Source organism: Silene latifolia, chromosome 2, assembly GCF_048544455.1.
Source record: "Silene latifolia isolate original U9 population chromosome 2, ASM4854445v1, whole genome shotgun sequence".
In the NCBI taxonomy this organism is placed as follows: Eukaryota; Viridiplantae; Streptophyta; class Magnoliopsida; order Caryophyllales; family Caryophyllaceae; genus Silene; species Silene latifolia.
This window is the reverse complement of record NC_133527.1, coordinates 193,668,618-193,810,225: the sequence shown is the minus strand read 5'-3', so window position 1 is coordinate 193,810,225 and position 141,608 is coordinate 193,668,618. Positions and strand designations below refer to the sequence as shown.

At 36.6% G+C, this 141,608-nt stretch overlaps 16 protein-coding genes and 1 non-coding gene across 26 annotated transcripts; 11 read left to right on the top strand and 6 right to left on the bottom strand.

Moving 5' to 3' along the window:
• Positions 1-8,830: 8,830 nt before the first annotated feature.
• On the top strand, positions 8,831-10,430 carry LOC141632252 (dof zinc finger protein DOF3.6-like). The gene is made up of 2 exons (XM_074444815.1): positions 8,831-9,147; positions 9,633-10,430. The coding sequence occupies exons 1-2, from the start codon at positions 8,992-8,994 to the stop codon at positions 10,236-10,238; spliced, it is 762 nt and encodes a 253-aa protein (XP_074300916.1). The 5' UTR covers positions 8,831-8,991; the 3' UTR covers positions 10,239-10,430.
• A 7,558-nt stretch (positions 10,431-17,988) lies between these two features.
• LOC141641877 (uncharacterized) lies at positions 17,989-18,487 on the top strand. Its single transcript, XM_074450520.1, has 2 exons — positions 17,989-18,330; positions 18,413-18,487. The coding sequence occupies exons 1-2, from the start codon at positions 17,989-17,991 to the stop codon at positions 18,485-18,487; spliced, it is 417 nt and encodes a 138-aa protein (XP_074306621.1).
• Positions 18,488-34,293: 15,806 nt separating this feature from the next.
• On the top strand, positions 34,294-35,931 carry LOC141632248 (cyclic dof factor 1-like). Its single transcript, XM_074444812.1, has 2 exons — positions 34,294-34,547; positions 34,900-35,931. The coding sequence occupies exons 1-2, from the start codon at positions 34,392-34,394 to the stop codon at positions 35,626-35,628; spliced, it is 885 nt and encodes a 294-aa protein (XP_074300913.1). The 5' UTR covers positions 34,294-34,391; the 3' UTR covers positions 35,629-35,931.
• An 11,079-nt stretch (positions 35,932-47,010) lies between these two features.
• LOC141644145 (uncharacterized) lies at positions 47,011-49,515 on the bottom strand. Its single transcript, XM_074453618.1, has 3 exons — positions 48,873-49,515; positions 47,952-48,437; positions 47,011-47,464 (listed from the first exon to the last, which is right to left on the bottom strand). Exons 1-3 carry the CDS (start codon positions 49,198-49,200, stop codon positions 47,205-47,207), a joined length of 1,074 nt encoding a protein of 357 aa, XP_074309719.1. The 5' UTR covers positions 49,201-49,515; the 3' UTR covers positions 47,011-47,204.
• A 13,066-nt stretch (positions 49,516-62,581) lies between these two features.
• On the top strand, positions 62,582-69,096 carry LOC141644144 (agamous-like MADS-box protein AGL30). The gene is made up of 12 exons (XM_074453617.1): positions 62,582-62,874; positions 63,935-64,120; positions 64,942-64,998; positions 65,123-65,141; positions 65,246-65,313; positions 65,426-65,441; positions 65,544-65,605; positions 65,885-65,981; positions 66,817-66,873; positions 66,969-67,075; positions 67,609-67,957; positions 68,545-69,096. Exons 2-12 carry the CDS (start codon positions 63,936-63,938, stop codon positions 68,644-68,646), a joined length of 1,119 nt encoding a protein of 372 aa, XP_074309718.1. The 5' UTR covers positions 62,582-62,874; position 63,935; the 3' UTR covers positions 68,647-69,096.
• A 458-nt stretch (positions 69,097-69,554) lies between these two features.
• On the bottom strand, positions 69,555-74,135 carry LOC141644143 (uncharacterized). Of its 2 annotated transcripts, none has more exons than XM_074453616.1 (4): positions 73,851-74,135; positions 71,632-72,181; positions 70,677-70,717; positions 69,555-70,595 (listed from the first exon to the last, which is right to left on the bottom strand). In XM_074453616.1, the coding sequence occupies exons 2-4, from the start codon at positions 71,768-71,770 to the stop codon at positions 69,795-69,797; spliced, it is 981 nt and encodes a 326-aa protein (XP_074309717.1). In that variant the 5' UTR covers positions 71,771-72,181; positions 73,851-74,135; the 3' UTR covers positions 69,555-69,794. The 2 variants fall into 2 exon arrangements, with proteins under 2 accessions (XP_074309717.1, XP_074309716.1); XM_074453615.1 differs by having other exon boundaries at positions 71,632-72,171.
• Positions 74,136-75,295: 1,160 nt separating this feature from the next.
• Positions 75,296-79,065, top strand: LOC141644142 (uncharacterized). 4 transcript variants are annotated; one of them, XM_074453613.1, is made up of 7 exons: positions 75,296-75,396; positions 75,522-75,595; positions 76,365-76,491; positions 77,822-77,884; positions 77,973-78,020; positions 78,149-78,199; positions 78,639-79,065. In XM_074453613.1, the coding sequence occupies exons 3-7, from the start codon at positions 76,372-76,374 to the stop codon at positions 78,783-78,785; spliced, it is 429 nt and encodes a 142-aa protein (XP_074309714.1). In that variant the 5' UTR covers positions 75,296-75,396; positions 75,522-75,595; positions 76,365-76,371; the 3' UTR covers positions 78,786-79,065. The 4 variants fall into 4 exon arrangements, with proteins under 4 accessions (XP_074309714.1, XP_074309712.1, XP_074309715.1 ...); XM_074453611.1 differs by having other exon boundaries at positions 78,146-78,199; XM_074453614.1 differs by having other exon boundaries at positions 75,299-75,396; positions 76,379-76,491; positions 78,146-78,199.
• A 1,008-nt stretch (positions 79,066-80,073) lies between these two features.
• LOC141644140 (casparian strip membrane protein 3-like) lies at positions 80,074-81,058 on the top strand. Its single transcript, XM_074453608.1, has 2 exons — positions 80,074-80,364; positions 80,573-81,058. The coding sequence occupies exons 1-2, from the start codon at positions 80,147-80,149 to the stop codon at positions 80,910-80,912; spliced, it is 558 nt and encodes a 185-aa protein (XP_074309709.1). The 5' UTR covers positions 80,074-80,146; the 3' UTR covers positions 80,913-81,058.
• Positions 81,036-82,912, bottom strand: LOC141644141 (photosynthetic NDH subunit of lumenal location 2, chloroplastic). The gene is made up of 2 exons (XM_074453610.1): positions 82,320-82,912; positions 81,036-81,356 (listed from the first exon to the last, which is right to left on the bottom strand). The coding sequence occupies exons 1-2, from the start codon at positions 82,812-82,814 to the stop codon at positions 81,258-81,260; spliced, it is 594 nt and encodes a 197-aa protein (XP_074309711.1). The 5' UTR covers positions 82,815-82,912; the 3' UTR covers positions 81,036-81,257.
• A 610-nt stretch (positions 82,913-83,522) lies between these two features.
• On the bottom strand, positions 83,523-85,414 carry LOC141644139 (methyltransferase FGSG_00040). Its single transcript, XM_074453607.1, has one exon. The coding sequence runs from the start codon at positions 85,303-85,305 to the stop codon at positions 83,689-83,691; it is 1,617 nt and encodes a 538-aa protein (XP_074309708.1). The 5' UTR covers positions 85,306-85,414; the 3' UTR covers positions 83,523-83,688.
• A 985-nt stretch (positions 85,415-86,399) lies between these two features.
• On the bottom strand, positions 86,400-96,767 carry LOC141644138 (anaphase-promoting complex subunit 2). Its single transcript, XM_074453606.1, has 16 exons — positions 96,260-96,767; positions 96,094-96,168; positions 95,178-95,406; positions 94,738-95,021; positions 94,381-94,452; positions 93,259-93,503; positions 92,378-92,794; positions 91,007-91,205; positions 90,762-90,876; positions 90,589-90,671; positions 89,432-89,551; positions 89,232-89,320; positions 89,065-89,146; positions 88,101-88,283; positions 87,248-87,316; positions 86,400-87,145 (listed from the first exon to the last, which is right to left on the bottom strand). Exons 1-16 carry the CDS (start codon positions 96,476-96,478, stop codon positions 87,023-87,025), a joined length of 2,604 nt encoding a protein of 867 aa, XP_074309707.1. The 5' UTR covers positions 96,479-96,767; the 3' UTR covers positions 86,400-87,022.
• A 5,311-nt stretch (positions 96,768-102,078) lies between these two features.
• Positions 102,079-107,564, top strand: LOC141644137 (phosphate transporter PHO1 homolog 10-like). Of its 2 annotated transcripts, none has more exons than XM_074453604.1 (15): positions 102,079-102,162; positions 102,479-102,616; positions 103,664-104,281; positions 104,532-104,793; positions 104,883-104,931; positions 105,063-105,134; positions 105,267-105,396; positions 105,506-105,626; positions 105,711-105,975; positions 106,122-106,226; positions 106,305-106,349; positions 106,439-106,588; positions 106,705-106,983; positions 107,073-107,209; positions 107,297-107,564. In XM_074453604.1, exons 3-15 carry the CDS (start codon positions 103,750-103,752, stop codon positions 107,421-107,423), a joined length of 2,274 nt encoding a protein of 757 aa, XP_074309705.1. In that variant the 5' UTR covers positions 102,079-102,162; positions 102,479-102,616; positions 103,664-103,749; the 3' UTR covers positions 107,424-107,564. The 2 variants fall into 2 exon arrangements, with proteins under 2 accessions (XP_074309705.1, XP_074309706.1); XM_074453605.1 differs by having other exon boundaries at positions 102,102-102,162; positions 102,476-102,616; positions 107,297-107,549.
• A 247-nt stretch (positions 107,565-107,811) lies between these two features.
• On the top strand, positions 107,812-107,883 carry TRNAD-GUC (transfer RNA aspartic acid (anticodon GUC)). The gene has a single exon. It is a non-coding gene; the product is annotated as a tRNA-Asp (tRNA).
• Positions 107,884-107,962: 79 nt separating this feature from the next.
• Positions 107,963-119,255, top strand: LOC141644136 (phosphate transporter PHO1 homolog 10-like). Of its 4 annotated transcripts, XM_074453603.1 has the most exons (8): positions 107,963-108,052; positions 110,746-110,835; positions 110,963-111,516; positions 111,736-112,165; positions 112,628-112,822; positions 118,519-118,730; positions 118,771-118,907; positions 118,997-119,255. In XM_074453603.1, the coding sequence occupies exons 6-8, from the start codon at positions 118,575-118,577 to the stop codon at positions 119,121-119,123; spliced, it is 420 nt and encodes a 139-aa protein (XP_074309704.1). In that variant the 5' UTR covers positions 107,963-108,052; positions 110,746-110,835; positions 110,963-111,516; positions 111,736-112,165; positions 112,628-112,822; positions 118,519-118,574; the 3' UTR covers positions 119,124-119,255. The 4 variants fall into 4 exon arrangements, 2 of the variants coding, with proteins under 2 accessions (XP_074309704.1, XP_074309703.1); XM_074453602.1 differs by having other exon boundaries at positions 110,963-112,165; XR_012543900.1 differs by lacking the exons at positions 118,519-118,730; positions 118,771-118,907; positions 118,997-119,255 and having other exon boundaries at positions 110,963-112,165; positions 112,754-113,002.
• On the bottom strand, positions 108,814-110,055 carry LOC141644135 (thaumatin-like protein). Of its 2 annotated transcripts, none has more exons than XM_074453601.1 (2): positions 109,771-110,055; positions 108,814-109,658 (listed from the first exon to the last, which is right to left on the bottom strand). In XM_074453601.1, the coding sequence occupies exons 1-2, from the start codon at positions 109,829-109,831 to the stop codon at positions 108,985-108,987; spliced, it is 735 nt and encodes a 244-aa protein (XP_074309702.1). In that variant the 5' UTR covers positions 109,832-110,055; the 3' UTR covers positions 108,814-108,984. The 2 variants fall into 2 exon arrangements, with proteins under 2 accessions (XP_074309702.1, XP_074309701.1); XM_074453600.1 differs by having other exon boundaries at positions 108,814-109,664; positions 109,771-109,979.
• Positions 113,541-115,532, top strand: LOC141641876 (uncharacterized). Its single transcript, XM_074450519.1, has one exon. The coding sequence runs from the start codon at positions 113,541-113,543 to the stop codon at positions 115,530-115,532; it is 1,992 nt and encodes a 663-aa protein (XP_074306620.1).
• A 4,971-nt stretch (positions 119,256-124,226) lies between the features above and the next one.
• Positions 124,227-125,045, top strand: LOC141641875 (uncharacterized). The gene has a single exon (XM_074450517.1). It carries the CDS (start codon positions 124,227-124,229, stop codon positions 125,043-125,045), a length of 819 nt encoding a protein of 272 aa, XP_074306618.1.
• The last annotated feature ends 16,563 nt before the right edge of the window (positions 125,046-141,608 follow it).

The window sequence follows — 141,608 nt, the reverse complement described above, 5'->3', positions numbered from 1 at the left end:
ATAACTAGAATATGGAAACAACTAGGAATTGGTAATTTCTTTAATAGGTTCCCGCAAGATGGACGAAAAGTGAGATTAGGAGAGTAATGTGTTTCCCTTAAATTATCATAATAGACAACAGGAGTAGATGTTACAATGTAATTTGTGTTTAATCATTTGTGTCCCATTCTCATTGATAATTGATGGTTTAAATACAATGCTTTGGGCCTTAATTGTCTATAATATAAGCCGGCCCTAATACCCCCCCTCAAACTGGAGCATGTAAATAAAGAATGCCCAGTTTGCGAAGCAGGAATACAAATTGAGACGATGGTAAGGCCTTAGTAAAAATATCAGCTAACTGGTCCTTAGTGGATACATGAGAAGGCAGAATCAAACGATCAATAATCGCATCACGAATGAAATGGCAGTCAATCTCGATATGTTTCGTGCGCTCGTGAAAAACTGGATTTTGAGCAAGTTGAATCGCAGATTGACTGTCGGAGTACACATCAATTGGAGAGGAAAACGACACTCCAAGACTGAGAAGCAAGCCTTTGACCCATTTTAACTCACAAAGAACAGCAGCCATGTCTCGATACTCAGCTTCTGCGGAAGATAAAGAAACCGTGTTTTGCTTCTTAGTCTTCCAGGAAATAGGAGAACCACCGAGAAAGACGATCCAACCGGAGACAGAACGTCGAGTAGATGGATCACTACCCCAGTCGGAGTCACACCAGCCGGTCATAGTAAGAGCATTATTGACTCGAAATAAAAGGCCTTGACCCGGACTCCCCTTAAGATAGCGGACAACACGAAGAGCAGCGTCATAATGTTCCTTGCGAGGTTTACTCAAATAACGAGACAAAGTATGAACAGCAAAAGACAGATCAGGCCGTGTCACAGCCAAATAGACTAGACGACCAACGAGCCTACGGTATGACTCAACATCGTCGAGAAAAGCGCCCGTTGCCAACCCGAGATTGTGATTGAGCTCGATAGGAGTAGCAACGGGTTTTGCACCCAACAAGCCGGTTTCGGTAATAATGTCAAGGGCATATTTCCGCTGACTCAAGAAAATACCTTCGGAATTTCGTGCAACTTCAATTCCCAAGAAATATTTTAGAATGCCCAAATCCTTCATATGAAAACATTCACCAAGATACGTTTTAAATTTGGAGATAGCCAATGAATTATTTCCGGCTACAACGAGATCGTCCACGTAAACTAAGACGTGTAAGCAAACAGTACCATTGGTATAACTGAACAAGGAATAGTCGGAGTAAGATTGAGTAAACCCATACCGTCGCAAAGCAGAAGCTAACTTGGCAAACCAACACCGAGGAGCCTGCCGTAGACCATATAAGGATTTTCTCAGCCGACATACTTTACCTTCTTTTCCGCTACCAAAGCCTGGGGGAAGTTTCATATAAACTTCTTCATCAAGATCGCCGTGCAAAAAGGCATTATGTACGTCCATCTGATGTAGCTCCCAATTCTTGACAGCAGCAACAGCTAAGAAAGAACGAATAGTAACCATTTTGACCACTGGTGCAAAGGTTTCGCCATAATCAATGCCCTCCACCTGATGATTGCCCAAGATTACCAATCGAGCCTTATACCGTTCAATACTGCCGTCAGAATGATATTTTATTTTAAACACCCAACGACAACCCAGCGCCTTTTTGCCTGCTGGAAGATCGGATAATTCCCAAGTGGCATTATTTTCTAATGCTTCAATCTCATCCGCCATTGCCTTGCACCATTTCGGATCAGCAAGAGCAACACGGAAATTCGGGGGCTCATCATTGGAAGTAATGGCTGCAAGAAAGGCACGATGTTTCGTAGAAAATTTGTTACATGAAACATAATTAGCAAGGGCATAAGGAGTACCTGAGGAACGAGGCGAGTCGGGAGGTGAGTCGGGAGGTGAGTCGGAGGTGGAAGAAGTGCGTGTGGTGCCAACAACATATCCACGAAGACGGGTCGAAGGAATTTTAGTTCGCTTTCCCCGACCCATTTCATCAATCGAAGAAGAAGAAGCACCAGCAGTAGTGGTATGGTCCGAAACAAGAGGATCCGTTCCGGACTAGTAGAAGGATCCGGGCCCGTGGTAATGTCCAGATCGGTATTGGACCGTGTCTCCACGGCTGGACCAGGCCCATCCCCTATATGCTCGGCAATAAACTCATCACCAGTGGCCATGTCATCACACGAGTCATAAGACAATTGATCACTGGTAACGTCGGAATTCGAAATGGGGCTGGAGGATGAAGTAGTGTCGGGGATAAAAGGAAAACTATGCTCGTAGAAGAACACATCCCTACTTACAAAAATTTCCCGAGTGGTAAGATCAAACACCTTCCAACCTTTTTTATTAAGAGGGTACCCAATAAATAAGCATTTGCGACTCCTTTTAGCAAACTTGTCACCTTTGGTATGTAAATTATGGGCAAAACAGAGACACCCAAATGTACGTATATGGGTGTACTTAGGTGGCGAGCCAAACAAAAGCTCATAAGGGGTTTTATTAGCCAATAAGTGAGATGGTGTGCGATTAATAACGTAAGCAGCTGTTAAAATACATTCACCCCAAAAAGAGACCGGTAAATTAGCTTGAAACATCAAAGCACGAGCGACATTAAGGATATGGCGATGTTTGCGCTCAACGCGGCCATTCTGTTGGGGTGTCCCAACACAAGACGTACGAAATAGCACACCATTTTTGGTGAAAAAATCAGCCATGTTGAAGAATTCGGTGCCATTGTCTGATTGCACGGTTTTAACAGTGGCATGAAATTGAGTTTTAACTAAAGCAAAGAAACTCAAAAACATGTCGGTGACTTCCCGTTTATCAAGAAGCAAATAAACCCAAACAGTTCGAGAAAAATCATCAACAATCGTGAGAAAATACTTAGCCCCACAGCTAGACGGAGACCGATATGGACCCCATAAATCGCAGTGAATTAATTCAAAAATAGAGGAGGCCTTATTTTCGTTCAAATCAAATGAAGTACGGCTGTGTTTGGCTTCATGACAAATGTCGCAAATAATATCCTTATTAGAACGAGAATTACTACTAACACAAGGTAAAAGCTGAACTATTTTATTAGACGGATGGCCGAGACGTCGGTGCCACAGCTCAAAGGAATCAGCGCTCACCCGATGAATAGTTGGCTTGACCACCGCACGCAGCAAATAAAGACCATCCCGTTGCTCACCGACTCCAATCCTCGTCCTCAAAGACCGGTCCTGAATGTGACAAGATGAATTAGTAAAGCTAATGACACAATCGGTCACCGCAATTAATTGAGAAACGGAAAGGAGATTGCAGGTAAGACTAGGAACATATAAAACATTGCGCAAAACAAGAAATTCATTTAAGCGGACCGTTCCGGCTATAGTAGCCGACACACTCTCCCCATTAGGTAATGTAATCGGGAAGGGTGGTATGGGATGCGGGTCAGCCAGCCAAGTTTCGTCACCTGTTACATGATGCGATGCCCCTGTATCAATTATCCAAGTAGGAGACATACCGCTAAGACGATCGGAAGACGGAATTGAATTGGACCCGCCTAGAAAATTTACACGGGCAGAATTGCGAGTTGCAGAGGCACGCTTAGCTTTTAATTCATCGAGAGTCCGTGGCCTATCTCCCCACCAATCCGGGAATTTTTGAGTGCGAATAAAACAAGAAACGGCTTCATGTCCAGGAGCCTGGCAGAAAGTACAGGTTAGTTTCCGACGCTCCTGCCGCTCGGCATCGCGTAAAACGCGCCAGTCCGGAGTGGACCCTGCTGAGGCAGACGATGAAGGCTCGTGACGAACAGCGAACGCCATTACTTCCGCGGTGTCGGGAACAGTAGAAGAAGAAACAAGGCTTTCTTCTTGCAAAACAGAGTGGTAAACACGATTTAAAGAAGGCAACGGAGTAAGACCGAGTTGTTGGGATAGAATTTGTTTATACAAAGTAGGATCTAAACCCATTAAAAATTTATAGACCCGTTCCGTATCCTGTCGAGCTAAAGCATCCTTACCAATATTACATTTGCAATCACCGCATTTGCAAGCGAAGGGTGGTTCGTAATTAGCAATAGCATCCCATAAGACCTTCAATGCGCCAAAATAAGAGGTTACAGTCATACCTTTAGTTTGACGGCATTCATGGAGTTTCTCTTTGAGCGCGTAAATACGCGACCCATCAACCACACTGAATCGTTCCTGAAGTTCGAGCCATAGTGCACGGGCATCTTCGGTGTAAGAAACGGATTGCTTGACCGACTCCTCGATGGAGTGCATTATCCATTGTACAATCGTACAGTGGACAACTTCCCACTGTTGAAAAAGAAAATCATCATCCTTTGGTTGTTTTATCGTACCATCGCAAAACCCGAATTTGCGGCGTGATTTGAGAGAAGTACGCATAGAACGACTCCATTCCTCATAGTTATCGCTGCGAAGACGGATATGAGTGATAGATTGACCGGGCCCTTCTTGATTTGCGAGAGAGAAGGGTGAAAGAGGGTCGAGTTTCTGCACCTCGGTTTTGGTTGACTGATTAGGGTTTGTCATTGTGATGGCGGAAGCGTAGATTAGGGTTTAGGAGATGACACTGATACCATGTTACAATGTAATTTGTGTTTAATCATTTGTGTCCCATTCTCATTGATAATTGATGGTTTAAATACAATGCTTTGGGCCTTAATTGTCTATAATATAAGCCGGCCCTAATAGTAGAAGAGACTAAAATCCAAGTTCACTCAAATATTTTGAGGAACGAATCTACATGTCATCAAATAATTACGATGTACAAACTTTTTATATAAAATCTTTTTACATATAGCCTGATACTCTGTTAGGATAATGTGGTTGCGAAATAGTGGTCGTGTACTTGTGCAAGGTTCTCTCCATTTTCTAAAAAAAATGAATAGTCCATTTCTTTTCAACAGACCGGAACGTATTCTAGCTACATCCAATTACTCCAATTTTATGCATGCAAATAAAGAGAAAATGGGTGTAGAATAAACCCTTTTATTATATACTCCCTCCGTCCCAGTCATTTGTTATCCTTTTCCATTTTTGGGTGTCTCAGTCATTTGTTGTCCTTTCTATTTTAAGAATGAACTTGATGAGTAATTTGATAATTCTCATTCAATTTGTTCCACTTGTCATTTAGTTATTGGTCATTTCTTCTTTCCTTGGTCTTTGTGCCAAAACCAAATGACAACAATTCACCGGGACGGAGGGAGTAAATCTTAGAGAGGAAATGAAAAGAAAGAAAATGGAAAGGATCCTTAGGTCATTATAAACGAGCCAGGACAAACCTAAAATACAGGAATTTGGCAATACATAGTCAATAAAACATCAAAACACGTACAAACCTTGAAGCTTGCAGAAATGCAAGAGTTGAGACGTCCCGGGTTCGACTACCCGCTGGGGCGATGATCACTTGGCCACTGCAGCCTCCGAAGGGAGTAGTTTACATGGTCCATGTGGTGGTGCGGGAATGCATGGGCCCGGGGAGATTCAACCCCTTCGTCATAAAAAAAAAAAAAAAAAAAAAAAAAAAAAAAAAAAAAACATGTACAAAAGCTAAAAGATATTTTGATATATCATGTTCCTAGTTTTACTCGTTATATCCCTACACTTTTTTTTATAAAATTTCAGGTTTTGCTCTTTCTTTTATTTGCGTGCATTGACAACGTTAATTTCTGTATATACATTATTAAACGATAAATTAATAACAATAAGTGAACATTGTGTTAATTATCAAAGTCCCTGACTTGGGATGTTAGTTTGTCATTCATATATATAGGGTAGAATATGAAATGTCCTTAGCCAGTTCGTATTTGTCACACGAATGAACCAGGTCTAATTTTTTTTTTCCCTTGTCTTTGTGTCGCCGAGATAAGCGATCTTATTGTTTTCATTATGTCAGAAGCATAAAAAAAAATTAAGAAAATGGCAAAATAAAAGTATATTTTAGGGGAGTAAGGCCCTGTTCTTTTGGACTTAAAGTCACTTAATATAAGTTCACTTCAGATTCTATAAGTTCGATTCGATTCGATTTAGATCCTATAAGTTCGATTCGATTCTATAAGTTCGATTCGATTCGAGATCCTATAAGTTCGATTCAGATTCTATAAGTTCGATTCGATTCGAGATCCTATAAGTTCGATTCGATTCGATCCTATACCTCACTTAATTTAAGTTCGATTCGAATCCTATAAGTTCGATTCGATTCGATTCCAATAAGTTCGATTCGAGATCCTATAAGTTCGATTCCCGATTCGATCCTATAAGTTCATTCGATTCGATTCGATCCTATAAGTTCGATTCGATTCGGATCGAGATAAGTTTGATCTAAAAAAACGGCTGCAGTACAAATAAGGGGAGTGATTTAACACAATAGTATATGTACGTTGATGATTAATTTGTTGGGCTCTTTTTTGGGATTAATTTGATCTTGAAAACCAAAATTGGGCTGGTTCACCATAAATGGGCTCTTAATAGCTTATTGCTACATTAGCCCATTCTTCACATGTCAATATTAACTCTTCTATAGTAGTCCGAACATTGACCTGACAAACGGGTCAATCGAATCCGAGTCGAGTTCGGGTTTGCTGGCTTTGGGTCGGGGTCGGGTCGGATCGGACCGATTTAGTTCGAGCTCGGGTCGTTTTCAGGTCAACTATTATCAAGTTATTTATGCATAATAATCAGTTTAAAACAATAAACATTTGTGTCGGGTTATAATAGGTCCGGTCAAACTCGGATCTTGAGTTCAGGTGTTGAATCGGGTATGGGTCGGTTATTCGGATCGGATCAATTTTGTCACGTCTATCCGAACTTTGGCGCTACTTGATTGTAACATTTGTGAGTTTGTAGAATGGTAATCTTGAAACACAAAATCTCATTGAAGATGAGCACTATCCGTTACAAGTTGAACACGGTAACACGGATAGTCCTCTCTCATAATATGCAAGTAACACTATTCATAGGGTGTTCCATTTCCTTCCCCCACACTTGCCCTCTTATTTGCCTTATTGTGAGAGGCATTATCCGTTTTCAACTTGTAATGGATAGTGCTCATCACCAGCGAGACCAACTCATCTTGAAATTGATAGTAGTGGTAGAATAATGGTTTTATATTAGTAGCCAATAGTTATGAATTTTGTCCGAGTGCGTTCTTGAAAAGGCCACCTGTCATATCCTCAAATTTTATGTACTTTTTGTTTAAAAGTTGTCAATTTATCAAACGTCGTCAAAAGTTAATATTTTATGAAGATAATTACATAAAATAATATGTGGCTTAGGTTTTTTTTAGACAAACGTTATGTGGCTTAGGTTGATGATAGAAATGTCTTGTTTCCAATTTACTAATTAGCTGGCACAAGGGCTCCAGCCTTCCACAGGCTCAAGCCACAAATTCTTGTGGTCGCTTAGGAAAACCAAATACTTACAGCATGTGATATCGAAATTCAATATATTTCAGATATTCTCTGTAAATAGCAATTTCATTTATCGTTGTTCAAATTTAAGTTTTGAATTATAGTACAATCTTAAAAGTATTAATGAAATTTTAACTGTAAATTATGTATTATCCGATTATTGTTCAAGTAAATGAACTAATGGCCTCATTGCAATTTTCCACAAGCACTGAAATTATCAAAATTTTGCAATGTTGAGAAAGCACAATATAGCGGTCGCAATGTTATATCGTATATTTATTCACAAAAAACGCTATTAATAATAGTCCCATTCACACCAAAATGTAGGGTATAAAAGTTAAAACATTACTAAGAAAATTCATATAACTTATTCAGTTTTACGTAGTAAAGTACTCCCTCCGTCCCGGTCAATTGTTGTCCTTTCGTTTTGGCACAAAGACCAAGGAATGAGGAAAAAGACCAATAACTAAATGACAAGTGGAATAAATTGAATGAGAATGATCAAATTACTCATCAAGTTCATTCTTAAAATAGAAAGAATGACAAAAACGATCGAGACACCCAAAAAAAAAAGACAACAAATGACCTATTGGAGAGAGTAACTAATATAACTAAAGTTATTAAACAAATCCTTTATTATAATTGATCTAGCCAATTCCAATTCAGTGGAACAAAGATTAGATTACTTAATAGGCAAACAAGAGAAATCATCTTGAAATTGATATTGTTATCATGAGAGTGCTTTATATGTAAATTAGTATACAATAATACTTTTGTGACAGTGTTTCATACACATTCATATAAGAATCAGCTAGTCTTGTTTGTGACGGGCTAATTCCGTCACAAGCTTGTGACCTCTTACAAAAAGGGAGAGGAGACAAGGTGGGGCACTCCTCATGTGCTTCCCACTCACCTCTCAATGGGTATTTTGTGAGAGGAAACCTGTATCCGCCACAAGCTTGTGACGGATATCGCCCGTTTTGTGTATAAGAATTAGTGTAAGTAGGTATGCTTTCTCATTCAATGACTAGAAATCCACAATTGAAACCCCTCGAATATACGTAATAGCCTGTAAATCACGTTTATCGGGTCAACATAGAGTAAGAGGTTCGAAGTTTAAAGTACATAGTTTATTGATATTGTATAAGACTAGGATTTTAGAAAAATTGATAAAAAATGTTGACATGGGCAAAAAGGGTAGACAATTGGCACTTTTCTCCTGCTTTCTTTATCAAAGTGAGCAATCAAAATCTCAACTCATAAAGCATTTGAAAGATTTAGTTAAAATTCATTAACATCCCCACAATTTAATTTGTGGCTCTAATTTCTCCTCCACTTCTTTTAATTATTACTTGGCATTTACCTATATATATTCCTCAACTCTCATTCCTAAATTTTCCATTATCAACAACTTTGCTAATTCACATAATAATAATCACATTAATTAATAAGAGAGAAAAGCAAAACAAAATAGTTTCAAAGTTAATTTTATTCTTTGAGAAACTCTTCTGTAAAACGGTTTTATACGAGAGTTATTGTAATTCATTTGAGTGTTGAGAAAATGTCAAACATGAAAGATTCTTGTTTTAGGCTTTTTGGAAGGAATATTCAAGCTGCTAGAGTTTATAATCATGATTATGATGATAATAATTGTGATTATGAGAGTATTAGTTCTTGTGATAACTCAAAAATTGATGAAAACAGAGCAATATATGAGGTTTGATTTCTCAAATTGATATGATAATTAACACTTTCTTGGTTGCTTTTTTATTAACTACCCAATTGTTGTTTTCTTTAAATTTGAAATGGGTATTAATTAGTTTACATGAATTTAATCATTTGTTCAATGAGTAGCTTATAATATTGTGTCATGAAAATAAAAAATCGAGTTCTTTTGTGTACATCTGACCCCTTTATAACGCAACTTTCGCATGGTAGCTTTCTATTCATGCATTAGCATTAGCAAAGTTTAATTTTAAAATTTGAATTTGAAAATATAGGTTTAAATACATGGGCGTGAATTATTAATGCAATAGAGTAACTTTAATTATGGGACGACAAACCCTATTAGCTCTCTCGCTCTGTTACTGTATAGAATTACCGTAATTAACTAGTTTGTGATATTTGAATGGAAAAATACATACGCTTGCTTTGATATAAATTTATTCACATATTGATTTATCATTTTCTTCCAATGTTCAGAAAACTTCAAGAGACGAAGCAAGGAATCGAAGCCAATCGACAGTCACTGAAGACACGAAAACCGCCTCCAATGGCAAGGAAAACTCGTCTCAAGACACTCATATCCAAGATATAAGTGATGAAACAAGTAGTACTAAATCAACTAATCAAAAAGACCAAAAATCTCTAAAAAAGCCTGATAAAATCCTACCTTGCCCTAGATGCAATAGCATGGCTACAAAATTCTGTTATTTCAACAACTATAATGTCAACCAACCGCGACACTACTGCAAGGACTGCCAGCGGTACTGGACAGCTGGCGGTACCACGAGGAGCATGCTCGTAGGTGCTGGAAGACGAAAGAACAAAAACCCGAATTCAATGTTCACTGAAAATGAAGTTAATTTCCAAGGGCCTTATATATGGAACCCTGTGGCTTGGCATTCAGGGTTTCCGATGTCATTTTACTCGTCGACACCATCCACTAGTCCGAATTGTCAGTCATCAAGAAAAAAGTGTAGGGATGGTGCTATGCTGTTTTTCGGAAATATTGATTCAGACGTCATTGACGAAATGAAAACCGGAAATGGCAGAGTTGTGAAGGCTAAGATGAGTATTATTGTATGAGATCGTCTACCGGAAATGGCAGATAATGCTGTTATTGTGCACCTAATCAAGTTAGGAAGTAATTTTTAAGAGCAAATTAAGTGCTTTATTGATTTTGTAGTCTATGTATTCTTGTATGAGATAGTCTACACAATAGATACTAAAGTAAATAAAATGATTAGAATGGGGGAGTATTAAAGTTAGTTGTGGAAATGATCATTTTTAAATCAGTTAAAACTTCAGCAGGCTGTAAACAACCCAATAGTTATTCACTGATAATAACCTTTTAAAATCACTAATTAACACTTAAATCACATCTAAGCTTAAGTTAATTATCCTAACAATTTTTAGGACTCAAAAATTAGTCATCACTCAATTTTTTACAATAATTCAACTTGATTTGATTTTTATGCTCATTTTTGACCTTAAAATCATAATATTTATGAAATAAATCCAAATTAAATTAAAATAATTTTAAAATTTGAATTTTAAATTTGAACATTCTGGAATAATTCCATGACACTCATAATGTCAAAAATCATGGTTAAAATTTTCGAATTTATTTTGAGAAAATATAGTTGCATTTTATCGGTTTTATCTCATAAAACATCTAAAGTATCTAAAAATTAATCCAATCAACTTTACAACTTTAGATCTGATTAGTGGGATATTTATGCAACATAAAATAATTTTCTCATGCCATGCAAATTACTTTAGCTATTTATGCCAAAATAGTCACTATTTATGCTATTTTTACACTAAAAATTCATAAATCATGTTAAATGAGATCATTTAATCTCAAAATTTACATAAACTCTGTAAATTATGCATGTAACAACATATTAAAGTTTCATAACCCAATTCGAAATATAACTATTTTTAACCATTTAACCTCTTTTAATCCATTTTTATCTCATAAAAATCATAAATCATGCAATATTAATCCAATTAATACGAGATTTTACACACAACTTGTAAAATATGCATGTGAGGTCATATAAAATTTTCAAGGTCAGAGATTTAGTTTAACTATTTTTAGCATTTTAATTCCCATTTTAGTCATAAAAATGTAATAAAATGACCAAAAATCATTAAAATGAGCAAAAAAATTCCATAAATCATAACAATGACCTAAAAATATTTTAAGACCAGAATATATAATATGCATGCTGATTTCGTGGCTTATACTTATAAATCACAAATTTTTAGTTTTATATGTTAACTTTTTAACTCGGAAAAACAATAACCGATTATGCATGCAACATCCTTATGCTCTGATACCACTTGTTAGGTTTATTTACCTATTTTTAGACTCCTCTAATAGTGAACTAATTAACTTCTTAATTATTTGTTCTTTAGATCTAGTGCATGCATAACAAAATAAGAGATTTATAAGAAAACAATGTCCCTTACATTGTTAATTTCGGTTTTATGGGCACAAGTAAGGTCTCCTACCTTCACTTGTTCTTGAGCTACGATGAGTATTAGGATGATCCTCCAAATACTCCAAGTATAGAAGTCACTCCTCTTGATTGCACCCAAGACTAGCCATTATCACTACCAAATAATAGGTGCTAGATATTAGTTTAGTAGTCTACCTTAAAATTGATTACTAATACTTATATATTACACTAATAATATTAGTAATTTCATCGAACAATTTCTTGTTTCTAAAAACTTGTTTTAGAGAGTATTTGTGAGAGTAGAGAGAATAGAAAGCATGAAAAACAAAATGCATGCAAGTGAATAATAATAAGAATGAAAAACAAGAGCAAATGATGCTCTCATATGGGGTAGTGTGGACGGGTGGAGTAAGTCCAAAATGACATCTTACTTTTCCTTTTTACACTTCTCCATAATGTAGGTATGTAAGCTATATGGTGTAGGTATGAATATAATATTCTATCAAATAAAATAATTCACCCATAATCCACCATAACTCCCTCTATTTCGGTCCATTTCACATAAAATGGACTATAATTTTATTTTGTCAATTTGTCATTTGTCACGTGTAGTATGTTACATGTTATTAATTAATTTAATGCATATTTATCACATAAATATCATTTTATAAATTAATTAAATTACATACAACAAATTGACTAGTGATACTTGATCACATAAATAAAATGGGTCATATAATTATAATTCACAACATCTTGTAATTATAATTAATCATTCATTCTTATCTCTATCGTTTCTCAAACTATAAACAATTTCAGTAATAAAACATTTTTATTACTAAAATAAATCTTATTTAATCCCATTACAATAAGATATAAATATTCTCTCTCACAAATGAATTGTTCAATTTTAGGGAATTGATCAATTTGTATCATCATACAATTAATCAACTTTACTGATTAGGGCATCATCCTGTAGGTATGACCTTAAGGGATCAACTGACCACCACCGTTCCATGACAGTAACGTCAAACTCTAGCAAGTCAATCGTTACCGATTAATGTTGATCAGTTGACTATATAATTGAATCATCTCTTACATATTCTTTATATGAGATTTAACTATGATATTAAATCATGTGATCGCACTATTGTTGATGACACATTTTCCAACAGTTTGTATGATCAATTCCCATAAATCCCATATGAACCCATGACATCCTAGCATCCTTTATTATTTGTCTACACCTTTACTTGCTTGTTTCACTTTGTTGCTTGCATTAGTTTAGAACACAACAACAAACCCAAATCAATCGTGACACTAGCATAAATTGAGATAGATGGACTTAGAATCCAAAGCACATCGTCCCGTGGATCGACCTCGACTTAACCACTAACTAGTTGTTTGTTGAGAATTATAAATGTGTTTGATTGAGAGCCCCAACGACACTCTCCATCAATAATCACGCATTAAACACCACATGAAGACCGTCATTCAAAGACAAGCCCACTAAAAAAACGATTCAAACAATACAAAAACACATCTTTATACTTTCCTAAACACATCTTTCTGCGTATTCAATCATTCACAAATGACTTGTAACTTGTAAACAGTTCATATTAAAACTAAAACTCGTCAGTATTAAGTACATCTAAGAGGGTCAAGTCACACACCATACTATAATGTTGCGTATCCATTAGAAAAGCTTAGATGCAGATGAAATAGACAAAGAGTGAATACCTTAAATCCTAGAAGTTAATACCATAGTGGCTAAATTCTAAATTCACATACTAATAAGTAGGAACCGGCTTAGTGAACACAAAGGCAGAGGTCAATGTTTACACCTGAACTATCTAAAGACAAAACACACACTCATCAACTACTCACTCTACCTGGTAAAAAAAACTCTACTTGTTCAAAATTTGTCACTCCATTAATAGTCTGGTCGATCCAACATTGCATCGATCTCATCACCATCTTCCATCTCAAACTGAAACAAAACCACATAATTAGTCGATTTCACGGTATTTCACTTGTCTACCCAAAGATTTGTATCCATACAAAGTTCAGTCATTCATTGACAAACATAACAACGCAAGTAAAGCTCAAACCGAAAAGCAAAAATCGATTTAATGTTCGCGACATTTAAGATGAAGTGGCTAAAATGCAATCCCAAACATACCCTCTACTTATTTACGAATATCAAAATAACATCAAATGAAAAAATGTGTTTTCTGTCAGATAAACGTCAAAACCATGCAAATGTGTCTTCTGTCAGATAAACACCCATGAAGACCGTCATTCAAAGACAAAGCCACCTAAAAAACGACTCAAACAATGCAAAAACACATCTTTATACTTTCCAAAACACATCTTTCTGCGTATTCAAGCATTCACAAATGACTTGTAACTTGTAAGTAGTTCAAATTAAAACTACAACTCGTCACTATCAAGTATATCCAAGATGGTCAAGTCGCACGCCATACTATAATGTTACGAAAAAGATTGAGGTAAAACAAGATACTTACTTAGTTCTCGTAAACTCCTGGTAATAACTCACGTGCATTAATGGGGAACCTCTTTTCTTTCTTATAAATCCATTCCGTACATTTCTCTAATTTCCACAAACCCTGTCCGCTCCCATAATTTGAGAGTTCATCTAGTGCAATCTTAACTTTTGAACTTCTCCCAATTGTAACATGCTTATACTGCTTCAAGAGCTCATCAATGCGGAATATTACTTTTGTAAGAGTGATATTCATTCACGGGTTTAGTTGTATTGTCACGTTGATGGTGTTATGCAATTTCGGATTTGCGGTCGCACTGAGCCCCCTGTTGACAAAAGGATTCATAAGAATTTTTTAATCAACCTATACCTATACCACCATAATATATCGTCAAAATACATTTTTCACAATTTACTAAACGTTTGCCATGCATTATTAATTTTTTGCCACGAATATTGTTATTTTTATTAATGTTTTATCACGATTATTGTTATTACTATAATTATTGTCCACAAATTACTAAAGAAATTTTTCAAAATAGAATTTTTTATATTTTTATTGGTGAACAATAACTCAAGGTAAATTGAATGATTATCATTATTTTGAAAGATTATGGTGAGAATTATATTTGTGTTTAATATTAGATATATTCGCTTTAATTTTAAGTTTAATTTTTTGTTTAGTTTTCTTAACAAATAAAAAGCAAATTTTAATATTTATTGTGCTTTAATTAATGTTTAATGTTACAATATTTTCAATTTTTTTAAATAATAATGATGATGTGGCATGCTCTAATAGTCTTAAAAGATGAATGTTGAGAGCTAATGTTTAGGCTTGCCTTTTTATATTATATAGATTAGGGTTTTTCTAATCGATTTCGGCAAAATAAATGTGGTTCATATGTTATATATGTCATTCTTGTTGTTGTTGGTCAAGCATGGTAATTAGATTGCATTATAACCTTATTAGGAATAATTATGGTTGATGTCATCATTGTATGGATTTCCGTCATGACATGATAAAAGAGTCATTGGTGTTGGTCTCGTGTGGTCATTGTATTACATTATACTATGCTAGTTGAGGAGATTGTATCATGAGGCATATTGTGATTCCTCCATTTTTATACGACCGATCCATTAGTTGAATATACGAGTGTAGTACATGTTTGTGGTGAATGTTGGAAGATATGATAAAGTGGTGGTGGTAATACTTGGTTGCTGAGGAGAGAAAGGCGGTTGGAAGACCGACTTACAATTGGGTTGCCTCACGGAGCTTCCCACCGCCAAGATGGATGTCACATTAATGACTTGAGTTATCGAGGGACGTACCAATCAGTTTACATCCCGACGTTCGTGGAGCATCGTTAGAGATACATGTGAGCTGAGGGTGCAATAAAACACTCGTTTTCTTTCGTAATGCAGTTTATTTCGTTTAATTTATCGCATTTACATTTTATCGTATTAATTATGTTATTTACGCGATATTTATTTTATTGTCGATGTTGAATGAAGGAGGATGGGATTATTATTTGAAGAGTTAAGAACGATAAACACCTAAGAGGGGGAGGGGGTAAATTAGGGGTATCTTTTAAAAAAAATTCTCCTTTACTTGGTTAGAGGCTTAACACAAGTAAGGGCCTGCCTAGGATAGAGGTAATAGGTCTGAACAAGTTCAACAAAATTATTATGGGCCGTTTGTGGAGGTTTGGTATGAGAGTAATAAGTACAGCCCAGTAACTATTCCCTCCCAAGAGAAGTAATCCATTACCCCCCACACCATCAGTAACAATTACGCCGCAATAAAAATCACCCCCAATCCCTAATCCCTTTTCATTTCCTGTGTATCTCGTCTTCTCCGTCTTCTCCAACCATCAGGTATTCATTTTCCTCCATTTTTATTGCACCATTCTAATTGCTTGAACAGCATTTTTGTGACGATTGTTATCAATTTGTGGGTGAAATATGATAATTATCATTTCAAAATTGTGATTATTATCATTAGGGTTTATGCTACTTTATTCAAATATGATTTGGGTTATGATAGTTTATGAAATTACGATCTATTTAATTTATGAAATTATGATCTATTTGTGGGTTTGATAATAATTTTCTATCAATTTGGATTATTTAATTTATCCATCAGGTATTTGTGGGTTTGATAATAGTTTATGAACTCATTGTTCTAAAATTACTGGTTCGTGGTCTTTTTTTTGTTTTTTGTTTGTTTTTGAGATCATTCTCATGTAAGTTTAGTAATCTTAGCACCCTTTTGTGGAGGTTAATTTGGAACTCCGTACTCTATTTTTGCTTGGAAGTTTAGTAATCTTTTATGACCTTGTATGCAGTTATGGCGCGTAGGTTATTGTCACGGAAGCAAAAAACCGTAGTTGGTCTTATTTGGTTTATTAGAATGAGATCTATGATCTTGGTATCCTTTTGTTATTGCATGATAGAAATATTAGAAATTATGAAAATACCTCGCAAGAAAACCTCTCCCACAGCTAAACGAACCATGAGTCAAGGATTAAAAAATATACAAGAGTTTCTACATTCTGATCTAAGTTGCTTAGATCAACTTAGAATGGACAGGTTTACATTCGATGTGTTGTGTGGGTTAATTCGAACTTATGGTCTTCTTAAAGAGTCAAAAAACATGTTTTTAGAAGAAAGGGTGGCTATATTTTTAAATATATTAGCACATGGCCAGAAACAACGAATGCTTGTGCATCGTTTGAAAAGGTCGAAAGAAAATGTGAGTAGAAACTTCCGTCAAGTTTTAAGAGCTATTTTACGCTTGTATAAGTATTTGATAAAGACTCCACAACCTATTGAAGAGGATTGCGGTGATTCAAGGTGGAAATGGTTTAAGGTAAAGCTTAGTCATCTTAAGGCTCCTTGTCCATAGGTTGCTGTATTTTTTTATTCACTTTCTTTTGAATTTGCAATGGTATGTAGAACTGCCTTGGAGCTTTAGATGGCACACACATAAGGTTAACGGTTCCTATCACTGACAAACCTAAATACCGTACAAGAAAAGGAGAAATAGCTACAAATGTTTTAGCGACTTGTACTAAGGATATGCAATTTACCTATGTTTTACCCGGCTGGGAAGGTTCAGTGGCCGATGGTAGAGTCCTTCAAGATGCTGTTAGTAGACGACATCCTCTTATAGTTTCTCATGGTGAGGAATGTCTCCCACTGTTTTTTAGTTAAAAGGATAGTTAAAAGGATGTTGGAAGTAAATAAAATTATTTAAACTTGTGAACTTTTCAACTTGATAGGTAGTTATTACCTAGTTGATGCTGGTTTTACAAATGGTGAAGGCTTTCTTGCTCCTTATCGAGGGACAAGATATCATCTCAATGAATGGAAAGATGGTCGGCAACCGGTTAACCACATGGAATTCTATAATATGAAACACTCATCAGCACGAAATGTCATTGAAAGGTGTTTTGGGCTGCTGAAAATGCGTTGGGCAATACTTAGAAACTATAGTTTTTATAACCCGGATACTCATACAGACATTATAAGTGCTTGTTGTCTTATTCATAATTTGATCCGTCGAGAAATGAGTTTCGATCCAATGGAAGCTTTGTTAGATACAGAATATGGTAGACAGTTTATGGATGATAATGAAGATCGTATAGCTGCAATTGATACGTCTGAGTCTTGGACAGAATGGAGAGACAATTTAGCTAAAGAGATGTATGATAGTTGGCGATTTCGTAGGCCTTTTAAGTTTATAGATTATGTTTGATTGCTTAGTTATCTATTATATTGTAAACTTTTAACTATTTTTCAATGAAGTACAATTTTTAACGTGTGTGTTTGCTCTTTAAAAACATTATACATAGTCTTTATGATGACTGAAACTGAAGCTAGTACTGAAAAGATCGGTCCGAGAAGGTGGACTGTGGAGGAAGATACTGTGTTGGTGAATTTGTTGTCATCCTTGCATTTGGATGGAAGATGGAAGGCTGAGGATGGGTTCAAGTCTGGGTATTTGGTTCATTTGGAGAAGTTAATTTCAGAAAAATTGCCAGATTCTGGACTTAAAGCAACTAACATCGAATCAAGGCTTGGTTATCTCAGAAAACGGTTTAATGCATTGCTTGATATAAAACTGAAGGGCAGCGGATTTGGATGGGATGATGATTTAAAGATGGTAACCGGTGACCGCAAATTGTATGAAGGATGGTGTAAGGTGCTCCTCTGCATTATTACTTTTTTTTTATTGCAGGTTATTCACTTGTATGTTGTGTTAAATTTGACCCTTGGTAAAATAGGAAGAGGTTCCTAAGTTCAGTGATATTACTGTCTTAGACACTCGGATACTACACACTGCTTTGCTTAGATTTTAAGGGTACTTGGTTGTTCCTACTTTGTAGGATGTATAAAGAATGTATTTGTGAGTCTTAGATAATGTTCTACCTGCTGACTTGGGATTCATCTTAGTCATTTTTTGATCTCCCATGCTAGATTGGCTGTTAAATTTTTTTGTGCTGCATTAAAATGTGTTATATACATGCAGACATGAGTGTAAGATGCCAAAGGGATGTTTCGGAAACCATTTCCGTTGTTTGATGCAATGGAGGAAATCTACTCTAAAGATAGGACAACGGGTGCTAAGGGTAATACGCCTCTTGATAGAGATGACCAAGATGCAATTGATGAGACAAGTGAAAATGCACAACAAGAGGTTCAAAGTGGCGAACTCACTTAAGGTTCCGAAACTAGTAAGAGATGTGGAGATGAAAGTGTGAAGCGACCAAGTGAGAAAAGGTTGCGTAAAAACAAGGAGATTTTAAATGTTCAGAAAAGTTTCGAAAATCTAATGGGAAGTTGGGAACCATGCTTGAAAACAGTAATGCTCAGATTGCTCAACTCACTACTATGTTAGAAGCACCGAAAAACTACAAGGTTGGTTTGCGTGAAGAGTTAGGGAAAGTTCAAGGTATTCCAAGGGTGAACATTCTTACTTTGTGCTCAATTATGACGGAGAGCGACGTTGCTGTCTTCCGTGACTTGGCGGACGAAGATGAGAAATATGACTTTTTGGCCATGATTTTAAGTAGGCCTTAGATTGTGACGATGATTATGAAGATATACATGGACTTTCACATTCCATTTATTAGTATTCTGAGATACAATTTAAATTTTTGTTTTTATTTTTTGGTTTCTAAAATTAGGCCACTTTTTTGGCAATGTAATAAAGTAAAAAGTTTGATGATGTTGAATTAATCGTATAATTAAAAGTATGGCAGCTTTGCACATTGTTATATTCTTTGGTCCCTTTGTAATGTAATGTAGCTGGAAAATTTAACCCCATACCAAACTTGGGGAAATATTAAGCCATGATTATTTCCCAAAACCTTGTGTCAGGGGAAAAATCTCTCCCTAAATCAATTTGGTGGGTAATTATTTCCCCACACATATCTCCTCCTCATTCATTAGAGCTGTACCAGGCAGGCCCTAAGAGTTATTGAGTACAAGTTCGAGAAACTTAATGGATTGTAAGTTCACAAACGGTAAAACAAGTCTATGCAACAGTATGAATGACTGTTGCACAACATTGTCAGCGAGATTGATGAATAAAAGTAGAATGGTAAGAGAACATAAAGTTAAATAAACAAACAAGACGATGTTTTAAAAATTGGTTCAGCTCCTACTCCGGAGCCTACGTCCAACCGTTATTTTATTGCTTGTTTAGATATTTACTCAAACTTAACAAAATCATTACAATGAAAATAATCCGCCAACCTACTCCGGTTGCAATTGCTTGAAGCTACTCCGCTTCAAGACTTTTCCTTGCTTAAAGTTACTCCGTTTCAATACTTTAAGTTTTATCTCATAGGTTTACAAAGTCAGAATCTCAGTGGTTCATTTGAGAACATGAAGATTACAATTAAGACCTAAACACGAGAATCATTGAACATATTCTTTATACAACAGTGAAGCGAATTGATCTTAATACTTCTTCACTCTTGTCCATCGGTTTGTAAGATGTATTCTCATTTAAAATATAGAATAAAATCAGATTTTTGAGGCTCAAGGTAGCTGCAATTCTCCAAGGCAATGAGTGTTTGCCATAGACTTTATGGGAACTCACATTTTCACCAAAAATGGCCAAAGCAAAATGTAATACTCCGTATTTATATGTCTTGGGGTACTCTATCGAGTAGCCCTTACTCTGTCGAGTAAGGGTAAGTTGCGAAATAAAATAGTTTCTGACCTGTTGGGTACTCGATCGAGTAGCTGGGGTACTCAATCGAGTAAGGGGGTACTCGATCGAGTACCTTGGGTACTCGATCGAGTACCTTGGGTACTCGATCGAGTGTCCGGTTTTACGGGGAGTTTTCTCGGGTTTTGTTAATTATGCGATTAAGGTATTTAAACATAATCGTCATTGTTTTAAATCACTTTTACAAAACCTAAAACCCTGTTTAAGAGAGAAAGCAGCCACTTCATCTTCCTAATCGCATTCTTAGCAATTCCGAGTTCGACGGTCGAGTTCTTGTCGTAATTCGTATCGTTGAGTTCCTTGCGTCAAGGGTAAGCTTTTAACATAATTTTTATAATGCTTTGTTAAGATTGGTTAAACCCTAATTTAGGGATTGGGGGTTTTGTGTGTAGTATGTGATGTGTAGTCTCTATGTGTTATGTGATAGGAGGAGGATTCGTAGAAGAGGCGTTTTGATACAAATTTGTAGATACCGTCTGCTTGTTGTGCTTTCCAGGTAGGATTTCCTACTCAGTATTAGTCCCATAATGGGATATTGGTGATGTGCTGTAGTTAGTTGTTTGATATGATGATTGTACTGTGTTTGTGGTTGTGATTGCTGTTGATGGTTCTCGAGATGCGTTCTCGGCTGAGTGGGGTCACTTGCGGGAGTGACTTCACGCCCTAGTTTCGCCCTTCGTGGAACCCGCCACGGAAGGGGATGTGCACATTAATGGGACAGGGTTATCGCTCGGTATGATGAGTGGGGCTTAGGTGGGAGCGGCTGCGGTCCCCCATCGCGGCGGTGGGTCCAAAGGACGATCGGTATTGAGATGATGGGAGTTGGTGGTGTGTGTGTGTGTGTGTGTGTGTGACAGTTCAACTGTCTGTTTATCTTATTATTGTTATCTATATTGATTGTGTGATTAGTACTGACCCCGGTGTTGTTTTGTAAACCTGCGGTGATCCATTCGGGGATGGTGAGCGAGATATTGAGCGGTATTGAGATGAGTACTTGGGATAGCTGGGATGCCACGACATGACGATAGGAGTCTTCCGTTGTAGCCTTAGTTTATTTACTTTTCAGTTAGACAGTCATTTGAGAATAATGTATCGCACTTTTAGTTGGTTTCATGGATTGTAACTATTCGTTAAACTATTTATAATAAATGTTGTTTCTTTATTGTTGTTTGATTATCATTGCCTCGGGTAACCGAGATGGTAATGTCTTCATACCTGAGTGGTCCTGGTAAGGCACTTGGAGTATGGGGGTGTTACAAATGGTATCAGAGCGACGATCCTGAAACCTGTAACTAATGAACTCAATGAACATAGGGAGTCAATTAAAATGAACCCGGGGTAAAAGTTGTAGGAGCTAGTGCAAAGGCTTGGGAGACGTCCTAAAGTCGCGGGGGTCGCCCTACAACTTTGAACCGGTCACATGGGGGAAGTGTTTGTCGAGTTGTATGTGTGTTTGGTTAAATTGTTTACAAATTTGATGGAATGTGTTGATTGTTGGATGTTCGAAGTTGGAAGTTGAGAAGGTGAAAGAAAAGTGATGATATATAGAAACTGTTGATGAAATGATAGCATGTTGAATGTTTTACAACGTGGCAATTAATAGCATGATCGTTATGATATAATATGTGATTTATAAAGTTTAACATGTTAGCATATGACGTAACATGCGGGTAGCTTTTACGAATTAGTGTTACTCGATCGAGTGAGACTGACTCGATCGGGTGGGTTTTTGGCGAGTTTGAGTCCAGAATCGAGTTTTGGGGCACTCGATCGAGTAACTAGGGGTACTCGATTGAGTAGGGGGCTACTCGATCGAGTAGCCTAGATACTCGATCGAGTAGGAAAGAGATCAGAAGGTTTGTTTGGTTCTGGAGTTTGGGTACTCGATCGAGTACGTGGGGAACTCGATCGAGTAGCCCGTTACTCGATCGAGTGGGTTTGGGAACTCGATCGAGTAGGTTCTGGGGTCGCGTCTTCGTGTGTTGAAGTTTAGTACGTATGTTCATATCTACCCCTTTTCTTATATATGTATAGTTTCAAGATGCCGCCCAAGAGAACTGCTTTGTACGCGAGAGCTGAGCTTATGACCGTGGATGACATCGTTAAGATGTTAGAGCACCAGGATTCTCTTACTGAGACCCTGAAGAGAGTGAATGAGGACAAGGATAAGAGTAAGGAGAAGGAGGTTGATCATTCTAAAATCAGCCTCTACATTGCGAGGTTTAACCTGAAGGAATACAAGGGGGTTGGGGAACCTAACCTTCTTGATAGTTGGCTGAGAGAGATGGAGAACATCTTAGACTTGGTTCATTGTCCTGATGAGATGAGAGTGGAACAGGCTGCGTTCTATCTAAGGGAGGCAGCAGGCAAGTGGTGGGATTCAGTGAAGGTGAATGCTAAGGAGATATACACCAACCAAGGCTTACCTGCTATACCTTGGGAGGAGTTTCGTAGGGCTGTGAGGAAGGAGTTCGTACCGAAGCATGTAAGGAGTAAGTTGAGGGAAGAGTTTGATAAGTTTAAGATGACCGCTGAGATGTCGGTGGAGTACTACAAACAGTTCAATGAGAAGTCCAGGGTATCTTTGAGGATATGGGTTTGAGTGAGGAGAACCTGGCATTGAGGTTTGAAAGAGGGTTGACTACCACGATTATGGATAAGTTACCCGTGGGGATCCTTACCGATGTTAAGGAAGCTTATGAGAGGGCTGGAAGAGCTGAGAGGTTGGTGGAGATGGCTCAGGAGAGGTCAGGTGGTGAGAAGAGGAAGTCTGAGAGCGAGGGTGGTGGCCAATCGAATCACAAGAAAGGCAACCACAATCGGTCCTAAGGGATTTTCTCATTGGTCCGGGTTTAGTCTTTGGGGCTTCCTTTGGGCGTGGCCGTGGGAGTGTGAGTAATAGTTGGGGAGTGACCTGCTTTGGTTGTGGTGGTGTAGGCCACAAGAGACATGAGTGCACGAGTGCACCGGGATCTTTTCAGAGACCTGCACAGAGCTTCGCAAGCAACAGGCCGGCTGGATCATGGCTAAACCGGGGAAGTCAGAGTTACCAGAGTAGAGGCAACCGCAACGGCGGTAATTCTTATCAGAAGACACCGACGAACAACAACAACAACAACAATCAAGGGTCGGGTGCTAAGCCGACCGCATCAGCCAGTACTGTCCAGGGAGGTGGGCAGAAGACCAGTGGCAAGTTGTTCATGATGGAGAAGAAGGCAGCTGAGGAGGATGCGCACGTTATCACCGGTACATCCCTTGTTAACGGTATTCCTACCTTTGTTTTGTTTGATTCGGGGGTTCTCAGTCGTTTGTGTCTTCGAGTCATGTTAAACAGTTGAGTTTGAGAGTATATGAGTCTGTTAGTGAGCAAGTTTTCATACCTTCGGGTGAGTCTGTATCGTGTGGGAGGTTGTTTAGGGATGTATCTTTGATAGTTGGGCAAGTTGATTTCCCTGTAGACTTGCTAGAGTTTCCTTTTAATGGTTTTGAGATGATAGTTGGGATGGATTGGTTAGGAAAGTATAAAGCTAAGATAGACTGTCATCAAAAGAAAGTATCCTTACGAGGTGCAAAGGGTGTTAGTGTGTCTTATCGTGGGTTTCTAGTCAAACCCAAAGTTAAGTTGATTGCAGCTGTTACCTTGAAGTCTTATCTGAGGAAGGGATGTCCGTTGATCTTGTGTCGTGTGAGAGATGACCGGATAGAGAGTCCGACAGTTGATGAGATACCAGTGGTGGGAGAGTTTGCAGATGTTTTTCCAGAGGAGATTCCGGGGTTGCCACCGAAGAGGGAGATAGATTTCACCGTAGAGTTGAAGCCAGGGACAGGGCCAATATCTAAGGCACCGTACCGTATGGGTCCTAAGGAGATGGAGGAGCTTAGGAAGCAGTTGGATGATTTGATAGAGAAGGGATACATTAGACCAAGTGTATCGCCTTGGGGAGCACCAGTTCTTTTCGTAAAGAAGAAAGATGGGAGTTTGAGGCTATGCATAGATTACAGGGAGCTGAACCGTGTGACGATAAAGAACAAGTATCCTTTGCCAAGGATAGATGACCTGTTTGATCAGCTGAGCGGTGCAACAGTCTTTTCTAAGATTGATTTGAGGTCGGGGTACCATCAGGTGAAGATTAGAGAAATGGATATACCAAAGACAGCTTTCACGTCAAGGTATGGCCATTATGAGTATGTGGTGATGCCGTTTGGGTTGTCTAATGCGCCGGCAGTGTTTATGGATTTGATGAATAGAATCTTCAGACAGTTCTTGGACCAGTTTGTAGTAGTGTTTATCGATGATATCTTAGTCTACTCTAAGACTAAGGAGGAGCATGAGGAGCATCTGAGGATCGTGTTGCAGACTTTGAGGGATCATGAGTTGTATGCTAAGCTGTCCAAGTGTGAGTTCTGGTTAGAGAAAGTTGCTTTTCTGGGGCATGTAATCTCTAAAGATGGGGTAGCTGTGGATCCGGCGAAGATTGAGGCAGTGACAAAGTGGGAAGCACCGAAGAATGTTGCTGAGGTTAGGAGTTTCTTGGGTTTAGCTGGATACTACAGACGGTTCGTGAAAGATTTCTCCAAGATAGCTAGACCGATGACAGCGTTGATGAGGAAGGAGAACAGGTTTCGTTGGGATGAGAGTTGTGAGACGGCGTTCCAAACATTAAAGGAGCGTTTGACCACAGCTCCTGTCCTCGCATTGCCTGAAGGGAGCGAGAATTTTGAGGTTTATACGGATGCCTCGAAGAATGGGTTGGGATGTGTGTTGATGCAGAATGGTAAGGTGATTGCCTATGCTTCTAGGCAATTGAAGCCTTATGAGGAGAACTACCCTACCCATGATCTGGAGTTGGGTGCAGTGGTGTTTGCTCTCAAGATTTGGAGACATTACCTTTATGGAGCAATCTTTAAGGTATTTTCTGATCACAAGAGTCTTAAGTACATCTTCACGTAGAAAGAGTTGAACATGAGACAGAGGAGGTGGATGGAGTTGATTGGCGACTACGACGTGGAAATCATCTACCATGAAGGGAAGGCCAACGTTATAGCTGATGCTTTGAGTAGGAAGAGTGTACATTCCTTGTGTACAGCTCTATCTTTGATGAGGCTGAGGGATGAGGTAGCGAGTTTTGGGATACATATGATGCAGAAAGGAGATGCCATGAGCGATATGTTAGTACAGCTTGAGTTTTATGATGATATTCGGGATAAACAGGCTTTGGATCCTAAGATAGTGGAGTGGAGAGCTGGAGTTGAGAAAGGGACAGTGTCCCGGTTTTCTATTCATACAGATGGTAGTTTGAGGTTTGATGGTAGGTGGTGTGTTCCTAATGATGAGGAGTTGAAAAAGACGATCATGACAGAAGCGCATTTCACACCATACTCAGTTCATCCAGGTGGAGACAAGCTATACAAGGATTTGAAGAAAACGTTTTGGTGGCCGGGGATGAAGAAAGAGACAGCTGAGTTTGTGTCCCGTTGTTTGACATGCCAAAGAGTTAAAGGGGAACAGAGAAGACCACAAGGTAAGATTCAGTCTTTAGAGGTGCCTGAGTGGAAGTGGGAATCCATTTCCATGGATTTCATTGTGGGTTTGCCTAAGAGTCAACAAGGTAACAACATGATTTGGGTGATAGTGGATCGCCTGACCAAGTCAGCTCACTTTGTTCCAATGAAAGATACATGGACTAAGGCACAACTGGCTATGGCCTATCGAAAGAACGTGCTTAAGTTACATGGAGTCCCTAAGGACATAGTGTCTGACAGAGATGTGAGGTTTATATCGAGGTTTTGGAAGGAGTTGCAGGAATCGTTGGGGACAACTTTGAAGATGAGTACAGCATTTCATCCTGCGACAGACGGGCAGACTGAGAGAACAATCAAGACTCTTGAGGATATGTTGCGAGCTTGTGTGATGGATTTTGGTGGTAGCTGGGAGCAGAGGTTGGACTTGATAGAATTTTCTTACAACAACAGCTATCACACCAGTATTGGTATGACACCGTTTGAGGCTTTGTATGGGAGGAGATGTAGGAGTCCAATCTGTTGGGACGATAGTCTTTGAGGCAAAGGTTTTAGGACCAGAGATGGTGCATGAGATGGTGGAACAGATTAAGATGATCAGGGAACGGATGCGAGCAGCCCAGGATCGACAAAAGAGTTATGCAGATCTACATCGTTGGGACATAGAGTTTCATGTTGGGGACAAGGTTCTTCTGAAAGTGTCTCCGATGCGTGGAGTTATGAGATTTGGGAAGAAAGGCAAGTTAAGTCAGAAGTTTATAGGGCCTTATGAGATCTTAGAACGAGTTGGGGAAGTTGCTTATCGTCTGGCTTTACCAGCTGCTAGAGGTGGCAATCGGGTCAGTCGGGTCGGGTTTGGGTCGGGTCACGTCGGGTCGGGTCATATCGGGTTCGGGTCAAATCGGGTCAGCATACCCTTTCGGGTCGAGTCGGGTCGGGTTTGGGTCGTTATCGGGTCGGGTCATTTCGGGTCAAATGATGTATCGGGTCGGGTCGGGTTTGGGTCAGGTCATTATCGGGTCCGGTAACTTAATCGCATTACTATAATTTTTTACCATTAAATTTAGTTTTTAACCTATTATTTGGTTTAATTAATTCACTACTAAGTCAAACATATCCATCTAAATACAAAATCACTTTCATTTTGATCAAAATTAAGCTTAATAATTGTGGGGTCATCAATTTAATCGGGTCAGTATCGGGTCGGGTCAATATCGGGTCGGGTCTGGGTCGGGTTCGGGTCACTGATAATCGGGTCGTGTCGGGTTACGGGTCGTCATCGGGTCGGGTCGGGTCGGTTTTGGGTCACAGCATTTTCGGGTTCGGGTCGGGTCGGGTTTGCTCGGGTTCGGGTCGGGTCACTCGGGTCGGGTCAGACTTGCCAGCTCTACCAGCTGCGTTAGAGAGAGTGCATAATGTGTTTCATGTATCGCAGCTGCGGAAGTATGTGAGTGACCCGTCACATGTGTTGGAGGCAGAGAGCTTAGAGCTAGATGAGTCTTTATCATATCTGGAGGTGCCTAAGCAGATTCTAGACCGAAAGGTTAGGAAGACTAGGAGTGGTGAGACAGTTTTGCTTAAGATCCTTTGGTCTAACCACGAGACTGAGGAAGCTACATGGGAGGCAGAGGATATCATGAAAGAGCGTTACCCTTTCCTTTTTGATCAGGTATGTATGGTTACGGGGACGTAACCTTGTTTCTTTTAGGGGGGTAGGAGATGATCGCGAGCAGTTTTAAGAGTTTTATACACCTTTTATAGGTAGTGTCGGTTTGTTTGTCGGGATGAGTTGGGTTAGTATCATGTTTTATGTTATGTTAAAATTTTGTTTGGCTTTTGAGTCGGGAATGTTGTGGGAGTATCTTTGTTTGGTAGTGGTTTGAACTTCGGGGACGAAGTTCCTTTTAAGGAGGGAAGACTGTAATACTCCGTATTTATATGTCTTGGGGTACTCTATCGAGTAGCCCTTACTCTGTCGAGTAAGGGTAAGTTGCGAAATAAAATAGTTTCGACTGTTGGGTACTCGATCGAGTAGGCAGGGGTACTCGATCGAGTAAGGGGTACTCGATCGAGTGTCAGGTTTTACGGGGAGTTTTCTCGGGTTTTGTTAATTATGCGATTAAGGTATTTAAACATAATCGTCATTGTTTTAAATCACTTTTACAAAACCTAAAACCTGTTTAAGAGAGAAAGCGACCAGTTCATCTTCCTAATCGCATTCTTAGCAATTCCGGAGTTCGACGGTCGGTTCTTGTCGTAATTCGTATCGTTGAGTTCCTTGCGTCAAGGGTAAGCTTTTAACATAATTTTTATAATGCTTTGTTAAGATTGGTTAAACCCTAATTTAGGGATTGGGGTTTTGTGTGTAGTATGTGATGTGTAGTCTCTATGTGTTATGTGATAGGAGGAGGATTCGTAGAAGAGGCGTTTTGATACAAAATTTGTAGATACCGTCTCGCTTGTTGTGCTTTCCGGGTAGGATTTCTACTCGCATTAGTCCCATAATGGGATATTGGTGATGTCCTGTAGTTAGTTGTTTGATATGATGATTGTACTGTGTTTGTGGTTGTGATTGCTGTTGATGGTTCTCGAGATGCGTTCTCGGCTGAGTGGGGTCACTTGCGGGAGTGACTTCACGCCCTAGTTTCGCCCTTCGTGGAACCCGCCACGGAAGGGGATGTGCACATTAATGGGACAGGGTTATCGCTCGGTATGATGAGCGGGGCTTAGGTTGAACGGCTGCGGTCCCCCATCGGCGGGGCTAGTCCAAAGTGGACGGTCGATATTGAGATGATGGGAGTTGGTGGTGTGTGTGTGTGTGACGATTCAAATTGTCTGTTTATCTTATTATTGTTATCTATATTGATTGTGTGATTAGTACTGACCCGGTGTTGTTTTGTAAACCTGCGGTGATCCATTCGGGGATGGTGAGCGGATATTGAGCAGGTATTGAGATGAGTACTTGGGATAGCCGGGATGCCACGACATGACGATAGGAGTCTTCCGCTGTAGCCTTAGTTTATTTACTTTTCAGTTAGACAGTCATTTGAGAATAATGTATCGCACTTTTAGTTGGTTTCATGGATTGTAACTATTCGTTAAACTATTTATAATAAATGTTGTTTCTTTATTGTTGTTTGATTATCATTGCCTCGGGTAACCGAGATGGTAATGTCTTCATACCTGAGTGGTCCTGGTAAGGCACTTGGAGTATGGGGGTGTTACACAAAAGACCCATTTTTAGCATGAAAAATTACTTGCATTAATAAGATGGGTAATGTTAAATACAATAAAATAACTTCTAATTTGGATATCAATTAAGGAATTAAGAACTAAATTACACATTAATCCATACAATTAATGCATATATAAAGAACTAGTGTGATGGTCGTGCGTTGCACGGATTTTAAAATAATTGTCTAAATAAATGTAAAATGCGTAAGGATGTTTTAACGTTAATGCTATTTGATTAACAATAAATATTCCTTAGTTAGTAGTTAATTAATGCTAAACTAATCGACACTTATTGGATAGCACATTTTTCCCCCTTAGATAGTAGCTTGGAGAGGTTTAATTGGTAAAAAAAAATGACAATCCATTTGTATTTTAATTCGTTTAATATTGCATGTGTTACTATAACATGTATACGACTCCTCTCTTTTTGATCTTTGAATTTAAAGTATGATAAACGACTAATATGGATGCAGTCATGCAGTATACCCTTAAGCCTTTTAGATCCTTTCCTTTTGGACATATCCTCGCCACCTCAACCATGTGTTTCATATCTTTATCATTGTCAATGTCTCTCGAAACATTTATGACAATGAGTTTAATGTGCTTTTTTTTAATCATCAAAATATTCTTGTTACTCAATTTCTTTTTAACCCTATTGTGACTGTTATATCAACTCTCGGTGCTACTTTAAATGTTTCTCCTTAGGCTTCTCTTATTCTAAAGAGTGCTCTTACCTTCACCTTACCCTTTTTTCATGGCCAACCTGAAATGATTATGTTCCACGTGGTACATTCGTAATTTCTTTTCTTGTACCTTGCCTAGTTGGGGTATACTCTCACTGTCCCACACTCCCACATAATGTTAGTCTCTCCTCTCGAGGTTTGCATGTTTCGCCTTCTTTAGCATGTGTCGCCATCATTTTAAGAGCATCATCCACATTAGGTGAGTCTGTCCCTCGTTTCGTCAGCTCGTGCTTACCTTCTACTACTTTAATTTGACCTTCATCCTAGACTATTTTAAAACCTTAATCACTCCAACTCGTCTTGATTTACTCTGATCTTTTCTTCTTAATATTTTGGTGGTTTTGGTCAACTCAGTATGAAACCCCTTGTACCCTCAGTGACTTTCTTATATTCATTTTCTTTGCTCTTCTTGGTCTATTGCCAACACTCTTAAAACTGACCTCAAACATCTGTTAATCGAATTTATTACGCCCCTCCTGATTTCTCATGGCACAAAATGAATGTAGTCGTCTGCTCTTTTTGTGTGTAGTGGTTGGATTGTCCGAGATCATTTAGAGTCCTCTTTTGAGTGTATTACTTGCCATTCAAGTTGAGCTTATGTCCCGTGCAATAACGTGGGTTGTTAAAACTTGGAGTATTTATGAAAAGGTAGTGTAAATCTAAAATTGTTTATGTTAAAATTTCCTTGAAAATGTCATTTGATAATATTTTTAAGATTTTTTTTAATTGACAAACCAAAAAGTTGAGGTTTTTCTCTGCAAGCGAATGAAAAAATCAAATTAGCTTTACAGTTTAAACACATAAACGCATGTCAACATATTTTAAACACATAAACACATGTCAACATATAAAGAAATGTACTCCCTCAATACCACACTAATGGTAACATTGAGAATCTTGGCACTATTCATGATGGTAGAGAATCTTTGATATTGTTCTTAATCTATAAGATAAATATAGTCATGTGAGATATTGTTTTAATTATCGTCATTAATGCTATAAAAATATCAAATTTTTATAATTTTTTTATAATGTGTAATTATAAATATTCACGTTGCAAAACGTGTCTCGACAAGTGTGAAAAAGTCAATGTTACCATTAGTGTGGTATGGAGGGAGTAAGTAATAAAACATTTATCTACAAACGGGGAGATAAAAATCCGTCCAAGTACTGGTCATGAAGGCCCAATTTGAATCGAAATCTAATAAAATTTTGTCAAATTAGAAGAAATCAATTCACAGTAATAAAAATGCAACAACTTGAGGTAAAGACCTCATTTGGTTTTTACAGTGTAATAAAATAATAATTATACCATATTAATGTGGGGTATGTGAAAAGATTATAAAGATAATGATTAACCTATATTTGTCTTACATCTATTTATCTTTTTTTCATACTATATGATTATTTTGAGAGATCTCATCAAAAGCATTATATTTTGTCTTACATCTTTTTAAGAAAATTAGGTTGATCCTCTAGGGTAGGACCAACCTATCTCATCCTTTCGAATGAGTGAGGTGAGTTGAAGCTACCGGCTTTCAAACCACCTCGAAAGACTTGGACATGAATGTCCTATAGAAGCCATGAAATCAGCAACTTTATTGGCTTCATGAAAGCAATGTTTAATTATCACTTTATCGAAGAAATGAAGGTCTAATTTCACATCCTTGATAATACGAGAAATTTTCCAAGAAATTTGCTAAGTAGTACGAAGTGATAAGATATGATGAGGTGGGTTGGTCATATTCTAGAGGATCAATCTAGTTTCCTTTCCTTATAAAAAAAAATATTTGGATTTGATAGCATGTCCTCCTACGTCCTAACGATAGGTCACATGTTTAATCTATCAAGAGGAGATATGACCATTTTAAAAAAAATTAGACGATAAAAACTACGCCTGACTCGATAAAAAAAATGACTTGTAACATCAATACAGCTAAGGTGGAGTGGTGGACAAAAAGCAATAGGTAAATTATACATATGATATAATACCACCAATTGTGTAGTATTTTTTTTTGAGCTCGTTCAACTGAACATTAAACTCAAAAAATGACAATATAATTTAAAAAATTAAAAATTTACATATAAGCTCATCTAAGGCCCTGTTCTTTTGGACTAAAACTTATAGGATCTCGAATCGAATCGAACTTATAAGATCTCGAATCGAATCGAATCAACTTACAGGATCCGAATCGAACTTATAGGATCTCGAACTTAATCGAACTTATAGGATCTCGAACTTAATCAACTTAAAGGATCTCGAACTAAACTTATAGGATCTCGAATCGAATCGAATCGAACTTATAGGATCTCGAATCGAACTTAAATTAAGTGAGTATAGGATCTCGAATCGAACTTATAGGATCTCGAATCGAATCGAACTTATATGATCTCGAATCGAACTTATAGGATCTCGAATCGAATCGAATCAACTTATAGGATCTGAAGTTAACTTAAATTAAGTGACTTTAAGTCCAAAAGAACATGGCCTAAATCTAAGTTTTAGTTTTGACGTCAAAACATTAACACAAAATCTCACTTTAAATGGACACTATCCGTTTGAAGTTGTAGATGAGTCAAATATGTCACCACAAGACAACAAGTGAGATGATGGGTGTTGTATTATTACGAGAGTGGTGACATATTTGACCCCTCTCTATTTTTAGACTGATATACCCGTCTAGAATAAGAGTAATTAAAAAAATTAAAATATAATTTACAAACTTTAAAAACTTCCATCATTTTTACCCATACAATTTTGGGTAATACTCCGTATTGATGAGACTTGCACTCAAACCAACGTATACCGGATTTTGCGATAGAATTAAACGGGCGGTAAGGTATTAAAGGTATTACTTTCTTGTGAAATTTTGATCTGTAATTGCCTTAATTTGATCGATTATTTATGTCCCATTGATTAAAGATCCAATCTCTTAGGGTTTCTAGTGCTAAAAAAGATTTTCCGTTTAAAAGTAATATTCATATGTGAAAAAGTAAAATCCGTTTAACGTATCTTCTGAAAATGACTTGTATGCTACGAGAGTAAAATTTTCTAATGACGGGACTCTAACATGACATTTAGACCTTCCTGATTAGATTAATTGAAAATATGATAAAATCTAGTTACTTAAATCATTAGTATTAAATTATCATCATCCATCAAGTTAATGTCCACTCTCACGTTGCTGCCGAAACAAATGAACTCGCATCCCCATTCTTCCTGCATCTCGGTCCAGATTGCCGAGTAGTCTCCGTCTTTCTTCTTCTTCTACTCCGTCTTCTTCCGATTTCACCGCTTATCTTAAAAGGCTCTCTAAGTTGCGTAGATTCTTCCGATTACAATCCACGAGATGTACCAAAGTTTGCTAGTGTGAGCGGTAAGGGCTCTTATCTTTTAAACAAGTGGTTAAAGGTTCGATTGCTGACTCTTGCAAATGAAAAAGCCAAACTTGTGAGGAATCAGCTGTCGCCTGTGGGGATACTCCTAGTCAACGCCCAAAAGAAAAAACAATCCACGAGATAGTTAAGATGAGGGTATTGTGAATATCAAGTGCCGAGTTCGAATTCTACTTCACTTTATTATAATGCGACTAAATACGCGTTTCGACATGATAGACCTAATTTTATAGTCAATAGATATGAATTTTGTCCGAGTGCGCTCAAGTAAAGGCCACCAGCCATATCCTAAATTTTATGCTCTTTGTTTAAACGTCGTTGTTTTTATACTACTGGATGTTAGATTTCTTTTTGAGTAGAGAAATCATTAAAGTGACTTCAGATAATTAAATAAAATTAATATGTGGTTTAGGTTGATGATTGATATGTCTAGTATCCAATTTATCAATTAGCTGGCACAAGGGCTCCAGTGTTGCTAAAGGTCAATCTGTTTGTTCATTTAGGAAAAACGAAATAATCTAACGTGTGATATCAAAACTCAATATATTGATCAAATTTAAATTATAAATTATTACAATACTCAGTAATATTATTGTAAGACGGTCTCATATGAGAATTTGAACTATATATGATAATATTATCTTGAGACGGTTTCATATGAGAATTCAAACTATATATGATAATATTATCGTGAGACGGTCTCATCTATTACCGTAAGTAGAGTAGAGTGTCGATATTTGATAGGCGTAAGGAAAAGAGAAAAATTATAAAAAAATGTTGACATGGGCAAAAAGAGAAGAAAATTAGCACTTTTCATATGCTTTCTTTATCAAAGTGTGCAATCAAAATCTCAACTCATAAAGCATTTGAAAGATTTAGTTAAAACTCATTAACATCCCCACAATTTAATTTGTGGCTCTAATTTCTCCTCCACTTCTTTTAATTATACTTTGCATTTACCTATATATATTCCTCAACTCTCATTTCTAAATTTTCCATTATCAACAACTTTGCTAATTCACATAATAATCACTTTAATTAAGAGAGAAAAACAAAGCAAAATAATTTGAAACATACTTTGAGAAATTCTTCTGTAAAACGGTTATATATATTTTTTCGAGCGTTGAGAAAATGTCAGACATGAAAGATTCTTGTTTCAGGCTTTTTGGAAAGAATATTCAAACTGCTAGAGTTTATACTCATGATTATGATGATAATTGTTGTAATTATGAAAGTACTAGTTCTTGTGATAACTCAAAAAATGATGAAAACAGAGCAAAATATGAGGTGTGCTTTCTCATATTCATTTTGTCATTATTATTTTCGGGGCTTTAGTTTGACATTTAGAACACGGTCTCTCAAATCCATTATACGGTCTGCTGTTGTTATTTTGCTGAAATTTGAAATGGGTATTTCTTTGTTTCCATGAATTTAATTAGTTGTTCATATGGGTAGCTTTTTCATCTTGTGTCATGAAAAAATTGACCCTTTAGTGTACATCCGACCCCTTTATAACGCAAATTTCACATGGTAGCTTTCTATTCATGATTTCTAACATTAACAAAAAAACAATACATAACCTTGTTTTAATATAACAGCTTTGTACACATATTGATCATAATTTTCTTCCAATGTTCAGAAAACTTCAAGAGACGAACGAAGGAATGGAAGCCAATCGACAGTCACTGAAGACGCGAAAACCGCCTCCAATGGCAAAGAAAACTCGTCTCAAGACTCTCATAACCAAGATATAAGTGATGTAACAAGTAGTACTAAATCAACAAATCAAAAAAATCAAAAACTTCTTAAAAAGCCTGATAAAATCCTACCTTGCCCTAGATGCAACAGCATGACTACAAAATTCTGTTATTTCAACAATTACAATGTCAACCAACCGCGACACTTCTGCAAGGACTGCCAACGGTACTGGACAGCTGGCGGTACCATGAGGAGCGTTCCCGTGGGAGCCGGTAGACGAAAGAACAAAAGCTCCAATAATTCAATGTTTTGTGAAAATGAAGTTAATTTCCAAGGGCCTTACACATGGAACCCTATGTCATTTTACTCGTCGACACCTTCCACTAGTCCAAATTGTTTTTCGTCGAGAAAAAAGTCTAGGGATGGTCCTATGCTATTTTTCGGAAATTTTGATTCAGACGTAATTGATGAGATGAAAACCGGAAATAGCAGAGTTGTGAGGGCTAAGACAACGAAAGTTGATGATCCAATTGAAGCCGCGAATAGCTCAATATGGAATACCCTTACGGTCAAGAATATTCGTCTTGATAATAATAATCCGATTACTAAAACACGGGTTTTTGGAGTACCACAACAACACGGGTCTTTGTTGTTTCAAGAAATTGCTTAATTGTAAGTGGGTGTATGTAATGGATATATGTTCATGAATCCACTATGGTATGCCACACAAGCTGCAGAAATCAGTGGAGTAAGCAATCACTGAGAGGTAGTAGAGTTGATTGAGATGTAGAGTGAGCACAAGGTGAATTTATGGTTGACGGGATTTGATCTCAGGTCATAAGTATCAGCCCTTGCCGCAGAGTTGATTGAGATATGATCAAGTTAGGGTTTGGTATATTATACATCACAAATTTACAAGTTATGTAGTATGTATAGATAATGTAGTATACGTATTCTTGTATGAGATCGTCTAATCTACTAGCTATATTATCAGATTTTAACTTGTATTTACTACTAGTAATTCATACCACTAAAATTATTGAAAAAAATGAAATATTACTCCCTCCATTTCAATCATGTGCTTACGTCTAATTAAATTACATTTCGCAAAAATGATTAGAACAGGGGAGTTTTAAATTAAGTTGTGGAAATCATCACTTTTAGGTCAGTTAAAAATTTAGCAGGCTGTAAATTAAGCAAATGGATCATCTCCATTACTTTTGTATCCATTTCCTCTCACATACATTATTATATTATATATTTCTTCCTCATTCATTTACTTTTTTAGTTCCGAAATAAATCTACAACCATCTAATTGGGTCCAGATTTAATCTGAGCCATTGTTAAATAATGGACCTCCATTTCTTTTTAAGAAATACGGAGTAGAGAGAGTCCTTACTCGTAAATTAAGGCCTTACAAGTTAAAAGTAACATGCCGAATGTTCATGTCGCTAATAAGCTATGAACATATTTTTTGGGCCAGTTCATAAAAACGGCAGGCCCAATGGCCAATTTGTGCTGAGATAGGCTCAATGGCCACCTCGAAACCATTTTTTAAAGCAACTCTAGTATAAAACCGTTCTATGACATAAGGTTGACCAAAAAGGGAATAGCTCATCAAAGTTAACATTTAATTTTCAGTAACTCTCTTATAGGTCCGTTTTATAGCATAAAACTACCCCAAAAGTACTAAGCTCAATATTAACATGTAAGTATATTCATATTTTAATTTTATTTTTATAACCTGGATATATTATCAAAAAAAATTATATTATCAAAAATCAAAATAAACTAGTTTTTAAAAAGTATATTAACTAATTTATAAGTATATTAACTAATTTTGTTGGGCTTTATATTATTGGCTACTCTTATGTATAAAATGGTCCTATAAAACAATTTTTTTTTATTTTTTTTTTATATTTTAATTTTATTTTGATAATTCGATATCTTGTGATGAAAACTGACGTAATTTAAATATGCATGTTTTCAAAATAATTTTTTAGGTAATTAAAAGAAAAGATTTTTTTCAAGTATATTAAATAATTTTCTTGGGCTTTGGGTTATTGGAATAGTTTTATGTATAAAATGATCCCGTTAACAATTTGTGTTTTTTAGAGGTATTATATACCAATTAATAAGGTCTTAAACGAGTGATTAAAATCAAGTTACTTATGGAGTACTCCGTAGTTAGTAATGAATTGCATTACTTTATACTAGGTTTAAACCCGTGAAAATTTAGGGGTTTGCTATAAAAAATTCACAATTAGCAATTATATGTAACTATGTAAAACATACAAATAACTAAAAAACATAATTCATTGCTTTGTGATGAAGATAAGTCAGGTTTAAATATGTTTGTAACCGATATAAAATTTGATATTTTGTAAATTTATCATTATTTTAACTTATTTGATTAATTTTTAGTAATTATATTCTATTTGAACGTTAGGAGTAATCATTGCATATAATAGCACCAATTTTATTTTTGATCAAATACTTTATACTAAATATTTTATAAAAAAAATTAAGTCTCTGTATATTATTATATATTCAAGATTGATAAAATTAGTTATATAGATGTATTGTGTCATACTGCTATTAACACCTTTAAAACATTTATATGTTCATTCAAAATGAATGATTTCTATTTTCCACTAATTACTCTAGTTGATAAGTTCAGCCCACTTTATCTTGTATGTGCTTTCGGAAATGATTACACCCGTGTAATTTGGAAAAAAAGTACTTGAAAAATGATTTTCAAAAAAGCTCCTATAAAATTTATATTTGGATTGCTATTATAGTTGTTCATAAGTTAACTATAAAATCAACTAAAATATTTTTAAAGAAGATAGGGAATACATTATATTTTATTTTAAATTCATTTTTATTATAGGGTTATAGGAAGCTTTAAATTTGTTGCCATATTTGTGTTTTGAACTTAGTTGTTTCATTAATTGACATGTCATCTTGAGATCAAATTTTGTGATGCTCAGCGGCTTTGGCTTTTGCATTAGATAAATATATGATATGATGATTCCGTATTACTTAAAGTGAACTTCTTATGATTGATAAAGGTCGCTTATAAAACTCTGTGAATAGTATATGTGTGTCGGTTTCTAATTTGACTTTTATATTTTGACTTACTGAGTTAAGTCATATCGATAAAAAGATTGGTTAACTTGGTATGTATATCATGATACCCAGAAGTTTACCCACACATATCTAAATACAATGATGTTTATTACGAAGTTATCAGTCACCACTTTACCACCCTAAGATAAAAAGGACAATTTTCTGGTCAATGCGACATTAAGTAGGTGAATTTTACAAACCGCAATAATAATTCATGAGATGAAACGATTTTACTTGTGTGAAGTAAAGAAGTTCTGAAGGAGACTGCAAGTCGTACGTAATTTAAACAACAAACAGACATGAATTATGTTATATGTAGTGAAGTCTAAGTAATGAGGGAAACACCATTTCCAGACATTTGCTAAGCATTGCCTTCAATTTTGGCTTGTACGAATCAAGCCTCTCCATTCAAGTTGGGTATTAGTTTTGTTAAAGGACTGCAGTACTTAAAAGTAGGGCAGACTAGCAGAGTACAGATCGGGTATCCGATCCAAAGTGCTAGTTCGGATCGGATATCCATATTAAAAATCCTGAAATTAGATATCCAATATCCAAACCAAATGTTTCGGATATCCAATGTTCGGGTATCCAAAATAATCGGATCGGATGCGGATATCCATCGGATATCCATACTTTTGAATTTACTTTAAAATTAAGTTTGAAACACGATTATATTCATAGTCTTACATGATGATTTTCTTTAATAATCTTATTCCAATGTTCTCGACATAAAATTTAAGTTCCACTTAGTTATTTCTCTAATATTTTAAACATTAATTAAATTGTTGTATCAAATAAAATTTTATTTTCTCGAAATTATACTAGAAAAATATAGTTTCGGATCGGATCGGATATCCAAATGTTTTAATTCTAATATCCATATCCAAACCAAAACCAAAGATTTCGGATCAGATATCCAAACCAAACTTAACTTTCGGATCGGATATCCAAAAATTCGGATCGGATTCGGATCGGATATCGGATCAGTTTGGATAATCGGATTTTTTGCTCAACCCTACTTAAAAGTAGCTATGCAATTACGATATACTTGTATAAACCTGCCTTACACAAGCATTTGAATATCGAGCTGGATTTTAAAAAGATGTCATAGAAAGAAATTAAATACTCCCTTCGTTCCGGTTATTTGTTGTCCTTTGATTTTGGCACAAAGACCAAGAAAAGGGGAGGTGGTCAATTACTAAATGACAAGTGGAATAAATTGAGTGTGAATTATCAAATTACTCATCAAATTCATTCTTAAAATAGAAAGGACAACAAATGAATGAGACATCCCAATATGGAAAAGGACAACAAATGACCGGGACAGAGGGAGTAAGTGATAAACGAGATAAACGAAATTTATATAGAAATCGTGATAACTAGACGCGTCTATCTCATGTCATGACTCCATGTATTATATGGTATTCACATACAATAAACTATGTGTACATTCGACCTTCTTATTGATTAAGTCGTTTTGCACTAATATTTTGTGAAACGTACCAGCAAATAATTCCATTTTACAAACTTTTTATATAAAATGACATCTCCTATCTACTAAGAGAATAAGGATTCTCAAAAAATTTCCCTCCAAATGTTCTAACTTAAATATGGAAACAAGGTTAGATTTTCTTTAATAAACCTAATCTTTCATTTTAAAAATAATCTTTCATCATTAAACTTTAAAATATAATTTTTTAACTAAAATAAATTAAAATTAGTATAAAACTATAAATTATACATAACCATAAATGTTATTATTAATTTTGTGACAAAAAAATTTATTACAAGAATATAAGAAAATTTATAAAATAAAATCATTATATTAATTTTTTTTTTTGAATACACACATTCCCCTACCACAAAGATATTAAGAAATCTCAAAATTTTCCCGCCTAAGTGACATACTACTTTATACTCCCTCCTATTCTTCTTTTTCTTCCCCTTTGGATGGGGCACAATATTTAAGGAAGAGAATAAAATATGAATTGTGAATTGGGTGGGGTTTGGTGATAGGAGAGAGGAATGAATAAAATAAGGAATTGTGAGTTGGGTGGGGTTTGGTGATAGGAGAGAGAAATGAATAATTATGAATTAAATAAGGAATTGTGAGTTGGGTGTAGGGATGGCAGTGGGCCGGGGACCCGACCCAGACCCCGAGGGTCGGACCCTAATGGGTCGGGTATGGGTCTCATTTTTTCAGACCCAATGGGTATGGGTCGGGTATGGGTCTTAAGAAAATATTTCGGGTCCGGGTCCGGGTCTAAGTTATGAGACCCATACCCGACCCTTAGACCCTTTATTAAAGAAAAAAAAATCAAAATTACAACTTTTCTCAATTCATACTTTGTGATCGTAGAAACCCAACTAAAGTCTCTTTCTCTTCCCTCATCCCATAAAGTGATAAAACCCGACCAAACTCTTCTGACAATACCACCACTCCACCACTGACACAAGAAAACCACCACTACAACACTGATACGCGACTGGCAACCACCTCTCTAATAGCCGGCGACCGACAACCGCCATTAACGGCAGATTAATAAACTCATAATGTTAAAGTAGTATGATTTTTTTTTTTTAATATTATAGACCACATAGCTGTTAATCTTGTTACTAAAGTAGCTGAAACTCGGACCCGCGGGTAGACCCAGACCCTACCCTTACCCATAGGGTCCGAGTATGGGTCCTCAAATTTTAGACCCTTGCGGGTCTGGGTCGGGTACGGGTCCAAAGGGAAAATCTCGGGTCGGGTCCGGGTCTAGGCGGACCCTACCCAGACCCTACCCATTGCCATCCCTAGTTGGGTGGGGTTTGGTGATAGGAGAGAAGAATGAATAAAATAAGATTAAAAGTTTCTAAAAAAGGAAAGGGGAAGAAAACCTGAATAATCCGTTTTAGGAAATAGGGAAGAAAATAGAGAATAGGAGGGAGTAATATTTACATCCTAATTAATTGGTCCCACTGTTTATATTTACTATTGCACAATATTTATCTCCTAATTAATTCTGTACCAAATATTGACGATAATTATGGTTATAATATTTTCAAAAATCATAGTTTAACTTTCAAATAAACAAGGCAAATTACCTAGCTACCCTCTTAAAAATCTCCTAATTAATTCTGTACCAAATATTGACGATAATTATGGTTATAATATTTTCAAAAATCATAGTTTAACTTTCAAATAAACAAGGCAAATTACCTAGCTACCCTCTTAAAAATAATACTCCGTATTAAATACCATTAGTTTAACTGTTAAATTCTATAACATCTTTATCTAAAAAACCGCGCTTCTGCGCGGGATTCACACTAGTTATATATAAATAGATGAATAATACTTCTTATTTAGGGCTGAAAAATGAAATAAGTAACTCATGAGGCGATCCCTGGCACGGTAAAAAACAACACGCCATGGACCGTGCCTGAGCCACCATTTCCATTTCACCGGCACACCCGCACGACACAAAATCCACCTTTCGTGCTCGGGCCGTGTCATTTTTCACCTCTAACACGGCCCACTCCCATCTCTACCGTATGTGGGGTAAACGTGTGGTCGTGTGCATCATTATAAACACATGAGGACAACCTAAAATTCAGCAAATTGGCAATACACAGTAAAGAAACAAAACATCAAAACATGTACGAAACTTATTTTTCACAAGTTCTCATTATAGACGACATTATCCGTCTATACGTATAGACGGATACCACTTCCCCTCACAAAATACCCATTTGTTATAAAGTGAGAAGTACATGGGGGGTGCCCCACCTTGTCCCCCTACCCATTTTATTAGAAGTCTTTACCCGTCTGTTCGCCCCACCCGTCTATACCAAGACCTATTGCTTATTTTTTCACCACAATAGTATATGTACGTTGATATCACAGAATTCAGGGAATTGTTTGGCAGTTTATGTTTGGCTCTTTTTTTGGGTTTAATTTGTTCTTCAAACCCTAAATTGGGCCTGTTCATCATAAATGGGCTTTTAATACCTTACTGTTACATTGGCCCATTCTTCACATGACAATATTAACTCTTCTACACTAGTCAAAATCATACTAACTCTTTCTTTGTGATTGTAACCATGAAATTGATGGATATACTGTTAAAATAGTAGTTTTGAACATTGAAATTGATAGTTACCATCAATGTGCAAACCTACTAATCACACAATTCCTTCTAAATATATACTCCGAGAAATTAATAAATGAGATACTTGGTTGTAGACCTAGCTAAAAGCACGGGTCAGCCCTATGTTGTCCGCCCGTGCTTTTTAGGTCATCCTTCTGAAGGTCTGCTAGACCAGCCACCAGCTCAGCCCAACCTGCCCATGAAACTGGCACGTGTTTGGGTTCCTTATAAGAGACCCGCCCTGTCCAAACCCTTTAGGAAAAACTTATCGGACAGGGTTAGTGCCAAGCATATGAGACGGTCCGACCCTACCCATGAGGCCATAACACAGGCTGATTTAGGGCTTTTGTCCCTGAACCGACCCGTGACCAGGTCTACTTAATTGCGACATTATAAAAAATTTCATGTTTCATGGATTAGTGACTTAGTGTCCCATTTTCTAAAAACTTTTTAAAATTTGTTAGTCCCATGCATCCTGAAGATTGGGAAGAAGCAATTATAACACTTCAAATCAATAAACTCTACTTTTCCAACACATGAGGCATGATTATAACTTAACAGAAAACCACATTTGGGACCATTAGTTCTTGTTATAAACAGCTTCCAACAACATGTGTAAAACAAGAAAACATTGACAAGGATCTTAATGAGTATGACTGACTCCTTAGAGAAGAAAAAACATTACAAAAATTAAAATAAAATGGAAAACATACATGAAAATGAAAGAATGACAGGGATGGAAAGATGTTAATGTAAGATGCTATGATGATGAATTATGAACTGTCCTTTTTAACTGGTCCAAGGAATCATTTCCTTTTTTTAACCATTAATAGTTTCTAAAATAGTACTCCTATTGAATTCACCATATTATCCCCTAAATTGTTTATAGCATCATTGTCATCAACTGGTTTGGTGTTCGATCCCTGCCTATGGAAATTGAGCACATGCGAGTATGTGACCAGGGCCTTACTCATTGTTGTCAATGGTAGACACCCTTGTTTACGCCAGTAATAAAGAAAAATCAGTTGGTACTGAATTTGATACCACCACTAGTTTTATACCCGTGCAAATTGCACGGGATTGTTATTTAGGTGGTTGTAAAAAAACGTGTTAATAGTGGTTGCTCTTTAAATGAAGTATGTATCCAAAATATCTAAAATATAGCAATAATAAAGTTGTATCTATCGAGAGTATATATATTAATATAACAATAAGTCAATAACTCCACGAAAATACCAAAGCATAACAATAAGCTGTTACGGTGTAAAATCATAAGTAAATTGTACTATAATTTCTCGAAAACTTCTTTACAAACTACGTTATTTGTTCTAGTGGACACGCATTTATCATTATCGCAAATCAGAATCCTCAGTCCTTTTTTGCTTGTGACTCATGAAATAGCCACAAACTTGTAAAGGTGAATTGGTCCGAATAGTAACATACCCGTCAAATTGTTAAACCCTTTTTCATTTAGTGCACGTTTGTAGAACCCGTGTAAGTTTAAAATAATTTTAACCCAATTTTCATTTAGTTTGTTAATTAGTAAAATAGGACAAAATTAAAATCGTCACTCGTGCACATTTTAAAACGCTCGTAATATTATTAAAATATAAGACACACTATCAATAACGTTATTTCTAACTAACAAACAAAAATTGGTCTTTAAAAGAAACCAACTTTAAACCACCACGTACGGCCATATAAAATAATCTGATATAATTACTCTAATAATCCCATGTAATTGCACAACCTAAGGCCATATAAATTAATTCTAACATGAAAGGATATATTTTTTTCCACCTTGTGTAGCGACACACCATAAAAACTTTTATAATTAATTGTCAAAGTTAACGCATTTTTAATGAGACAATATTCCTTTTCAACGAAATACATGTGTTGATAATAATTCTTTTAAAGCTCATAAATCATACTTCTATCAAACTTAACTCAAAATACTATTACCGTTTAAAAATATGCTTCGTTAATCAAGTACTTCGTATGAAGATAGAGTTTCACCTCTTTAATTGTTGATTTTAGCATCTCTAACAAAAAACTCATTAGTTTAACTGCAAAACTATTAACCTTGTAGTACATAGATAGTGTGCTTTGGTAGTTAAACTGGTGATTTTTTATACATCATTAATGGTTGATTTTAGCGTATATCTTGTGCACTACATAGAAATCAACGTAATATATTTATATAGATATTAGGTAAATTTATCATCGTAGTACATACTAATTTACGTAAAATAATTATCGATGTAGTATATATTAATAAATTTGTACAATACAATTATTAAAATAATTGTCAACGTAGTACGTGTTTAGTAGAGGAGAATGAGTATGTGAAATTAGAGAGAATAGATCAGAGAGAAATAAAAGAGAGAAAATGGGAGGAGAAATGAGAGGGGTATAATTATCAATAATGTACTGCGATGAGTAAAATGTGTACTGCGAAAATCAGCACCCTAATTTTATCATGTCATAATTGCGATTATAACTTTGAATTATAAATTCATTACCAATAAAGAGATTCATTATCATTATAGGCATAATAAAGATATCGTGATTTTTTAACTACACATTTCGCATCCAAATTATATTCCTCCATACTTGTCATTTATCAAATGAAAATATGAAAAAAATAAATAAAATATTATCACATTGTTATAATTTACAATATATTTGGGAAATTTCTTTGGGCCAACCTTATTTAGTCTATCACATACGCGTTTATCACTATATTAAATAACATATTATCAACTATCATACCGTCAAACTATTTAACCCATGCAAAATTACGCGGTACTACGTTATAATCAAATTTGTGTAAAGGAGTTTTATTAAAATTTCGGATTTCCAATGAGCCTATGAAGATATTATCTTGTCTAGACCTATTAAAAATTGCCTTGACCTGTTTATCTTAGGCCAAGGCAAATAAATCATAACTTGCGACCTTATTAATCTCTTAATTTAGGGTCAAAATTTAAACCTGACACAATTAGTCTGATAGGCAAAGATAAGTTTATTTTATAGAAAGAAAATTAATTAATGATTCAATTAATAAGGTGTTGAATTAAGTTCTATAAGCCATATATTTTCAAAAACGTATATGTATATCTAAAATGAGTACATATACTAATAATTTCGTGATTGATATTGTGGAGTATTTTTGACCTCAGTCTATGTCTTGTAAATTTTGAGCCCGTCACTCTCAAGTAATTTATCTAATATACATGGTTTGCGAGCTATCATATATACCCGTGAGTTTACCCTAGCGTCACAGGGTCCCTTAGTCATCAAAAAAATTGCAAAATAATATTTAGATAGAGAGAGTATACTTTTAAAATTTTAATTTATCCAATAAAATTTTAGTTATAATAATAATAAAAAAATATAAATACAGGATGGATTTTTGAACTTTTTAGGCGACAGATATGTACGGTGATGATATTAAAAATAGACTGCTTAAAAACATGTCCAATAATAAACATGGGTCATTAACCCATTAGTTTAAATACATGACCAACCATTAAAATTAATTAAAATCCCTACTTTGCTCACGTTTCCTCATTCATTAAGCAGTCAATCTTCTTCTTCAACCCTCGGGATTTAACCCTGACCTACACCGGAGTAAATTCCCTTCTCATTTCACTCCGTCTCACCTACGCAGTAGACTATTTCCATTTCAAGATCATCGGAACACCGGCTAAACACTATATTTCTCAATCCCCTTTTCTTTTGATCCTTCATAAATTTTTCCCATATTTTTTCGATTTCGATAAATTTTTTATTTATAGTCTTTTATGGCTATATTATTCGGGTTCGGTAATTTTTTTTTTTATCGAAGTATGTCTGGGTGTTACTATTTAACAAAATTTAACAATTGATTATTTCGGTAAATATTCGGATATCAACAATCAGATATATCCGTAGTTCCTCGGATCAGGCATCGAAAATTTTGAACTTTAAATCGGATATCTGATTCACGTAATTTCAATTCAACAATTTTTTCACTCCTCTTTAATTATTTTCTAGTATTTTTAAATTACATTTTTCGTTATATGTTTTCCTGGTATTTTCATTTTAAAAAAATTATTGCCTATTATAAGCAAGTTATTTTTTTTGTAATTTTTGCTCTATTATAAGCAAATTATTATTATTTTTTCGGTGATTTATGCTCTATTAAGTTGATAAACTGAATTTTTTCACTTGTTGATTTTGTTAATTTTAAATATATATATTTACCCATTAATGTTTAATTATTTAAATAAAACTATAAACTCTACTGCTCCGTACTATTAGGAGTAATTGATTGTCAAATGTCAATGGTATACATAAAGGAGTTTATTCAACAAAAGATGTTGGATAATTAATTCACATACAGAACATGGGGCCTAAAAATCAGGAAACTAAAAACCGCCTTTGACCTATTGACTTTTAACCACAGAGCGACACGTAGGTTCTGTGGTTGTTCTTTTAATGATTAGGATTGTAAGTTTTTAAATATATAATTATTTTGGCCGAATTTAAGTTGATCATCATTGTTCACATATCAAGTCTCATTTATAAAGCATAAACTATGTGGAATATTGCTTAGTTATTATGAGTGGTAGGGTAAATTTCAAACAAAATTAATTCTCATCAAAGACGTGGGCCCTTGAACTTCCTGCTTTTAAGGATTGCTCGACAAATAAGCTTTGTGGTTGTTCTATTAATATATATGACTACTTTTAAGGATTGCTCGACAAATAAGCTTTGTGGTTGTTCTATTAATATATAGGATATTTACAACCGATTTCATATTGGTATTTGAAAATCTTCATATAGCGAAATTAGCATACAAAGTATAACATTATTCGGAACTTGGTAAAACTAAAGTAACTACTGGTCTAACACCCGATAATGAAAACTCATTTAATTTTTTTCCTAATTGTATCTTTTGTCAATCTTCTATTCTTCATGAAACAAGTAGAGGACTTCAAGTAGTACCAACACCAAGAAAGTCAATGAAAGGTGGATGTGAAGTGGAGACTTGTGATCTACTTCCTTCATCTACATTTGATAGAGTTGATGATTTGGAGACAATACATGGATGTCTTTGGTGAGTTGAAACTAGTTGAAAAGTTGGATGAAAACTGTTGTTGTTATTGTTGTTGTTGTAGTACATTGATTGTTGCATTGGCCTATCCAAACAACTGTTATGGTTGAACATGCTCACTTTGTTTTGGACATTTGCACCTACAAAAATAATTAAAAAATAATAATATTAATGACAAAAAAATAGAAAAAGAAAGTAAATCTACAAAAAGGATGTATGAAAAGTTGTTTAAATCCCCAAGTGTGTGCATTTTTCATGAGATCAGCAAATCTCTTGTTTCCTTGGTTGTTCACTAGCATAGACCAAGTACACAACAATTTTTTTTTTAAAAAAAATCTTTTTAAGGCAAATTGTAATGTGGAAAGGTAAGTCTTGTTTAAAAGTTGAAACAGTCTTAAGTTTATAACATACTCGTACTCTGTAATCATTAAATGAACCACATAACATGGAATAGTTTAGGCGATTTAAGAAGGTAAACTATAGTATATGGTACATTAGGCCATTAGGGTATATAAGTACACAAAATGAACTATGAACACACAAATTAAACAATAAAGTAATTATAATTCAAAAATTAAAACATAAATTAAACAAATGTAAATTATCAACAATAATAAGAACACAAACCTGGAAAGAATTCCAAAGGAGATTGTTGAGCATAAAAACCAATGTTTTTACTTGTGATTGCTTGTCCAAAAATCATACCACCACCATTAGACACAATATTATTATTCTTGTCACATGAACTTCCATAATCTTCTTCATTAGAAGACAATGAACATGAAGATGATCTCCTAAGATTATTATTATCGTCACGATTATTATTATTATTGTTATTATAATTAATTTGAAGATAATTAGGAGGTAAAAGAGTTGATCTTCTTCTTCTTCTAAAAGAAGAAGATTGTTCTCTATATTTTCTAGCCATAATAACATGCCAATGATTTTTAACAGCATTATCAGTTCTACCCGGAAAGAGTCTTGCAATCATAGCCCATTTGTTTCCATACACTCTATGTGCTTGCATTAATCTCTCTTCTTCCTCTTCTGAAAATGCCTTTCTGTTTATTCTTGGGTCTAATTGGTTGAACCACCTCAATCTACAACTTTTACCTTCATTATTCCAACAAAAAACACGTCAGTCTTTTGTAAAACCGTTTTATACTAATACTAACTATAAGATCATGAGTTCATGACCCATGTAAATTTAAATGCAGTTACCAAAATAACCTGTTTTACAAAATAAGATAAAGAAAATTCATGAACTCTTTTACTTAGGTTATTCATTGTAGTCAAAATATGAACATTAATACGTTACTATGTTTCACTTAACGGTAGATATCAAAATATGAACATGAATTATTTTCTTCTGAATGGAAAATGAGATAACGACACATTAAACAGAAAAGTATCAAACTATTAATTGGTTTATATATGAACATGAATTATTTGGTCCTGATAAAACCCGTATGGAAAATGAGATAACGACACACAAAACATAAAAATATCGACTAATCGAAAATAAAAAGAGAAATGAGAAATAATAACCTGATCTCCCTTCCAATTTCTCAGCAATAAGATTCCAATTTTGAGGACCATAAATACCAACAAGTTCCTTAAGTTTATTATCTTCAGCAGGTCTCCAATGTCCTCTTGCACATACCTTGGTTTCTTTTGAACTTCCCACCATATTATTCATATTATTATTATTATTATTATTATTATTATTATTATTAAAATTATTAAAATTATTATTAATATTAAGATCAATACTTGAAATTACATGTTTCTCCCTAAACCCATCTCTATGCATCATGAAATTGCTCATAAATTTAGGTTTTTGTAAGGTTAAATCAGGAAATACACTCATAAACATGTATGTAAGTATGTAAATTATGGAAGAAAAATATGAAGGAAAGTATGTAAATTTATATAGAAATAAAATTTGAAATCTTGACAAGAAATGATTGATGACAAGTTTAACCAATGTGAAAAAGAAAGTAAATTAAGGGAAGTTTTTATTATTTTGAAGGGAAGTTATGAGATGAAAACACTTGAAAATGGGAAAAGTGTTGCTAACAGAAACCTACATACATACAACAGTCTTTCTTTTCCCTTGCTTGTCTCTCTCTTTGGGTTAAATAAATACTTCTGTTTCCAAGTTGTTAAACATCCCGCTGACTGACCTTTCATTATGTAAGGTAACAACTAGTCTTTTTAAAAACCGTCTTATGGATAATAACGAGTTTTATATGAGATAGGATAATTCGCATGACTATTCAATAACAAGTTTAAAAACCGTCTTATGGATAACAACGAGTTTTATACAAGGCGGGATAACTCATAGGACTATCTCATAACAAGTTTAAAAGGTGTTCAACAGATCCCGGACTCGAGGTTTTTTTGGGCCAATTAACTAGTTACACAAGATAATAAAACTCTAATAACAAGTTTAAAAGGTGTTCATTAGATCAAGTATCATATTACTGTTATTTCAGGCAAAACTGGCTTTTTGAATTAGGTCTATGAAATTTATTAGACGGCCCTAGTAACACGAATTTTATGCACTTGTCATTTTGAATATTATTCATGCTAGCCGATCCCAAATCATTTTAGGATTAAGGCTCTGATGTTGTTGTTGTCATTTGAATATTATTAGGTTCATAACAGGTGTTGATCTGACGCGTAAAAGTTAAAACCGTCTAAGTCAAAGTTATACAAGACATTAGGTTTAGGATACAATTGAACAAATTAAGTTAATGAATTAGTTTGTTTAATGTTTGGTTAATTTGATCAAAATAGTGGTACTAACAAGCTAACTACTTGATAACAGAAAAAGATGAACTAGAATTTTGAAGTTCCAATTAAAAAATGAATTAGAGTCAAACCTTTCCCTTTAAATGCATTGATGAACAACCACAGGAAAGGAATGAACGTGTGCATTAACTAATTTTAATAAGAGTTTTACTAAAAATTTAGTTTAAATTAGGTCTGACTATTTCTGTTCATAATAAATTTGGTAAAACGGTCATCCGCATTATCACACGTCTAGGATTATGGGAATTTGGAAGTTAATTAACGTATTTAATTGGTTGGTTAAGCATTTTTGTCCGTGCAATTGACTTTTTTTTGTTTTTTTGTTTTTAATCCTAATTAATTATGTTCAATTGAATCTAGGAAATCGACATATAAGTACTACGAGTACATGTACAAATTTGACCTTTATAATACGGATTATCCATTATGTGAGACAGTATTATAGTGTAAGATGGTCTATTTGTATAAAATCATTCTTTTATTAATTATTAATAATAACAAATGAATGATTTTTTTTTTATAGAAAAGATGAGTCTCATGGTTTGAGACCGTCTTTTAACAATTTTTATTATAATATGCTTGAAAAAAAGTTACTCGTATTAGACCGAGTCATTTTACGAATATATGTCGAAAAGAGGTTTTGTATAAGGTTGTCTTCGTCAGAGCTTACATAAACATGGCTAAAACTATAATTTTGGTAACTTTATCGTACAGTCTTAATATTAATATTAGATAACGGTTTATGTACTACACGTAACATATATGGAGTAGCTAGATACTTTAAATTTTTTTAAACTACAATTAAAATGTTCTTGTATAACCTTCTCTTCAACATTAACTTTCATTTTATATAATCGTCGCATATAAGAATTTGTAGTAACTTAGAAGTAGTTTTTATTATAACTAAAACTTTTTTTCCTAGTATGTTCCTTAAACAAAGGGGTAAGGACAACACATAACCCAAAAGGATCTAAAACTAGCCTTCATTCAAGGGAGAGAAAAAAAGACATTACGCAATTACACATGTTCATTTAGTAGATATTGAAGAACTAACAACAATCAAACGTACACATGAATGAAATCTCAAAAGTTACAAGAAAAAGGAAAGAAAAGCCAACGATCAAATTTAATTGTTTTTTCTAAACACAAATTGAAACAAAGAAAGGAACAAACAATAAAGCTGAAGTCATATTGCTGTTAAAATCACGTGCACGTGCACTGACTTTATACAAATATATGAAGAAAGATGACACACATAAATAGTAGCACTGTCTTACTTTGGAGATGTTATTATCACTATACATCAATTGTGTTGTGTGTAAATCTATATTTCTTTAATAACTTCTTGTATTTTGCAATTAATATACATTTGAAATGATGAAATAATAGTTGGTCTTTGTAGACGATTATATTCGTTTAAGTGTAAAACGAGTCAAATATTACCCTAAATAGGTGGATAGGACAAGAGTCGACCTGACTCGGGCCCCGACTCAAAACCGACATGCAGCCGAATGGAAGACCTATCAGACCCGAAACCCGAATTGACCTGACCGGTTGACCCTATTCAATCCAACGCGAAGTTTATTAGATACTGACCATATCCCCAAATAACCTGATAACAACTCACCCGATAATAACCTGAACGGATGAACCTGAATGACTCGACTCGACCCCGTCCTAATTATTGCAAACACGAACAACCCGAACCCTACCAGGTCTAGACAAGAGTTTGTCATTCCTTATGCAGTCTATTTTCTGTGCCATTCATTTGTTTAACTCGTTTTATTTTTTATGGCGGATATGTCCGTCTTAAAGAAGAATTTCGGACGGAAGAGTATATATATTGGAAATGAAAGCTTCATTGATGGGTCCAATCTATGACTGAAGAGTACAGTATATACATATTGACTCCTGCAATTACATATTCCAAAATACAAAAAATACCATTAAAACCAGGTAAAAGGATGATGGTATATTTCTATCTTAGGAATGTCTTCCTTTGTGTTTCTATTCTTCTTTACTAGTCTTCATACTTATATAGAATAGAGTGAAATTAAGGTTGAAATTTTACCTCTTCATGCACTCAACTATCTGCATGGTAGATAAATAAGATAATTTTGGGTATTTGTGTTACTTGCATAGTTGCATGCATGCAATATGGTGAGTTTAGGAAAAATGAATATAAGAATTCACCTAAATTTTGTCTTTTCTTATTTGTTGATCGTTGAATGGTCTCAATTCATATGACTATGTAAGACATGTTAATTTTATTAGACAATATACATACAATATTATTTCTAATATATTTTGAGAGAGGTAATATGAATGTTTGGACCGATATTAGTTTAGGTCGGATTATTAGGGCGATTAAAAGAACGATTAATAAGTTTACACACGATCGTTAAAAGCGTTGTGCACACAAGATAATAATTAAGGTTTAGTTATATGCGACTAAAAATGTCATTAATATATACCCGTCCTACAATTTATGGCGGTTAAAATTCTATTAACAAAGTGACAAGTTGGCGACTGATATCAATCGCCTTTTGGCTAATCCAGTCGCCAATTTGGCTACTGGATTATAACGGCCTCTAAAAGTAGTCACCCATTTTATTATTTAGGCATGACGGGGTAGACGTAAGGAGGACAGTCCTCCCGAAGGACACAAGAATTTATCCGCCATTTAATAGCATTGCTTGGTTATGAGAATTAGTGTACAAAAAATGCTACTACTACTACTACATGTCATTTATGTGGAGATAATAAAACATGTTGCGTGTTTGACATGATGTCATGTCTAGATCATACAACATCGGGAACTTGCGTTTGCTTGTGTAAATATTCTAGGGTTTTGTCACTCTATTGTGTTTAAAATTGCACTTAAATAATTAAATCCCCAAACACAAAATCCGTAATGTAAATAGATAAAATGGGTTGTTTATTATTGTTACTTGTTAGAAGTAATTAACAGCAGCATTTCGTTGAATTAGATTAGAAGACTGGGTTGGGTTAATACGTATGAAGTTGGTGTAATGTTGATGAAGTTTGTGAGACTAATTGTCTTGTTTATGGGATTCAGTAGTTAAATTCCGTAATATCATGGAGACTAATTGAGTTAAAATAACCCGTTTTACAATACACTTCTGTAAAATTGTCTTACACAAGTTTATATTTGTATAGGAATACTATTAACGGAAAATTACATTTCACATATAATACGGCTATTTTATATACAAATCTGTTGTGCGGAAGCGTGAATATCACCATGTTGGGCATCTGCTGCATCTGTGTCCACAATCCATAATAGTACGATATTGTCCGCTTTGGGCCAAGTCGTCACGGATTTACTTTTGGGCTCCTTCCCAAAAGGCCTCGTACTATTATATTTTCTGGACACTTATAAAGATGATCTTCCATTTTTATTCTACCGATATGGGACAAGGGTTTGCACCCTAACAAAATCTTCCATACAAGTATACAGCTAACCATCAGATATGGAGGCTAATACTCGATTATATTAATGTGACATCCTTTTTTAAAAGGAAAAGGAAACTACTACCAAGCACGAACTACCAATATAGGTAAGGGCTTTAAGTAGCTAGGTAAACTGATTGCAAAATCTGACATCTTAATTTAGATAATTTATCATTTTCCAACTTGAGAAACTTTATAAATTAGTAGGCCAAACCTTTATCATCACCTCCTCCTTGGTTTTCTTGTAGGGATGAGCTAACTCAATGCCAAGAAGCTCATTTATGGCAATCAACTCGAGTTTGCCTTACCTAAGAGTCGTTTGGTTACATAGAGGAATTTGTAATGCCTAGGAAGTCATAAAACACGTGAATTTAGAATTCATGTGGATCGCAAAATATTATTTGGTTGCCATAAAAGAAGTGCAATTCATGTAGGCATTATCACTTACCTATGAAGGAATTGGAAGTAATGGATGTTCCGGGTGTAATTCCGGAGCAGGATTTATGACCACTTAAGCTCGTAGAATGACGTCGTTGCTTGTCTCTTCCTTTCGCTCTCTCCTGTAAAGATGAACAAACTGAGGGCTCGGCTTGGTACCGAGCGTACTCACTCCGACGCTCAAGTCAGTAAACTTAAAGAGATAAGTTGTGTGTTAACTTGGCAAAGTATATTGTAGAGGGATAAGGGAGTTTATACCAGATTTTCGGTTAGTTTTGGGATCCTTTTCTCAATGAGAGAAGTGGAGTATTTATAGACTTTCACCTTTTGTCACGTAGTGGCCAAGTGGCCAAGTGGCTAGCAGGTGGAAAGACTACCTTACCCTCGGCCGAGGGACCCATGCCGGGACGACAGGCCTGGTTGACTCCATGCCGAGGGGACTGGATGTGAGTACGCGGATATGCCTCTCGGTCGGCTAGTTGCCGAGACCCAAGTGACAGGCCGACAGGCTATGTCGGTTAGAATGTCTAATACGTCGACTTGATGTTTTTTGGCTTTGACATTGCTCAGTATGTTGACTCGGTCAGCGGGTGCAGAATATGCCCCATCAATGGAAACTTCCAATTCATGGAATTAGGGTAATCAAACAACATACCCATTTTGCAATTCACATGAGTTTAAGTTTCTGTGTTGTTTAGTGGGTAACTAAACGACCCCTAGTGTCTTAGACCAAGTATCAATATAGTAGGGAAATGACGAAATTAGAATTTGAAATTAAGGAACGAAAGGATATTAAGAGGAGAACGACGTACCCAGTAATACAATAAAGGAAATTCAAAACAATTCTGAAATTCTAAATGTTAAATTTTTTAAAATCTCTTCATCTAATAGGCCGAGCGCTTTGGATAACCTTCGCTTTAGTTCACTTAAAACGTGATAGATAATAAATTGACATGACCTCTCGCTAGATAAACAATTGAGACTTAGCCTTACCAAAAATTAGAAACCATGAAAACCTATTTTGTGAGGGAGTGCGCTCGGCCAAACCGGGGTACAAACCTTGTTACGTAGGGGAAGTGGGTGATAAATGTCTATCCACCGAATTCGTGTTGATAAGGGTTGTATCGCCAAAGTGTGCCCAAGTTAATGTGGATTTGGATCATGGACATATTTATTCGAAATTTGGGTTGAACTCAACAAACGTATTCTCGACCATAGCCGGATGTATTTTGGGCTAAAGATAAATATTAATGTAATTTTATCGACCAAGAGTTCTAAAAGTAGAATCGATTAAAGAGTTAATCTACCGAGTTATATTGATGAGGGTTGTATCGCCAAAGCGTGCCCAAGTTGATATGAATTTGGGTCTTGGAATCATTTATCAAGTTGGGTAGAGGTCACTAGATAAATGGAATAAAACTTGTTTAAATTCAAATTTACGAGTATTATTATTTTAAAAACGACAAGTGTTTTATTCCTTCTATTTTTTGAAGCTAGTCAAAACATTTCCAACGTGGCAGAGACATCTAGGTACCTATCCCTATCTACATGTGCCAGGTCACGAGGGAAGTCAGGGAAGATAGAGCGGGCGAGGTAGGTGGCTATGCCGCCATAGACAATGGTGCCCGACTTCTTCTTTCCAACAGCATCAAAATGCTGAGGAGTCAGATAGGCAAAATTAAGAACAAAGGGGCCCTCGCTATCAATATTTAGATAGCCCCCAAGAATCGACAACTCAATATTATTAATGTTATAAGGCTCTTTACGGCCGAAAATCGTCCCTAGCTCCGTCACTATGTATTGTTTTATGTAAGGTGATTATCTGCATTTTTGTTTCACTTCTTCTACGACAAACCTTTGAGACAATCTATTTCAAAGATAATCATCGGATGGTAAATTGTTTTATGAACAATGATAGGGTGTCACTGGGTGGTATTGAATTTCACTACGACCTTCTCACATACACAATGAGGACTTTGTATTACGGAAAGAGAAATGTGTCGGATCTATAATTTACATGTGAGAAAGTGATACTAAAACTCAATACCACCTGATGACGCTCTCTCATTATCCTTGTTTTATACTCCGTATATTGTTATGTATATGGTTATAATTAAACAATCTCAAATAAAATGATCATAATGATGCAAAACCAAGACCATGAAATCAGGATTTAATTAGGTTGGTTATTATTTGGTCGTATAACATGGAAGAACATGCATTTGGAGTGAACCCCCACGTACGATGAATCAAATCAAGGTTAGGGATGAGAAAAGTGTGCAGGTCAATATTATGTCATGTAGATTATATGATTGGCCCACCAACATGTGTACATATATAAGTGGGCCTGTTGAACTCAAACCCAACTACTTGCATGGCCCACATGAAAGTGGGTCCACTACTCTAGAAAGCATAGATAACTAACATGAATGCAACATGCAAGAATTTTAGGGTGCAAACAAGAATTTGACTTGGTCTCCTTGCCTTCAAAATGATCATAAATCTATAAGCAAGCATATGGTCATATGGAAATCAGTTGGCCTTGTCTAAAGGCAAAATCTATGACATATAAACATGATGCTAAATTATCTGAGCCATTTTCATGTGACATTGATATTAGACCTGGCAAACAACATAGACTATCTCGATCGGGCCGACTTGTCCTACCCACGTTGTTAGGTCGGTCTTTGAATGGTTCGTCCTGTCCGGATGCTTCTCGCTCATTATTCCGGCCAGTCCAAGGCCTGAAAAGAGAGGAGCCCGATTCACCAAGCACACGAAAAACAAAAAAAAAAATATGTTCTAAGAGCTGGGTTCATGGACTTCTTGTATGTGCTGGCAGGCTGGTTTAGGGCTTGCCCAGAAGAGCTCGGTCTATGACCAACTCTAAATCTAATTGTCATATATGTGATTTTAAGTATAACGGAGTAACTGCTAGATTAAGGTGCATACATTGACATAAATTATTGCTAACTTTTAGGATATTTTCTTTTGGACTTAATTTCAGTTCTTATAAATTCAGTTAGGACATAAATTATTGCTAACTGCTAGATTAAGCTGAGTTTTACTAAAAGGATGATATTCTTGATATAAGTTTGAAACCGGTTGTGACTTATGATAGTATCACAATCGCCGATACAAATCCCCTTTAAAGTCAAAATTAAAATTAGAAAATAACAATTGTACATCAGATATATTAATGACTATCAAAAATAGCAGGGCCATCCAGAAATCAGAATCACTTAAACATCAGTGCGTCTTGCTTCAGACGGGCCTTTTTGACCTGAAATAATAAGACGGGATTTTGTAACCATTTTACAGTTAAATGTGACCACTATTGAAAAACCAGTTACCATAAACTGTAACACTGCTTATACCATTGTGGTTACATTTAACTATAAAATGGTCACATATATCCGTCTGAAAAATAAGACGAAAAATGTCCGTCTGAAACAAGAATTTGTGCATAAACATAGGCCAATCCAGAATTCCAGATGCATTATTATTCCAGTACCTAAAAATGACAATATGAGTTACTCCATTAAAGGTAAGAATTATAAAGAAGTGTACCCTAAACTTTTTAGGTCAGTAAAATCATAATCATCATCTGCATGACCTTATTTCTTCTTTATTACTATGATTCAGTAAGATCAGTGATGCAATTATGCATTTAAAATAATTAATAACTTGCATTGGCATTTAATTTGATGCTACAAATAGCAAATATAATGAAATGTATTTTAATGATTTTTGCACGATGTTAACAACTCAATAGTACCTGAATAGTAAGTTATACTACAGGTAGGAAACCAATCCTCTCCATTTCTTTTTGATCCATTTTCCTTCACAAACATTATTACAGTATATTATATATTTCAATCTCGATCACTTATTTACCTTTTTATTTTCAAGTAAATCTACAATCATCTGATCGGACCCAGATTTAATCCGAATCTTTGAGAAGTAATGAACCTTCATTTCTTTTTGAGAAATGGGGAAGATCCTTACTCATACATGTACTACTACATTATAATAAGCATAACTAGTGTATGTAATACATTTTTATGTAGCATGCAGTTGTATATTGCTGATGATATATTTTGCCAGTGATTCAGCTGATGAATTGAAGCAATTGTCCACCTAATAACTCAACTTATTTACTAGGACTCTAGGAGCAATGTTATGGACAGTCACTTTCGAGTTTTTTCCGATCTTCTCTTTTCATCAAAAATGATATAATTATACTTTTTATAAAGGAGGTGTCTCATGTCTACCCCTAAAAATCCAGAAATAAGCATGTATTTCTTCCGTCCCTTTTATTTGTTTACCTATTTTATACTATTAGGTGTCTCATTCATTTGTTTACTTTTCTATATTAGATGATCCATTTTATTTCAACGGTCCAGATTATATTCCGGCGTCTTCCAACGTCTTTTGAGTTATGCATGAAAATAAAGAGATAATGAGTATAGAATAAAAACTATTATTATTATTATATGGTTCTTAGAGCGGAAATAGATAGAAAAGAAATGGAGAAGATCCTTTTGCAATTTAATGGAACACATCTATTATGATTCACTTGTTATCCACTAACAACCACCACTAATGATCTCTCTTTTTCTTGGTCCAAAATCAAAGTTAAACAATTGATCGGGGTAGTCCTGCACGGAGGGAGTATTACTATTAACTATAGGCATTAACATGTTGTGACTCGGTTGTCTTTGCCTTAGTGGTACAACCAAAGGGTAGAGAGTTCAATTGTTTAAATAAATACTTGCAAGTAGGTCTGATAAATGGGTCACTTGGGTTGAGTTTGGGTCGGATTATATTGGGCCGGGTCATTTTTGGGTCAATAACTTATCGGGTCGGGTTATTTTTGGGTCGGGTCACTTCGGATCAGGTAATTTTGGGTCGGGTCAATCTGGGTCATTTCGGGTCATGATTTTGCCTTAATTAAATCATTTCGGGTCATTTTGGGTCACTTTGGGTTGGGTCATTTTCGGGTCGGGTCACTTTCAGATGACATATTTCGAGTCATTTTCAGGTCTCGGATCAGCCTTATCAGGTTGGGTCAGCTTTGCAAGGTCTACTTGCAAGCATTATATTTAATAGGAATATTTATAATAGTTGGGTCTCAACCATCACCTTAAGGTTTTGGTTGAGGCCCAACTATTATAAATATTTCTATTATCACAGATGAACCATCTCAACCAAAACCTTAAGGTGATGGTTGAGACCCAACTATTATAAATATTTCTATTACGCTCTCTCACTCAAATGCCCGTTGGGCTTGAAGAGTGGTTAGTTGTGCACCGGCTCCCCCGAACCATCTCAACCAAAACCTTAAGGTGATGGTTGAGGCCCAACTATTATAAATATTCGTATTAATATTCAAATGAATACAACATTTTAAAATGAAATAGGTACAATAAATGACCGGGACGGGGAGGGTATAAGATATTTTAGTTTGTTTAGTGAGTGGTGACTGGTGAGGGACAAAGTTGGAAATATAATTCCCTGAAGAGTAAGAGTCAGAATAACTCAGAAGCAAGGATGTATAGTGTGTGATAAAAGATGTAAGAAGCAAGTTAATTAACTGTGTTCATCAAAGGAATGCAGTATACGGGAAAAATGACCGGCTTTTCATTGATGTAATGATGTGTAGGGAAGATGAAGATGGAGCTGTTCCTACATATATTTGCACTCTTTCCTCTTTGTTTTTACTGTATTCATTTTATTTATATCGACACATTCATATAAGTGCAGGGGCGGACGCAGGAATTTATCGAAAGGGGGCACAAAATTTTTTCCGATGCATTATTTTTTATTTTAAACAGCATTTTTTTATTACGGATTTTTTTTCCTCCCAAAAAATAGAAAAATAACTAATTTTAATAATTTTTTTAGTTTAAAAATTAGTATTTTATTTTGAACTTTCTTCTGAAATATTTAAATTTGAAATAAATGTACTTTGTAAATAAAAATAAATAATATCTCCTATGATAAGATATATTATATTCTAATATTTAAATAAACACTAAACAGTAAACACAAGTGGTTCAATGGTAGAAAAGGTGGTATGTAACCTCGAGGTCAAGGGTCCAAACCTTGGGAGGAACATTTTTTACATATAAATTGTAGCTTACTAACGAGATGGGCCTTGAGATCATTACACAATTGGAACATTTTTTACATATAAATTGTAGCTTACTAACGAGATGGGCCTTGAGATCATTACACAATTTAACAAAAAATTATTTAATAAAAACCTAGGACACCAAGAATCGAACCTGTGACTTTTCAAGGGTCAACTAAAGGGCTTACCAACTAAACCACATAAACCTATTGATCATTTTTGTTACTTATAAAAAATTTATCCCGCAAAATTCATGGTGAGCACGTGCCCACCCGGGCCCCCTAGATCCGCCCATGTATAACTGATACGGAGATTAAGACGTTCTTATAGTGGGTAATGAGACTGATTCTAAGAACACAAATTCTCATTGAAGACATGACATATCCGTCACAAGCTTGTGACGGATACCACTTTACCTCACAATGTAGATAACCCGTCACAAGGGAGACCAATTGTTCTAAGAAAGAGGAGTTTGACATGTTTAAATAAAAAATGGACATTAATTAATACGAGAAATACATGTTTTTTGTGTAATACAATTTTATACAAAATATTGTAAAACGAATCCTACTGATCATAACTGATTAACTGTGGCTTCGTTTCTTCAGAGTTCAGAGTCATTTTCATATTAGTGGCATCTGTTTTACCCGAAATTAATGTGAAAACGCTTTACAGAAGATCAGTAGTAGACGTACTGTACAAAAAAAAACCGTGCACCTTAGATTAACTCATCATGGACCTACGTTTTGTTTCCGCCAGTGAGGCAGTCACTAAACTGTTCCAATAATACTGATTTGTGTAAATGCATTGATGTTTGTGAAATCAGCAACAATTATAGTTTCCTGTAATGCAATTACAAGGACTTATTATCAACATAAAACCTAATGGGGCCAGGTTCCAAGTTCTTTTGTGCTCAAGTTTTCTACAATTTCCGACAAATGGAAAATTCAATGTGCAATAATACAAACCTAATAAGGTTTTCCTTACCTCTTGACCATAAGGCCAGGCTGATGACACTATATTGGGCTCGTCTTTTGCATTGGACTCAGGGTCGTCTAATAATATGTTCAAAAGGTACTCAAAATCGGACCCCAAACTCAATCATTTGTTTTTGCGCGTAAGTGGTAAACAACCCCCTTAAGTTTGCTTTGATGTGAGTTTAGCCCCCTTAAGTTTACTTTGGAGTAATAACCCCCTTAACTTTGCTCTAACGTGAAATCAAGCCCTTTCATTTTTCCGGTCAAAATCTCACCGGATTCTCAATTTCTCACCAATTTCTCAACAAAATGTATACGCGTCTTATTTTACCATATTATCCAACAAGACCTATTTTCTAACTCTCACTTTCTGTCTTTCTGTTTTCCACCTCCACCAAGTCGGAGTAACTTGGAGTAGAACTTTTGAACCAAAACATTCATTGCAGCATACAATCTCTGCATTAACGGTTAATGAAAAGAGAAACATTAATGGAGAAGATCACAGTCCATGAGCTATGAAAGCTCTTGCCAAAGCAAATGAAGATATAAATCCTTTACACATCACACCAAAAAAAACGAATGTATCCAGCATCCAGACACTAAACACGGGGCAATCGAAATTCGAAAGTGTGAAATTTATACATAATATATTAATATGTACAACAATATGAGAAATTGGTGAGAAATTGAGAATCCGGTGAGATTTTGACGGAAAAATAAAAGGGGTTTGATTTTACATTAGAGCAAAGTTAAGGGGGTTATTTACTCCAAAGTAAACTTAAGGGGATAAAACTCACATCAAAGCAAAGTTAAGGGGGTTGTTTATCACTTTTGGCGTTTGTTTTTGTTTTCTAGCCAAAGGTCAAGTTTGACTGCTTGATTATTATTTGTTTCATAAACCAAACCAAGTTTTCCTATTATACGGGGTCGGGGGCCTCAAATTGTCTTTTAGAACTGAACCGAACTCCCAAATTTATTTAACGGCCCTGATTGGATTGGATGGACCGGCCCATCAACATGAACGTTACTCAACATGGATGTGTTTAGAACAACTATTCGTATATACTCATCGAGAAGCAATCACAATAGTTGAATTCAAAAATTAAAAAGACAAACAAATGATTGACACAAAATTGGTAACAACCAATAGGAGCAATTATAGCAACATTTGACCTACTATTACAATTTACATGTCATTTTACGAGCAGTGACAGAGTTAGGATTTTAAGTTAGCGAGAGTCAATGAAAGCGCCTATGTTATCCCCCTTCCCCCCTTTGCTTCACCATTGACTACAACGTCTACAAGTCTAAGACGACAACAACAACTACTATATGCCGTATAATGAAAATTGAGTCGAAAACTGCATGGATCGACCACAAATTCATGTAATGTGAGTTGAGGTCGTTAGAAACTCGTTATACGGAGTACACATTACATTGGTGGCAAAGGACATAAAGATTTGAACACCAGAAAAAACAGCGAAGAATGAATCACCGATTCACCCGCTCTTTCTCAATGACCCAATTTCCTCCACTCAATCGCTTCTCTTCCTCATCATCATTCTTCCCCTTCATCATTCATACATTTTCCTATATTAATTCCATTCTAATGTTTTCAATTCTATTTGTTATATGTTTGTCTCTCATTACAGGAATTTATTTGGATTTACATGCTTGTTTGAATCAAGTTTTTGATTACATTATCTGGGTATGATTTATCTCTATCAGTTTCTGCTTTAATCATTGTTAATTGTTAGTTTTTGTTGATTATATTGAGTTGGGCTTTTATCTTGACGCGATTTTCATCATGGGTCATTCCGAAACAACCTATTTGTGTTGCTAACACAAGGGTAAGGCTGTGTACATCTGACCCCCTTATCCCACAATTTGCGGGAGCCATTGAGGCACTGGGGTTATGTTGTTGGTGTTGTATATGAGTTGGGGTTTGGGTTTTGTCAAAGATGGTTTCTTTATGCTTGATATGTATGTTGGGCTGTCATTTTTTCTTTTTGCATGTATTTCTTGATTTCTTATGTGGGTTTTTAGGGTTTGGACCTTGATAAGTCAGAATATTGAAGATATAGATATTTAGTATGATTGACAATCTGAATTAAGGGCATTCTAGTTTTATGCATAGGGTTAAATGGGGGAGATTTGAGCTCTTCTGAAAATGGTATTTTGGGCTGATTAATTAACCTTTTCACAGTACAATTGTTAACTGGTTAGAGGTATGCTGGTAAATGTAATGATTTACTTAGTATACTATAACCTCGCAAGTCACGAGGATCGATGATCCCTGATGTTGCGAGTTCATGGATTTCTGAGGTGGAAGATGTGTATTATATGTTGAATTAAAGAAACTTAGAGGTAAGATGCAATATTCCGAGAACCTGTGAGTGGGTGATTGTTTAGGTCATTCTGAGCATGTGAAGTTGTAAGGTGGAAAGATAGGGTTTGTTTCGGTGGGATTGAAAGATCAAATATCATAGGATTCTATGCAAGTTTCCTGCAAAACCGAGTTATAGGGAGAGAAGCCTCGTATTTTTGTCAAAAGGCAGTTGTTAGGTCTTGGAAAAGTGAGACGATTTTGGTCACTTGTAGGAACGGAGGGGGATAATTCCTGGGGAAATCGGAAATGGAGGTGGACAAATTTTCAGGGAATGGAGGGGGACAATTCTTGTTGATATATGTTGTTGTATTGCCGAGCCTTGAACTACACTTGCTGACAGTTAATACTTGATAGTGATATTTCATTATGAATGGTGCAGGATGGGAAGGGTTAAGCTAGATATTAAGAAACTAGAGAACTCGAGCAGCCGTCAAGCCACCTATTCAAAACGGAAACATGGAATCCTCAAAAAAGCGGAAGAATTAGCTACACTATGCGACATAGACCTCGCTCTTGTCATGTTCTCTCCAGGGGGAAAGCCTTCCATACGTTGTGGAAAGAACGGGTATGTGTACAAGTATACAACTATCTTCAATTGTGTAATTACTTTTGATCTAATGTATTCTTAACTTGCACTTATAAGTAATTCCTGTTCTGCACACTCCCTATTTGTGAGAGCTATTGGATGATCCATAATTCATACGACTTCTCCATTGGCTTATTCTTGAATAAATTTGGTGTAATGAGTGGGATTGTCACTCCCTTATGCAGGTCTATTGACATTCTTAATGTTCGTATGGCCTATCATATGTCATTTATCTGTAATCGTTTAGCGGCGCCATGTGCAGAAATATATCTTCATGAATAAGACCCTATTTTCTTTGTGACAATCCCTTGTAAACTCATACAAGCACACTTGTTTAAATCCATCATGTTTGGATGAGAATGCGTCGTATTTTGCTAATTTCTTGCTGTCCTGTAAATTAAATGTCCCCCGCAATTTGTGGGAACCATTGAGGCATTGGGGGTAATGTCAGTGTTTTTTATTTTATTAGCCATCAAATTTTAAATGCACCTGCGCCTTTGCTCACATATAAGCTAAGCAAACAATCTGCCTGCTAGCGGCTAATTCCTGGGAAATTCTGGGACTTTGCTCCGTTTGGCTCCAATTTGTGTATTATTTTTATGTCATGCTTTGAGCTTTGCGGGTTTCAAGTTGTATGTGATGACTAAGTAGCCCTTGCATTTCAAACCATTATATACTCTGTATTAACTGAAATTAAGGCAACTGTTACCGCTAATTGCTGTGTCAAAATTTTCGATGATGTCATCAAACTGCTTAACAATTCTCTAAGTGCTTTTCTTTTCTTTTGTTTTTGGTAGCAGCATCGAGCATGCTATTGCCAAGTACAATCAGTTGCCTCCTCATGAAAGGACGAAAAAGTATGTATTGAATCTCGATTGATCTAATAATCGAGTTTTTATCTGCTATCAATGCTTCTGTTGTTTCTGTAAAGATCTAGTGATCAAGTATTTCAATACTGATCTGGCTCTGTTTTTTTAACAGAAAGCTGGAAGGTCTTGAAGTAAGCCTGTGACCTATTCGCTCTCTAGTTAATCTTTCAAGTATATTCACAGTTATCAGTTTATCTGATTAAGAATTTTTTTGGTTTTTTGTTTGAAAGTTTAGGCATTGAAGAAAACATATAAGAAAAAGTCAGATCATGATGTGAACGTACAAGATTTTATTGGCCCTAGGTATGTTGTGTTTTTCAATTCAAAATTTTAACTTCATGCATTCAATCTTGATGCTACAGTTACGTACTTATTTTTTTTCCTCATTTTTTGTTGTTCCTTTCGACTTCGTCAGTATTCCAACCATTAAGGTATGCATGGATTGAAGGTACTTGAAAGGTTATGTTCCAATAAGTTCGCCAAAAATTGTTATTTAAATTCAGATTGGTTAGTTAGCAAATTTCTGTCTGCAGGATCTGACCGACCAGGCTGCTGGAATTCAAACACGAATTGCAGAAATCCATGAACGTCTGAGGTAAAATTTAGAGCCTGCCCTTAATTTTTTTTATTCAAGCTTTCATATCCATTGTTAATCATCCTTCTGAAGTCCCGTTTGTTTGTTTACGTTTTATTTCCTTTTTAGACAATGGTAATTGCTTTGGCAATACTTAAGGTGCATGATACAGACCATTTACTTAAAGTGCATGATGCAGACCCTTTATGACTTTATATTTTGTATTTTTTCATATCGGTAATATTGTGGTTGACAGACAAGGGTTATCCTTTAACTGTGTTTGGCTCGCATCGTCTCCAGATGTTGGGCAAACCCTGATAAAGCGAGTAATTTGGAACTTGTGATGCAAATGGAAGATTCACTTCAGAAGTCACTTGACCAAATTCAAAAGGCAAAGGTACTTTTCATCACCAGCTAAGAATGTTTTCCTTTATACCAAGGACATGCCCGTCTGCACTTTCGGACACTGTACTAGTTGTAGTTTATCCGCTTTCGATATGTAAAATCATAGAAGGCCGTGGTTGGAATTACGCAATGAAATGCATAGGCAACATTAATCAACATATTAAGCACATGTCAGTATGTCACACATGGTTTCTGGGAAGCTCACCCTCTATGCGACTATGCATAGGCAACATTTATCATCATTTATCCAATGCCTCTTTAAGCGGCTCCTTCAGGTGTAGGGTAATATATTAGCATCAAACCTTATTCGATTCAAGCTGAGAATGTTTTTATTAGATCCTTGATGTGAACTAGCGTGACTGTCTACAACTTACGCCTAGATAAGACACTTGGTATGACTTAAGGGTTAAGAATACTAGAGAGTAGAGAATATTATTCCACTTAGATTCCTCTTACATCTGTGAATAAGTTAAATCTTTTTATTTTATTGAAAGAAATAAAATGATAATCTCACAACTGCACATAAAGTACTATGGTCAAAATTATTTCTCAGTTTATGGCACAAGTCCAGTGTGCACACAACATTAATGCAAAGGTGGTGTAATGCATCGGTCCGTTGGTTCATTCCTTAACAGTGTAAGAATGCATTGTGAATGTTAGAAATTTAAGGGGGCTGATATTTCCAGTTGGCACTTGGCATGTTTCACATTTTCATCGATGCTGTCTTGCTACCAACAACCCTGTCGTTTTTACATCTATGATAAGAATGCATGTGATATTGGTAATTATGTTCACAGATGTATTTGTTCTGACATCTATTATTTTAGGGAATTTTTCAAAAGCGTCAATGTGTCGCCCTGGAAAGCTATAATGAGTATAATGAGGTAATTCCCTCTAAATTCTTATAGCATATGCATGTTCATGTTTTTTAAGCTCTTTTATGTGTATATATGACCGCCAATTAAAATACTGCATGCAGTTACCCTTCCACGTAAGCGAGCAACAGCTTCAGCAGCTGTTATGGGCCACAAGTGATGATATTCCAGATGCAGTTCTGACTTCGGAGCCAATGTTATCCACAAAAAGGTCAGCTTGTGGTCTAACATGTTTTGTATGAAAAAAATTAAATTTCCGTGAATATTATTCGGAGCCATCTTTAGCTTTCGCGTGCAGTAGTTTGAGCTGAGTTTATCCATACATCTAATGGAAGTGATGGACCTTGGAGAAATGTGTCTGGCTGAAAGGTTTTCACTTTTCCTCATGATAGCCAATTAGGCATAATTTTTTAAGATTTACAAGCTAAAGCCTTCCTTAGCTGCCAAATTTTGGCAACTGCGTGGCAGTAAGATTCATCGCCTTGGTGGTTAGAGATTGACCTCTTTAGTATTCAATTCTTGCTGTGTTAGTAATTATTTGCATCAATGCATATGCAAGGAAGTTTCCATTTACCTCGCATTTAACTTAGATTTAGTTGTTAGCTTATTGCATAAGCTCTTTGAACGAATCTGTTAACATTTTTAAATTAGGGTTTTAGCCTAAACAAACCGAATACTCCTTAATAGCCAGTCATATCTGTTCGATAAATTAATTCAAGTCCGTTTCATTGTCTGCAACTCCAGGGAAATGGAGAGCTCTACTGGTTCCACTTCTGGGAGCAATTTTAATTGCCTCAGCACAGGCAGCAAGTCAGAAGAGTATAGTCCTGGTCAATTAAGTACAACCGACAATGCTGGTCAAGACGCTTTTCAGGGACTTCAGTTTGGAGGGCAGTATCCATATCCGCAGCATGCTGTCAGTATGCAGGGTGTCAATAATCTCCAAGCTATGGTGAATATGAATCAACAATTTAACACTCCTGTGTTTAATTCTGGCGGTAATTATCAGCCAACTGGATGGCCTGGTGTTACCAATCATCTCCCATTTCAGTCTCCTGCTAGTGCTGCTTTTGGGTACTATCTCAGCTACCAGGTATTTTCCCTTTTCTTTTTTGTATCCGTCTCTTTTCTACTATAGCTCTGTGGAGAATTTTTTGGAGTCAACTACGACAATGTGCAGAAAATTAGAATTGCCTGCTGCGGCCTGATCTTGGTAATTGTGCCAGAAATGCCGCCTCAAAATGTGGTACCGTTGATCTTTAAAACTTTTATAACTTAAGTCATGATGTGGTGTCATAGCGCCCGTTAAATCATCATGCAATGAGGTGGCATTTAGACTGTCATTGGAACTTTGTGTTAGTTTGTGACTGTCAATTGTGAATTGTGACCACTTCCATTCGACTGATTTTGTTTCTTCTGTAGAGGTCAAAATAAAATGGGTAAACCCTTAAAAAAATGATTTAATAAAGTGTCTGGACGACTTATATGATCGGGATTCAGGCATGAGCCGTTGAGACACGATGGCAATGTGACTTATCGTAGAGGTCTACGTAACCTCTCAAGATTGAATCTACAATTTTAGTTGACTATTCATCAGACTCAATATGTTGGTTATTGTTTGTCAAATGCTCAAGTTAAAATTCTTTGCATCAAATAAAATTTATGGATTTGTATGTGCAGAATCCAACAGTTCCGGCTCCTGCATTACCAACTACTTACGAGAGCATGACTAGAGACACGAGTCACCTACTGTTCGACTATGCTCTTAACCATCATCCTTGATGCTCCTCACCTCATGCTTCTATAACTATACATAATACTCGGTGAATGCCCTGCCCTAATATAGGTTGAATATTGCTGAGCACCTCCGTACTCCTCTCTTAATCACAACGGGCCTCATTATTCAAGATTTCTGTCCTATTGACTGAATGGAGGAAATCATAGATAAATACAGATTATACATTATAGATTTATAGGTAAACATATAGGCAAGGCTGAAGCAGCGAACGCTGTAATCGTTCTCTTGTAGAACTGATGTGAAAATTATGCTGCTAGCCACTCATCAGCAACCAGTGACCTGAAAGTTATGCTGTTAGAGTGCTAGTACAGTGTGATGATTTCCGTATACGGATGGAAGTAGATAAAACTGTTATAAATTATAATGTAATGAATTTCTGAAGAAAATACCATGTATTTAACAGGGTTCATTGGTAGTAATCTCGGGTTTGGAACTGTTCAACTTTTCTATCATTTATTCCCAGATAAGGCAACTCATTTGCATATCAGAACTACCCTTTTCATAGACCCGGCGAAAGTTCGACTTAGTCCCAACCCTTGAAGAACAACCCAGCCACCGCCCAATTGACTCTACTTGTAAGTGTCGTAACTTTGTAACCATTGAATTGAATGATGTGAACCCTAAATGATATGTTTTCAGAATGGTCGGTCAATAAGGACGCATCTGAAACAACCAAATTTGTAATAATCCTACTAGAATGACCTTGAATGATCCATTTGCTATGTCGCGCCAGGTAGCTGACGCCAATCAGATAAAAGAGCTCAACACTGTCAAACTCTGGTATGCCTGTCCCGTCGTTTTTGTTATCGACATTATAAGATGTTCTTCAGCAATGAAAGAAGAGCTTTCATAGCTGGAAATGTAAAAAAAGGGATCATTTCAGGTTCAGGTGCAATAAGCGACATGCATCGATCTAAACATGCGTCTACATTAAAATAAAACATCCATGTTAAAGAAGCTACAGATTTTTACATCTTTGCATCATCAAGTTTTCAAAAACCAACACTTCTAGATTTCATCATAGAATTCACCATGCCTACAATATAACAAAACCAGTTGCGGCATGCAAGATGCAACGAATATATATGCGTGAATTTCACTTCTTGATGATAGAACCAGCTGATGTCTTGGATCAGTCACTTGCTTCAGGTTCAATAAATCCCTTGGCAGTTAACTCAGGGTATGACTCATTTTTCTTCGGTCCCGCATTACCCTTCAAAGAGAGATATTTCTTGATCTTATTCCGGTTTATAAGCATGCTAGTACTTCTGTGCGGAGCATGTAGCGCCCCTTCAACACAGTCACCAACTTGAACACAGCCCCAAGATTTAGATGACCCGCCTGCACTAAATGTTCTAAGTCTTGGAAAACTATTGCGGGTCCCCAGAAAGACGCGCTTCTCAGGGGAATTTTGTCCCTCCACTTTGGTACATATGGGACAAAGAGGATCGCTTTTATTCGACTTTGGGGTATTTTGTTCTAGGCATTCAGCATGGAAAACATGACCGCAAAAGAGGACCCCAGTGACGGGCATCTCTGTGCTTTTCCAAGGGGATCTATGAGAAAGCAACCTATGACATACTCCACATTTATGGCCCTCAGAAGGATTAGATGATCTACCCAGAAAATCGGATTCGAAACGCTCAGCAATATCTGCCAGATCGATGCTACTGCTGCCACTGCTCAGCCGATGGGCGTCTCTTTGAAGGGTAAAAGTGTCATTTTCCAAAAGTCCGACACTTGCGCTTGGAGAAGGTTCTAGGGTTGGACTTTCAACTGCGAAGGATAGAGGATGGATAGGTTTAGACATGAAAGACCGTCGACTTGGGAAGTTCCGAGGAGTCGATAGGTGTAGCTTTCCCGAATGTTCAAACTCGCTATAATCTGAGTGAGATGGAGTAGATGCCCTACTGTTCGGCACCATGGATGTACCCTTCAAAAGGAAAAAAGGATGTCATCATAGTGGAAAAACTAAATTTGCAGTGGCAAATATGTAGAAATGAACGAGAATTACCTCCATTGTGGGTGTGAAGCATAAAGGCCCTGATTTTGCACCTGCATGTTTAATGCAGCAATAAGAATGTGTTCTAAATAAACTAAGATTAATTTGATTTCTACGAACCTCACTAACAGTCACACACCCTGAAAACTTAGTAACTCTTCTTTTGATCAGATAAAATTCTGACAAACGATGGACCATCAAGTTAGTGGTAATGAACTCAACCGTGGTTACTAGCAATCAAGGGAAGGCACGCCTTGTGAGGCTCACTCCGAATATAAGTTGCAAAAAGAAGGCACACAGCCATTTTTCAATATCCACCTCACAGGCGTGGAATAATACGGAAACATTTGAAAGTCATCAAAATGCCCTTGAGTCTAGGTGCAACAATATGTTGAAAATCTGGTTTCGCATTATAATGTAACAAGACTGATACTTTCTAAGTTCAAGTATATCCTAGTACAGATTGTTGGAAGACCTGTGACTCCAGATGTCATATAAGAGCACTCTGAATCGAGTGCCATATAAAGCTCAAGTCAAACACAAATACAACAACAACATTACCCAGTGCCTCAATGGCGCAATGGCTCCTGCAAAGTGCGGGGTAAGGGGGGGTCAGATGTACGCAGCCTTACTCTTGTGTTAGCAACACAAAGAGGCTGTTTCCGAATGACCCAAGATGAAAATTGCGTCGAGAACTGCATCGAAGGACCACTACTTCACAAGAGAAAGAAGCGCAGCCACTTTAGTGAGCCATTTTGCTTTATTCCATCATAATCCAGAACCAAAGAGTAATGAATCTTTGGCTCCATTGGAAATATGGAAAGATCAAGTCAAACACAAATGCACAAACCAAAATTGAAGTTTTAAATCAAAGGCAGAATGAGTATCGTTCCAAAAAATAGGAAGTATTAACTATTACGGAGTACAAAATTGCATAGCAAGTACCGGTGAGAAAATAAATAAATACCTCTCTTGGCAGAGGTAACAATATCATCCATATTGACTCTTTGCGTAGGTGGAGGTGTCCAAGGTTGGATGAGGGAGGCGTCAGAAGGACTACCAGCCTCAGTGGCAGACTGGTAATTTTGGTGATACCCTCCTCTCATCCAACTCCTGCTTTCTTTGCTGTTCGATGACGTGGACCCAAACAATTGAATGCTATCATTAGAACCATATTGTATCCCTTGATTCCCTTCTGATTGGATGCGGTAATCCCATCTAGGTGGTGGTGGCGAGAAGCTTGTATTAGTTCGCCAATATGGCTCATGAGGACTTGTAGGCCTCTCGGTACTAGTTGCATTAGACCCATGTGGCCTAGCGGCCACACAACAAAGGGACCCCGTTTTAGCAATGTTTTGTGGGGCCAGACAATATGGTTCCCCTTCGCTTCAATCTTAAATCACACCAGCAAAATCAGCTAAAGATGGTGTAGTATTCTCGGTTACAACATTAACAAACACAAACCTAATGTCTGCTGTTTACTCTTCAATAACCTAGATAATCTCCCCTGCAAATAGCTAAAAATTCACATTAGATGGACATAAAAGATGATTCTATGATGTCAACTTCAACTCAACACTGAAATATCGATAAAAAAATTAATAAATCCGATACTAAAGCTCAAACAAACCCAGATTACACACAAGTATTAAGGTTATTATAAAATGAAACTTCATAGCTCATATAAACCTGACAAGTTATGAGTTAGTAAGCCTTTGATAACAAGGGTACACCACAGTAAAAACCAGTAAAAGTGGTACGCAATATCCTTACAGTCGTCTCAAAGTCCATGTAACATAACTTTTCGCAGAATAATATGTCCACTTACACGGCCTTTTCTTCACGACAATCTCAAGACTAGGAAAAAGGCATTTTGTTAAGTCAAATGAGTAACTGACACAGCTATTTGACATTCGCAAACAAAGTTTATCAAATAAAAATACCAATTAGTATAGCTTATAATCAAAGGAAATTCAGCAAATCCTACCAAGAAATCAACATCATAACTAAATGATTTCATTAACAAAACGTGCTTCCCATTTTTAGTTTATTCTCAGGTAACAAGGTTTATCAATTCTTACTTCTTAGTGCCATCTCCCCATCCCTGCTCCCACGTCTATGTATTCTTCTGTATGAATCACACACAACTACTTTATGGCTTTACGCTAAACATCAAAGTATCAAATTGTGCTTCTTATACTCCTTTTGTCAAATAAATTAGCAGACACACATAGAATATAACAACCATCCAAAAGCAGATACATCCTAGCTCCTAAGCAACCGTAAAACCAACCCAATAGAAACTTGGAGGTAGAAAAAACCCCAAGGTTTCAAACTTTCCAACCCAACAAAGAGGCCTCTTTAGTCTTCACATTGCGCAGCATGAGAAACATCCGACCCTCCTCAATCTGCCCTAGGCCTAACTCAAAGGCCTCAAAAACTCCCCAATCTACCGTAGTTTCAACGCCCTATTCCGAAATAGACACGATCAGATTAATCACATTCCATCCTAGAATCCTAAATTAGTTGTGGACATACCATAGTTTCCGAATCCGCTATCTCACAATCAACATTCTGAAACATACCCAGTACACAATCCATAACCTAAACCAGTGAAATTGAGAAAATTTACCAACTTTCAACTCCACTATCTCATAATCAACATTCTGATACATACCCAGTATACAATCCATAACCTAAAACAGTGAATATTGAGAAAATTTACCAACTCTCAACTCTACTATCTCATAATCAACATTCTGAAGCATACCCAGTAAACAATCCATTATCTAAAACAGTGAAAATTGAGAAAATTTACCAACTTTTCAACTTACTATCTCATAATCTATGTTTTTGACACATACCCAGTAAACAGTTCACTATCTAAACACTAAAGTTCCAACCTTTTTGAGGAATCAAACAGCATACAGTAGAACAACAAAGAACAGTTAAAATTAAAGCAAACCCATTTAAGATAAAACAGTAAACTACTATTCTAGCATCAATAAATGAAATCAAACAAACTAGCTCTCACCCATTTAAGCTTCAATAATCACAAACTCTTGTTTAATAAGACTAGCAAAAAGTTTATCCCATTTATCCAAGTTTGGTACTATTGACCCGTTTTAATTTTAAGACGGAACCAACCAACCAACCAAAAAAATAGAGAGATGGGAGAGAAAGCACCTGATGGTCACCCACATGGAAGAAATCAGTGATTAATTAAAATGAGAAATTGTGAGAAAAGTTGGTTATTTTATGCCTAACAAAAACCCTTTGTGTGAATTAGGCCATTCGGTTGCAAATAATTTGTTAGTGTTGGGTTTGTATGTTGTTAATTTTGTTGTATGCCATGAATTGAAGTGAAGTTATCTTTTTACTTTGTTTGTGAATACTTTTAGCAAGTGTGATTAGCTTTATTTTTGTCTTTTTGATGATGAATAGTGGTAGTAGTATGGTGACTCTGTGTTCTTCTTTCTTAGTTGTCATTTTCAAATTTGAAGGTGACTCACATTGTCACAAATATTGTTGTCAATTCTACGATTTTACGATCCCAAAACGTTTGACCGATCCTGAATCCTACGATTATATCATATTTGTAGAATCTTACGATCCTATCTATTTAAAATTTTCTAGAGGTAGGATCCTAATACGATTCTACGATCTTACGATCCGAATCCATAGTAACCATATTCAAATATATTTTTATATAATGATATAGTAAAATCCTAATTTCATGTAATTTGTAGAAACAATCCATGAAATGATACTAAAACTCATTTTTTATCAATATTTTGTGTTTAAATAAGTGTTTTAATCTTCAATTATATATTTTTACCAAATAAAAACTATATTTAGTGAATTTGTAGAATTTTACGATTCTACGATCCGATTCTGCCGATTCGATCATATCCTCCCAATCGATTCAAAGTAGAATCCAGATTCTAACAACATTGATCATATCCTTCCCTGATTCTTATTTTTGACTTAAGCCGACTTTTACATCTATCCGATTCAAATAAAAGTGTATCTAAAAGTAAGTTGTGAGAAATTTAAGTTAGACAGTCTTAAGCAAAACTGATTCTTTCTTTCTATGAGTTTGTACCATTTTGAAAAATTTATTCATCTACTATTTAAGTTAATACTAATAAATAGAAGAAGTAAAAACTGTATATAAGAGTCTTACTAAAATATATTGACCATGAATATGTTGTGGCCTTAACCCAAATATTTTGATTATCTAGGTATATAACACCATATTTGTTCAAATTCTTCATTTGGATTCGTTTAATCCAAATACAATCAAAAACATTAACTGCAATATCATTCTATATTTGAACCAAAATCACTTGTAAAAAAAAATCCGGAAAATGCACATGGTGCTCTCGAACTTTCACACTTTTTCTGTAACCGAAGACACTGTGATTTTCCATTGAAATTCCTAAGGATCATGTTTTACGATAAATTTGTGTAAAATCGCCTTACCGAAGTACTCCGTATTTGTGTTGCCACGGCCCAAAAATATCACATATTTAGTCTATAAGGCAATAAACAGCCCAATGGGCCCATTACTATTCCCACAATAAACCAGCCCATCAAAATAAAACAATACAGTTGGTGGAGCCCACAATGCAGACGAACAAATAAAAAAAAAAAAAACGCCATTTGTTTTTTTACAAATTGCTCTGCCACTCCCATTCTTCTCCTCCAATTCAATCAATCAATCATTCAGGTATAATTCTTTTTTATATTTAATTTTTTTTTATTATAATTATTGAATGAATCATCAATTTAAATTCTTATTTTTATTTTCGTCAAATAATTTCTCCATATAATAATATTCCCTTGTTTTTTTAGGTGTTGTTGGATTGTTGGCGTACTTCTTAAGCTTAACTTCCATCAACATTCATTTTTTCAATCTACCCATTTCGGTAAATTTAATTACTTTTAATGGGTTTTTGATATTTTTGATGATTGTTATGTGCATGTTATGAATTTGATTAATTATAGAACTGGGTAATTAAATATTTAAATGATCATTTAGTTAAGTTGTTTGTTAAATTTTGGTCAAATAGTGTGATGATTCTTTTGTCATGCACTTGTGGAAATCTGAATACAAGCTTATAGATGATCACAAATTCTTGGTTGAGACGGGTATATCCGTCTTAAACTTAATGATTAATAATTGCTGAAACATTGATGTGTTATTTACTTATTTTTATTGATGTTGATGTTATTGTATTGTTTTAGTTGTATCAACTTGTGTTCTTCTTGGTGTGTGTGTGAGCTAATTGTCGCTTTCCGGAATATTTGAGGGATTGCTCACAGATTACGTCTTCTATTGCCAATTGGTTTTCGTTTCAAATGTCATGTGTTTTGAGTATTTGAGTAGCTTGGATGGACATGATTAGGTGGTTGCCTTTTTCTGTTCATAGAAGGTCTTGTTGCATTTAGTCGAATTGATGTGAGAAAACGCGAGAATTTCTGTGTTTTGTTATCCAAATGATCAGAAATTAATAAAGGCTGATCTGGTTGTGTTGGGTTAGTGTACCCTAGAGGCCTAGACCGCTTACATGAGTTAAGGTTATGTTGATCTGAGTACTTCGTAATTTCTGTGACATATCGAGGTTGTCTTTGTCATTGACGATAAGATATTGAAATGATCTAATGCTCTTCTCTCAGTACTTACTCCTTGTACAGTTTGAACATGTCAGGCTCTAACGATGTAGAAATGAAAGACCAGGAACAACTAGGTGAAGTTCATACCGGGGATCAGGCTGAAGAGACGAAGAATGTGGAATATGAAATGCCTTCTGTACAACAGGAGGTATATAGCATCTCAGTCTTATTTGTTTGCTATTAGTTGCTCGGATTTACTCATTTGCTTAAAGTAGTTAACCTGTGAGTGTGGTATTCAGTTAGCAATACATCTATGTTCAAGTGAGAGTTCTATTTATACAGATCTAGAATGAGGTTTATGCAATCGATTTCTGCAACACAACAATTGAAGAAAACCCGTAGTCCCAAAATCGTTTGGTTAACATGATTTCTCATATGGAACAATGTAACAAAAGCCTTCTATGATCAACTACTAATACTTATAGTTTCTGAAGTCCCCGTAGTTGGATCCTCACTATTGCCGTAGAACGCTGTAGTTATGGTGTATAGAACTTGTCATGCAGGGCCGTCTTTAAGGGTGTTCAAGTGGTGCAGTTGAACAGGGCCCCGAGATTTTTGGGGCCCCTAAATCCCCATTGCTATACTAAAGAGGCAAACAAAAGATCTAAGTCGATTTTTCTGTTCACGGCATAGCTATCACCCATACATAATAATGTCTTTACCTGTTCCTTTGTGAACTCCATCGTGCAATATATAAATTCTATCAACCCAAAAATCCTAGGACTATTTGTTTTTAATATTTTCGAAAATAATTTCTCTTAATTTATAGCATGAACTAAAGTTACAAGAATTTGAGTAAATACTAGTTAAACTTCAACATCATTTCAATCATATTTACAAAACAAAATTTGGTTTACAGAAAAGACCATTTTTAGCATAAATTGTATTTATAATTATTTTGTAGTTTTTAAGGGGCCGAATTTTAAATTTTCGTACAGGGCCCAGAATTTCCAAGACGGCCCTGTTGTCATGTGACGGACTTCTTGCTTCTTTACATTAATTTCCATTTGTATAACGCCCCATTGAAAATGCTGATCTTTTGGTTTATAAACCGATGTTTTAAAAAAACTTATTAGAGTTTTTGCAACTTACGAGAGAGAACATTGACCATAACCATGGAAAACAAACTCGAATTTTAGATATAAGAAAATGTGATTTCACGCATTTACTGAGCATTTTTGAAATTACGACCGGTTGCCTCAACCCGTTATGGTACATCTGCAACATCTGGACACCGAGATTATGTGTGCGTTATCGCAATAGCAACTGATACAACATTTTTGTATTACGAGCCTCATGTGGTCATGTATTTTGACCTTGTTGTTGTTTTGTGTTTGCTTGTTGTGGTGATGCTGTGATCGGCTTGTATAGTTTTTCAGTCTTTTTTTTTTTTTTTTTTTTTTTTTTAGTTTTTTCCCCACTGGGCCCTTTCTGCAACAATTTTTTCTTGGACTTTTTACAATCTGGCCTTTCTTTAGGAGGAAATGATCAAGAAAAAGTATGGAGGACTTATACCGAAGAAGAAGCCGCTGATCTCAAAGGCAAGAACTCGTTACTTTTGCGCCATCCTAGTAGCAAACTGTTTGTTTAAAGCTGCTAAACACTAAATGTCACTGGATTTGCTTGCAGGACCATGAGCATGCATTTTTCGATTCTGCTGATTGGGCCTTGGGAAAGGTATGTTACGAATCTGCATAAAAGCATACATTCTGTCTGATATATGAAAATATAGTTTTGGAGTGTCTTCCATCCATCTCTTTTCCTTTTTGATGTAATTTTGATCTTGTCGCCCTTGTGAGCAGCAGGGAGCTAATAAACCCAAAGGACCGCTAGAGGCACTCCGCCCAAAATTGCAGGTAAGAAGGTTTTGCTTATTTATATACTGTAGGAAAATTCTATTTTGCAGAAGTTTAGAACTTTTGATTGACATTGGTGAACTGGAATTGGTAATGCCGAAAGACGGTTAACTCTGTGCTGAAATGTTTATGTGAAATTCTATGTGAACCGAAAATCTGAATACCCTGCCCACATAACTATAGTCCGCCACTGATATCTACATGGCTACATTGACACAGTTTCAGCATTGAATGTTGTCTGTGCATTTTATTCTTTAGGCACGACAAAGCAATAACCTTACGATACCTAGATGTATCGGACACTCATACCCGAGTTTGAGTAGCATAATGATCTTCCTGCCCCGACTCTAGCTGGCAAGCTGTGTGATCGTTGCTTAAAACTTTTGTATTCGAGTTTAAAAATGCTTTACACAATATGTGTTTCTGTTTACTTCCTCAGCCAACTCCACATCACCAAGCTCGCTCAAGGCGCTCAGCTTATGCCCCAGCTGATGGTGAAGATATGCACGCCGACCAGCACGATTCTTCAGAAGAAAATGACAAGACTGAAAACGTTGTTTCAAACGATGAGACTTCTCATGGTTAATTGGCCTCGAACTGAAGATTTCCGCTCTTTTTTATCTGTTACATCACTTGCATATCTGAGCTTCCATTGATGCAGCATTTAATGCTGGTAATAATAGAACACATACGGGCGAAACCCATTAGTTGATATATACTCTGAATCGTAATTCATATGACATGATGTATCATTGTTGATGAGCTTCTCTACAGCCATGCTTGAATATAAGACTGTAAGGTTGTTTGTGCTTTGTTTGACCTTTGTGATTTACTTTTGGAACATTTCTAAAGATTTAATCAGTTCTGCACTTCTGCTTGAATCGAGTTTAAACACCTGAATGATTGAGCGTGAGAGCCAAATTGATCGATAAAATGAAGTTTGGTTCGGAAAGGGAGCTACAAATAACCCACTGTTTTATATACCATTCAAGATTGGTTCAGGAAGGGATCAGTTACAAATGAAGGGATTACTTCGTACTGTTGTACTGTCGGAATACGAACGTTTTAACGACGTAAATTTCTACAGACAATAATTTGAACATTGGTATCTACCATCATCTACCTAAAGAACATCTATCCAACACAAGGGAGTTCGATGATACTTTTTCGATCAACCAGGTGTCCAGGTTCATTACATTTTCACGATCTCACATATATTGAAAAAAACGTACTGTATTCCTGAGCCGGTTTTAGTAATTTATCCCTAAATTTAAATTGGTAAAATGGTCCTCACCAAAATTAATATGACAATGTGACATTAAACTATCACACACTTTAAGAACTCACCAAAAACACCATATCATACCTAAACTACTCCATACTAACAAAAACACCAACTAATCATCATCAACATTCTGAATTGCAGAGCAGTTATAAAGCCATGAAAACACTTAAAAATATTATTTGTTCATGCTTTAGTGAGTACATGATTATGTAACTAACAATTAACCATATTAAATACAATTAGTTTGACTGGCCAATTAGTCTCTTTTTAGATGGACCAGTTAGTCTCTTTTAAGACGGATATATCTGTCTCAACATTAAAATGGGCAAATAGCATTCCATTTGCATAAATCTGACAATTTTTTTTGCTAATATCTAGACATTTTGCTTTTGTCTTATTTATGCTATTAATTTAACCTGTTTTAAGTTTAAGACGGATACTCTCGTTTTAAACAAGAATTTGTGTTGACTCTAATACACCAATCCCACTTTGTTCTATCCAACCCATTTAGCTAATCCTTCTTGTCTTTATAGTTTGTGTTTATTGTTAACCTCCTAGTATATATACCATATCACATTTTATTTCATTCATCAAATACAAAATAATCTCTTATATTTATTTCATCAAGAGCAAGTTAAGTGTTGATAACAAAAGAAAGCAAAATGAAGGGAGGAATTGAAGCTGGTGAACACTCAAAGGCTAGCATTGGAAGTCGTAGTGCAAACCGAGGTCTAGCCATACTCGATCTTGTCTTTAGGGTTGTTGCAGGTTTATCAACCTTAGCAAGTGCCATAGCAATGGGAACAACTAATGAGACACTTCCTTTCTTCACCCAATTCATCAGATTTCGAGCTGAGTATAGTGATCTTCCCACTTTCACGTACGACTACACTTCACTTTCTTACTCCACGTTATTCAGTTCAGTTCAGTTCAGCTTTATTCAGTTAACAATTATTAGTCTAACGTTATTCAGTTCAGTTCAGCTCAACTTTATTCAGCTAACAATTATTAGTTTCAACGTTATTCAGTTCAGTTCAGTTCAGTTCAGCTTTATTCAGTTAACATTTCATTTGTTCAAATTCCTGCAGGTTTTTTGTGATAGCAAATGCAATAGTAACAGGTTACTTGGTGCTGTCCCTTGCACTCTCTATAATCCACATTATCAGAAGCGGGGCTAAAGGCACTCGCATCTTCTTAGTCATTCTCGATATGGTGGCATTAGGTCTGCTAACAGCAGCAGCGTCAGCAGCAGCGGCGATAGTATACTTGGCACACAAAGGAAACACTTCTGCCAACTGGTTCGCGATCTGCCAGCAGTTTAACAGTTTCTGTGAGCGTACTTCTGGCTCGTTGATTGGCTCCTTTGTTGCTATGGTCTTGTTCATTCTACTCATTCTCATGTCTGCCGTTGCAATTTCTCGTCGTTGATGCATTGCCTACTTATTTCAATTATACGCGTTTGAGTTGTGTTTTGTGAGTATATATTTTATATTTACCTTATGGCCTTAAAATTTGGCTTGTTTAGTCTGAAAATTGTGTATTTTCTATGGATTTAATCAACAATGTATTTCTATATATATGATCGTTTTCGTACATTGTTTCGATACTTGTATTTGCGAGAATTATAAAAGACGGTTTTAAAAATCCAACCGTAAAGCGAAACAATTCTATTAAAATTTGTACATTTTTGATAATACATAGCAAAGATTTAGAAGATGACTGACAATTAGGCCGGAATCGAAACAGAGTCCCCTGTCTTTGGACTTGAAAACATTAAGCCAGGAACGCTACGAGATTGTCGATTGATTTCAACGTCTTCTCGTAGAATACATATGATTCATATACTTTTGGCGTCCGAACATAGTAATCAAACTGCATTGCAAACAATAGCATAGCATTCATATAATAAACCATGACGATCATCTCATTTATATTGTCCTTGTTTAACTCTGGTAGTCAAACGATATTAACTTACACCGGTGTTTTCACGGGATATAAAAATAACTAGTTTTAATCCGTGCAAAAAATACAAGAGTATTTTTAATAATGAATTTGACTAAGAAACGTGAAAAGAGTAAACTTTACGTTCATAAATACACTAAGCTAGTTAGCTAGATATAAAAAATACATTACTCTAGAATGATTGAAGAGTAAAATTACTCACAAAATTGTGAAATATATATTATACATAATTTGTAATCACATTATATTATTTCTATTCAAAAATCGATTTTCCTTTTGCAAGTTAATTTTATTTGTTGACTTATATTTGTACAAAATTAAAAGTAGATTTTTTGTTGGGTATTGTAAAGTAATTTCTTAAAATTTAAAGTGCCGAGGTGCATAAAGTAGATTTAAAATGACAATTTTATTAATATAATAATGCAACCTTGGTATAATGTTTTGTAAAACTTAGTGAATAGACATATAAATTTGTAAAACTAAACGTGCAAAACAAAAGAACTGAAATTAATTAATTTGTTCTTTCAATTGGGGCCATACCACTAACAAAACAAATGCATGTTTTACTAAAATCTCTCGGCCAATTAGAAAGATTTAAAAAAACTCAGTTTTTATACTATGTAGATTTTCGTAATAAATTAGACATGAGTCGATATATGCTTATATTTCACATCAACATGTCACTACGTTAACCTTCTTTCGATACATTTTATATAAAATTTTTGATTAAGAATACTCCATATATAACAATAATTTCGATAATTCATTTAATAATTTCGATCATTAGACAAGTATTTGGTTTTTAAAATAATAATTATCAGACCGTCTTACTTAATAATTAACCTGTTAACAAAAATGGAATGTAGAAATTACCTCGCCCATGCTATCGACTAATTCATTAGCGACACTAACATAATCATTCATCCGAGCCTGGGGTACCAAAGCCATAGCAGTCTTCATATCCTGCTTCAAATAAGCTTGTTTAAGCCTAATATAAAAAATAACATACCTCCATGACATAGTATCAACCATATGTCTTAGACTATGTAACCCTTCAGCAGTATTCTTAATCCGAGCTACCGCGTCCTCCGGTGACAACCCGGGTTCAAAAAAATGTTCCCATAAGAACGAACGGGTGCCCCATTTTATTTCTTCGGCTTGCGCTTTAACTGGCAAACCAGTAGTAGTACTTACGCCTAGCCCTCCTAGTAATGTTGATAGTAGAAATTTACGTCGAAATGTACGTGTTTTTTCGATTGAGGATGATTGTTGGGGTGATTGAGTATGGTGTGGATTGTTTTGGGTGTAATTTGGTGTTTTGATTTTGGTTTGGAGTAAGGTTAGTGTAGGATTTAGAATTGTAGTCATGGTGTTAGGATAACATGTGTTGAGGTTTTTTGGTTGTAGTATTTGTGTGTTTTGGATAAGAAAATGTTTGGTTGAGTTCTCTTGGTTAGAAGTTTTGTCATTTGTGGTTCCAACATTATGTGTGTCATGTGTGTTAGGCCTTAAGAGTTAAGACGGTTTTAACTTAGACGAGAAAAATATCACCATTTTATAATAAAAATTGACCGTTAATGATAAAAAGTTAGTAATAATGTAATATTTTATCGATCTTAATTTTAGACGGATACCACCTGTCTGAAATGAGAATTTGCCTTCCAGTTTCGGGGACGTAGCATTTGTTATCCATGTAATTGTGGCTTGGACTGCTATGTAGAGAAGCCCAATGCTGAAAGCCCTTATGTTTTCTAGTATGGGTGGACTTTGGAGGATTGGAGCATAAAATAACTCTCTTATAGAATCGTCCGATTTGAGAAACAAGACAGAAAAACCGGAATTTTTGTGAGGTTTTTTTGGTTCGAACCTTATTCACTTGTTCAATTTGTACAATACTCCAAATGGAGTCCGTCTATGATGTTATTTATGATAAGCTATACCCCCAATGGAAGTTTTGTGTTGCTTTATAGCCAATACTAAGACTTCAGAGAGACGGTCTTGATTGAGAGACCACATATTTATTCTTGATTGTATATCAATAATCTCCTAATGCCATTTTTCATACGCAATCACAAATAATCTCGGAAATTTCAGAAATGTCTATTATCAGAAAAGAAAGTTGATGGAATTGATCTTACATTTCCTCTACAAAGAACACAAACAGAAAAAAAGAAGCAAATAATGCTACTAAGCTAGTAACAACATTAACTAGTGAGAAACCGTCTCTCAAAAGTTTTTGTGTTTATTCATTGACACCAAACTCTAACAAAATCCTTAAAGCTTGTTTCTTCATAACCTTACCATAAACACCTCTTCCCAACTTAATTGCCCTCTCCATTTCGCCAAATCCGCCACCAAATTTCTTCATTTTCCTAACAAGCACCTTCACAACCCTTTCATCACTCCCAACCGCGTCAACTAAACTCTCAACAATCGGCTCCAATGCTGGTATCTTCCTCCCCCATCTCCTAACCGTCTTCTCTGACTCATACGCTTTTGAAATCGCTTTCCAAAATGATGCTCTCAAATACCCTTTATCCTTACCTCTTATAGAACACCTCCTCATACACTCCTCTAGTCGAAAAACAGTACAACCGGCATCCACTTCTTTTTCAAGCCCTAATTCAATCTCACCGAACTCTGGTTTACACTGAATTTGCTCCTCATGTTTACACCTCTTACACCTACACTGAAATCCCCATGATTTCGCCATCTCTTTTCGCTTATTCAATGGAGATAAAACATCATAGTAACCAACTGTGAATTCTTCTCCTGCCTTAACCTCCCTAGAAGCCAAAACAATCACATAATCACCAATATGCAACCTCCTCACATTCGGTACACATGAATGATTAATAAAACTCGGAATCAACCACAATCCCACACCATAATAATCGCGGTTTTTGCCTAAAACCTTTGCTGAAACCGCATCCTCAACAAGCGAATTCACATCCAATACACTCAATATCTTTTCCATTTCAACCTTCTTACTGTCAATATCTTTTCCTCCAAGACTTTCAGCTTTAAATTCACTAATTTCCGGAATTTCAAGATCATCCTCATTTTCACCAGTCGATAATAAACCAATTAAATGACGGGTTTTTAAACATTTGGTAGCGGATTCATTAACCTTAGCAATAAAATTCTCCCACATAATCAACTGCGCAGTTTCGCCGAAATTACCTTTATTAGGTAAAATGCATCTTTCAGTAGCAACTGATTTAGTAACCAAGATTAAACTACCAACATCGACATTTTTCGTCGAAAATAAACCTCTTCCACTAATTTCAGACCTTTTAATCTCAACACACCCAACAAATTCACCAAGTTCAGGACATTTTCCATTAAACCCACTTGTAATCCAATCAGAAACATCAAAATTACCGGTTTTCGATACGTAATTAAGCTTCTTACATTTCTCAATTAACCCATTTAACATATCCAAATTCCCATTACTTGAATCACAAACTAACAATGCATTCTTAAAACAATCTAAACCCAAAGAATATTTATTCAAATTAACCAAGATATTACCTTTACACACCAAAGTTTTGAAATGTGATGAATCAATCAAAAGGGCTTCCTCACAATCTTTCAATGCTTCATCATATTCCTTCAATCTGAGTCGGGCTTCGGCTCGATTTGAGAGGGCTAAACAAAGGGGTTTACGGTATTTCGAGTTCGGGTTCGATTCTTTTTCGTGGCAAAGGGTGATGAATTGGGTGTAAGCTTGAATTGATTCATTCCATTTTTCTGTTAAGAGAAATTCAGTGGCTTTTGATCTGAGTTGTTGCATTGTTGCTTCTTCTTCTTCGATTTCAATGTGATTTAATGATTGTTTTTGATCAATTTCTATCATTTTTTGTAGTGTGAATTGTGTAAATTTGCTATCTTTGATCTTGTTTTTGTGTGTGATTGGGGTTTTTGGTGTGTTTAAAGTGCAAGTGAATGTAACGGTAATATTGAGAATCTTGTTTCTTTTTTTTTTTATTTAAAATTTCCCTCTGTTTCGGTAACGGCTACCTGAATATAGAATTCATTTTTTTGTTTATATTCTTTTTCCTGTTTTACCTAACTACCATAATCGTCTTGAACAAGTTATTCTAAGGGAGCAGCTTGTCTTTGTTTAATACCGTCTTAAGTTATTTAACCTCTATTTTAAATATTTCTAATCAGGGATTCGTGTTCTTGAGATTTTAAAAGGGGTAGTTTAAAATTAATTTGAAGTGAATTAAATTGTATAAGGAAATTTACATCAATATAATAAGAGAAAGCTAGAAACTTGTATATTTGTGCGTCAATTTAGTAGGAATTTTTCATAAATAAAAGAGTAAATTAAAAATTACTCTCATTTAAAATTCTGTTTTCTAAAATTACTCTCTTATATAGTTTTTTCCCAAAATTACTCCCTTAATATGCACTTTTATCAAAAATTGATTCAAAACTCCAATTTAGGTGACTTATTACGTTTGTTTTTGAACTTGTCCTCCATTGTTATACGTTTTAAAGTATAAATTGGGTAAGACACAAACGAAATAAGTTCATAAAATTATACAAGGGAGTAATTTTCAAAAACTGGATTTTAAAAGCGAGTAATTTTTAATTTATTCTAAACAAAAACTAACAATTATATCCGTCGGCCTGATAAAAACTTGTCTCATCGATCTATATAGATAGTACTTGACTCGTTTTTTTTTTTTTACGCTCTGGTGCAACAATGTGTGCACTCAACTACTTGAGAGGATTTTACTTGGTTCATAAATCACACTTATCTACCCATCTACAATAGGTGGGTAGCATTATAACTCAAACCAACGTAAGCTGATAAATCACACTTATCTATCTTGTTCTTTTTCACTTATCAACACGCTATAAAGATTGAATTCAGATCCTCTCTATTTCTTGTTCTTTCCAATTTCTTCCGATGGTCAGGATTTTATTGTAGGAAGCATATAAGGAGAAAAACAGATTTTGTTGTAAATTACCTGAGAAGATTACACTATTACAGTACAACAAACCTCCCACTTCTGTGCATGGCCAATTGGCCAGTACATTCTTGCCCCAATAAAAGCCACCGAATCAAACAGACCGATCTAGCAACAAGTCAACAACCCTAGCATCAGACAGAAAAGCTACAGGCTTCGAACTAATGAATCGACTGCACATTATACAGGACTTTCAGTCCTTAATATACAATCCTTACTGCTATGATTTGCGTATAAATATTGAAAAATCAGATTCTGGAAGCTTGCCCTCACTTCATGTTCGTCCTGGGAAAGTGGCGATGATACACGAATACAAGTACAAGAGTATCCTTGATCTCACTGTCATCTACTTGTTCAATAATCGTCCACGCTTCATAAAGTTGCAATTCACCAGGGAACAGACCCATCGGATTCTCAGACATATTTGTGCAACCTTCAGTAACGACAACTTTGTTCCTTTCAGGACAAGCCTGATCATGGAAACTTGCAAAGGTCCACTTATATAAGTTACGGAGTTACTTATATTACCAGTATATAAGCTCACCCACATCATATGCAGTTGAAGCTCTACAAATGAGAAGGACTCTTTAGTCATTTCTTCAGAACATACATTCCATCCCTTAGTTCCAACTTCTCTTCTGAAACAAGGCCATTTAAGAAGCTTTGTAGCTGTTGAAGCGACTTATCATATGCAGGATCAGCAATACAGAACATCTGCACCAAAAGTTATTTAGTTTAGTGTGACTAAGAAGCTTAGTGTGACTTAACGAATATGCAAATAAAATAGTTTCGATTGAGGCTCCCACAAGAAATCACCTTTAAAGTGTTATGTATCCGATCCAATGCCATGCTCCCGAAATTTGTAAGCATCCCCATTATAAATTTCTGCAACAATTTGACGCAATTGGGTAACTTAAGAGTAAGACAAAGCAAAACCAGTATCCCTTACCAAACGTTTCAAAGATTTAAGCCCTAATTATTTTGGGATTAAGGCTCTCTTCATTGTTGTTGTACGTATTTGTGCATCTAGCACTTGACATCATGTAATTGAGAAATGATACAGAAACAAAGACGTCCAAAACACATGTAACCTGTCTAATACTCTGTATATAGCTACTTAGATTTCGCACTCTAGTTTCCTTATTCTTACATCGGAGTTTGCTGTAATCTCCAACTAAATTCTTTGATTACGAAGAACAGAGAATGCATTTGCATGTAAGTGATGTAACAGCAGTTATACAATTAGACATATAAAACAGGTCAGGCAGGTCGAGTATAAGAATCCCTTCACCCTCTCTGAGTTTCTTAATAGTCATCAAATACGGATATATAGCCATGTCACTAGCTAAGTGTGTAACCAGAGCTTCAAATTAGAACAAGCACACACTGGCACACAGAATAGCAGGGATTGACCGTACCAGAAGAAAAAATCTATTAACTAGGACTAGGAACAAGATGACAAGGATGGGCTCAGTGGTGGAGCGAGGGGGGTACCAGGGGCGCCCGCCCCCGCTGACCTTTGAAAAATTCAAAGTTTTTAGTTAAATTTTTCGAAAATTTTCCTTATGAAATTTATCGTTCGCCCCCTCTGAAATTTTTCGCCCTCCCTAATGGGGAATCCTGGCTCCGCCACTGGATGGGCTACAGCCTATAAGGCTTAATCACATACCTCATAAACAGTCATTTCTTTGCGTAGTTGATCCTCGACAGAGGCCACTGTTGTGTTCCCATCTTCATCGCCCATGAGAAGTTCATCACTTCTTTCAAGACCACTCCCACTGGAGTCTGCCCCTTCTACCAGTGAGAAGATGTGGTTGCCAATCTCTTCACCAACTTTTTCTGATAGGATCCCCTGATAGAGAGAAGGAAATTTAGATTTATAGACTAAGCCTACCTTGATAAAATTAAACACAAAGGAGTAAAAATATCTATTGTGTTTTGTGTATAGTAACACACATGAAAACAGCAAGAATATCACAATAGAGGTCCATTGCAAACCCCCTTCATTTCATAGTACAATCGTGACTAATCAAACAACGATGAGTGTAATCTGCATTCTCATTGTATAAGTAGTTACCATACATCAAAACCAAAATGTATGGTGTACAAGACGCATCAACAAGCCATGGAGAGGGTGCAAATATTAATTGTACAATTACGCAGCGAAATTACATGTCACCACCCTAACCAACTCCAAAGAGAGATTGAATAACTCTTGGGAAAATTTAATTTAACAAAGAGCATATGAATTCATTCCAGTTAATTGTGCACTGTAATGACATGCAGATTAAGCTACATAACTTCCAAAGTACCAAAATGGCAAAATTACTAATGTTATATATCGTGGTTCTAAGTGGCACCAAGTGTGGATTTTAATAGTGAACATTGCTGTAAGAAATAGACAACAACAACAACAACAACATTACCCCAGTGCCTCAATGGCTCCCGCAAATTGCGGGGTAAGGGGGGGTCGGATGTACGCAGCCTTACCCTTGTGTTAGCAACACAAAGAGGCTGTTTCCGAATGACCCAAGATGGAAATTGCGTCGAGAACTGCATCGAAGGACCATTCAACTGAGAACACAAGTAACCGAGTTAGATGTACTCCTTATACTTTGGATGAGCAATCTAACCTTAGTGAGCCAGAATTGTATCCTTCTGTTCAATAAATCAATCGGCACACCGACAGCAGCTGCAAGATCTTTCGATGTCCAACTAACACAAATGAGCATGAATTTGTTATGGAGTCACAAGGAGTTAATAGCACACAGTGAATTAATGAAACAATTCTGACGCATACCGAGTTTGATCCTGAAATTGCATAATTATCGTTGCAAGCAGTGGAGACACAGAAAATTGGACTACTCTATCTTCAAATTGCAAATCCAGCTGGAGTAGAATAGAATAAAGATGTACTATTAGTGTAAGAAGGCAGACACAAGAGGACAAAAAAATGGAATAGCTTAGAAAATATGTTGAATAACTGATAAAGTGACAAACCTTGACAACTCCGAGATTTTTTTTCCATACCAACTTGCGAGGTGTTTTAATTTCATGAAATCTCTTTGCGTAATCAGATAAAAGCTCGTCTACTATCCCAGGTACATTAACAGGCTCATCCTGCCATAATGCATTACTGTGTTAAACGCAGAAGAGTGGATGGGAAAGCTTTAAGCACGCCAAAAATTTCACAAGTGAAGAAGGGAAACACGCAGATCAAAAGAAAAGGAAATATGTTCTCTCAAGTTTCCAGCAGCTGGAAATACCCCCAATTTGTTGAGCTCCTCCCCAAGCTTTAACAAGCAGTATCGCTACTACTACAAATTCTGACATACACTAGTAAAAGAATTTGAGACTGCAAGTGACAATATTGAGAGAACTATACAGAAAATACTTCTCATGTGATCAGAATGACCACTCAGTTCTGTGCAAGTGACTCCTTTGCCAATAAGGTCTCAAGTACAGACAGGTACGCGGAGATTCTTGTTAAAGCAGAAGATGAGAGCCAAACAAATGGCCATAGAGGCATAGAACATAGTTTCCATAAACTTTCTTTGTCTACTTCTTAGAAGCTCAACACCCTAACTCACCCAAATCAGCTAACTAAATTTGGCCACTCGTTCATGATTGACGTTGTCTTTTCTTCTTATTTCAGGGACTTGACCCAAGTTAACGCTTTAAATATACAGTAACTTTCCAGGTTACATAATTAAGATCGCACAAAACTTTTACATTTCATTTTATTGCATACATGACATGTGAAAATTTGGATACCAGGATACTAAAATAACGATATAATCATATAAGGAACCAATTATACACTTAAGTATCTGACAACAGCTGTCCACTTCAGTACATCTGTTCACACGATTAACTTAAAAAGTCCATCTGCGCTAATAGACTATTAATGTTGCTGATGGAAAGATTTTTTTAGTGAAGAAACTCAAAGAGTGTTTGGACTATGAAGTTTTGTTTTCATGAAAAACCTTTCCTTAAACTCAACCCCCACTCATATATCACTCCCAACCACCTCACTCAGCCACCCAATTATGATCATGAGAATATAGAACATGAAGCGGGAACTTACCAGAACATGACCCCAATGAAAGATTTGTGATATACCATCGGTCATTTGGACTTGCGGCAATATGACATACCTGGATTGGAGGCCAGAAATTCGATGATATAATAGTAGCATCTAGAGATTTCAGAGAAAGATCAACATTTCCTGCTCCATCTCCTACAAGAAATAGCAACATATAAATCTTCTAGATGAGCATCTTTCTCAAAGCAACAAACCAGACAGAAGAAATGTAAAGTTGTGGCTCACCTGTGCCAGATGACTTTGGTAAAGTTGCTTTAATATTGCTGTTATTTCTTTTGGAATCTATCAAATCATTAAGCATAATCTCACACTTCTGCATGCTACCCTCCCCAAAATGAATCTGACAAAAGTCCAATTTTAAAAAAATCAGCACTGGCATGCAGAAGTTGCAAACTGAAGCTAGATAAACCGGCCAACAATCAATTCACAGTGATGCATCATAGCTTTAGAAGCAAAAATCACAAAGTTACCTTCAGGAGTTCTAATGTACGTATCTCAGCATCAATATCATAATCAGATTTGTTCAAAAGTTTTTCAGCAAGCACAACACGGTATTCATTAACCAACTGATCCTTAGACCCTATTATCCCAACTATCATCCCAAGTAAGTCAACCTTCCTCCTACTTTTGCCGCCTTGAGAGTCTGCCTCAACAGGATCTGGCTCCCAGCTGGAAAAAACGGTATGTTAATAACAAGACAATAGAAAAGCACAGAGAGGTCGTTTGCAGATGAGTCATAATGAAAATTGTGTCACTATTGCATTGACTGGCTACTTCGTAACATAAGCGCTAACAGTTAAGTGAGCCAATCATACTTTATTCCATCATATTTCAAAACCAAATAATGGCAAGACTTTAGCTCTATTAAACAAAAATAACAGACAATGATTTCTGCTTACACATATCTGTAACTGAACCCAATTTTCTAAAATGATGTGAATATATGTTTTTGAGCATGAAAGCTCAAGCAAAGGAAATGGCACTAATCAAGCTAATTGCTTGCTGATAATTATTCGTTTCTTCAATTCTCATTGAAGTTATGATCTCAACGAAAACCTAAAGGTAATTACACAACCAAAGTGGAAACTGGAAGGACCTCTGAGCCAATATGGAAGAAGTTAACATCGTAATTATGAAGCCAATATATCACTCTTTCCAGGGAGAATATCTCACAAGTTAGCTCACACCCTAAAATTCAAAAGTATAAAACAACAATCTACACCTTTCCAAATATAATATTAAAAAGCAAACATGGTCACAAGTCATAACAAGACTTGCATGAAGATATCAGAAGTCTCAAGTTTGGCATCATAACCAGCCTGGCATTCTTCAACCAACCATTGAAAAGGAGCAGCTTTTATTCTTTTCCTCCACCCCTTACTGTAATGCATGCAAGAGTACTTAGCTAGAAAGCAAGTATGCAAATTATAGCCACACTCACAATTTACTAAAGACTGAAATCAAAATACTGGTATTTTCTTCCTTTATATCGAGTTTTTATTGCATACATGAGCTTGGTTAGGGGAGTGAAACTCTATGTCCCTAGCTGATGACTTACAGCAATCAGTATGGGAGAATCAAGTTCTTAAACTTCCCCCCAGCAAATGGGTTACATGCTTGCTCAGAAGAGTTTCAGTTGAATTTACAGTTTCAAATCTCAATCCTTAAAGAGCAATTTTTGTTTTAACATGCGTAAAATTTCCAATGTTGTTATCCCTTAGTGTCAAATGGGATAGGTTCAAATGCATAATTGTACGCCTAACCACCAAATTATTTTCTTTATACGTAACCAACCTGCAAAAAAAAACATAAAATGAAGATCAAACAGCAGAAACACATACCGTTGGGCACTGAGCCATGCTTGCTTATCATCAACATTAAAATCATCATCAAGATCAATGTTATCTTGATTTTCTTCATCTCTATTTAGTTCTTCAAGGAGACTATCCCCAGCAGACCCAGCATTGCCACCACCACCACCACTCCCATCAGTGAGCATGGTCACAATGCATTTGATAGTGTCCTTTCTTCCCTTCAAATATTCACATATCGGCTCACCAACAGCTTCAAGGAATATGCCTGTTGGGTCAATTGTCCTAAGCGCTTTTATGGTTGAAACATATTGATGTAATATATCATTAGTGGAGGCACCAGCAGTAAGCAAACGGTACTTTAGAGCAGATATGAAAGATTCCACCAACTTCGAATGCTGCCCTGTGTAATCAAGACATTGTTTTAAGTCTTCAATTGCTGGAGAACTGCAACATCAAAAGAAAAAAGCATAACCTTAGTCAATGGCAGATCACATAAAAGTTCATTTGTTAACTGATAATTTTGGATAGAAAAGAAGACAGTGAAGATTATACTTCTGTGTCTCAGTGGTACTAAACATGAAGTTGTCAACACTAATAGAGGGAATTCTTTAGTTGGTCTAAACTCTGTTAGCCAGGCCAGCTTGTACCGACTATAATACTCCAACTGAGAGCAGGAAATTCAATAAACCTTTATCGTCACCACAAAGTATCTAGTTTATCCAAACATGTGTAGCACAATCATGTCACTGTATCCATAAAGAAAATCTTAGATTTCATCGCTATCCAAATTTCCAATAATAGATATGTCACCTATCAAGAATTATGTAGCCTCAAAAAGAATCTATTAGCAGCAGACACCAGATATGTCGCGTCGGAAATAGTTAGTTGAAATAAATAAAAATATGTACCTATCGGGGTAATCAACTATGATATCAAATAGTTTGGCTATCCTCAAATCTTGCAATGTCTCATAAGCAAAATACTCCAACCGCAACTTCCATCTGATGAGACTTTCAGATGGAGTGTCAAGACCAGGGTAGAGTGACGATGGATGTGAAGCCAAAGGTGACTTGAGACCAGACGCTGGACTATCAGGGCAAATAGAGTCGCCAAGATAAGTGAGGAGCGCTTGCAAGAACTGAAATGGTACAGCCTGAAGAAATATTATAGTCAATATCAAACACAATCTACCATTCCCAAGAGAAGCTGTCAATATTTTTATCGGAACCAAGATGGCTATTATTCCTTTGTCTCAAAAAGTTCACACTTCATAGTATATGGCAACATGTTAATAAGACCACAGATATCATATCTATATGTGTTTACATGCCCCATTGGTACAAATCATTTGAACTCAAGTGCCTAATGCCAAAAAGAATTCCACTGCATACTTAATACCTATCATGAGCTTTGAGGCAGAGAAAGAGAGATACTCATAGAAAGAAAAATTTAGCAAAACAAATGTACCTGGACTATCAAATCACCATCTTATTAAGTTAAAAATATATATGGTGGGTAGACACATAGTTTTCATAAAATACGGAGGTATTTTTCTCCATATACTATCATTGCTCTGCCATGCAACAAATTAGGGTATCAGGCTTAACTAATACATAATATTTTCATTATCATAATCAGATTGCCTCAACGAGACTCCCATTGCAAGCAGGGTACGCCAGCATTTTCATTTTTACTACCCCATACAAACTGCGTAAAAATGATAGAAAATAGAATGCTTAGCTGCTCATAATTAACGGTCTAAACTCTACAACAATAACAGCACCAACAGCAACAACAGAGCCTTAATCCCAAAATGATTTGCTATCGTCTGGCAATCTGAAATGAATCTATCATCTAAACCGCCAAAGACAAGTAGTCGACAATTTGCTCAGTCATCTAAATGTCTACATAATTGCTGATAAACGGCATAAAGTTCATTACAAATTACAAATAAATAAATATTCCTTCTGAAGTTAAGCTAATTATAGATGCAGAAGTCAACAATACTTCAGCTGTAAAATAAGAGCAACCTGAATCCATGCTTTAATGGAGTCCAGAACAGAACTCCGGTAATCATCGCCAGCTAACTCTTCAACTTTGTCCTGAAAGTGAAGCAAAACCAATCAGCATGCTGTCATCAGACGAAACCTGAAGTCTTGAACATGCAAAAATCAGAAATGACTTCAGCATGCTGTGAAAATCAAATCAAGGAGTTGCTCTGAAAATATAAGTATTTAACCAAACTACAAGGATAAAGTAAAAGAAAAAGAAAAGCTTGCAACAGTGGCTATCGTAAATGTATGTGCAACTGAGGTAGCAGAAGCATATGCATCTCTTTAATAGCAAGAAGCAGCAGAAGCATATGCAAGTGACAAAGGCATGCATACCTTCAGTAGTAAAAAGATAGCAGAAGCATATGCATCCTCGGTCATAGATGTAAAACCAAGGCTTCTTAGGTCTTGAACAACTTTTCCAATATTCTTGACTAACATACTGTTTTCTGACAATTTCTTCAACTGGTAATGTTCATCAATATCCATCTCACCTGCTTCGTAAGTTGGTTTGCATCTTTCATCTATGTCCATATTCAGATCTTCCTTGCCTTGAACGCCCCCATCTATAAAAGTGCTTAGCTCTTCCAACTTTCCCTTGAAAAACTGGTGTAGGATTGCTAAGAACACGACAATATATTAGACTAAGAGAAAATGGTCTGGCGATAGTTGCATAGTTGGTAGATGGCATTAAGATCACTACTCCCTCCATTTTTTTTCTTCTCGATGTTTCAAACATTTTTAGAAAAGTTTCCGACATGCAAAGGAACACATACCAGGAAAAAGATGAGGAAGTGATGCCATGAGAACGGAAGACACCATTAACTGATATTTTGAAGAAAGATAAAGTCTCTCATCTAAACTGTTTTTATTGTCCGACATTCTATTCTTGTGGGATTGAAAACTCCTAATAAGCATTGACAGGGCTCTCTCTTGGTACTGCTTTTCCAGTGATATCTCCTCTAGCGCTTTGCACAGCACTTGCCCTATTTCATTTTCTTTATTCTGCAATGCAAAAAATTAAGCATCTAGACCAACACTTTCAGTAACAGTTCTAATGACGGAGAGGGGATCACATTGAATGCATATAATAGTTCAAAATTAATTTAGTATATTTGCATCAGGCCCGACTCAAGGATTGATCATTGTGACAATCTGATTATCGCTCATGAATTATTCCCATGAAGCCATGACAGAAACTTAAGCAAACCAAAATACTCATTCACTACCGCCTCCACCTTAAGGGTATCGTGACATGGATAAAGACGCTTTACACCACACGCAGTCCAGTATAATTGATAAATAATCCAAGTTGAGTGGCGGATCATGTAACAAAAGGTAAGGGGGCCGTGATTGAATCCTTAATCCCAAAATTGAATATCCACTACTAGTCAGCCAATGGGGACCAAGTGATAAAGAATAATCTATACACTGAAATGTATATGAACTCGGAAAGACAACAAAGGCCACGCCTTCCAGCCACACTAAAATCCGTTGTTGGATGCAGTTTTGGAAGGCTTAGAATGTCTACATGCAATAATTACCGAATTACAATAGAAAAATTATACCAAGTCGAATCCAGTCAACGAAATACTTCGTATACGCTGCTTCCTTTTCGAGTTTAACACAAACAAGTAAACATACAATAAACAATAATTACAAATACAGAAACAAAAGCACAAGTACACGCACCACTACCATGGAGGTATCACTGTAACCATCAAAATGTCGCCAGAATCTCGAAGCACCTCTCGACTCGAAACACACCTGCAACACAATCACAGAAAACACAATAAATAAAACACAACAAACTAACTCTAATAACCAAAAAGAGAGAAAACGAGAGAACGATCACAACCTCAAGGGATTGAAAGAAGTGATCTTCAACGAGAGAACGAAGACCGTAACTACAAAGCGAATGCACCTCCTTCCCAATCGAAACATTGCCGTTTCCAGCTAATAAACTCTCTGTGATTGAGCAGAAATTGTTCCAGCTTTCTAAGATTTCATTAATGGAGTTAGCCGAGAGAGAATCAAGAGCGCTTAAATTGCATACTAGAAGTGAAATTGAACTCATTTTAAACGTGATTGCGAGGAATCTGAATTGAATTGAATTGAATTGAATTGATTAAATCGTAGTAGTATGAAACCCTAGATTTCTTAGGTATGTAGAATGAAGTGTAGGAGGTGAATTGTAAGGTAATTTGGGGATTGATTGTTGAAATTTTAGGGTTTTGAGATGGATTGAAGCGGTGCCGGCGGCGGCGGAAGAGAGGATAGTGCAAAGTAGCCGGAGAAGGGGGGGAGCGAGGAGGTTTATTTTCAAGATTTGGCGCCACTTCAAGTACAAGTATATGGTTCAACCCAAGTAGTCCTGTTCATGAGAGGCTATCTAGATAGGACTTGAAAACGGTTATATCCGCTTTAAACATAAAATGGGTTACGATTGAGAAAAAAGATTGTCTGTACTACATCACACTTAATGAATTTTTGAGTTTTTGTATATTTTTTCTGAGTTCTATAGAGTTTATAAATTACATTTTAGTTTTATGACTTCAAAAATCAAAATTTTCTGAGTTTATATGTAATTTTTTTTGAGTTATAATGTAACTTTTTGAGATTAATGTTTAAGGAAATAAACTCAAAAACTTTATAATAAAAGTCAAAATCTTAAAATTAAAACTCAAAAACTTTATGTGAATGCTCAAAAACTACACTATCTGATGTACTACATCAGATGTATAATTCATTTACTGGTTACGATTATAGGACTGAAAAAAAGTTGGTTGTATTTGGAAATGGGAACATATTTAGCAATTAGTCTCATTGTAGACGGTTATATCCGTTTACAAATGTAGCGTTGTTTACTTATTATGAAAGTAGACATTTGATATATCTACAACTTTAGACGGATAGTATCCGTCTAAAGTGAGATTTTATGCATATTTAATTATTTAGGGGTGTCATTGGGGCAGGTGGGTGTATATCAATATAGACTCTTGTACCCACAACGAAAAACTCGTATTACCCCACTCCACCACCCATGAAGGGTACAACCGTATAAGTCGACTTTGATTTATGCTAGCCCAACTCTCTCGTATTGAAAATAACCTTACAAATGAATATTGAAAAAAATACCTATGTAATTGAAAATTTTCAAGACCATCTCTTCTCTCGTATGATTGTGTAAATAATTGATTCCTAAAGTTTACTGTATTTCAAACCCATAAAGTAAAAACTTTCGGACTTCCTACTACTTTAGAAAGACTAATAAATCGATGACGAAAATTAAAATTAAAAATAGAAAGCATTTAAAAGTGTGAATAACATAAATTTTGTATTAACACCGCCTTACACATGAATTCGTGTAAGACGGGTTTTCTATACTCGTTGTTTCACTTAATTACTAGTATGACAATGATGTTTTATTGTTTTTAGTTTGTCGAGATGTTATATACTTATACATACAATGTTTAAAATTTTCAATATGATTTGTATATCAACTTCTTATTTCAGTTAATTACTTATTTATTGTAGTAGAAAAAAATTAAAATTAAAAACAACTAATTAATTAAATAAAGCGAAGTATTAAATTTCTCACAATGAAGTAATTCGTCCATTTAATTTATTAAATATGTTTAATTTAAATATCACATAAAATGCACAAATAGGATTATACATCCAGTTGTACCATAAGCATGGTACAACCAAGTATAAGAATCCGAGCTTACGTGTATTCTTTCTGAGCTAATTTAAATTTCATGTTTTTAATGTGTAAATGAATGAACTTAATATTTTCTAATAAAGCTCATATTCTTTAATATACAGCTCAGATACTTTGACACAAAGCTCAGGTTCTACACCGTACAACATATACAACTGGTTGTATAGTCCATGAATTGCATAAAATGGATGAAACTCAACCGATTGTAAGGATTATTAACTACGGATTACATGAAATACTCCTATTTAAAAAGATCATATTCGATTATTCGAATACGAGTACTACATAATAGGTACTCCTATTTAAAGAAGATAATAATATTTGTACTTGTAAAGATATAAATAAACTTTCACCAAAATAAAAAACTTTAGACACATTACACAAGACATGGTCGAACATGTAATATATTCATTTGGGTTTATATATGTCCTCTATTATATCGTCAAATGAGATGTATTCACTACTATTCATTCATTACAAAAATCACTTCATTAAAAACTGGGACCAACATATCACTTCATTTGGGTTTCCCATCATAATTGCACTACAACCTCTTCAGCAGGTAAGGAGCTTTACACAAAACGTTAACAATCTGAATTATACAAAAAAAATGATATTGACCCAAAATAAACGAGTTCTTAAGCTTGGACCAACTGAATAATAGTCGAACTCCACTGCCATCTGTAAGCTTTGAGTTGCCATACCCGCCTCGACATTCGCATCATCAGCCAAGAAGAAGAGAGGGGTCATGCCAAATGACCCCCCGAACACATACTTCAGGGTCCCAGTATTACCAAATGAAAATTCCAATAGGGGAATTTGAAACACGGCTCAACACAGAAATAGTAATACTTTGAATTACATTCGAACCATTAAAAACAAGAATGACGCTGCCGGATACGGACCAACATATCCAAGCTTCATACAAAACTGGAACGACATTGAAAGCAGCCTGCTCCTCCCAATCATTGATTGGAGGAAGGATAGTACAGGAGTCAGGGTGGGCTGAAATACCAACTGTAGGAGTACTGTTCATGAGAGAAAGTTTGAAACATAGTTTACTCAAGGTGTTGATTGGCATAACACACCTAGTACCGGGAATGATAGCACAGTCAACAAATCGAGGGAGATCATTCGTGAGTGAAGGTAACTTCAAGGTTGAAAAACCGTCATCTGAAACAACAGAGGTAAATAGAACTCAATATTAGGAATTAATAACCAAATATCAATAATAAACACAAAAAATGAAAAGTAAAACAATAATTAAAAAATCCAACGAAAAAAAAAAGAAGAAGAAATCCACTTTTAACAACTAATTGAAAAATACAAACAAATATAACACTAAACATAATAACAATAATTTAAGTCTTTACGATACACTCTCTTTGTCCTCTGTGCCGGTCAGGACGGAGGGAGTAACTAATTTTAGTAACCAAATATCAATCATAAATAAAATAACTAAAAAAACAACTAAAACAATAATTAAAAAATCCAGCGACGACAGAAAAGAAAAATATCACCTTATAACAACTAACTAGTTCTATTACGCGTAAAATTCACGAGGTTAGCTGTATTGTGACGTTGGCGGTGTTATGCAATCCCGGATTTGCGGTCGCACTAGTGTTGACAAGAAAGGACTAGTAATATTTTTTTTTTATCAATTTATACATATACCGTCATAATATATCGTCAAAATATATTTTCCACAATTTGCTAAACGTTTACTGTCATAATATATCGTCAAAATATATTTTACACAATTTGCTAAACGTTTGCCACAGATTATTAATATTTTGCCACAAATATTATTACGTTTATTAGTGTTTTGTTACGATTATTGTTGTTATTATTATTAGGGTTTTTCTAAAATGTGTCCAAAGGGCATATGATAAGACATACTACATCTAAAATAATTGTCCTAATTAATTTATTCTCTTTCCTAGAGTACTTCCTCACCCTTATGTGTGGAGAAAAATAAAGAAGAGGTGATTGTAATTAGGACAATTTATGAAATTTGAAAAACTTAATGAAACAATTAAGATTAACCTATGCCTAAACTATTTAGTATTTATTATCATGTGACTATTGGACACATTTTAGAAAAACCCTTATTATTATTATTATTATTTTTATTATTATTATTATTATTTTTTTTTATTATTTATTATTATTATTATTATTATTATTATTATTATTATTATTATTATTTTCAATGTTGTCTAGCTATGTAATTAGTTAAACCTAAAAGAAAATTTTCAAAATAGAAATGTTTATATTTTTATTTGTGAACAATAATTTAAGGTAGATTGAATGCTTACCATTATATTGAAAGTTTATGGTGAGAATTATAATTTGTGTTTAATATTAGATATATTGACTTTAATTTTAAGTTTTTATTTAATTTTCTTAACAAATAAAAAGCACATATTAATATTTATTGTGCTTTAATCTATACAATGGCGCTGTTGAGTAAACATCATATTATGTGAAATTAGTAGATTCCGGCATAAATAGTAAATTGACCAATCAATTTACTAATTTTATGTGTTTGGTAAATTACATATTCAGATAGCATATTGGCCGGAATCTACTGTTTTTGAATATATGCTGCTAATACCAGCATATTGTAATAGCATATTCATTTATATATGAAAATAGTAGATTTATCCTATAATCTGCTAATTACCAAACACGTTTTCTTAATTATGCTAATTTTACTCGACGGTCAAATCTGCTGCTAAAATCTGCCAACCGTTGTTTGCTATTGTAAATCTGCTTATGTCGTTTGCCAAACAGGGCCAATATAGTTAAAAGGCTAGCTAATTCATTAAATTTTATTCCATGTCACTAATGCATTAAATTTTTTTTCCATGTCACATTTTCTCAATTAATTTGTATTTAGTATTTCACTAGTTTTGAAGCCCGTGGAAACCACGGGATCGTTAATAATTTATTATTTTAGTTGGCTTAAAGGTTATGGAATATGAATTGTTTTCTTAGCCAACTAATGAAACTTAGGGGTGCAGTTTGTATTATGTCAAATGCAAGAGTATAACTTAGAAAAGTGAAAATTTTAGGGATACAAGAGAGAAAAAACCAATATTTTTTCCCATTTAAGGTCTATTATCCCTTTATTTATATACGGAGTATACAATCTTATCTTTATTAATTCAGAAGACAATGCTGAATGCAGGATGCGCCACATCATTTGTACAACTTCTTTTTTTTTTTCTTTTTTTTTTTGGAAATTCAGGTTATGGTGGGACCTGTTGGTGTGCAAAAAATTAATTTCTTCAAATCGTCCGCCAATACAAACACGCGACAATTTCCGTCTTAGAAAAAATACTATGAAATAATTTTACATTCGGAATAAATGAAATTAATTGCATATAAGCGGAATGAATTACAAATCGGAATAAATGAAATTAATTACATATAATCGGAATGAATTACATAATTAAAAAAATTACATAATAATAAAGTTACATAATCACGAGAAGAAATTACATTTAATTACGGGAATGAATCACATATAATGTGAATAAATTACATAATTTGCATAATTTTTAAAAACTAGATAGTACGATATACTTGCAAAAAAAATCATGACGGAGTATTTACTCTTTTTTTTTTTTTTGAGAGGTGACGGAGTATTTACTTACAGTAAAAAAAACTCGGCAATATTACCGAATTCAATTTGAACCGCCACTAACAATATAAACGTTTACTAATTCCTTTCAGCAAAATAATGATGCTAAAATTACAAGTAAACTTTGAGCAAATGACAGGCGTATGCCACGTGTAAACCTGAGATTTGACGCATGGCTCGTCATAGACCCTGCAAAACCCCCCAAAAAACGAAGAAATAAATCTCCAATTCCGAAAAAACGGGTGAACGAATAAAATAACGAGGATACGCAACCGAGTCAACCGCATTGTCACACTATATATAGACACATCTCATATCCTCACTCATTCATACCCCCTCACCGATTCTCCGCGTAATAACACAGCATAAAGACCCCTCCTCCAACACGGTACGATGGTCCTTTAGGCCTGATTTAAAACCGTCTTAACTTAACCGACTCTGTGAGCAATCTTAAATTGGGACGGTTTCAAATAAAAATGGTGAAATTCGGTAGATTTTGTTTAAAACCGTCTTTAACTTAAATAATTTCACAAGTCCCCACCTCATTTTGTTTCCACATTTATTTTAATCGGTTTTATGAGGCATCGTAAATTGGACGGTTTTTCTAATTAATCATTTTGTTAATTCCTCAGCTAATTAACTTCTGTAACACACTACCGGTTTACTATAAATACTAATCTGTGTTCGTTGCCAATATTTAGCAGAGATTTCTTACTGTAACACACCACATGCAACAATGGCGGATTGGTGATGAGACATTTACTCCATTAACATTGACGACTGATGATTGACGATTGACGATTGACAATTGATCTTATTATCTCACGCCTTTAAAATATAAGGTTTGCTTAATTTCTACTCCGTATCTTGTTCTAGTTCATTCGTTCAAGTCAATAGTTATCGTCGGAAAAAAAATCAGTTGATGACTATTGACCAGAACAGAGAGAGTAATAACTACGAACCGTGTTAGTGTTTTCTACGTATTATTGATTGAAAAATATAACGAGAGATCATTGATCACCTTTAATTAGCTAACGGCGTAATTTTAGTTTTTAAATACATGCGATTATACGATTGTGACGAGTTTGTTGATGACGATCATCATCTCAGTAATTCTACGTGCGTTATTTTTGTAATTGATTTGATTTAATCTGTTTAATTTTGTTCGTCGTTTTGAGTAAGAGTTTATACATTGATGCATGCATTTGTGACTTACTCCGTATATGTGATTCAGCTCATAGTTAGAGTACTTCTTGATTACTGAATTACTCCTAGCTGTCGTCTCAATCATTTGTTTACGTTTGATTAAAATACCGCTCACAAAAAATAAAAAAAATAAATAAATGATTTGGATGAACGGAGTAGTTTTTAAAGATAAAAGTTGCGTACATCCAGTCACTAATGCGCCATGATTGTTGTCGGTTTCAAGTCTCGATGCATAAAACGGTAGTTTTGGTAAGGAGTTTGTTTTTTATTGCTTAGACCTAAAGTATTGGGGAATTGAGTATGTGAAAGCGTTTGGTGACGGAGATTACTTAATTATAAATTGATTAAAGACTAAATTTAATTAGAATATCTTGAAGAATGTATTGTCAAATGTTTTGATTCTAAAATTGACAATTTTTTGATAACTTGTGAAGACCAAATGCTTTGTTTTTTCTTGCTTTTAGAAGTAATGATTCATTTTACCGTTACGCGACGATCTAATGCTTTGTTTTTTCTTGCTTCTTAATCATTGGTGAAGTGTAATTGCTTGCTAAAGTTGCTTATCTCCTTAAATCTCTGGGATTACAGCTCATTTAGCACTTTAATCCCACTTAGTCAAAGCCTAATTTGAAATTTATTACTCTGCTTAGTCAATCATCTTAGGCTTCTTGTTTTCATTGTAGTTTGCTAAAAAGGAATTAGCAGCTGCGGTCTTGCATTGATTTTGAGTCGAGCTAGCGTTGCCAGTGGATTAAGATTGGTGTCGAAAATGAAGTTTGGAAAAGATTTCAAGAGGCAAATGGTGCCAGAATGGGTAGAAGCATATATGGACTATAATGGACTGAAACGGATACTGAGAGAAATTCGGCTTTCTCGAGTACCCAAAATGCCACAAACGCCATTGAGATCGATACAAAACAAACTATCTATGTACAGTCCGTTTAGAGGTTTAGACGTAGAGCCCAAGGGTCAGCAAAGTAAAGGGGATGTTGAGGATCAGGTGATTAAGGTTAGTCCCTTTGTCGGAGACAGTAACAGAACATTCTACAGGACAAAGCTTCTCTTAGAGGCTGAAGAGATAGGCGGAGAGGTTGAGGTGAAGTTCTTTAGAAAGCTCGATGAGGAGCTTAACAAGGTGAGCTCGTTCTACAGGGACAAGGTGGAGGAAGTTCTGAAAGAAGCGGCCGAGTTGAATAAGCAAATGAATGCTTTTATTGCTTTGAAGATTAAGGTGCAAAACCAAGGCATTAAGGGGTCTAAATCTGAATTTGAAATGGAGCCCTTGAGAGCTGCTCGTCAAGGTAACTAAAAACTACCATACCTATAGTATTAAATGGAAAATATGCTTGGAATTTGAATGGTGAGACCCTGGTAGAGCACATCTTCTATGAGGTTGTCTCGTATCAGTATATCACCAACCAAAAATCTTATGTATTCATTTATTATAGGGTTAATGGGTTGGTCTGACGTATAAAATCATCTATACATATTTCTGACTCCTTCAATGTTCCTCGAATATGGTAATTCAAGTTCAAATGTATTCTGGTGCAGGAGCTGCTCCTGCAATCAACAGTGAAAATGGCAGGGAAATCACAAATCCTGCAAGTGATAAGCCTGATGTCCTGAAGGTCCTTAATCATGTAACGATTAATAATAAGGCCGAAGGCCCATTATCAGCTTTTAGAGGCATTATGAAAGAGTCCAAGGACAAAGAGCTGAGTTTTAGCAAGGAAGAGTTAAAGGAGGTTCAGGAACGACTTAAAGTTGTCTTTACAGAATTCTATCAGAAGCTCAAGCTTGTAAAAAACTACAGGTAGTTAACTGAAGAATCTTTCAAAAATTCAGTGATTTTTGCATAGTCGTTTAGCTGAAAATGTTCGTTTATTTTGTTGTGTTTTCCAGTTTCATGAACCTCTTTGCATTTTCCAAGATCATGAAAAAGTATGAGAAGGTGAGATTATCCTCCCATGCCTCATTCAATGACTTCAAATAGCATGTCATTTTGGTTTTGTGACAGTATTTAGTACGAAACTAGAATTTGACGAGGATTTATTGGTTGGCTTATGCGATGCTTTAATATAGACAACATCAAGGTATGCAGCAAGATCATACATGAAAATCGTGGACAAGTCGTACCTAGGCAACTGTGACGAGGTATGTTTTCGAATGATTGCTGATTTGCTGGTTTCTGTAGTGAAGAATCAAATTACAAGCTCTGGTTTTGGTCAAAGGAGCATTAAACACTGATCTCTGACAGGGTCTCTTTTCTGCTTACTGCCAGTGCAGGTAACGAAGCTCATGGAGAATGTAGAACACTTATTTGTCAAACACTTCTATAATGCAAACCGAAGGGAAGGCATGAAACCTCTAAGACCAAGAAAACGAAGAGAGATGCACCGAGTAACATTCTTTTCTGGTCTGTCGGACACATTTGTAAAAATATATTTACTACTGATTCAAGATATCTGATCACAGATTAAACAATGTTTTGACTGATGTTTCTGGTGTATCATCTTTTCATTCAGGCTTCTTTTGTGGTTGCTCAATAGCACTTGTAATTGCCATTATTCTAATGGTTCGAGCAAGGAAAATTATGTCGAAAGGACCAGTCCCCTCTTACATGGAGAACATGTTTGGACTTTACAGGCAAGCTATTTTGAAAAACAATTGATCATTCATCTGTTGTTAATAACTTTATAATCCCTTACTGGACAATTATCTTTGTTGCAGCTTATTCCTGTACATAGTTCTTCATATGCTCATGTATGCAACAGACATATACCTATGGAAGCGATATCGAGTCAACTATGCATTCATATTCAATTTCAAGCAAGGAACAGAATTAGGCTTCCGGGAAGTGTTTCTTCTAAGCAGTGGTCTTGCAGTTCTAGCTCTTGCTAGTTTCTTAGCAAATATCAACTTGATTATTGATATGACAACTCAAGCGCGAGACTCTGCAAGTTTTGCCAAGATAATTCCTCTACTAGTGGCTTTGGTAAGAAGCCCTACATATCTACAATGTTTCCAATAAAAGATAAGGTTGCGCACATCTGACCCTACCCTGCCATAGGCAGAAGCCTTTGATCGAGCCATTAGGATAATATTTGTATGAGACTGACATATATGATCATTGTCATGCAGGTGTTTCTCTGTATAGCTTTCTGTCCTTTCAACATCATATTTCGTTCCAGTCGATTCGTTCTCCTAAAATGTGTATTTCGCAGTATTTGCGCTCCCCTTTATGAGGTAATAGACGAAAAGTTTGACGCTGATATAGTACTTCAACATTAATGTATTTACTAACATTTCCTCCTTTCTTTCCAGGTCACACTTCAAGACTTTTTCTTGGCAGACCAACTAACTAGCCAGGTTCGTGCATCCGAATTGTCATAAGGTTATGGGGGTGTACCCCTTTACTTCATCATCAGTGCTGATGTTTCTCTATCTGTGTACCTCAGGTTCAGGCAATTAGGAGTATTGAATTCTACATATGCTACTACAGTCGTCCGGGTTTTCCTCAAGGACAGAGCAAATGTCATGATTATGGAGTATACAATGCTTTCTACTATGTCCTAGCTATCATACCATACTGGATCCGTTTTCTTCAGGTGTACATTCAGTTTTCCGTCTTATACTATAATTTGTGAATTTACTAGGCCATTACATTACCAGCTTCATTTTACTAAGTAACCAAGGATCTCATGATTTTCTCATTTTCTTGTAGTGTCTACGCCGGTTGGTTCAAGAAGGAGACCGTATGCATGGATACAACGCTGTCAAATATCTTATGGCCGTAATTGCTGTTGTAATAAGAACAGTTTATGAACTCAAGAAGGGAACACCCTGGATGGTGATGGCCTTGGTCAGCTCCGCTATGGCAGTAGCATATAACACATACTGGGATCTGGTAGTTGACTGGGGTCTTCTCCGTCGAAATTCCAAGAACTTTTACTTGAGAGACAGACTTTTGGTTTCACACAAGAGTGTATACTACATTGCTATGGTGATTTACTGTTAACCTGATAATCGGTTTCTTTGCCCATTGCCCTTCTGTTTCTGTATGTTGACAATCAATAATGGGATTATTCACAGGTCATCAACGTCCTCCTGAGAGCTACCTGGCTGCAGTATGTTCTAGAGTTTAGAGTCAACGGCCTGCGCAAAACCGCCTTTTCAACAACAATTTCCTGTCTGGAAATTATACGTCGTGGCATGTGGAACTTTTTCAGGTACATCTCCAATATAATTTATTCCAGAAAATTTAGGATTTCCTGATTGTTGCCATCTATGAGACTCATTTGTTATTGAATTGTCAGGTTGGAAAATGAGCACCTGAACAATGTCGGAAAATTTAGAGCTTTCAGATCGGTACCATTGCCATTCAACTACCATGGTCAAGATGACGATGATGATGATGATGACGAAGAAGAAAAAGATGACTGAACATTTGACATTTCATAGACATGAGCTTAAGTCTTAACAAGTTACTTAACTCGTAATACTCTAATTGTAACAAGAGAACTTTGTACAAAAAAAAACGAGTTAACCACTTTGGTACTTGCCGCCTAATATTCTTTTGTTCTTATTTCTCGGGTGCTATAACTTTCCATGCTAGTTATTCATCCCTCAAAACCTTAAAATTTAGCCCATGAGTCGCGAGACAGGCGGGAATACTTACCACTTAATCTCATGTACTTTTAACTTGGTCATATAAACCAACACTATTTTGGTAATAAAATCACTAAATTTGGTGTCTGGTATAGAGTTGGAAGTTGGAACACAAGGTTTAAATTCATTATTATATTTTGTTGTGTTAATATCAAACAACTCGGTCGTTGTAGTATAGTGGTAAGTATTCCCGCCTGTCACGCGGGTGACCCGGGTTCGATCCCCGGCAACGGCGCTTTTTTTTACCCTATAGCTGTGTTTTTTATTTTTCACCTTTAAACCTTTAACCCAAAAAAATACCCATTTCATTTATTTACACTTTAGTAATTTATACTTCACTTTAGTGCATTTGCTACTTTGTGTCTCTCCTCAATCTCATGCATGTTCATCTCCGTCTCTTTGAGGTTCGCTTGTTCTGATCTGAATTCTGATTGCTATTCTATATTTCTATTCACTTCCATCTCTGACCTGCAATTTTATACTTTGTTCAAATTAATCTGTTATGTCATTTTCGAGTTTTTCTTGTTGATCATTAATTATGTCTTGGTAATTATCTTGACGTGATTGTGATTTTGACCTGTTTTAATATTAAGACGGATACTTTTATCTTGAGGAAGACTAATTGCGTAATTAAACTATTTCACACACTGTAGTACGGTCTTATTCTATATTTAGGGGTAATTTAATATTTTAATTATCCGCTTGTATGGTATGTGTTGGGGAAGAGGGATGTAAAGGGGCGTCTTAAAATAAACGTGGACCTTTTTTCTTGGATTTATTAATACTGCAGTCAACTGTTTTGGGTAGTGCAATGTGGACCTCGAACTAATTAAGCATCCATGTAAACTTAATACAGTATCATTCTGTACAAGTTAACAAATTCCTAATCACCAATTCTTGTTCAAGACCGTCTTAAGTTAAGACGGCTCTCACACAGTCACACCCGACTAAAAATGAGGGCGGAAATAAAAAGGGTTGTGACTTGTGAGAGGTGTTAAGTTAAGACAGTCTTAAGCAAGACTGACTTGTTTCCCAATCCTTTCACCCGAAATTTTAGGCAGTCAAGATTTAAGAGTTCTGAATGGAAACTCAATTTACAGTTTATTAAACAATTACAAGTAGCATATATTAGAAAACTAGGTTATAAACTCAAAGTCCTTGTTGATTTCTGACAAGAGTAGTATACTAATAATATTGCAATGACTCAATGACTACCTGTAGTTGGCTTCATTCCGAAAACTTGTACATTTGTGTTACTCGATATACAAATACGTCTACAAAGACATTAATATTGGTCGACTATTTAATCCGAACACTGAAAGCTTGTGAGTTGTGACTAGTTAGGAGGGCAGAAAGTAACAACATATCTAGGAGCTCTACATCTATTAAGACTAGATACATCATCATAGGCATAAGTATAAGCCTTAGGACAAATAGCCTTAAACAACTTAGCAAACACTGTTGGCTTACAAGTTTTTGGGTCAGAATAGTTTCCAGTGCAACAATACTTATCAGACTGCATTGCCAAACAAGCACTCTTACACCCAACAACTTGGTTCCCCTTTTTCACTTCCAATGCTGAAGGGCAGCAGACATTCAAATCAGCATCACAACTCGCCACACCGCATCCAATCCCGCCTCCAACTGGCTTCATTGAGACTGGCAGGTTGAACCCGTCGACCAGGCTGACATCATAGTAATGCAGAGGGGAAGCAGGGGCACCGAATGTCATTTCAACAACTGTGGCTGGTGGGGATCCACTTGTTCCCCTACACTTGAGTTGTCCGGCACAATCACCGGTTTGGCATTCGCCTTTTCCTTCGTTGTCGAAGTTGCAGCCTTGTCTGCCCCATAGCCTACCCGACCATTTGTCCGGAAGGTCGAGGACTACTTCCTCACCACTGTTTAGAAGGAACCCCCCATCTTTCGGGTTTTCTTTACCCGGGTTTCCTAGTATTGCAGGCCACAGTTCACCATTACAGTTGTTAACTACTATCAGTTGAACTGCACCTGCACCTGCAAAGTTAAGAGTACAAATTATTGTTTTCTTAGTTTCAGTTTTATGAATTATGATGCAGGATAATTAACATTGTAGTGAAAGAATGCATGTAAAATTAAATACCTGTTAAAGTGATGGAAACCAGTAGAGAAATGAAACATGCAAAAACCCGTAAAGTTGCCATGGATTTTGCTGAGTGATTTGGTTAGTCTGAATACTCAGTTTTTATAGAGGATCTTACCTCCTCGAACTTAATGGTTAAGCCAAGACATCTTTGGAACCTCATACTTTATGATAGTTAATCCTCAGAGGGCAATGCTAGAAAGTAGAAAGAGATTTTGTTGGATATATATATAGAAAGAATGCTTTGTTACATAAAGGGAATATATACATTGCTTGTATAACAGGTTTCTGAATAAATCATCAGCCTTTTCATCCTAAGAAAATAATTAATAGTACTGAAGAAAGGAGAGACATTTCTTAAACCTGATGTTGTATGCTTAGGTAAAGTGAAATAAAATGATTAGCAATAATATATCCAGTTTGTTTGTAAATAAGCACAATGGAGATAAAGGAGTAAAGTGGTTAAGGTTGCTTCTTAGACGAGTTATACGATTCATTATGATAAAATGATTGCCACTTTCTTCTTGGATTTATTATTAATATTCATTATGATAAACTTAATACAGTATCACTCTGTACAAGTTAACAAATTACTAATCACCAATTCTTGTTTAAGACCGTTTTAAGTTAAGACGGCTCTCACAGAGTCACACCCGATTAAAAATGAGGGTGGAAATAAAAAGAGGTTGTGAGAGGTGTTAAGTTAAGACAGTATTAAGCAAGACCGAGTCTACGCTGTTTTTTTATTGTAGGGGCGATGTAGATGCCACAACTTGTCAGGTTTGCGTACAGTTAGCTGCCGTGAGAATAACAAATGTCTGTAAATTCTGTAAAGAAGGGATTGTCTGGTTTGAGGAATGTTCGTTGAGATATGCCAGCCGAACTATTTTCTCTATTTATGATGAATATCCTAATAATTTATAGTACAATAATACTGATATTGTGACCGAATATCATCTTGATCTGTATAAACAGATATTTGATAGCACAATGGATGATGTCATAAGTCAGGCCCGCCCTTAAGCTGGAGCCAGCGACTACAGATAGCTATTGACACGGCCAAAGGTCCGAGATACATCTACATTTCATTTTTGTTTTTCCCTCAATTACCCCTTATGATATACTCTCAATCCAAAGAAGCCCTTAATCACAGTGTTGATCTCGTGTATGTTTTGTTGTTTTTCTGTTGTAGGATTGTGTTACCTGCACGATCATTGCAGCCCGCCTATAGCTCACAGAGATGTGAAACCTGCAAATATACGCCTCCATGAAACAAATGAAAAACTCCAGGCCAAGGTGGCAGATTTTGGCTACTCTAAAATCTTTCCTGAAGGTTTTACGACTGTGGAAACAAGGGTCATATATACCCCTGGGTACGTTGCTCCTGAGTAAGTCCCTGGCCACTACGTCAAGGTCTGTTATAATTTAATTGATTTTACACGGATCTGAGTAAGACGTTCTTAAATCACCCCTATACCGAAGTACTTAACTTGTTCTACATAATACATTCAGGGAGTTGTAGGACATCGTCTATCTCAGACGTTAGATTAATGAGTCCCAACAGCTTCGGGGACTATTTCAGTCTTTCAGATTCTGTTTCAGGGGATTAAGAAGCTCAAGAAAATCTAGGGAGTTGCTGCAGAACTTCTGCCTCAAAGATAATAATGAGTCTATAGTTTCGATTATTTTTTCAGCTAATCAAGAATTAAATCTGGCTGCCCATAGTCTGTAAATCAAGTATATCAGGTCTGAACCTAAAACTACTGAATTATTATTCGCTTATGTTATAAGTTTGAACTTTTAACCAACTAATCCAATACTTAACATGTATAGATATTTTGATACTTGTGAAATTTGTATAGATACTTTTAAGTTTCTACTGAAATTTTTGGTTGACGTGATGACGTCTTGGGAATTATATTGTCATGTTGATGTGTAAATTGATCATCCGCTTTTATGTGTCAGGGAAGTGTTCGCTGTACTGCCTTTGAGTTATCGGACCAAGCCATTATGGTAGTCTGTTAAATCATCATTTTGGAATACAACACAATCTAAATCATTTTGGAATTAAGGATCTGTTATGTTAGAATTAGGAGAAATCATCATGTTAGTCTATTAGATCATCATCATCATGATTGCTGTTGACGGAATTATGAAGGCTTTGAACAGATGTTAAATTCTACAAACGGGCCTGAGCTACGTCCAAAGAACCAATTGGACCATGCGCGGAATGAAGTGATCAAGCTCTCATCTTTTCTTAATACAGGACACTCACCTGTGGCGGCATTCATGAGAGTCAAAGCTTTTAATCACAACAGATCAACCAATTCCAGAATGTAATGGTTGAGTTTGCTTTCAGTGGTTGTTAGCTGGTCAGTCGGTTCACTAGAAAAAGGTACAGGAAACTATTACTATTTCAGTACAGAACTCAGACTATGTCAATGTCTTTTTACTCTTATACCAGTTCTCTATGACCAGTTGTTGAGACCGGGTTCTGTTGATCATGGCTTCCATTTATAAGTTTTGAATAGTACTATTTTAAGTACAGAATATAAACAATTACAAGTAGCATATTATAATGCTAGAAGAAGTCTTTGCTGATTGCTGATAACACCACAAATAATATTACAATTACCAATTCTTGTTGCTTAATTCCGAAAATTTTTAAGCTACTTGATATGCATACAAACTGGTCTAAAAACATTTCTGATCAAAGCTCGCTAACTGATCTCTATTTCTGCTGCTATGAATCAAACTATGATGCTCCATATCCGTATTTTGTCTCATTGGTCAATCACAAAAATAGTGCTTCTAGTACTCATGCCTTCCCTGTTAAAATCATCTATATTTGTCGCAGCTTCCTTGGGCGAGCCTCAGTACATGAACCACATCTGCAACCAGATCTTCTCCTATGTTTCAGGCAGCCAGTTTGAAGTAAATCTGAATCAGGCAAGGATCTCATGATTTTCTCATTTTCTTGTAGTGTATACGCCGGTTGGTTCAAGAAGGAGACCGTATGCATGGATACAACGCTGTCAAATATCTTATGGCCGTTGTTGAAATAAGTATAGCATCCAAGCTGGATCACTAACCATACTAGTCAGTTAGCTAAACTCTAACTAACTTATATTGAGCTAACTATAGTTAGTTAGTTTGTTAGATTGTATATATATACATAACTACCTACTGATGTAACAACAACTTTTGATCAATACAATAACCACTTTATTTACTCTTGGTTTCTTCTTCCTTATGCAAGCTTAAGTCAATCATTAATGGAGGTTATCAATATTACATGTTCATATGGTATCAATCGCCCAAGGTATCACGATCTTCCTCCTACTTGATTACGATCTTGCGAAATGTTACTACAATTGCTATTTCAATTGTCTACATTTGCTGTTTCTTGATCAAATTCTTCTTCGATTAATTTCGCTTCCGCCATTTTTCGCTACTTTCTTCTGCAATTTGATACTCAAATTGTTGTTTCTTGATCGCTGTCACGCATCTTCTCTGTTAATTCATTTTCGTTCATTTTTCCTGTTTCTGCAATTGTTCATTGTTATTCATTGATTCAATCAGTTGCAGTGACTGCTTTCGATCTTCATTTTTCTGGTAATTTGTTGTTCAAATTGTTTGTATGCTCATTTCACCTTCCGTTTACTTCACACATTCAAAAACACCTAAAAATTAGGGTTTCGCGTTTTCTTACAGTTAATTCTTTCTGCAAATTCATACATCTTCTTTACAAATCCTCTTTCACATTCACCATGCCTGATTCACAAACAAATTCCGCATCTTCTGGTTCTATTGATGTGTATGAAGATCCTTTATCACTTACAAACAACGATCAACCTAATCTCAAGTTGACTGATACTCTGTTTGATGGGACTGGATTTCTTACTTGGAAACGTGATGTTCTCATCGCCCTGGCTTCTAAGAATAAGGACGGTTTCATCACTGGTACCTGTCCTCGCCCTCCCAAAACTAACAAGACATATCATCTTTGGTCAAGATGTGACATGTTAGTTCTTCAATGGATTAAGTATTCTATGGACAAGAAACTCAGGGAGAATTTTGTGTATGTAACTTCCTCTAAGGATCTGTGGACTGAGTTAGTAGAGAGGTATGGTCAGATGAATGGCATAGAGTTATATCAACTCAAAAGAAACCTCACCAGTATATCTCAGGATAACTTGCCCATAGTTGATTACTATGGCACATTGAAGAGGACTTGGGAGGAGATTGATGACTTAGATCCTTTGCCTTTGTGCACATGTGGCGCCATGGACTCTTGCACTTGTGGTCTTTTCAAGAGAATTCTGGACAGAGAAGCTCACTCCAAACTGATTCAGCTGTTAATGGGACTGAACAGCACATATGAGAGTGTCAAAGAACATGTTCTTACCATGGAGCTCATGCCTACAATCAATAGGGTCTTAGGGTTGCTACAGAAGGTTGAGAAACAAAAACAGGTCTCTGATGCTACAGAGAATGTGCCTGAAGCTAATGCATATAACAGTCATACTGCTTCCTTTCCTAAGGCAGGGGTCGTAGACTCTACCTTCAAGAAGCAAAGGACTGATGAGGTGGATGAAAGACCTCAGAAAAAGTGTGCTCATTGCAACAAGAAAGGACATTTAGTTGAAGACTGTTATCAACTCCAGACTTGCACTTTCTGCAACATACTTGGCCACATTCGTGAGCACTGCTACAAGCTCAAAAAGTTGATGGCAGCAAAGCACAAAGCTGAGAGAGGAGGCTACAACAAGAGGGGAAGAGGTGGATATAGCAGGGGAGCCAACAATGCTAATGCATATAACAGGGGAGCCAACAACACTAACTCTTCATACTATGATGATGAGTTCGATGACTCTGAGTTAACTCCTCTACAGGATACACCACAAACTCCTCAGTCGTTGAATAGGGCCTCTACCTCAACTGTTGATCAAGATGAACTTGTTGATGCAATCACTGTTAAGGTTTTGAAGAATATTTCTCAGAGATTTCCTTCTTATACTTCTGGAACAGCAAATGCTTCACAATCTGTGAACTTCTCAGGTATGTCTGATTATACACATGCTTATGCTGTTCAAGATTTCTCACATGCATCTAGTTGGATTGTTGACACCGGTGCTTCAGATCATATGACCTCTAATATACACTTGTTGCATGATATCATACCCCTAGACAGACCTATTACTGTTGTTTTACCTGATGGAACTTTTAAATTGGTGCATAAGATAGGGACAATGCAACTGACAAAGCATATTACACTAAAACATGTGTTTATTGTGCCTGGTTTTAGACAAAATCTTCTATCTGTAGGGTCTTTATTGCAAAACACTAATATGCGAGTCATTTTCTTTCCTACTGAATGTTGGTTCCAGGACCCTTCAAGTAAGAAAATACTAGCTACAGGAAGAAAGCATGCAGGCCTATACAGACTATCTCAAGCTTTGGAATATAAGAATAATAGTTTGCATAATTCCAGTAGTTTAAATAAACATGTTCAGTCAAATAGTTGTATGAAGGACATAGATCTATACTTGTTGCACCAAAGACTTGGTCATACTTCTATGGACAAATTGAAACATGTATCTGGTATGCAATTTGTAATGGAAATAAATCTTTTGACTGTCAAATTTGTCTTCTATCTAAACATCATGCATTACCATTCCATAGAAGTGATTCTTATGCTTCTCATAAATTTGATTTGGTACACATGGATGTCTGGGGTCCTTATAAAGTTAGTACAATGACTGGTGCTAAGTCTTTCTTGACTATAGTAGATGATCATACAAGATCTACCTGGACCTATCTAATTCAGACTAAGAAGCAAGTACCACATCTCATTAAAGACTTTCTCATACATGTGGAAAACCAATTTGATGGGAAAATTAAGACTGTCAGGACTGACAATGGGACTGAGTTCATACAAGAACCCTGCAAACTGATGTTTGCTGAAAGGGGCATTATACACCAAACTAGTATTGCAGGAACACCCCAACAGAATGCTAGAGTTGAAAGAAAACACAGGCATCTGTTGGAGACTGCAAGAGCTTTAAAAATACAGTCCAACATCCCTTTAAAATTCTGGGGTGAGTGCTTGCTTACTGCTACTTACCTGATAAACAAAATGCCTATAGCTAAGCTTGATTGGAAATCCCCCCATGAAATGTTGTTTGAGGAACCTCCACCTTATGATGAGCTAAGGGTTTTTGGCTCTTTGTGCTTTGCCACTGTTCCTGCAAAACTAAGAGATAAACTAGGTTATAGGGCTAGGAGATGTGTCTTCCTAGGGTATCCCTATGGAAAGAAGGGGTACAAACTCTATGACTTAGATAAACGTACTACTTTTACAAGTAGAGATGTAATATTCAAGGAAAGCATTTTTCCTTATAGACATACTCAGTTGCTTGATAATCTGACACAGCAACCTGAGCATATGCTTGTTTCTCCTAATATCACAGAGGGTACAAATCACAGGTCTTTTACTGAAGCACTTAATCATGCCGATGATTTAGATCTGAATACCCATTCTGACATACCTATGACTCCTAATAACATCAATAGTACTACAGAGCAACAACACATCACTACTAATGATGTTGATACCTCTGAACTCAATACAGAAACTGATATTAACAGTTTCACTCAGGATAATTCCTGTATGCCATCAGGTTCTGATAAAAATAGACATTCTGAAATAGTACAGAATGCAACCCAACCTGATAATAATACAGTTGGGAAATCAGACAGGCAAAGGAGGCCTTCCACCTTGCTTACTGATTTTTACTGTCCAAAATTGACTAGAAAAGGTCATACTAGCCTACATGCTAGTGTTCTTAGTGAGCTGCCAATGTTTGATAGTTCATACTTGGCCTCTTTGAACAATGTTTTCCTCACCACTGAACCCACTCATTTTGAGCAAGCTAGCCACGATGAAAGGTGGGTGGAAGCCATGAACAAAGAACTGGCTGCTTTGGAATCCAATCAGACTTGGATAATGACAAGTTTACCTAAGAATAAGAAAGCAATAGGGTGCAAATGGATCTATAAGATCAAGCACAAAGCTGATGGGACAGTTGAAAGATTCAAGGCAAGACTTGTAGCAAAGGGTTATACTCAAGTCAAGGACCTAGACTACAATCATACTTTCTCACCTGTTGCTAAGTTAGCAACAGTTAGAACTCTCATAGCCTTAGCCTCATCCAAGAACTGCCACTTTGCATCACCGATATAAACAATGCATTTCTACATGGTTTCATTGATGAAGAAGTCTACATGACCCCTCCTCAAGGATATAATGTTCCTAAACCAGGACAAGTTTGCAAATTGCAAAGATCTCTATATGGATTGAAGCAAGCTTCAAGACAATGGAATATAGAGCTCACTAAGTATCTTCTCAGTTTGGGATTTCTGCAGTCTAAGCAAGATTACTCACTATTCACTAGGAAGAACATAAGAACAGGATCATTCTTGGTAGCTTTGGTCTATGTAGATGATGTTCTCCTAACAGGGGATAGTCAAAATGAGATTCAGGAAGTAAAAGCAGGACTGGATAAAACATTCACAATCAAAGACCTTGGACTCATGAGATATTTCTTGGGGTTAGAAGTTGCCAGGAATGAGTCAGGAATCACTATCAATCAGAGGAAATATACATTAGACATCATTAAAGATCTGGGAATGGAGGACTGTACTGAGACCAGTTTTCCTCTCCCAAAGGGACTGAAATTAAGTACAGATCAGGGAGAGCTACTGCATCAACCAGAAACATACAGAAGATTAGTTGGGAAACTTTTATACCTCAATCTGAGCAGACCAGATATCTCTTATGCTGTTCAGCATCTTAGCCAATTCCTTACACAGCCCAGAAAACCACACCTGCAGGCAGCAACACATGTGGTTAAATATTTGAGGCATACTGTTAATGCAGGACTTTTCTATCCAGCAAACAGTTCTTTAACACTCAAGGCATACTGTGATGCAGACTGGGGACAGTGCGTTTTTAGCTGCAGATCCTTGAGTGGCTATTGCGTATTCTTAGGGAACTCCTTAATATCATGGAAAACAAAGAAACAAAAAACAGTCAGTAAAAGTTCTACAGAGGCAGAGTACAGGTGTATGTCATATACTGCCAGTGAGCTAGTTTGGCTTGATAGGTTATTACATGATTTGGGAGTACAAATACCTAGACCCATAGTGATGAACTGTGACAACAAGGCAGCACAGCACATAGCTGAGAACCCAGTCTTTCACGAAAGGACAAAGCACCTTGACATAGATTGTCACTATGTTAGAGAGAGGCTGCAAGAAGGATTTCGATCCACCAAACATGTCAAGTCAAATCTGCAGATAGCTGACATAATGACAAAACCACTGGGAACACAGCAGCATAGTTTTCTGTCTGATTTGTTAGGGATGAAGTTTTTAAACCCTGTTCAAGCTTGAAGGGGGAGTCTGAATATTCCTGTCCAGCTTGAAGGGGGAGTGTTGAAATAAGTATAGCATCCAAGCTGGATCACTAACCATACTAGTCAGTTAGCTAAACTCTAACTAACTTATATTGAGCTAACTATAGTTAGTTAGTTTGTTAGATTGTATATATATACATAACTACCTACTGATGTAACAACAACTTTTGATCAATACAATAACCACTTTATTTACTCTTGGTTTCTTCTTCCTTATGCAAGCTTAAGTCAATCATTAATGGAGGTTATCAATATTACATGTTCATAGCCGTAATTGCTGTTGTAATAAGAACAGTTTATGAACTCAAGAAGGGAACACCCTGGATGGTGATGGCCTTGGTTAGCTCCGCTATGGCAGTAGCATATAACACATACTGGGATCTGGTAGTTGACTGGGGTCTTCTCCGGCGAAATTCCAAGAACTTTTACTTGAGAGACAGACTTTTGGTTTCACACAAGAGCGTATACTACATTGCTATGGTGATTTACTGTTAACAATCAATAATGGGATTATTCACAGGTCATCAACGTTCTTCTGAGAGCTACCTGGCTGCAGTATGTTCTAGAGTTTAGAGTCAACGGCCTGCGCAAAACCGCCTTTTCAACAACAATTTCCTGTCTGGAAATTATACGTCGTGGCATGTGGAACTTTTTCAGGTACATCGTCTCCAATATAATTACTCCAGAAAATTTAGGATTTACTGATCGTTGCCATCTATGAGACTCATTTGTTATTGAATTGTCAGGTTGGAAAATGAGCACCTGAACAATGTCGGAAAATTTAGAGCTTTCAGATCGGTACCATTGCCATTCAACTATCATGGTCAAGATGACGATGATGATGATGATGACGAAGAAGAAAAAGATGACTGAACATTTCATACACATGATCTTATGTCTTAACAAGTTACTTAACTCGTAATACTCTAATTGTAACAAGAGAACTTTGTACAAAAAAACGAGTTAACCATTTGGTACTTGCCGTCTAATATCATTTTGTTCTTATTTTTCGGGTGCTATAACTTTCAATGCTAGGTTTTTCTCCCCTCGAAACCTTTTTGCCTATATTAGGAAATATATCCATATATTATTGTTAGCTATATTTACGGGATTATATGCGATATTATTGTTATGGAATATCGTATAATATTTGATACGATTGCATTGTAACCAATATATAAGGCGAATTGCCAAAGCTAATGAAATCATCCTTTCCCCTCATATCGTCGTAACATGGTATCAGAGCATTCCTTTTCTCACACAAAAACCCTAACCTAATTTTTCTTTCCTTCTCTTCCATCACGAAGATCCTCAAACACGCCGCTATGGCTGGCGATGACATACCCGAATCAAACCCCAAAATTGATCCTCTTAGTCCTTACTATCTCGGTTCACACGATGTTCCGGGTGCAAAAATATCAAACGTTGTTCTTCGTCGTGACAATTACGACGCCTGGCAAACCTCTATGACCTTTTCCCTAAAATCCCGCCGCAAATTCGGTTTTATCGATGGGTCTAGCAAGAAACCCACTACTGCCTTCGAACTCGAAAATTGGATCGTTGTTAATTGCACCTTAGTGCAATGGATCAGAAACATGATTGATGAAACCCTACTTGACAATATCTCTTATGTTGATGATGCATCCGTTTTATGGGCCGAAATCAAAGCTCAATTCGCTGTCATTGACGGCACGATGATTCATAGTCTCAAGACACAATTGCACAACTGCAAGCAGATCAAAGGCATGGATGTTACATCCTACTATGGCAAACTCAAGTCTCTGTGGGACACTATTATCGTTCACGAGCCGCCGTTTGCTTGTCGGTGTGGTAAATGCGAGTGCAACATCGGTGCGGCTGCTCTAAAACGATTGGACAATGAAAGATTGTATCAATTCTTCATGGGTCTCGACTCCACCCTTTACGGTAATATCCGCTCTTCTCAGTTTCAAATTGATTCACTTCCGACTCTTAGTCGCGCATACAATCTTGTCTTACAAGAGGAACGACTCAAAACCGAGTCACAACCCGATGTTTCTGAGGTGGCTATTTTTGCCACGCCGTCCAACGCCCTTGACTGGCGTGCTCTTAGGGATAAGGAGCGAGGTGAGCGCCGCTCTCTATTTTGCTCTCACTGTGAAACCCGTGGTCATGAGGTGCCCAAGTGTTTTTTTAAAACAAATCGCTTTCCTGACTGGTGGGGTGACAGACCTCGAACTTTAGCTGAATATCGTCGCTCTCGTCTCAATGGCTCTCGTGGTTCTAGCTCGTCTCATGCTGGAGCCTCGAATTCTGGTCCGACAAATGCAGGCCGTGGGTCTGATTCTGATGCAGGCCGCGGTACAGAGACTACTGTCCATGCTAATGCCGTTCTCACGGGTGCTAATGCTCACTCTTTGCTTGCTTCCGATCGTTTAAGCGGTATGTATAACTGGATTATTGACACAGGTGCTTCCAACCATGTCACCGGCACTCTATCGTGTTTGGAGAATCAAATACTAATACCGGGCAGAACCGTTGGTTTACCCAGTCACTATGTCGTGGCAACTGTCATGGGATCGATTTTTATAAATGAGTCTCTAACATTGCGTGATGTCTTATTTGTCCCGTCTTTAACCTGCAATTTAATGTCCGTATCTCAGCTTACTAAGGACAACTCTTATTGTTTTGAATTCACCAGACATTCTTGTCTTATTCAGGACCTTTCTTCGAGGAAGACGATTGGAGCCGGTAAGCTGCGGGATGGACTGTTTTGGATTTGTGGGGAGCTGCGGCCAACGGCGGCATACACGGTCACCGGGCAGGAGAGTTTTGATCTTTGGCATCGGCGTCTCGGTCATCCGTCGGATAAAGTGGTCAAGGCTATTCCCTCCTTTACTAGTTTAAATTGCAATAAAGACATTATTTGTGATGCTTGTCATTTAGCTAAGCATCATCACAACAGTTTTCATTTGAATAATAAACGTGCATCGGATTTGTTTGAATTAATTCACTGCGACTTATGGGGGTCGTACCGTATTGCTTCATCTTGTGGTGCTAGATACTTTCTCACTATTGTGGATGACTACTCCCGTGCAACATGGGTTTATTTATTGCTAGATAAAACTGAGGTCACTGACATGTTCATAAGCTTCCTTAATATGGTTCAAACCCAATTTTCTAAACAAGTCAAAACTGTGTGGAGTGACAATGGCACGGAATTCAATGCCATGGGCGGTTACTTTTTTTCGAATGGGATCAAGTTTGAAACTTCTTGTGTTGGCACGCCCCAACAAAATGGACGTGTCGAACACGTAAACATCAACATATTTTGAATGTGGCTCGGGCACTTCGTTTTCAAGCTAATTTACCAAAATCTTTTTGGGGCGAATGCGTCTTATCAGCTGTTTATTTGATTAATAGGACTCCGTCTCCTCTAATTAATAACTTGACCCCATATGAATGTCTTTACGGTGTCGCTCCTTCTTACTCCAATTTACGTGTGTTTAGGTGTCTCTCATATGCCCACAATCAATATACAAAAGGTGACAAATTTGAAAGTAGGAGCCGTAAAAGCATTTTCGTTGGCTATCCGAATAACAAGAAGGGTTGGAAATTGTATGACCTTGAGACGGAAACTTTTTACGTCTCCCGTGATGTTATTTTTTATGAGACGGTCTTTCCATTTGCTGCTGCTTCGTCACAACCGGACCCTTCACCGCCTGTTTCCTCTTTTTCGGATCCTATTGATGAGCCCTTTAATGGCAATGACGAAACTAGCACTACTACGGATGCCATAACCGAAACTCCAGGCTCTACGGATGACCCTACGGATGACCCAGGCCCATCAGGTGACCCAAGCCCAACGAGTTCCGATTCTGCTCTCGACCCAAATACCGAGTCTCAACCTGAAATGGGTCGCGGCCAACGTATGAAATTTCCCAATTCTCGTCTTAGTGGTTATGTTCTCGGTAAAGCAAACAGTCCATCCGCGTCCTCTGCTGCTCACGGCTCTTCTTCGTCTTCCTCAGGTACCCCTTACTCTCTTGCTAATTACTTTGATTGTCATTCCTTCTCTGCTTCGCACCGTGAATTTCTTGCAGCTGTTACAGCCGGCGTTGAACCACCTTCTTTTAAGGAAGCAATACATGACGATGGCTGGTGTGACGCTATGAAACAGGAGATTGATGCTCTTGAACGTAATCATACATGGGAATTGGCTGACTTACCCACAGGTAAGAAGGCTCTTGGGTGCCGCTGGGTGTACAAAATTAAGTATAAATCCGATGGTACCGTTGAGCGCTTGAAAGCTCGCCTTGTTGTCTTTGGAAATCATCAGGTGGAAGGACTTGACTATGGAGAAACATTTGCTCCCGTAGTCAAGATGGGTACAATTCGCACTTTCCCGGCTGTTGCTGCAATTAATAAATGGGAACTCCATCAAATGGACGTCCAGAACGCGTTCTTACATGGTGATCTGCATGAATAAGTCTATATGAGGCTTCCTCCTGGCTTTAGTCGTGGCAAAGAAGGGGAAGTGTGTCGACTGAAAAAGTCCCTAGGTGCGAATTAATAAATGGGAACTCCCCTAGGTGTTGGTTCGCTAAACTCACCTCGGCTCTTAAAATATACGGTTTTCATCATTCCTATTCTGACTACTCTCTATTTTCTTACTTGCAAGGCGAAGTCCGTTTATTTGTTCTCATCTATGTAGACGACATAGTCATTGCAGGTAATGATTCTTCCACTGTTGCAAAATTCAAGACGTATTTGGAGAACTGTTTTCATATGAAAGACTTAGGGCCTCTGAAATACTTTCTTGGCCTCGAAGTTGCTTGAAGTGCCGAGGGTCTTTACATCTCTCAAAGGAAGTACGCTCTTGATCTCTGAAACAGGTCTTCTCGGATCCAAGCCCCCTATCACACCAATTGAACAACATCACAAATTGGATGCGGCAACAAGCGATGTGCTCAAAGATGCCGAGCCTTATAGGCGCCTGGTTGGACGCTTAGTCTATTTGTCGGTAACACGTCCTGACTTATCCTACGCCGTTCATATTTTGTCTTGCTTCATGCATCATCCGCACGAGGAACATATGTCTGCGGCTTTGCGTGTTGTTCGGTACCTTAAAGGAAGTCCGGGTCAAGGAATTTTGTTACGTGCAGACAGTGACCTCACACTTTCGGGTTGGTGTGATTCTGCTTGGGGCGGATGCTCACTTACTCGGCGCTCTTTTACTGGTTGGTATATATTTCTTGGTGGCTCTCCTATTTCGTGGAAAACACGAAAGCAGTCCACTGTTTCCCTCTCTTCCGCTGAGGCCGAATATCGTGCTATGGCCAATATAGTTTGTGAATTGAAGTGGCTCAAGAGACTTCTCCTCAATCTGGGCGTCAATTTGTCTCGCCCCATTGACGTTTTTACTGACAGTCAGTCGGCTCTTGGTATTGCTCGTAATCCCGTTTTCCATGAGCGCACGAAACATATTGAGATCGACTGCCATTTTGTTCGTGACACGATTACGGAGGGGTTAATTTCTCCAACTCACGTTTCTACCACGCATCAACTTGTGGATATTCTTACCAAAGCATTGGGCGCACCGCAATTTCTTGGTCTTCTCCGCAAGCTGGGCACTCTCAATCTACATGCTCCAGCTTGAGGGGGGTATTAGGAAATATATCCATATATTATTGTTAGCTATATTTACGGGATTATATGCGATATTATTGTTATATAATATCGTATAATATTTGATACGATTGCATTGTAACCAATATATAAGGCGATGAAATGCTAAAAAAACTGCTCCTAGGGTTTCGCCTATGGAGATTTCGGTCTAGGCTCGTCTTTGCTCTTTCCTTCATCTCTTTGGGGCTCTTTCCATCCGTTTCGACGTGAGGATTCTTCTGGTGATAACGGTTTTGTCTCTTTCTTGTTTTATCGTTCTTTTTTTAGTTTTCTTGTATCGTTTTGGCCTGTTACGCATTAGGTTCGGTGATGAACCCTAATCGACGTGCGGGAAAGGAGGTTATGGGATGCGATAGTGGTGATGCTGGTGGTATCTTTGAGTGGGAACCGGGGGAAGGAAGGGAACAACAAAAACATAACCTAACCCTAGTGGGGAAACTATGGACGGCGAAAGGGGTTAATGCTAAGGCGGTGATTGATACTATGACCAAAATATGGAGCCCAACGAAGCCGATTATAGGGAATATTGTTGATGCGAAGGAGAAACTCTTTGTCTTCAAATTCCCCGATATCCGTGAGAAGGAGAAAGTGTTGGAAGGCCAGCCCTGGCACTTCGACAAAGCGGCGTGGTGTTTTAATGAACCCAACGAAAACGGTAAGATGACGGATGTGCCACTGTTTCATCTACCTATATGGGTTCGTATTTATGATTTGCCTATCAGCGGGAGGAGCAATGAAAGCAATATTCAGCGGCTATGTGGACAATTGGGGACTTTTGTGGCGAAAGGAGAGGACGAGGGTGATGGTGTGGATAGGGCCATAAGGATACGGGTGCTTCATGATGTTCGACAGGCAGTGAAAGCATCGGTCGGCATTAAAATGCGTGGAGGGGAGGTAGTTCGGTTTGATGTAAAGTACGAAAGGCTTCCCAATTTCTGCTATGGGTGTGGCTTGATGGGACATGGAGAACGTGATTGTGATGAGGGTCCGTATGAAGAACACGAGCTGCAGTTTGGGGATTGGCTGCGCGCTTCTCCGAGGAAGATAATGAAGGTTGCGGGTTCGGTTCCTTTAAAAGCTGCTAGGGACTTAAGCTCTATCTTTGACGCGGAGAAGAGAAAGAAATAAGAACTGGATATTGAGGTTATGATTAATAAATTACAAAATATTGCGGTCTCGCTGAAACATAAGAAAGCTCAAATTCGTGATGAAGGAAGAGAAGGTGAGAGTGTTGTGAGGAATGGAAGTGGAGAACAGGTGCGGGAGGGGGAGGATTTGTTGATGTCCTCTACGGCTGCTGAGCAGGACACGGGGGATAAGGGAGTAGAAATTGTGACAGGAGTAGAGGAGCTGAGTAGAGAGGTTTCTGGGTGCGACAGAGGGAGGCAAATGCATCCGCATGGTGGCAAGTGGACGAGAATCCCGCGTATTGAGGTGAGGGAGGGGGGAAGATCGAATACTAATGAGAGTGGGGAGGAACAGGGATCAAAAAGGAGAAGGGAGGAGATGGTGGATGATGAGGAGGGTGCGGCGAAGAGACTTCATATTGACATGGATGTGTGTTCATCTGAGGCGGTGGTTGAGGACACTCAACCCCGCCGGGCCCAATGAGTTTTTTGAGCCTTAACTGCAGGGGTTTGGGCAACCCGGCTGCGGTAGGCGGTCTATGTAACTTACTCCGAAAGGAGGCCCCGGGTTTTGTTTTCCTGTGCGAGACAAAACTTCGTAGTACAGAATTGCACAAACTTAGGAGGAGATTAGCTGAGTACGAAGGGTACGCCGTTGATTGTGTGGGAAAGTCTGGGGGGTTAGCGTTATTGTGGAGAAAGCCTTATGTGTGTTCGATTCTTTCTGCGACGGTGCATTACATTGACGCGGAGATTGGAGAAGGGGAGGAAAAATGGCGGGTGACAGGTTTTTACGGGTGGCCGGCGGTTCAAGATCGCCATTTATCGTGGCAGCAGCTGAGAATTCTTGCATCCACATCTCCTTTGCCTTGGTTGTGCCTAGGGGATTTTAACGAAATTCTTTATTCTACTGAGATGAAAGGGGGCTCGCGTATGCAGAGACAGATGAATAATTTCCGGGATGCAGTTGATGAGTGTGGCCTAAGGGATCTCCCATATGAGGGGTACGCTTTTACGTTCGACAATGGCCAAGCAGGAGATGCAAATCGTCAATGTAGGTTGGACCGAGCCATGGTTAGTGGGGGGTGGTCGGACAAATTCCCATATGCCAAGCTGCTTCATCTTGATAGGGAGTGGTCTGATCACGCACCTATTAAGGTTCTCTTTAATGGGCGTGGGGAGCTGGAGGGGAGGGCCCCTAAGAGGTTTCGCTTCGAACAAATTTGGGTAGGACAAGATGGGTGTGAAGAGGCAGTCAAGAGAGCTTGGGAGGTGGATGATGGGGAGCTCCTTAATTCCTTGCAGCGATGTGCGAGTGAGCTGAAGGAATGGAAGGGAGTGACGATTGGAAAGGTTATGCGTGACTTACAAAAGAAACGCAAGAGATTGAAATCCTTGAACGAGGGCAGGCGGTCAGCGAGAGAGGTCGAGGAGAGGCGTAAGATTGTTCATGAAATCGCGGATTTACTCAGACAAGAAGAGACCTTTTGGCGACAAAGATCTAGAGCCTTATGGCTACGTGATGGCGATAGAAATACGAAGTTCTTTCACCAAAAAGCAAGTCAAAGAAAGGAGAAAAATAATATTGCTAAACTCATCGATGAGAGGGGCCGAGTGGTGAGCGATAAGCAAGGGATGGCGGCTTGTGCAGTTCGTTATTTTCGGGGATTGTTCACATCTGACCAACCGGAAAATTTCGAGGATCTGCTCATAGGTGTGGAGGGGCGAGTGACGGAAGCCATGAATGAGGGGTTACGAGAAGAGTATCGTGGAGATGAAGTAGTAGAAGCGTTAAGCCAGATGCATCCTCTTAAAGCTCCAGGCCTCGACGGTATGAATGGTCTTTTTTATCAAACTTATTGGCATATCGTGGGACCTGCTGTGACCCGTTGTGTACTGAATATTCTCAATGGAGCGCCGTTCCCGGAAGGTATGAATGAAACGAATATTGTCTTAATACCTAAGAAAAAGGCACCGGATAAAATGCAAGACTTCCGTCCAATTAGTTTGTGCAATGTGGCCTACAAATTAGTTGCGAAGGTACTTGCGAATAGGCTGAAGAGATTTCTGGGGAATATTGTTTCGGAGAACCAAAGCGCCTTTACCCCGGGTCGCCTTATTACGGACAACATCCTTGTGGCTTTTGAACTTTTCCATTATATGAAGAATTCACGGAGTAATGGGGGACATATGGCGCTCAAGTTAGATATGGCTAAGGCATATGACAGGGTAGAGTGGCGGTTCTTGGAGGCGGTTTTGCGGAGTATGGGTTTCGATGGGAGGTGGGTTGATCGTGTGATGAGTTGCGTGACGACGGTCTCCTATAGAGTTTCGGTGAATGGGTCACTGTCTGAGAATTTTGTACCGGAACGAGGTATTCGCCAAGGGGACCCCTTATCCCCTTACCTCTTTATTCTTTGCGCGGAGGTCTTGTCGAGTATGATTCGGAGGAGTGTTGAAGCTGGGACCATTAGAGGGATTAGGGTGGCTGCTCAAGCACCGGTTGTTTCCCATCTTTTATTTGCAGACGATAGTATCATCTTCACGCGAGCTAAGGAGGAGGAAGCGATGGTTGTTCGTGATATACTGCGTGACTATGAACGGGCATCCGGACAGCAGGTAAGCCTCGACAAAACAACTATCTCTTTTAGTCGGGGCACTTCCAATGGCAGGCGGGCACGGGTCTTGGGAGTTTTACAGGTTCGGGAAGTTCGGGAACAGGAGCGGTACCTTGGTCTTCCTACGGTCGTAGGGAGGTCGAAACAGGAGCTCTCCAAATTAATTCGGGATAAAATTAGTAAGCGGTTACAGGGATGGCGGGGTAAGCTGCTCAGTAAAGCGGGGAAGGAGATACTCATAAAGGCTATAGGCCAAGCAGTTCCAACTTTCGCGATGAGTGTTTTTAGGTTGCCGGCTAATTTCTGTAACGAACTACGCTCACTTGTTTCGAATTTTTGGTGGGGCACGGATAATGGCCGAAGGAAGATACCGTGGGTGGCATGGTATAAAATGTGTCGGCCTAAATATCAGGGTGGTATGGGTTTTCGTGACTTCCATAAATTCAACCTGGCTCTCTTGGGTAAGCAAGCTTGGAGATTGATGACGGAGGATAGCTGCTTAATGGTGCGGGTTCTTAAGGGGAAATACTTTGGTGGGAGGGACTTTATGAATGCCGAACTTGGGACTAATCCTAGCTATACATGGCGAGGAATATGGGAGGCTAAGGAGGTGATCCGTTTAGGAGCAAGAAGGCGGATAGGAGATGGCTTGAGCACACGGGTGTGGAGTGACCCGTGGGTCCCTGGCACGAGTTCTATGCGCATAATTTCACCACGTGGTATTGCTGTGGATGAGGAGATGAAAGTGGCCGAGCTGTTTAAAGTCGATGGGCAAGGATGGGACCCGGATAAGGTAAACAATCTGTTCCTTCCTTTTGAAAGTGTTCGAATTTTACAGATTTGCCTTAGTGATACTAGACCGTCTGATGATTGGTGTTGGGAGCCGGAGAAGTATGGAGAATACTCTGTGAGGTCAGCTTATCGGCTTTTGGTGGAGGAGAATCAAAGAGAGGAGGCGGGTCAGTCGGCCTTTGAGAAGGAGAAATGGCTTTGGGGTAAGATTTGGAAAACACCAGTCTTGCCGCGAGTCAAAGTGTTCTTTTGGCAGCTATGCAACGATGCTATAGCTACTCGAAAGAATATAGCAGCCCGTATGGATTTGACGGATAATTCTTGCCCTCGCTGTGAGAACTGTGTGGAGACTTGTCTCCATGTGGTTCGGGATTGTGGGTGGGTGGAAGGTATTTGGGAGGAGCTGGGAGTGGACGTCCTACAGGGGTCGGGATGTGGAGAGGTGAGGGAGTGGGCTGAGGCCGTCTTTAGAGGCTCGGATATGAGGGAGTGTGGAGTCTTTATGACGGGGTGCTGGGCAATCTGGGAGAAGCGAAACAAGGTTCTCTTTGATGAAGGTGAATGGCGAGGTGACGAGGTCATTAGGAGGACGAGGGAGATTTTATGGGAGATGGAAGGTGCTATAGAGGGAAGGGAGAAGGGAGGGGGGAGGAAGGTACAGGAGGATGGCGGGGGACGGTGGGAAAGACCAGGTGCGGGGTGGTGTAAAATTAATGTTGATGCGGGGGTGGCGGAGGGCATGGGGACGGGAATAGGAGTGGTATGTCGGGATGAGTCGGGTAGCGTGCAGTGGGGGGTGGCTGTTCAAGAGGAGCGTGTGGTTTCCTCGGAGGTTGCTGAAGCGCTAGCGATTCTACAAGGTCTTAAAGAAGCCAAGCTCGCTGGAATTCCTTTTGTCGTGCTCGAGAGTGACTGCCAAGGGGTGATCGAAGATTTGAAGAACCAACGGTCGGGAAGAAGTGAATTGTTTTTAATTTATCAGGATATTTTTCATCTTTGTACTTCGTTTAGTTCGATTTCTTTTACCTTTGTTCGTAGAAACTTCAATAGGGTAGCACATGGTCTTGCTCATTCTTTGCCATGGGTTACTGGTAGGCGTAGATGGACTACGGACTTCCCGGATTGGTTGTTATCTTTGGTTTGCGATGATTTGAAAGAAAGGAATTAACCCTTATGGGTTTTTATCAAAAAAAAAATAAAAAAAATATATAAGGCGAATTGCCAAAGCTAATGAAATCATCCTTTCTCCTCATATCGTCGTAACAGCCTATGAGTTGCGATACTTGCAATTATTCCTAGGACGGTAGATTATATCACCTTGTCATATGATGATGCTTGAAAATATTTAGAGTATATAATATGCAACTTAATCTATTTACTTTTAACTTGGTAAATTGGTAATGTAAACCATTAACCAATGTACTGACCACTATTTGTGATAAATCACTAGACGGGCAGGGTGTCTGTGATAAATCTGGAACACATTGGTCAAATATGATATATATAAATGTGTTGTGTTCATATTAATCAACTGAGTCGTTGTAGTATAGTGGTAAGTATTCCTGCCTGTCACGCGCGTGACACGGGTTCGATCCCCGACAACGGCGTTTTTTTTTTCCTTTTTGGACTCCTCTCACTGACGTCCATCTTGCGAGGGGTGTATTAACCATATCTCTTCCATATATTCCGAATCTTCGCATATCAAGAAAATCCCGTCACAAGCAGCAACATATCATATGCAATATACAGTATAATTGTATACTCTCTTTATCACAAAAATATCTTGTAATTATAGGAACTATATTCTTGTACAAGACTCCACCTTAACCTAACCTTGCTGTAGAAATTGTATATATACCCTAGCTATCTCTTGTAATCATATACATTTATTCTATAACATTTCTCATCTCTTATATGGACGATGAATCTTCATCCAGTCCAATAGGTGCTCCCAATTCTGCTTAGTATATGCACATTGAAAAAACAAATGATGATGGGATTCATCACTAGCCTTGCATAACAGTAGTAGCCAATTTTTGTTATGCAGCAAGAGTAGCAGTAACTCTATGTGCAGGAAGAATAATGGGGGTTAGTTAGAGCTTTGGACCAAGTTGTAACAGCACCAATAGGTCGGAATTCCGTGTATGCAGCAGCTATATTAAATTTTCCTCCTTTGACACATTATTGTAAGAAGATCTGAGCTGCATCTACAGTGCCAAACCTTTGAAACCAATAATATCGAACAGTACAGGATTCCTTTAAAGCTGTCAGAGAACCTATCTGCAGTATGAACAGTCCAAATATTACTGTCATTTAAAGCATAAGACCTATGCCATCAAGGCCAAAGCCCAATTATTATTATTATTATTATTATTATTATTATTATTATTATTATTAGGAAAAATGGCAAAATACTACCTATTAAAGTTCGGAATTTTTATTTTACTACATAATATGCTTAATTATGCAAACTACTACCTACAAAGTTGCAAATATACCCAACGTACTACCCATCCGACCGAAAACACAACTTAAAGTACCAAACGTACCTCAGATTGGCTGAGTTCCACTTTTTGTTTATGTTTGCATTAGATTTATACCCATATTACCCTTTATTAATATCCTTAATTAATCAAACCTTTCTCTCCCTCCATTATCATCTTTACTCAACCCACTTTTTCTCTCCTTCATTGAAGGTAAGCTTTCCCTCTATTAAATTCCTCCCACACAACCGATGCCAAACCTCAAACCTGTCTGTTTTCACCAGTTTTGTAGCCTTCTCCATTACAGAAACGAAATCAATGTCCCCTACAGACAGCCCAGGATCTAACATCACCCCCTCACCCACATATTCAGTCTATAATACCTCATACAAAGTGAAGGATGTGTATTTGATATCCCACAATCAACAATACACAAATGGGGGTGATTAATCAACAAAAAAAAAATGCCAGGTCTAAGCAAATGTGGTAATCCACTGGAGCCATGGCCAATACCAACTTACTCAGCTAATTCGATATCTATTTCATCAAATTCAACAAATCAGTAAATATAATTTAGGCGTTTAATTTACTTAGGGCATTTGGGCACACTTTTGGTGTGTTTTGTCTTGAGTTTGGCATATTTTCGCTGATATTTATGCGATTAATCATCAAGCAACGAAAACCCCAAAATATAACCGATAATGCTATCAATTATGAAATTAGGGTTTCAAATTTAAGACATTACCAAAAATAACAAGATAAACAGGTAAGAAATTGAAGTAGATGACTTGAATATATGATGGAAAGATGATCCAGGATGATGACGATGATGAAAAGGGCTGGATTTTGGTGATTGAAGGCTGTAATTTTTGTTTACAGTGATAGCTTATGTTGAAAGTTAAAAAAGACGAGTAAATGTGAGGGAGTAAGGTGGTTAATTGTTGGAGTGTGTTAAGTAAGGGTAGAATTGTCTTAACACAAGCTCAAGTGACTTACTAGTAGCAAACTCACATTTTCCGTCTAAGGAGTAGTAGAATCTATTTAGTTGTAGTGTTTTAGATAGTATTTTGCAAGAATAGGTATATTAGGTAGTAATTTAAAAATTTCAGACTTTAATAGGTAGTAGTATGCAATTCGCCCTTATTATTATTATTATTATTATTATTATTATTATTATTATTATTATTATTATTATTATTATTATTATTATTATTATTATTATTATTATTATTATTATTATTATTATTATTATTATTATTGCTTAAGCTTTGGAGACATTCAAAGATATATCTGGTATATTATTCAACTTATTTTATTTATCTTTTACTTAACTTGTCAATCCCTCAACTTTTGAGTTTTATTTGTCTTATTTTCATTGTTGTGTGCGACTATTTTAGGATGAAACTAAAGAGTATGGAGAAGTTACCAATTATGAGGTTGTTGAAAGAGCGGATTACAAGCAATATCATATGAATTTGGGAGTTGAAATGTATGACGGAACAAATAAGACGGTTTTTGCCGAAGTATGTCATTTTCCAAATAGCCAAACTGTTAATGTGTGCGATTTTGTTGATCCTCAAAGAACCGGAGATTACACCTATTGTACTACAGGTAAGGTGTTTCACCCACCAGGTAAAACATTTGGCACTACACCAGTAAAAGAGATAGTGTGTAGTTTCTGTAAACAGAAACTACCATGATGAGGTGATCAAGTCTCCAGTAGTTGATGATGTTATTAGTATATGAAAAATGACTGACTGATTTAAGTTATATAAAATATGAAATTGGTTATATAAAATATACATAGTGTAAAGTTTAAGGTCATATAAAAAGAGATTTTATATTGTAAACTTTCTAAAATAAAATAAGAAATTGATGAAGTTTTTTAGTAGTGGGTAGGGGGTAAAGAAAAGTCTTTTGGCTTCCTAGTTTTAAGGAGCAAATCAGAAGAGTTTGAAAAACTTAGCTTTTATATATAGAAGATGTTTAATGTCATGTTTAATATAGTTTTTAATCCAGATCCCAAATTTGCGATCGCACCAGGGCCCTAAGGGAAAAAAATGCTCGTATAAGAAAAAAAAAACTATTTATTAATCAATACGTATATTGTCATAATATATCGTCAAAGTATATATTTATTTTTATATATGACCACAATTTACCAAACTTTGCCACGGTATATTAGTATTTTGTTACGAATATTGCTACGTTTGTTAGTGTTTTGCAACGATTATTATTATTATTATTATTATTATTATTATTATTATTATTATTATTATTATTATTATTATTATTATTAGTTTAGTTTAGATCAGATCAATTCGGTTTAACCAATTTCAATCTAAAAAAACAGTATTTAAATCTTACAAAAATACATGTCCAATGTTTTCTTTATAGGCAATCAAGCAATCACTTTTGCATTTCTTTTACGAGGAGAACAATCATATTGCAAGTCCTAAAAGACAATATTAACATGGATTACTTTATGCCGTGCATTAAAGGTAGATCAAAGGTAGTTTTTAAAAAAATGTCCAAATAATCTTCCAGAACATTCCTACCTAACCCAAACATTCAACTTTGCACATCAGAAAAATAAAAATCCGTCAACATTCAACTTTCAAATCCCCAAATCTGATTCCTTAGTTTAGTCCAAAAAGGCGGCGGAAAATGAGGAAAACAATTGTCTTGGCTTGCAAAAAAATTAATGATGCCGTGTATGACTCTCTCTTTATCTACTCCATTGATTTTTATATGTAGATTTTATTATATTTTTTAAATTATTCCGTTTATTTTTCCTTCATTCGCATATATATTTTTATTTTTAATTTTTAATTTTTTTCAGAATCCAAGGTAAATCACCTTTGAAAATGATTTATCCCGTTCTATCGGTACCAACAATGAAAAGTGAGCTAATTCAGACGGCTATGGATCGGGTCTCAACATCTGGGTAAAAAATATTTTTTCAATTATTATTATTATTATTATTTTATTTTATTTTGTTGGGATTAAAGATTATGATCTCGTTTTATTCAGAGTTGTTTTAAAATTCGAGAAAAAGCTAGCGAAGTTTAAATTTCCCGATAAAGTTGGGCATACTCCGCTGCTTGTGATGCCGTTTGTGGCAAGGACAGCTGATGAGGTGGAGACTGAGAATAAAAATGGTTGTGTAGTGTTCACAATTAACTCTTCCGTAAACCCAGATGTCTTTTGTACGGCGTTAATTGTCCGCACGAATGACGGGCGTTTATGCTTTTCTCGCAACTTTTACGCGGTTCCTTACAAACCCCGCCGCCCGGATGGCATCGGTTATTCATCAACTGAAGTTTATGAGTTATGTTTTGGTAAATTTCTACCAATTTAGGGTTAAAGCGGTCTTAATGTTAGGTCTGTGTTATGATTTGTTCGTTTGTTGTATGCTGATTTGAATGCGCGACGTAAATAAATAACACAAGCGATTTTGGTGACGCGGAAAACCCAATTTGGGAAACAACCGCGGGGGGAGACGGAATCCCACCAAGATTTTCACTATAATTCGAGAGGAAGTACAGTTCGTGCGTTATGCTATGGAGGCTAGGGTATAATTCTTGTATTTTTCGATGATCTTTCTCCTTGGCATTGATGCCCCTTATATAGTGTAGCTCGATCAACTAGGGTTCCTTGCTTTTCTTCCAATTTATCCCTAATTTGACACAGAATAAGACTTTCCTCCATTGGATATGATAAGTGATAGAGTTTCCATATACTTCCTCCATACGGATCCAAAGCTCACGCCTTGTGCTGCACGCTGATGCTGCCACCCCAGCTCCTTGATGCCCTGCGTCCCACACTGCTTCCAGACTCGCTGCCCCAGACTAGCCCATATCCATATTTTGGGCCTAACAAGTTAGAAGGCATCGATTCGGCCCTTATTGAAGGGATCCGACTGGGATTCCACAAATTGGATGTGTTGGTTGCTAACGATTGTCAGAACGCTTTGAAGTTGTACCACAGTAAGACTCGTTTTAGGGGTCATCCAGGTTTTGAGTCCATGGATAGGGATTTGTCGGACACGAGGGATGTAGCTCTCACTAAGGTGATGTTTCGCATTGATCAACTCGTGAAAGAGTACAAGTCAGTTACAATTGGGAGGTGTAAAAGGGTTAAGACGGCCGTCGACGAACTGTCTAATTATGGTAGCGGACGAGGCTTGTTGAAATTTGAGAAATGTTTGGAATGGATTTACAAGTAACAGAAGAGGTTCCACATTCATGCTTATGAATTTATAAATGAGGTATACTCGTTACCGTTGTGTACATACATATACTCGTTATCGCCTATCGGTGTGTATATACATCCATGCTATCACTGTGTACATACATACTCGCTATTGTTCTGTACATACATCCTCCTTATCGTTGTGTACATACAGACTTGTTATCACACTATTTAATCTCTCTCAGAAATTTATATGTATTTAATTTGTAGTTTGCTCATTCCCATATTCTAAAAACTTATCTCTTATTAATTATCTTTAAAATGTTTTCATAAATATAATGACTCTTACAAATATATTTATCTTGAAGGATCTAATGGTCAATTTTTATACTTTTTGTTATTTAAACGCTAAAATGTAATATTGAAGGGTGAATACACATCATAATTTTTTTTTTTGAAATAAAGGATCAATTTATTAATAAATAGTCATACGACATCTACAACATGTGACAAATTTGAACGGATACAACTCGACTATAATTTTAAATTAGTTAATCTATCGCTTTCTAATGATAAAGTTTATTAATAATTCTTACCTTTTATAAAGCCATCATTTGAATAATTAATTAAAATTCTTTTGTGAAAAATAAAAGAAACCCTTATTTTCCAACAAATATTAATCATGAAAAGTATTTCCCTCGCGCCAAATGATATTTCCTTGATAAATAAAGCTCTTTAGAAATTAAAATTCATTGAAAAATCTTTTACATTTTGAGTTAAATGAATATTGGCAAGAAAGAATAATGAATGTAAACTTTTGTTCCTCTCATTCCTTCTATTTAACTTTTTGGCTGTCTCTTTGATTTTTCTAATAATGGTTCTAGTAACTTTCTAAAATTACATGTATATTATTACTACTACTAAGTACGGAGTATTATATAACTCAATCCTATTGTAGTCTCTACCTTTTAGGCTTTTATTTATAATGATGACGTTAGATTATTAATGTGTTATGCAAGCCCATATTTGCGATCGCACTGAAAACTGAGGACAAAAAAGTCTTGTAAGAAAAAAAAAATCTATTAATCAATACATATATTTGTATAAAGCCACAAATATTGCTAAGTTTATTAGTATTTTGCCACGATTATTGTTATTATTCTTGTTGTCTTTGATTTTTTTTAAGTCTTTTTTTTTATTATAGTCCCTCCATTCCAGTCATTTGTTTTATTTTATTGTTTTTTCATTAAAAACATTTGAGTTACGTAATTAATTCAACCAAAAATATTTTTTTAAAATAGAAATTTTTATATTTTTATTTGCGAACTATAATTTAATGTAGATTAATCGGTTAACATTGTATTGAAAGAATATTGTTCAAGGACGGATATCAAGTTTTTGTTCAACTAAAACCTTCTCTTGCCTACACATTTCCCATGTAGTTTTTTTTTTAACACACTATGTTAATATAATGAGAAGACAAAGGAAGCATCGCCTACAAAAATAGAATAAGAAACAAACATACATTTAACGATAATTCAATTAATCTTGTAAGAGGATTTACATAAAGATAATATAAAATAATTCTACCACAAAGCGATATTAGTGGATAAATTTTAAAAAACTGTGCCTTTTACAATAAGATTATATAAATTACACAAACAAAACTCGTAGAACATACCTTATTTATAACGTAATTAACTGCAAAATCCAACTTTGCAATAATAAGAAAATTATACCATTCCCTCTCCAAAAATAAATCAAGGTGATAAATACAAATTGACATTAATAAAAGTTATTTAAACAATACCAAATAAAACACAAATCTTATGTATGATATAAATTTATTTTTTTCACAAATGCAAATGATTAATAAAAATTATATGCAATGGAAAGTTTCAATAACATATGAATATGCCAAAAGGTTAAAAAAAGAGGGTAAAAAATAAAAGTTCTTATTGTAAAGACTCTATTTATATTAACTTAGCATCAAATAAGGTGTAACACCCCACGGTAATTGAAGAGGTCCAGTTATAGGCTTAAATGACTAGTGCTTAAAGGGATTGAAAGTACTACTCATATCAACAAAGTGCACTTTCTTTTATGGTCATCCATGCGAAAGAACTCCAAAGTTAAGCGTGCTTGGCTGGGAGTAGTCTTAGGATGGGTGACCTCCTGGGAAGGTTTCCGGGATGCGCATGAGTGAGGACAAAATGCGCTATAAAGGACCCGTGTTGATCTGTGGGCCATGTACACAGCCTGGTGAGCTATCATAAGTAACCGTTTCCGACCCGGTTTGGGCCGGGGTGTTACATAAGGGGTTAGATTTTAGGAGGAGAAATGAATCATCAAAAAGGAAAAGGAAAAGGAAAAGGAAAAGGAAGAGCTAAAGAGAAAATGAAGAGTTAGTGATAGATGCATAATTTACATACTTTTATCCCTCATTTTAGCTCGGTTTTTATTGTTCATCATACTTTAATTAGTATATATTTGAGCTAATCTTGTGTTCTAGGTGTATTGTTGTGTTTGTTACGTTTTTATAGGAACCTAAGCATTTAGAGGCTTTTTCCTATCATTTTATACACCAAGTTCACTAAGCTAATCAAGACCAAGTGTTGGACTAAGCATGAACCATTAGAATGGGTTTTGCATGGAGAAATTGATGGATCAAATATGTGTAATGTAAATGTTGCCAACAATCAAAGTCAAAGCCCAATGTTCAAGTCCAAGTCAAGGTGGAAAGCATAAGATTCCAACATGCTTAGGATACTTTTTGGGAGCTCTAAAGATGATAGATGAAGCATTTGCCCGAGTGCATTAAGGATCATTTATCACAGACATTATTGGATTCCCTCGAGCATTAAACCAGAATTGAAGCCAAAATACCCGGAAACACACGACCCCGATCGGGGCCGCATGCTCATTAATTGTTTACGTTTTCTCTTCCTCTCCTATAAATAGGAGAGGTATTCCAAGGCTTAGGGCATCTAATTTTCACGTCTCATTTTACTTTACAATAGCTTTAAGCATTATATTTCTCTCATTAGTTTTGTCATTAGTTTTCAATATTGTTAAGCATTTAGTTCTCAAACATTTGGTTATTTATACATTCAAGCTTTTGGTTCTACTTTGTTCTTCCTTGCAAGTTCTATTTCCATTCGGTAATTCTAATTCTAGCTTGTTTAATTTACGTTTCTATTGTAGTTATCATATAGTTTTCATCATTAGTCCTTTTATACCACATAGTTTAATTTTATATTATATGTCTTACCATTTAGTTTACATCATTTTCATTATCATGTTTATCATTTCTCTTAATATAGTTTACAATTTACACCCTAACATGAGTAGCTAAATCTCTTAGTCTAAGGGCTAGGGGAGCCATGCATAAAATAAATATGTAACATGATAAAATAGGTTAATAATAATATTGTTCAAATTGCTTTTATCGCATGCTTGTGCCACAACGTTTAATCTTTGTTTAAGGCCTTATTCAATCGATTAAGTTTGTTCATTCGTTCTATAAGTCGAGAGACACGAAATTGAATTAGACTAAGCATGTATAGTAGGACGACCTAGTCATGGACGAGAGTTTCTCTAGGACTCAGTCTATGGTTGACACTAATATTGTAAGGTGGGTGTCTCTAAGCCTAAGCAATTGACAATGTTATTAGTACCGAATTTATCATAATCATATGTTTACCTTTGCATGTGTGACCCGAACCCATTAGACTCCATTTTATTATATAATTTACATTACAACCTTTGTTAATCATTAAACAACCAAACCAAACTAAAAACGAAATCGACCTTGATAAGAATCTCTCCATAGCATTTCACAACGCAATTCCCGTTTTCTTGTGGTTCGACCCATATTACTACATTTATTTGTGTTTAGGGAATTTATCTTTGCATAGGTACACGACAAGCCTATCTGTTAGAGATGAATAAGGGGTCATAAACGTGATAATAAGTATTCTATCTTAATTATATGAATGAATATTATTAATTAGTCACATATTATCAAATGAAAGTTTCTTAGTGATTCTACATTGTCGCATGTCTTATACATATGCTCAAGGTAGCTTTTTTATATTAGTGTATAGATATGACATGTAGATTGTGATAGATAATTTAGCATGCCTTTAAGTTAGATATATAGATTTTGTATTTAGATTATAGAGTTATTGATTTTACATACACAAAAATGGAGCAAGGATAAATGTAATGTAAAAGGTTTGCATGAGAGTGGTTTATAAATTATCTTATGAAATTAAAATAAGACATATAGTTGATGGTTAATAGTTTGACTTACTTTTTAATTATATTTATAGATTATTATTATTATTATTATTATTAAATCCACTTTGCATGAGAGTGATTTAAAAATTATCCTATGAAATTAAAATTATCTAAATTTAGTTTTTTACCATTAATTACGAGAGTAACTTTTAAATGTGGAATTGGTAATTTTTTTTTCTCATGTGTACTATTATGCTAGTATTTCCACGTTGACTATATTTTACCACGTCACAATAAATTGTTGCCATGTCACATTTGTCTACGTGGCGTTTAATGTCTAGCCTTTTAATAATATTTATAGATGATGATTTTATTACTTAAATTTACCTACAACATTTACACATCAATTTTTTTCTTTATAGTAATTTAATTTTATCAAAGGATTTTTAAATAACCAACATATAAATATTTACTTTAATGTAATATAAATCAAAATCATTTACATTTCTATAACATATTAATGGTAAACCCATTCTAATATTTACAAATCTATAATGTCCTATTCTTGTAAGTTATGAACAACCCCCTAAAATTTAATCCCCTATTTACTAAATGAATAGGTAAAACTCCCATTTTTCCCGCCTAAAAATATTTCCAAAAATTGTGCTTTGTATTTGATGGGGCATATTCTGCACCGCTGACCGAGTCAACATATTGAGCAAGGTCAAAGATATCCACAGCAAGTCAACGACTTGGACAGCCTAGCCGACTCAGCTACGTCGGCCTGTCACTTGGGTCTCGGCCCGGCAACCAGCCAGCCGGGGCACATATCCGCGTACTCATATCCAAGACCCCTCGGCGGCGAGTGAGCAAGGTCCGTCGGCCTGCCATTGGTCCCTCGGCCGAGGGTAGAACAGTCTTTCCGCCTGCTAGCCACTTGGCCACTTGGCCACTACGTGACAAAAGGTGAAAGTCTATAAATACTCCTCAACCCTCATTGAGGAAATGATCCACAATTTAACCTAAGAATCACTATTCATTTGGTAATATCTTCCTTATCTCTCTACAATACATACTTATCCCTCTAAGTTTACTGACTTGAGCGTCGGAGTGAGTACGCTCGGCCAAAGTCGAGCCCTCAGTTTGTTCATCGTTTCAGGAGACCGCAAGGAGGATTCAAGCAAAGACGTCATTCTACAAGCCACGGGTGGTAACAATACTTGCTTCGGAATTAAACCCGGAACAATTGGCGCCGTCTGTGGGGAAATATACTAGAAGCTAGTCACATTCGTTCCCAAACAAAAAAAAAGAAACACACAAAAACCCACCCAAAAAGCTAAGAAGATGTCGAAACAACAAGAGGTATTCGTAACTGACGAAACCGAACTACACCAAGATGATACCGTCCACAATTCTGGAGTTGCGCAGCCCTCCACCGGCGGAGTAATCCAACCGGAATTCGGGATGCCAAATATACCAGATACGCCGTTGCCCGCCGACCAAGTCACCATCATGGGACACGTGGTTGATGCAGCAAGACTGAAATTACTCCTGGACCTAATTGGTAGTACGCCGGCTCACACTGTCACACCGACAAGAGCGGTGGAACCCGTCCAGGAGACCAGGGCCCAAAATGTGACTCCGAGGAACTTGAACGGAGCACTAGGGGAAGCTGACCCTGTCAAGACGCCGGAGGAGCCCAAAGTGGTCGTGGTAGACCTAAGTCCTTCTCGCACTCATGAGAGGACAGCGTCGCCGCGGCACCAACGAGGCCTACCCCAAAGAAGCCAGAGAAGTCCGACTCAGCAGAGCCGGAGGAGAAGCCCGAGTCGGAGAAGGATTCCTTCCCGCTACGAGGAGAGGAGCCGGACTAGGAATGCGAGGAGCCGATCGCCGCGTGTCATTCGACACGTGGTCAGACAGCCCCTCAGTGCCTATGTCCTTGAAACCGCCGTGCCAACCAAGCTAAAGTTGCCGGCACTCACATACAAAGGGGATAGCGACCCCACCGACCATGCCGAGACTTTTGAGTCGTACATGTCGGTGTGGGAACAACCCGATGAAGTCTGGTGCCGAGTCTTCCCAACGACCTTGCATGGGATGGCTCAAAGTTGGCACAAGGGGCTGCCCGACGGCTCGGTATACTGTTACGCCGACCTAAGGGACGCCTTTTTAGCCCAGTACTCTTGCAACAAGAGAAGGGCCGTGGAGACATCGGATCTCCTAACTATCAGG

Bases quoted from the DNA above. Each gene is read 5' to 3' on its own strand.
- LOC141632252 (XM_074444815.1), top strand. From the start codon at position 8,992: ATGTCAAACATGAAAGATTCTTGTTTTAGGCTTTTTGGAAGGAATATT. The intron at 9,148-9,632 runs GTTTGATTTCTC...TCCAATGTTCAG, and splicing joins AAAACAGAGCAATATATGAG to AAAACTTCAAGAGACGAAGC.
- LOC141641877 (XM_074450520.1), top strand. From the start codon at position 17,989: ATGACTGAAACTGAAGCTAGTACTGAAAAGATCGGTCCGAGAAGGTGG. The intron at 18,331-18,412 runs GTGCTCCTCTGC...TTGGTAAAATAG, and splicing joins TGTATGAAGGATGGTGTAAG to GAAGAGGTTCCTAAGTTCAG.
- LOC141632248 (XM_074444812.1), top strand. From the start codon at position 34,392: ATGTCAGACATGAAAGATTCTTGTTTCAGGCTTTTTGGAAAGAATATT. The intron at 34,548-34,899 runs GTGTGCTTTCTC...TCCAATGTTCAG, and splicing joins AAAACAGAGCAAAATATGAG to AAAACTTCAAGAGACGAACG.
- LOC141644145 (XM_074453618.1), bottom strand. From the start codon at position 49,200: ATGTTTATGAGTGTATTTCCTGATTTAACCTTACAAAAACCTAAATTT. The intron at 48,438-48,872 runs GTTATTATTTCT...GGAATAATGAAG, and splicing joins GAAATTGGAAGGGAGATCAG to GTAAAAGTTGTAGATTGAGG. The intron at 47,465-47,951 runs GTTTGTGTTCTT...TTATTTTTGTAG, and splicing joins TCCTTTGGAATTCTTTCCAG to GTGCAAATGTCCAAAACAAA.
- LOC141644144 (XM_074453617.1), top strand. From the start codon at position 63,936: ATGGGAAGGGTTAAGCTAGATATTAAGAAACTAGAGAACTCGAGCAGC. The intron at 65,982-66,816 runs GTACTTTTCATC...CTATTATTTTAG, and splicing joins ACCAAATTCAAAAGGCAAAG to GGAATTTTTCAAAAGCGTCA. The intron at 66,874-66,968 runs GTAATTCCCTCT...TACTGCATGCAG, and splicing joins GCTATAATGAGTATAATGAG to TTACCCTTCCACGTAAGCGA.
- LOC141644143 (XM_074453616.1), bottom strand. From the start codon at position 71,770: ATGAGAGGAGGGTATCACCAAAATTACCAGTCTGCCACTGAGGCTGGT. The intron at 70,718-71,631 runs GTATTTATTTAT...TTAAACATGCAG, and splicing joins TGTTACCTCTGCCAAGAGAG to GTGCAAAATCAGGGCCTTTA. The intron at 70,596-70,676 runs GTAATTCTCGTT...TTCCTTTTGAAG, and splicing joins GCTTCACACCCACAATGGAG to GGTACATCCATGGTGCCGAA.
- LOC141644142 (XM_074453611.1), top strand. From the start codon at position 76,372: ATGTCAGGCTCTAACGATGTAGAAATGAAAGACCAGGAACAACTAGGT. The intron at 77,885-77,972 runs GCAAGAACTCGT...ATTTGCTTGCAG, and splicing joins AGAAGCCGCTGATCTCAAAG to GACCATGAGCATGCATTTTT. The intron at 78,200-78,638 runs GTAAGAAGGTTT...TTACTTCCTCAG, and splicing joins CACTCCGCCCAAAATTGCAG to CCAACTCCACATCACCAAGC.
- LOC141644140 (XM_074453608.1), top strand. From the start codon at position 80,147: ATGAAGGGAGGAATTGAAGCTGGTGAACACTCAAAGGCTAGCATTGGA. The intron at 80,365-80,572 runs GTACGACTACAC...AAATTCCTGCAG, and splicing joins AGTGATCTTCCCACTTTCAC to GTTTTTTGTGATAGCAAATG.
- LOC141644141 (XM_074453610.1), bottom strand. From the start codon at position 82,814: ATGACTACAATTCTAAATCCTACACTAACCTTACTCCAAACCAAAATC. The intron at 81,357-82,319 runs GTAATTTCTACA...TTTGCAATGCAG, and splicing joins TAGTCGATAGCATGGGCGAG to TTTGATTACTATGTTCGGAC.
- LOC141644139 (XM_074453607.1), bottom strand. From the start codon at position 85,305: ATGATAGAAATTGATCAAAAACAATCATTAAATCACATTGAAATCGAA.
- LOC141644138 (XM_074453606.1), bottom strand. From the start codon at position 96,478: ATGAGTTCAATTTCACTTCTAGTATGCAATTTAAGCGCTCTTGATTCT. The intron at 95,022-95,177 runs GTATGTGTTCCT...TCGTGTTCTTAG, and splicing joins ACTTCCTCATCTTTTTCCTG to CAATCCTACACCAGTTTTTC. The intron at 91,206-92,377 runs GTATGTGTTTCT...CGTTTTTTCCAG, and splicing joins GCATGGCTCAGTGCCCAACG to CTGGGAGCCAGATCCTGTTG.
- LOC141644137 (XM_074453604.1), top strand. From the start codon at position 103,750: ATGAAGTTTGGAAAAGATTTCAAGAGGCAAATGGTGCCAGAATGGGTA. The intron at 104,794-104,882 runs GTAGTTAACTGA...TGTGTTTTCCAG, and splicing joins AAGCTTGTAAAAAACTACAG to TTTCATGAACCTCTTTGCAT. The intron at 106,227-106,304 runs GTAATAGACGAA...CTTTCTTTCCAG, and splicing joins TTTGCGCTCCCCTTTATGAG to GTCACACTTCAAGACTTTTT.
- LOC141644135 (XM_074453600.1), bottom strand. From the start codon at position 109,831: ATGGCAACTTTACGGGTTTTTGCATGTTTCATTTCTCTACTGGTTTCC. The intron at 109,665-109,770 runs GTATTTAATTTT...TTAACTTTGCAG, and splicing joins GGTTTCCATCACTTTAACAG to GTGCAGGTGCAGTTCAACTG.
- LOC141641876 (XM_074450519.1), top strand. From the start codon at position 113,541: ATGCCTGATTCACAAACAAATTCCGCATCTTCTGGTTCTATTGATGTG.
- LOC141644136 (XM_074453603.1), top strand. From the start codon at position 118,575: ATGGTGATGGCCTTGGTTAGCTCCGCTATGGCAGTAGCATATAACACA. The intron at 118,731-118,770 runs GTGATTTACTGT...GATTATTCACAG, and splicing joins GCGTATACTACATTGCTATG to GTCATCAACGTTCTTCTGAG. The intron at 118,908-118,996 runs GTACATCGTCTC...TTGAATTGTCAG, and splicing joins GGCATGTGGAACTTTTTCAG to GTTGGAAAATGAGCACCTGA.
- LOC141641875 (XM_074450517.1), top strand. From the start codon at position 124,227: ATGAACCCTAATCGACGTGCGGGAAAGGAGGTTATGGGATGCGATAGT.